This window comes from Struthio camelus, chromosome 14, assembly GCF_040807025.1.
Source record: "Struthio camelus isolate bStrCam1 chromosome 14, bStrCam1.hap1, whole genome shotgun sequence".
Lineage (NCBI taxonomy): Eukaryota > Metazoa > Chordata > Aves > Struthioniformes > Struthionidae > Struthio > Struthio camelus.
Window position 1 is genome coordinate 18,569,412 of NC_090955.1, and position 144,179 is coordinate 18,713,590.

A 144,179-nucleotide genomic window follows, 5' to 3' on the forward strand; every position below is an offset into this window, starting at 1 on the left:
CTTGCTATTTGCTTACAAGCAGCGTGAGCACCTCTCCGCTCGTTTGCCCTCCCAGCCTGGCGAGCGGGGCGTGCTGCTGGCTCGGCGCCACCTCAGAGCCCAGCCTGCCAGCTCTGCTGATGGACGGTGACCTTGGGCCTCGTCATTCCCCACTGTAGGAAAACCCGGAGTGGCAGATGGCGGGAGCGTTGCTGGAAAGCCCGGAGATTCACCTGCCGGGCTCACCCCCCGGCTGCGCTCTCGTCGGCCTCGGCTAGCCGAGCGGGCAGCGCTCCTGAAGCCTCCGCGGCCATCAGCCTGGCGCAGGCAGAGGCCGTCCCTGGCACCTGCTCCTGAGCCCGGGAAGGCTCCGCGGAACTTCCCTCGAGGCTTGCGCGCGTCCCCGGGTGCTGCGGGGGAGCGGAAAGCGGCAGAGGCGGAGCGCCCCGGCCGCCCGGCTCCAGGCAGCGGCGGTGGCGCTGCCCGGAGCCCGGCGGGCAAACGCAGCGCAGCGGCCCCGGTACGCGCTTTGCGGCGAGCCAGGCAGCGCCCTGCCCCGGCAGCCGCGCCGCGGAGCGCGGCCGCTGCGGCGCCGCCCCGGCGGAGCTGCTCGCGGGCCGTGAGCGTGCGCCGCGGAGCACTGAGGCGGACTGGATAAAACGCTCCTGATTTCCCCTCTGGCTGGAAGGAAGAGCTGTCCTTGTAACGTCTTCGTGGTGCGTGAAAAATAATCGCTTGTCCACCACTGTACTCACATGGTGAAAAGAAAATATAAACATCGGATCGCAAGCGCAATACTAGTAACTGAGGTCTAGCTATGTCCAAAATCTGTTTAACAGCTGTGATGGACGCAGCTCGCCGTTCTATTGTTAACGTAGGTCACTGAACCTGCGTTTTAATTATAAAGGGCTGCAGTTTTCAAGTGCGCCGAGATTAGTCCTTAGCTTATAACCTAGCAAGGAACAACGACTCTCAGCTGAAAGAGGTGACAAAGTCGAAACGTCCCTGAAGCTCCGTGATGCACAGAAGAGGGTGGCCGCGCCTGGCCGCGCCGCGGGACCCGCGGCCGCAGAAGCGCAGAGCTCGCACCCTGCCGCCCTCCGTGAAGACTCCGCCGTCTTCAAGCCTTATCCGCAGGTTAAATTATATTTCAGTCTAACTGTTGTTTGTTTAAATATATATATTAGTCATTTTAGTGTAAGAATACGAATTTGCTTCCTGTTTACTCAGCAATGGCCATATCCTGCGCTTATAAACACTTCATCGCTCATCCTTGGAGTTTATTTAACCTGGGATACAGCTACAGCTTCATAAACAGGAAGCAACCTCCCGTTGCGAGCCGAGCGCGTACAGGCGGCGGAGCGAGAAGCGCAGGGTACTCCTTCCCGACCGCGTCCGCGGAAGTCGTTGCCGCACCGAACCCAGGCGCCTTGCAACTGCAAATCCGGATTCTCCTAAGTTTCGCGAAACGAGCGGATCGTGCGCAAGTAGACAACAAAATGGGAACAGACTTGCCAGAAACTGAGTGACATCAATACAGATTCCCGTCAGCATCCGCCAGGGGCTTCACCGGCGGCCAGCCGGCCCAGCGACGGGCTCGCGGGGGCAAGCCCCAGGTTACGCTTAGTTAAAGCGCATAGATGTTCTCAGCACGGCTCCTTTCGCTTTAAGCTCCGTGCCTGCGGGCCGTTAGCAAGCGGCGAGAGCGTTTACCCATCAGCGCGAGGCCGTTTCTGGCGAGGGCCGCGCCGCGCCGGGACCGACGGGCCGGGCCGGGCCGGGCCGTCGCAAGCGGCCGGTGCTGTCCGAGGGGCGCAGGGCTCTGCCTGCCTCACCCGGGCCGGGCGGACAACAGCTCCCGGCGAGGCAGGGGAGCACCAACTTTCAGCGGTGCACCCTTTAACGGGGTGCTAATTACTCCCTTTAATTGGAGGCCCGGCCAGTTAGCACCAGCTGTTGAGCGCAGGCCCCCTCCCCTCCCCTCCCCGGCCCGCCCCCCCCCCCGGCAGCACCCCCCCCCGAGCCGGGCGCCCTCCTGCCCCCCGGCCCGCGGGGATCGGGACCCCGGCGTCTCCGCGGAGGGGCGCGGGGCAGCGCTGGGCCCCAGCATCGTTGCCGCAAATAGCCCGGCTCCCTCCGGTCCTTCTCCTCCCTTCTCTCCGCCTCTCGCTGCTTCCTGCGGTGTTTCTGGTTTTTGCAGGATGATGATAATTGCATGTCTCTGCAGATGCTCTATAATTTGATATTTCAATGGAAAAAGTACAGCATGGAATCAAAAAATAAGAAGAGAGAAAGGGAGAGAAGAAAAGGCTATGATTTCTTGCTACGTCGCAACAATCAGCAGAGAGTCGCGGGGAAGCGCCGGCCGCGGCGGTGACCCTGGCTCGCCGCCGGGGCCGGCCCGGGCCGCCGGGCTCCCCCCGGGCCGCGGCCCCCAACGGGCCTCGGCGCCCGCAGCGACTTCGGCCTGCGCCCTCGGGCCGCGTCCCGGGCTCCCGGAGGCCGCGTATTTTAAATTATTTGCTTGTCCTTAGGAACCCAGCCGCTCACTTTCATAGAGTATCGGACACGCGTAGGTTTAAAAACCGCGATTTTAAAAAAAGCACATTTTAGGATATGTAGTGCCGAAGCTAATTAATTTGTCAGGAATTACGTATTTCGAAAACGTGGAAGTAGCAGCTTGCCCCTTTCCACATTTGCCCAAGCAAAGCCTGGCTAAGACGGGCCGGGCTAAGCCTTCAGCAGCGATGGCTGCTGTGTCACACATGGAAGAAATAACCCCGGGAATGCGTCTGGGACGGGGCTGTGCTTTATTGTATTTCCGTAGGTCTGCCTGTGAACTTACATTTGAATCCCTAATAGATTAATTTTTTTTCCACAGAAGCAGGTTAGAAAGCATTACGTTACCCGGAGTAATAGTTCATAAAATACTTTATTGAAATAAAGTAAATATCTTCGCATTAATAAAACTGATCATAAAATGCAGTTTTCGAGTAACTAGGGGCACCACAGGGTTTTCGAGAGCGAGCAGGTGTGAAAGGTGGGATCCAGTGTCCTCGTGGCCCGTCCGGGCCGTCGCACAACACCGGCGTCCGTGGCGGAGCGCTCCGCCGGCGCGGAGAGGAGCGGCTGGGGGCGGAGGACGGGGCCGACCGAAACGTTAAATTCAGCGGAAACCAAAGGCGAGGAGAATCCGCGAACCCTTGGGCCGGGGCTCCGCTGCCCCCGGGCCGCGCCAACGCCTCCTGCCCGCGCGGCAGCAGCAGTGACCCGCGCCGGGGCGTCCGGGCGTCGCAGTGCAGGCGGGACCGGCCACCGGGACCGGCCACCGCGGGGGAGGCAGGGCGGCCCTCCGGCCCGGCCCGGCCCGGCCCAGTCCGGCGGGGGCCCCGCGGCGGCCCCTCCTGGGCGGCGCCGTCGGGCCGGGCCGGGGCCGGTACCGCGGCCGGTCACTCCTCCTGGCTCACCTCACAGGGCGAGCCGAGGCTCTCGGGCGGCTTCTCGGCGTCCCGGGCTCGCTCCTGCTCCGACAGCTGCTCGCTGCTGGGGATGGAGTTCTTCTTGGGGCGGCCCTTGGGCTTGGTGGGGGACTCCAGGCCGCCCCCTTGCAACACCTGCGGGCCAGGAGGAGGGCAGAGAGGAGGCAAACTCGGGTAAAACCGCCCTCCCCGGGGCAGCCGGGAGCCCGGCGCGCCTTGCGCCCTGCAGCCGGAGAAACCTCTCTCTCTCCCCTTCCCCGTAGTTCAGCACCGAGCCTGGGAGGCAGCCAAGGAAAGCAGCGCACAGGTGCCTTGCATCAGGACCTGGCTCGGCTTTGCTGCTGTGCCGACTCCTCTCTACCTACCTGTGCGGATCTCCCCTCCGCACCTGCGGGGCTGCAGCGCAGCAGGGCGGCCCCGGCCGCGCCGCCGCAGGGCACCGCGCTGTCTGCCTATCGCTGCTGCATTTACAGGCCTAGGGCGTTTTTTTGTTTTTTTTTTTTTTGTTTTTTTAAGAAAAAAAAAAGTCATGGACAACATGCAAAAGTGGCGAGCCTGCAGGAGAGGGACCAGCGTCCCGGCGGAGACGCGGCTGACCGCCCGGCGCGGCTCGGGGCGGACACACGCACTTACTATTTTCTTCCATTTCATCCGCCTGTTCTGGTACCAGGTTTTCACCTGGAGCTGGCTGAGCCCCAGCGATTCGGCCAGGTCTATTCTGCGGGCGAGAGAGAGGCGGTGAGGCCCCCGGCCGCCCGCCCGCCGCCGAGCCGAGCCGAGCCCTCCGCTCCGGGCTGCGGCCCTGAGCCTTTTGCAGCCAGGTCCCACCCGCGTCCCCCTCCCACGCGCGCCCCAGCCCGGCGGCGGGCAGCGCCCCGCGCCTACCTGTCGGGCGTGGAGAGGTATTTCTGCTTCTCGAAGCGCTTCTCCAGCCCCATGAGCTGCAGCTCGGTGAAGACGGTGCGGCTGCGGCGCCCCTTCTTGGCCTTGCCGCCCGGCTCGGCGGCGCCCGGCTCCAGCTTGCCGCGGAGGTGCAGCTCCAGCGGGAGGTGAGGGGCGGCCGCGCCGCCCGGCAGCGCCGAGCCGGCGGCCAGCAGCGCCGAGCCCAGCCCCGAGCAGCCCAGCGGCGCCAGCGGGAACTTGAACACGGCCGCCGGCTCCGCCTTCAGCACCGCTGCGGGAGAGAGGGGCCGTCAGAGCCCGCCGGCGCCCGGTGCCGCGGTGAGGGGCGGCCGCGGGCGAGCGGGCGGCAGCGCTCGGGCCCCCGCGGCGAGGCAAGCCGGGCCGGAGGGGGGGGGGGTTCCCCCCGATTTAGGCTCTGAGAGCAGCCCCGGGCCCTTCGCCCTCCTTTCGCGACAACGGAGCGGCGGGCGAAGCCCGGCGGGGGTCGGGGCGGGGCGGCCCGGTGCCGGTGCCCCCGCCGGCCGCGGCGCGGAGCTCCGCGGGCCCAAGCGCCAGCGCCACGTTTCAAGGGTCACCTTTTACCCTGAAGCCTGCGGTTGATAATTACGGAATGATTTGGGGTTTTCAAGTGGAAATCGTTTAAAATAATTGAAAAACGGTCTCCTGTGATGTCACCTAATAAATGCCGGGATTCTTGGCCGCGGAAGAAGTCACCGATAGACTGGATTCACGCTCCGCGTGCGGCTGGAGGCCCGGGCGCTGCCGCGCAGGCGGCCGGGGCCCGAGCCCGCCGCTGCGTTTTTCAACCATTTCGGGTCCCGTCCGTGAAGCGGGGCCCCACGATTTTTTCCCTTAAAACGTGACAGGGAATAAGGCAGGAAGCGTCTCCGAGTGCCGTTCCCGAACAGGGCCACCCTTACAGCCGAGGATGCTGTTGACGCTGACGGAGCCGCTCCCGAGCCGCGGCCCGGCCGCGCAGGCGGGCGCGCACCGCGTCGAGCCCTCCGCGCTGCCCCGCGGGCCCGGCCCGGCCCGGCGCAGCCTCCGGCTTCGCTCGCAAACGCAGGATACTTCCCCCAGCGCACGGCGGCTGCGGGCCGGCCGCGGGGCGACGGCACAGCAGCGCTTGCCAGGGCGATGTCTGCTCAAACGGGATCTGGTTACCCCCGCGCCTGCCTCTTCCCGCCAGGAAAACGGGGCGGCCAGCCGCATTTTGTAAAGATTGTTTTAAGACGTCTCTGCGGGTTCCTTCTCCTCGGCCTAAGCAGAAATTGCGTTGTTGAAGCAAACGCACGTAGCGCTCCCTTACAGGAGCCCGCTCCTCCTCGCAGGACCTCGGCGGGAGCTGGGCCGTGAAGGGCTACAAACATCGCCTCATTTGGTCCCGTTTCTAGGGACTTCTGCCGGTCTTTAAAATTACTTTTTCCGTATTAATTTCCGGATATTTTAATATATGTTGCTGCCGCGCTATGCGACTTGATCCCTTTTTATTTCTCTTTTAAATGAGAAATAACAAACTGGGATCTCTCTATTTCGATCTTTTCTACGGACAAAGAACGACGTTTCTGCAGATTAAATGGTTTTGGAAATGAAAGCTTTCACAGTCCCACCTTAAATACTTGCGTTTAAATAACTATGTTTTAAATATATTGCAGTTGTTCTAGATGCTCTGTCAGACCAGAAATAGCGTGCTCGCTCTCTCCTTAAATAAATTTATCTAAAGATGTATATTTGTATGTCGGCCCCCGGCTAAATCTATATATGCGAAGTATACTACTGTTTACTGCAGTCATACATCTGACTGCGTAGGGTCCAGTAACTTATACCCTATCCGAAAACACAAAAACCTACCAACAAAACATATTCGCATGAAATGCAACGGGAGTTTTCTGCAAGCGGCAGAAGCCCTAAAACGGCTCTCTGAGTTGTAGGCCCAGTGAACCGAAAACGGCTTAAGCCTGAGCTCTCCGACGCCCCGGCGGAGCGCCTGCCCGAAACGCTTCCTGCTAGCAAACCGCTGTCAGCGCTTTTATGGCGAAATCCACGAGAGTTGCGTCAGTGGGACACTGCGCTCGAGGAAATGAGGTGAACAAGTTAGAGCCGAGCAACTCCGCGAGGCAACGCTGGGTCTTCCCGACCCCGGCTCCAGCGCCTGCTCCCGGGCCGGCTGCCTCCTGCGCGCCCGCGTGGGAAAGCCGCGCCGCGCCGCGCCGCCGCCGCGCTGCCCCGAGCCGCAGCCGCTCCCCGCGGCGCTGCGCGTCCTTCCGCGGCGGCGGCCGCCCCCGGGGCCTCGCTCTGCGGCCTCCCCGGCCCGCGGCCGGCCCGGGCACGGCGGCCGCCGGGGAGCCGGGGAGCGGGCATCCCCCGGGCGGGCCCCCGCGCATCCCCCGCGCATCCCCCGGCGGCGGCGGCGGGACGTACCGAGGTGGTTGTGGTAGGGCCGGGCCGAGAGCAGCGCCTGCACGCCGAACTTGAGGAGCTCCCCGGCCGGCGCGGCCCCCTTGGCGTCCGGGTGGTCCGTCAGGATCTCCTCGATCATGAAGCTCCGGTAGCGGTGCGAGCGGTGGTCGGGGAAGGCTTCGGCCGGGAAGTAGTGCGCGGCGCCCAGCTCCAGCGGGTGCTGCATCCTGGCCGCCGCCGGGTGGCCGGGCCCGAGCCGGGCCGAGGAGGGCAGCGCGGCCGCGGGGGCTCCGCGCCGCCGGGCGGCCCTAGCGCAGCCCCCCGGCCGGCGCGCCCGGCAGCCGGGCAGCGGGGCGCCCCGCGGCGGCTCTGCCCATCGCCCCGCCGCCTCCCTACCCTGCCCCCGCGGGCTGGGCGCCGGGCCGGGCTCGGCGCGGCCCCCCCAGCGCGCCCCCCGCGCCTCCCGCAGAGCCGAGGGGCTCAACACCGCCTCGGGGACTGAGCCCGGCCGCGAAAAGTTACCCCTTCATGCACGCCAGGCGCGTCACCGGGGAGCTTTCTCCGCCCCGGGACGGCGGGCAGCAGCCTATTATACCGCCGACGGCGGCGGCGGCCGGGCTGTCAGCGCCGGGGGGAGGGCGCGGGAGGGGCCGAGCCGAGGAAGGAAGGGGCCGGCGCAGGCCAGTACCTGGAAGCGAGGGGTTACGGCAGCGCATTTGATCCCCAGCCATATAAAGCCAATTAGCCTTTCCGCGAGCCGTCGGGAAGGAGCTACTAAACGAGCGGGGGCCCCTTCGGAGCGCCGCGCCGGCCCGGCCCGGCCCGGCTCGGCCCGGCCCGGCTCGGCTCGGCTCGGCTCGGCCCGGCCCGGCCCGGCCCGGCGGCCGCGGGCTGCTCCTGCCCGGCCGCACCTGCCGCCCGGCGCCGCCGCCCCGCCCGGGCCGGGCCCCGCCGCGCCCTCGGGCCGCCCCGACCCGGCCCGGCCCGACCCGACCCCGACCGCGGCCCGGCCCGGCGGAGCGGGCCGAGAGCGGCCAAGCCGGGCGGGGGCGGCCCGAGGGCGCACGTCGGGGCCGCTCCGGCCCGGCGCCCGCTGCCCCCGCGCCTCGGCCACGTCTCTGTAAACGACTTCAAGGAGTTGATCGGGAAAGGGGACAAAGCACGAGGCAGCTCGTTTCCCTTCACTTTTACAGTCTTCTGAGGAACGTTTTTGCCCCGTACAACGAGATTCGTTTAATTCCCATTTAACCAGTGTCACGCAAGACGGCAGACAAATAAGGAGCGACTTCCACGTATCACTTAGCACTGCGTGCAAGGGGAACGTGCGAGAGAGTCCCAGCACTCACGGACTGCCCGTGCAAAACGTTATGGATGAGAGGGGCCAACGTGCCAGCACGGAGCCGGGGCCGCTGCCCCCCGCGGGGAGGGGGCGAGACCGGGGCGGCCCCGCACTGCCCCTGCCCACAAACGCGGCCCGGCGTTTTACCGCCGCGGGACCCCGCGTTTCGTGGACGGAGGAAACGTGTGTCTCAGGGCGATGCTATTTCCAGGGGCGGGGGGACCAAAAATCCGAAGGAAGCAAAGCGGAGCCAGGACCCGGGGCAGGCAGCGGGGCCGGCGGGAGATGCGCGCCTGCGGCGGCGGGGAGCGCGTTTGCATCCATCCGCGGCGGCAGGGACGCGCGGGGACGTGGCCGCAAGCGGCAGGGACGTGAGGGCCAAGCTGCCCGCTCGGGTCAGGTTTATTTCATACCCTACCGCCCTGCCACTTCGGCATACTGCTCAACCGTCCCAATGCACCAAAAAACCAGGTGTTTCTCGAGCTCGCTCCCGCTCCCCGCTTCTCCCGTTTGCCATCCCGCCGGCGGCCCCGCAAACACCCCTCTGCGCCCGGACGGGCGGCCCGGCCCGGCCCCCACGCGTGCCTATCTCCGCTCTTCGCATCACAAGCCACTTTCATGCCGAGGTGCTCATTTCTAAGAGCCCAGGCAAAAAAAAAAAAAAAAAGAGGCCTTTGGTGCTATGGTAATAAATAACATGAAGAATAATTATGAGTAAAGTGAGAAGAATTTGGCCCACGTTCAAGCTAGCAGACAAAGCCACATAAGATTGTTTAAACGACCTCACCTCCAAGAATAGCATGCTCATAAACAAATAGTACACATAAAATAAATTAGCAGCTTCCCCCCACCACACATACCTCGATTTTCTTTCTTTAAAATAAAACAAAACTCATGAATACTGTAAATGCCATCCCTGCTCTTCTCTCTGAACCGGTTTGGTTCACTAGAGTATAGCCCTGGTATCATTTTCCAGGATACAGAATTACCTTTGAAGATTTAAAGCTTTATATACCTTTTGAAACATCTCCCGAGGCTGTTTATGTGAGTAGGACTGAGAAAACCCCACTACTGCAGCGAGCCACACGCCAAGGGAGCAGCAGCGAGTGGGGGTGCAGGGGAGCGCGTGGATGAACCTCCTCCCTGGGTCGGGCCTGCCACCTGCCACCTCATGAGAGATACGAACAGTCGTGAGAGATGCTCCTGCTGCAAGCTGCTGGTGACGCACGGGAGGAATGCAAGTACGATCCGCACCGTTACAACGCACTCAAAGTCAGCAATTCAAAATAGTTGTGAAGTAAATCCTGCAGCTAAAAACACATCGGTCAAGATTTTTAAAATTGTCTCTTATAATGACTGAAACTCTCTGAATTCCGGTGCTCTTACATAGCACCTAAATCCACGCTCTTACTTTGCACTGTCTACCTGGCTCTCAGACTGGTAAATACAGCCCCCTGCAATTCACACAACTGGTCCTTCCTAAACAGCATCACTGCAGAATGGAAGCTCGGCAAAATATAGGTGGGTTTAGGGAGGAACGGGATGAAGAAACTGCAGGCCCAAAATTTTATACACTTTTTTCCTAGTATCTAATAGAAGGGAATCACCTTTTCCTGCAAAATTCTCTGCATTTAAGGAGTATCTATTTTGCTTAAACCAGACAAAGAGTTTATATAACTTGTAGAAATAGAGACTATTTCTAAATAGGTATATAATTTTAATAATTTTATGCATCTCTCTCTATATATAATTAGTTTCAGAAAATATCAATACATCTATCCCGTTCAGCTGCTCTTCTAATCTTTACTTCATATGAAAGTGGAAAACATTTTTAAAGGCTTCCTTTGCTTACTTGCACACTTCAAATGCCTTGATATATGTCTCTGTTTTGGCTGGGGAACTCAGAAAAGGATGAGAGCTACGCTAGTGAAAATGTCGCTATTGAGAAGGAAACAAGTTCATCCAGTGATTTAAAATTCTTCATTGTGGTAGGAGTGCTTTTACTTCATTGATTAATTAGCATTTTGACGGAGGAAGATTTTTTCTGAATTTTCCGCCTACCAGCCCCTTCAATTAAGTTCTCATAGTATCCTTGTTCCTCTAACAACAGCAAGAAGAAAAATAATAAAATCAAAACTCTTTGTCTCCTGGGTCCCCCAGGAAACACACTACTCACAGGCAGTAAACACTTTTACACAGCGAGTGACCAAAGACATTTGCAAGCCTTGCTGAGACAGTCAAAAATCAAAGGCAGAAAGGCCACAGCACAGATAAACGGGGCTTAGATCGCATTTGAGACTCAGAAGCCCTTGTAACGCTATTTGCAAGTGCAGAGCACAGCCACGAGCAACAAAATCCAAGTCCTAGCTTTTTCTGGAGCGCGAAGATCCTCATTAGCAGCGCTGCAGCCCGGCGGCTGAAACTCAGCGGCTGCCTTTGCGGAGGGCCGGGCAGCAGCGCGGCGTTGCACATCCCACAGCCCTCCAGCAAGCCGTCGGTGTCACCAGCCACGTTGTCCCGCGCAGCACCCTCCGCGGCGAAGCAGCGTTTCGGTGCATTAACGTTATTTTTTCCTGCCTCGACGCTCTCAGTGCATGTGCAAGCCCAAACACTTGTCTGTTTTCCAACATAATTGTTTAGGCTAACGCAAGGGAAGTGCTCTCCCCCGGGCGTTCCCTAGTGTCTATTGCAGAGGCCAAGTCGCGGTGTCACCGGAGGCAAGGGGGATCCCGCCCCACGGGCAGCCCCGCAGCTGTGGCCCGCCGCGCCGGGGTAGCGGCAGGGCCGGGCGCCGGGGTCCCCGCTGCCCCCATCGCCAGCTGCAGGCAATTGGGGGTGACCTGCATCATCCCCACAGCCGCAGGCGAGCTGCGCAGAGAAATTAGTCACAATAATCTCCAACTTGCTCACTTCTCATGGCACTTAATATTCAGGAAATCCACAAAGTGGTCTGAACGGAGTGGAAAATGTGACATCACACGCTAATTGTAAAGGAGCATTTGGGCTGAGGGAATAGCTCAGTCCTGAGTAATACATTATGTTTAATGGCTGAATAAAGTTTCATCAGCATTTAAACACGTATCCCTTTAAAAATGATTTTCTGCAAACACCTGGCCTCATCAGACAGTCTGACTGCTTAGGCCATGAAATTAGGTTTGTGCAAGGGTTGCATGAAACCGCGCTCAGGCTCCTTCACTTCCCTACCATGAGGTACCTCAGCAGTGCCGCGCAGACGCCAACAGCCCGCGCAGTCTAGGTGCCCCCATTTCTTCCAGCCCTAAAACGGCAAGCGTCTGAGGCTATTTCAGCTCATACTGAGTAGAAAAGCCAACAAAATCAGAAGCTCCTGGCGCGTGCCATTGACCTCCCCAGCACTGGGTACAACGTACGTCCGAGTGGTGCAATTCCCTTTTGTAACGTGCAGTAACGTGCGGGTGCTTATCACGCGTCCATTTGACTGGAATAACAGAGCATGTGCTAAGAACAACGGTTTTGACTTCCTTTTCCTTGGCATCCCTTTATTTTGCAGAATGCCAAAAGTCCACAAACGATGATTAGCAGCAAACCGCGAAGGACAGTCTCTCTTTTTTTTAAGTTCCCAGGGAAGCAATGCTTGGAAATGCAAACCATTGACTGAACACAAATGTGATTAGGCTGGACAGTTTTTCCTGCTGTAGTCTCTTCTCTACAAGTTAACTTCTAGCAAAAGCTTATAAGGCGATACGCAGGTTCAGAGACTCCCTTTGCCCACACACAGCACATCAACAAAGCACCACGGCTGCCGCCGCTGGCGACGGTACCGGAGCCAGACAAGTGCAATCACACGGTCCCTAGCTGATAGCATATATAACCATCTTTGGTCTCTCTCCAGAGTTGTCATCAAAAACCCCAGCGGTGCAAACCACACTGTTTTTCAGGAGTCTCCTGCAAGACCCTTCCCCAGCCGTGGCCTTGAGCTGGAGCCAGAGCGATGCTGTGGCCTTCGCAGCCGCAGACGTCGGTGGTGACATGAGTCAGGCTGGGTCTTGCGCATGCAGCTCTCCATCTCTCGCACACTGGCAGGCCTAGCTGTGAACTGGTAGGTGCACACTCAAAATCTGTTTTGGATGCGCAGGTTCAACATGGGAAAGCTACAGAGGAAGTCCTGACTCCTGAACGGCCGTGTCCTGCACCAGCAGTCTGCATGAACTCTTCCGTTAAGGCTCAAAAAGGTGGAGATGTGCTTTTAATCACACCAAAACTGATCTGGGACAGGACATAACCAGAGCTCTGGATGCAGAGCTGAGAACACACAGCTGCACCTTACACATGGGTTTTGCAAACCGTAATTGGGATACACAATAAAACGATGTGTTAAAAAAACAGGTGCGTTAGTTCAGTAAATAAATATACTAACCCTTAAACAGCAACTATGACCATACTCACCATTTCTAGGCGCTAAAGTAGTTTCATACAGAAAACAGTGAATCTGTCCTTACCACTCTTGAATTAGATTAAATCAAGAAACAAGCACATCTGTTGCAAAATTAAAGATGCTCTTAATGATATCACATTAGCCCCCGTGCTGTAAACACTTACATGTGTGCTTAGCTTTTCACTGTGTACACAGTTGACTGGCTGGAATAGGACTGTTTATAGTTCATAAAATTAAGTTAATGACTACGTCTTTGCAGAGCTGGGGCCTTCAGTTTTTAAAAGTGAGTGAAGAAACAGAATAAAATCCCTACATTCTTCAATTTTACAGTTAGCCTCCAGTCAGTTTCGGTTTCTAGTTCTCAAGTACTACATCAGATCTGGATGGTTTGGGTTTATAGATCAGCAGGGAGATGTTTAAGTCATTTAACACAATAATGGTTATTTGAAACATTTTATTTAAAAAATAACAAGATGTTTTATACATACTAAAATTATATTAAAGCTGACTTCCCAGTCCCTCCTAAGAACCACTGCAGCTAGTTACAAAATCCTAAGTTAGAGAGCCAGTTACACAAAATAGCTTTCTTTAAATGCCAAACAATGTAAAACAATTAAGTGATAAAAGGCTCCTTTCTACGAGCTTATTTCTTAAACAAGCTTTTGGTACGTGTGTATCTTGTTTGAAAATACGGGTACAAACATGTTAAAATGCCCCTACAACGGACATTAAAGACAGAATCTCTTCCCATTCCCAGGGAAATTAATGGCACTGCTGTAAAAGAAGGGTTTGCAGCATGGAGTTCACCAAGTGTTAAAGAAAATCACACAAATCAAAAATACTTAAGAAAAATGTCCCAAAAATGAACAACCAGGTGTCTGAACTCTCCTAAATGGCTTCTATTTTTAGCAGTTTGCCTTTCCAACGCAGACGGCTGCAGATATTCCACCTGACAGGCCAGTTGATCTGGTGGCGTTGAAAACTGCCATAATGGAAACATTAACCTCCTATGTAGTGCCTCAAAAATCAGGCAGATGTTACCACTGCGAGGAACTTTCATAATAGAAGGTAATTAATATATATGGGATATGTGTGTGTGTGTGTGTGTGTGTGCGTGCATGCACATATATATATATATATAAATATATGCGTGTGTGTATATATATATAAACATATGGGTTCCCAGACAAGGGACACGCAGAAGCTGAGTGTGATTTACCATCTCAGTCTAGAATAATTTTTTGGAACAAAATTGTGCCACACGGATTAGGATTTCTGTATGCTGTTTACATTCCTAAGAGTCTTTATCCGTTTTAATCTCTATAGCTTGGCTGAGATTCAACAGATTCTTAAAAACGTAACTTTTGTTTTAGGAGTCTTGGCTATAAATCAGCAGATGCGGTTAAAATATTTATACGTATGCAACACGGCGTGACCTATACCCATGCGTGCAAAGGTGCCCGCACGCAGGCCGCAGGAGAGGTGCAGGAGGACGAGAAGGGGCTTCCTCCTGCCGCACACCTACGTGCCAAAATTAAACACGGCCAAAACAAGGTTTGGCCCTGAACGGACCGACCTCGGTGGCAGTCGTGCCGTTGGTTCAAGGGGGGGCACGATGTGGGTTTGAGGGAAACCTGCTCTCATTTCCATGAGACACAGCAGGAAGCCGGCAGGAGTGTTTCTTCACACACAGCCATACCTGGGACCGTGGAGTGTTTTCATGCCTTTTTCTATTGCAGGTGGCCCCCGAGCTTCCACCGGCACGCGCGTCCTAGCCGAGACGACGACGGATGCGGTAAGCCAACCCGTGCGACGAGCCCACGCGTCCTTTGGGCGGCTCCTCGCCGCCACGCAGGGCAGAGCCGACCACGATTCCTTCAGGGCTTCGCTTCTCGCGCGCAGCTCTGCAGCCAGGTCAGGTAACAGCTCTGCAGGTAAAATCAAGCCGAAACTCACCCCGGTCAACGCCGGCGAGGCTCAGCGGGGCTGGGGCAGGCGGAGGGCGAGCGCTGCGTCCTGCAGCTCAGCCCACCTTGAGGCAGAGATCCCGAACCCGCCGCCACCCGCCGGCCACAGCGCCGCGCGCCTTTCCACGTTACCAGCACGTTGTGTCGGGGTCCCGTTGCGCTGCGGTACTTGCGCCCGCCGCGGCCCTCTGCCCCGCGCGCTCAGCACGAAGGCAGCCGGTGCGAACAGGCCTGGAGCAGAAAACGTTCTCCTCTCGCGTCCCACAGCAGCTGGAACAAGCACGTTCTCCTCTCTGCTGTTCATGCATCAGTCTCATTTAGAAGGGAATAGGGAATTAGCAGGGTCATCTTTTAGCAAAACTCTTTGAAAGCACGAATGGTGATAGCGGTCAATCTGCACATAGAAAGTTTCCCTTGAAGGTGCGAGACTTTGGGACATGAATGGGTTCATCACTCGCACAAAGAGCACTTTCAGTACGGGAAAGTAAGTAACTCCGAAAAAAAAGCCTCAGTGTGTGCGCCGTGTCCACAGACAGGTTTTACTACCACTCTTCAACGAGCCTGTGAAACCTTGCATGCAGGAGGAGACTTCCTCTCCTCGGCGAGTGACGATCGACACGAGTTACGGCCGCTCTGAACTCACCCCGCGCCGCCGGCGCCCGCAGCCGTTGGGGACGGAGGCGCGCGGAGGGCGGGGGGGGGGTTCCCGATCCCCAGCGTGACCCCGCCGGCCTTCCTCGGGCCAAGCTCGGATCCTGCGTGGGGCCTTTTGTTCCCACGGGCCCGAGGGGGCGGGACGCCCGGCCTGGTTTTCCCGTTGCATACACGACGGCAGGGCAGGCAGCACGGCACGCTGCTGCTCGCCGTTTCCGCGACGGAATTTTAAAGCCGTATATGGCCGCGACGGCTTAAACAGTTTTTGCTTCCCGTACATGGATGGCGGCACCTCCAAACGCCCGGCCGGGGCCGCGCCGTCCCGCCCCCGCCCCCGCCCCGCCGCCCCCGGCACCGGCCGCCCCGTGACGCCCCCGTGACGCCGGGGGGGCGGCGCCCTCTGCCGGCCGCCGCGCACGTCACACGGCGCGCATGACGTCACGGAGGAGGAAGGGGCGGAGCTGCCCCCAGCGGGGCCGGGCGGGACGCGGCTCCCCCTCCTCGAGCTGCCTCTGCCGCTGGGGGCGCACCTCAGCCGAAAGCCGGATGGCTTGGAGCCGCCCCCGCGGACGCGGCTACCCCTTCCGCGCTGAGGGAAAAGCGAGGATCGCAGCTGCCTCGGAAGGAGGCTTTTTGTTCTGAAACCAAAGCACGGCCTGACCGCGTGACTGGATCCTTTTACTCAAACACGGGGCCCAAGGCGCGAGTTCAGGGGGTCGCCGCCTCGCTGGCTCCTGTCCGCGCCAGAAGGCCTCGCCGGGCCACAGGAAGCGCAGAGCCTGCTGGCGCGGGGGGACGCAGGGCGCGGGCATCGCTGCTAGAGCCTGCTGGCGCCTCTGTGGGAAGCTGGGCGGTGCAGCAGGAACCTGCCTACAGGCATCTTCCAGAAACGATAGCGCTCCAAGGAGAGGCGAGCGCGTCCACTGTCTGCAATGCCTGCTGCTCCCCCGGTGCTGTTTGTACAATACTGCTGAACCCCTCAGTACACAGGAGGAAAATATCAGCACTCTAGACAGGTTCTGCAGTTCCACAGTACTAATGCAAATCTTTCCATTAGGTTTTAGAAGATAATTAAGCCCGTAGCTTATTCAACAAATCGGATGCAGATCATGTTTGTTCCTTTCACATCCTGCATGAATGCTTTTTCCTTTTCTTGCTAATTTAAGTTGTTAGTATCTCCAGATTTTGGGTCACAAAGAGAAATTCCACTCGATATGTTGGAATGAATGGCAACACAAGTACATGGAAGCTGAGGTTTGAGCAGTGACTAATTAGTAAGAATCATTGCTTCAGGGAAGTTTTTATATGCCAATGGCAAAAGAAATACATCCCCACGTCTAACAGTTCAGACGTGATCCTTTGCAGATCAGCGGCAGCCTTTGTAAGAGGGCATATACGTATCTGAATGCCCGCTCTCAGCAGCGAAACCCCGGTTTACTTTCCTAGACCGCAGGGTACGCTACTGCAGCTCTGCAGGAAACAGGACGCAGAGCAACGCACAGCAGAGCCTCCTCAGACCCGCGCTGGACCCTGCTTCTGCTGCCTCTTCCTTACCTAACCCACAGGTCAGCTCATCGACTAATTCTTGGTGAAGCTCTGGCTGGTATTATCACATCATTCCCCTTCCAAAGGATTTATTTTCTGTTTCGTCAACCAAGACAAGCAAGTTAGGTCTTCCTAGCTCCTACTGAAGCCTTCTGCCCCAGAAGACTCTGAATTCTCCACGACAGGCATTCCCAGCGAGATCGTATGCTTAACTGACACAGCGGACTCCTAACTCCTTCGTTACGAAGCTGCTGCATAAACCTCCTAAATGCACCCCCGACATTCCCACCATGCTGTTTGCCTACAGTTCGTTTGATGACAGGGGAGGAAGCCCGTCAGCCACCGCCGGGACCGCACCTCGCGACTTTAAAAGCTCTCCCAGGCTGCCTTGTGACGGAGCACTGCCTCTTGCACAGATGTACGGCTGCAGGTAAAGGGCACAGACCCGCCCCAACGCTCGGCTCCTGTCCTGCTTTCTCGTTTGCCCGCAGCCGGCGTGGCGTGCCCGTGGCAGGGCAACCGACAACCGCCCGCATGTCGCCTACCCAGCGCTCCGAGCCGCTTTCCCTTGCGACGCGTACTCAGCTGCTAAGCGAAAGCCAAACCGAGTCAAAAACCACATGCTGTAGAACTGAACGATCCTACGGCCATTTTCTGATCAGTGTAACCGAGCCCAAACGCCTCTGGTCCTCCTTCAGCACGCTTGCTCTTGATGCTCCTCTGAAGGCTCCTAACTCAAGAGGGGAAACTCCCAATTAGCTTTTCTCTCTGGAGGACTTCTTGGATAACTGCCTTTTGAGTCTTAAACGATAGCAATCCTCTAACAACGTATGGAAGAGCCTTTGAGTTTGATGTTTTTATAAACACCAACCTTTTTATCCTCAACGTTTGTTGTTTAAGGAAATCCCTTCTAGTTCTTATGCATGTATAACATCTAAAACAATTGAATTGATACCATATGAGGGTAGAGGGGTGAAAAATCATATCCAGCGCCAAATAGTTCAGAAAAACTGTAAAGCCTGGGTTTAAGTTTGCCTATTGTGACTTTGTATTTTGTTTAGACATTGGCGTTAATGCTTCACATGGATTATGTGAAGTACAGATTACAACAGTATGTGCTGTGTGTTGTATAATTTATGAACTATTAAACTTAATTCTTATGTTTTGGGGTTGTGAGTTATGACTGAACAGAACCTAAACTACCAGCAAATAGAGGATTTTCGTTCTTTTTTTCCTGGATTAAAGTAAAACTGCTGCGTGTGTAAGGAAAAACCCCAAGCCAAAAACTTGCATACTGACCCTCAGCAAATTGATAGCTCAAGCTGTATAAATTTAGAGATCTTTAATGTTCAACACATGTATAATCTATGTTGGTGGAGCTGTGAAACAGGGATCGTCTGACTGGTCTTGTACCGTCCCCGAGAGGAAGACCACGGGAAAGAAGGAAGGCGGGGAGGAAACACCTCTCTTTCCCCTGACCTAAAGGATGCCAGAGGAATCATTAATATTTGTACGACACCGAGCAATGTGGGCACGTAAATTCATAAATTCCACACGCAGCCTAGCAGCATGGGCTGTAAGTCTGCGCTGCTATCGAAAACAGAGCCGCAGCTTCTTGGATTCGTTTCGTATTACCTAGCTCAATTAGACAGCAATATATTTGTGATGGCACAAAGCTCAGTGCAGGCCTGCGTTTAACATTTACCCTGCTTCTCTGCTGGATTTGCAGCGCACGCTGACCTCCGTGTGGCCGCAGTTAATGACAGGTACTGCTGCTGCACCTGAGCTGGCAAGTCCAAGGCTAGCTTCGCTGTGTCTACCTACGTAAGCAGCAGCCTGTGTGCGAGCAAACCCAGCCAAGGCAGCTGGGAGGAGGAAAACGAAATGGCTACAAAAATAATTAGGGGAGGAAAGAAAAGCTCTATTAACAAAGATTAACCTACTAAAGCTAATTTCCCTTGGTTCCCTCTGCAGTCAACGGCGATAGAGATTCCTGTGCTGTGCAGCCTGTAACTCAGATAAGTTGTCCTCCGTGAACACTGTGCCCTCTTTCTCCCTTTGTGGCGGCTCCCTTTTGTGATAAGCAGGTCCTCGTCAGAGATGTGATGGTACAATTATGTTTAGAAACTCAGAATGTTACTTGTAGGTAGTGCTTAGCTGAAGAGTAATATTTATCAAGTAAAAAGGCCTTGTGGTACCCTCATCTCAGTTCTTGTACGCAAATACTGTGAGATGACAGACTGTAGCAAACTCTTTGAGAGGGAAACACCCGAAACTATTTTAGTTTATGGCTAGTATAATCAGACTCTTTCTGCCAGCCCCTACTTTGCAATAGAAAGTGCCGGCTACAGCTGACTTGAGGTCCCCAGCGAAGATGCTCAAACGATAGTGGCAAACAACGTTGTTTTACTTGGGCGCTCAAGAATGAGTGATATTTCTCACTCCCATGCCTTGAGCTTACACAGCCGAATTTAAACCAACAGAACTTTACAGGGAAGGAAGAAGGAACGACAATAAAGAACAAACCTGAAGAGCCTGAACAGCTAACAGAAGGTGAGACTACTGCCCTCCGGGTATGCTGGCAATGGCTGCGAACGCAGTCCTCTTCCAGCTGTAAGCAGCTGCTGAGGTAGCCAGCCACTACCTTCTCCTTGCTTGTATCTCACTCAGTTCATTGTCAGGGCTCAAAAAAAATCCAAGTGTTGGCCAGATCAGTCTCTTATTCCTAATGGATATTCAGCATCTGTGGCTCTATCCAGCAGCTGAATCACCAGAACGGCTTTTGCAAACTACACTTCTCAATAAATTATATTTTACTTTGACACATTTTATTGTTTACAAGGTTTACATGGGAGATAAAACAAAAGTTAATTACATAAACTGATATGTCAAGAAAATGGATTGATTTGATATCCCCTCCAGATGGGCTTCCTTTGCGTGGCAGTATGCATACCACATCTTAAAGAAAGGAGACAGAATACGTTAGGAAGGCACATTTGAGCCATCAGACTGACACTTCTTTATTACAGTGTATTTATTTTTTATTATGTGCTTTGACACAAGTCTCATAAAGTGTTATGCTCCTTCTGTAGGGTCAAAGTCTTGTGACCTTCCGTGATTTTAGAGAGAAGGAACATAATTTTAGAGGGCATGTTTATTATTTCTGTAAACAGTCTGTTTTCTAAGCCAAAAGAACAGTTTTTCTGTACGTACTTAGATGACAGCTCAACTTCACTGGCTTGCTTTCCTGAGTAAGTCTTGCCTGCCAAATGTTTTTGATCACAGTCTGACAAACAAAACAATATTAATAGTAGAGCCAAGCAAATAATCTCCAGAAAACTGCTGATTTTTTTAATCCTCTTTCTACTGCTTGCATAATATCTCTGAATCAAATGCAATTGCCTTGAATTTAATTATAATTCTAAAGTTTTCTTTCTTTCTTTTTTCTTTTTTTTTTTTTTTTACTGAAGACAAAACAATTAAACTCCATAGAATACTCAGAAAAGTTGCCAGCAAATTGGTTAGCTGTGACAACACAGGTACATCACGTTGTGCTGGTTATGTCCCTCAAGCAGTGAGTGTCCATACCCTTCCAGCATGAATGTACATGCCTGTGAATTTAAACTCTGAACACACAGCTTCCAAATCTGTTTTTACTGGCACAGGTTTTCATGGAAGGGAGACAAGACCAGAGCCAAAGCAAACTTATTTTAAAATCTGACTGAATAGCCTGCTTCTGCAATATATACAGATTTCTGATAAATGCACTGAAGTGACTTGTTTTCCCTTCAAATGGTGCAGATGTATCTGGAATACGTCCCTCTGAACCTCCTGCACCAACACACGCTCTGCTACATGATCATGGCACAAGGTCTATGCCAAGGCTTTCTTCTACAATGGCCCATAAAAACTGTTGCAGCACCCTGCACAAACTGAGCTCGAAGCAAACTGATTCCTTCTACAAAGGGTTTCGGTCTTTTTGAGTGGCACAGAGGTGGTAAAACCCCTCAGTGTTATCCCAGTATTATGTCAATGAAGGCAGAATGATGGCACGCACATTTGACCAGTTTGAAGAAGAGCCCTCCGGAAGCCACGGCAGCCGACCGTAAGATAAGCCTTAAGACAGAATGAAGGAACTGAAGGCACTAAGCTAGTTCATGCTATTTTTCACTCTTGTTTTTGCACAGAGAACACTTTAAGAAGGATGAAGAACCTGGCTCGCTACCCTCATTCAGGAGCATACAATTTCCTCCAGTGGGGATGGGTTTGTTCAGGGACTTGCATGGCACTTCATAAAAGCTCCTAACTAAACTCCTTATGCAAAACACCTGGCAGCTGTAGCTGGAATAACCTGCTTCTAAGACAATTTGGAATACATCTGCCTAGCAATATTTCCCTATCTACTCGAGAGCTGTCTCCTTCCCTCTGAACATACAGTTCGAGGCGTAATAATAAATTCCTAAGAATACCTGAAATTCTCTTTGTCAAAGTCTAATTACTCATGAGGTCTGTTTGGGTTTTGTTCGGTGCCTTAAAGTTCGCACAACACAAGCCTTCACTTCCCCAGCTAAGTCTTCCTGATTTACAATTTTTTTTCTCCTTCCTACAGCAATCATCTTTCGGGTTGTGCAGTTTTGGCAACTGAAAGATTCAGGCTCGTTCGTAGCCTGACACTGCTCCTTGGTCATTCTAGATGTTTTGTTGTTAAAAACTAATTCTCACTTCTTAGTCCTCGTTCCTCTTTCCTGACAAAGATGTTTCTCACTGCTTCAATCCCTCCTCTTTCAGCATTTCCCTTCAGAAGCAGACAATCTATTGTGCCAAGATGTTCTCATTTTACTAGAAGATTTTAGTTAATCACTGTTTCTAATCTGAGAGACAGCTAATACCCATTCTGGTAGCAAGTGATTGCTCTAATGCACACAGAGATCCTTAGCAGCAGTTGATTTTAAGAAACTGATCTAACTTCATAAAGACGTGATTGTGAATTTTCACCGAGGATCACAGGGGTATGGCATTTATCACCCGTAGGTCAGAAGCACCAATCCAACTGAATGCAGAAGTCGCTGAAAATCCCCTCCAGCTGAAGGCATATGATGCAAATAAAAATTGTAGACTCATAAGCTTTGACATTAGAAAAATTACCACTAGAATTACCACCAGAATGAACTACATTTCACTTAAGATGTTTCTTTCTGAGTAACGCTCAAGGCAGACTGGTAAGAATGTATGGTTTAAATTAGCTCCTGCAAACTTACAGCTGCTATGTTATCCTACTAAAATTTATTTTCCTCCATTGTGGTTCATATTAATTTGCTGCCTAAGGGTTGCATGTGAATTCAAGCACTACAGGCTTTTTAAAATGAAAAATCCATATGCTTTTTTTTTTTTTTTATAAAGTAAAAGGGTTACATACAAGATGAATGAAGCAAGCTGATGACTGAAATAAATGCAGTAAATTACACTTTTACCTACTGCAAAATTATTTAACAACTTTCTGAGAGGAGAACAAACACTGTATGTAGAAGGGAGAAGAGGGTCTCAAAGTTGCCACATTCTGTATCCTGATCTAGCAAAGATTTTACTATAGTCAAAGCTGTAGACTTTGGCTACCAAATTTCTTAATCATTTTAAAGTATAGTCATGCAAAACCCAAGACATTCAGATCTTCCCCCATTAGTTTTCCTATCCTATTGTAGAAAGGGTGCATTATTAGCTACCTGCTGAAGTACAGTTATTATTTAAAAAATTCCTTTAATGAAAAATTAATAAAAAGTTCTTGCTATTGGCATTGTTTCATTACATCTGCTGATTATCTCTCCTATTCTTTTGTTCCCTTCCCATTACGCTGATGCTCGTTTCAAACAAAGCAGATATTGTACAATGTGTGATGTGCCTGCATAAACAGTGCAAATGAAAGGCTCGCAGTGAAAAACTAAATCATCTTTGTAAGGGCTGTGTTTATGCTGGGAAAGAACACTGCTATCCCCAGTGAGCAAATGGAAAGTAAGAAAATGAAAACAGGAATAAAGAATTTAAATCCAGTACTCACGCAAGAAAGATAAGGAGCGTTAACAATTCAGATGTAGAACTCAACATGAAAGGTTAAAGGTAAATGTTCAATATTCTTTATAATGCTTTACTCACTTCACAGATGAACCAAATGCGGTTATTCATCAGCTAGCTGCTAGCTTTGAGTTGCAAAGTGCTCAGAATGTCTTGCTGAAAAGTATGCTCCATGTTGAAAAAACATGTGATCCAAACGCAAAAAAAAAAAATCACTAAATTGAATAGGTGGGATTGCCAAGCTACATAGGAACTACTGAGATGAGGTGCAGGAACCCCTGAGATGAAACCCATCTTGTCCTCACAGCAATCTAAAGAACAGAAGAAATATAGCAGAAAACAGAATTTTGATAAAGAAAGAAGTATTTTATATAGCTGGAAAAAAACAGATGCACCATGTTAATTTGCCACAAGGTGGCATGTGCTGATCTAAAATAAGTTCCAGTCAGGTAAGGTTTTAAGAGCTAAACAGCAAAACTCAGACCTGGAGTAAGAAGGTTCAGCTTCAACGGAGTTATGCCATTCGCGTTACGTTACAACTTGGCCGTACAGTATTAGAGAATCTCATTATGCATCCAGGAATATCATCAAACTTGAATTTGCACTTTTTCCTGAAAAAGTTTCCTTTTCCCTGTTGTCCCTTATTGTCTATAGGTTTGCTCTTACTAAATAAAAATAACCTTTTCCTGGCTGTATCCGAAAGCCTGTTTCTCATTCTCGTTCTTGGAGAGTTTTCTGCTGGCTTTGTTTCATTCTCTGCTGAATAACATATCTTTCGAGATCTGACATTTCTAAGTATTCCTGCAACACGGTTTTTTCCTTGTGGCACAATCCTGTGGGGGCACCTCATGGGCTGACCTGTTGAAAGCGTGAAGGTGGCAGGCCTACGCTCTGCTGCTGCCCTTTGCCGTGCACCCCGCTCCGGCCCACTGTGCTGGCACAAGGGGTCATGCAGCTGCACAATGAGCTGGATCAAAGACACGATGTGGTAAAAAACTAATCTTTTCCCTTATTCCAGATACAAAGAAGCAAAGCTAGAACGTCTATTTTCAAAAAAAAGTGTCATGCCTCTGTGGTTATATCTTTACAACAAAACAAAGTAAACTTTATGCTTTCTTTTAGGATTTTTATGAACTTTATAAATTCTTTTCTGAAGCATGCAGGAAGTTTGTTTATTCAAGTAATTATGTAATGATAAACACAAATTTTAGGAACAGATATCACATGGCACGCTTCTAGTCGTACTCCGCATTCCAGCCCTGAGCCAGCAAAACTCTAAACATATGAGTATTATAATTGATGGCAAAGGCACAAATCCCACTCAGCAGGACTGAACACTAAATATGTGTCCCATAGTTAATTTTAAAAATGAAACTTGCAAATTTCAACAGTAGTTTCTGTCAAGTAGCCATTAGAAAAAGAGGTAAGAGTTACATAGCCCTTTTTTTTGTTTAGAGATTACAGTTATTTTAGGAAAAGCTCTATGCTAATAGCGTGACAAAACAAGATATGTTTGTAACACTGTAGTACTAATAGGACATACATGCTCTAAGGAGCAAGCCCTGCTTTTGTTATACTCCAGAGTTCCTTTACTTAGTAGAAGGAAATGAACAACAGAGATTTCTTCAGTATTTCCACTAAGTTCTTACATCTGTTGTTTTATTTTTAAAGGGCCCTGATTTACAAGAACATAAACTCTGCTATTGTTTATGTAACTTACATGATGTAATATAGGCACTAAGTCTATTAGCCAACGTTACAATTATTTTAATACTGGCCAAGGAGATAGATACACACTACTGTCAAAAATTTACTTTACAAAAATCTTGAAAAACACAGCTTAACTTTGCAAATGATTTGTAAGGACACTCCACCCAAAAGTATCTTCATTATATATAGAAGTTTCAGTCTAACACACTAATAGGCTAATGCTCTGTAAAGGTTAACTGATCTTATTACTCCTTTAAACAGGAACCGCCTATCAGTTCTGGTATTAAAATAAACCAATATATACGTGTTCTGCTCTTGCACCCAAGACCCAAATACTTTTGTGCCCGTTACAGAGGCTAGAAAGACCTGTACCTAAGCCTTGCAAAACCCTAACTGATGTCTGCTTGGCATCCTTTTGCCATTGATTCTAGGAGCCTTATAGGAATAAAATATATCACAACATAATCAACAAAACAGCTGGCTGAAGTAGAGCTCTTTCAGCGTGTTAACGTTAAAAGCATTCATCAGCTGCAGGCCTTAATGTACTTGAATGGAAAGAAACTTCTTTCAAAAATGTTCAGTGAAGCCCCTGAAGTGCCATCGTTAGCGTTGTCATGAAGCAGATTTTTACCAAAAACACTATATCAAATGACGCCAGTAAAAGTTATTCACTCTCGGCTTCTTTCTGGGTTTCTAAGCGCATACTAGCTACAGCCCCCCCCCAAGTCCTGGCTGCAGCACGCACCTAACCCGCCGAGAGCCGGGGGTTGAGGCCATGGGGCGGCTCGCACCCACCCTTCCCCTTCCTTGCCGCTGCCTTGCAGACACTCTCGCTGCTCGGCTCTACCACAGCTCAGCTCCTGAAGGCCCTGCGCAGTCCCTGCACGCAGCGCCCCCAACGCGACCTTGCTCGGTGTATGACCTACCCCCTACGTTGTGATCGGATCTAGCTTAAAGGGAATATTTGACATTTTTCTCCTCCCGGAACGTCCTTGCGGTAGGAAACGCGGCGGCTCCGACCGGGAAGGGGGCGAACACGGCAGCCCGCCCTCCCGGCAGCCCGCCGCCGCGCACCCCGAGCCAACCGCCGGCCCAGCCCGGCCCGGCCCGCCGCGCCCCCTCACGCCGCTCCCCTCACGCACCGCCCAACCGCCCCCCGCCGGCGGCGCATGCGCGCGCGGCGCAGCCGGCGGCGGAGACGGGAGCCAGGTGGGTGCGGCGCCCCCCGGGCCCTGCCCGCGGCCGCGGCCCGCAGCGGGGGCCGCCCCCGTCGCCATGGCAACGCGCCGGGCCCCCGCCCTCCGCGCCGAGCCGCTGGGGGGGTGGGGGGAGGCGGCAGCGGCCCAGGCGCTGCCCGCCGCGCCGCTGAGGGCCGGGGCCGCGGCGGGGCCGGGCGGGCGGGCGGCAGGCCGCTGCGCCGCGTTTCCCGGGAGGGGCGGGGGGGCGCTGAGGGCAGCCCGGGAGAGCAGGAGGAGGAGGAGGAGGAGGAGGAGGAGGAGGAGGGAGCGGCGCCGCCCCCCGGGCGGACGGGCACGGCCGCGGCGGTCACCGGGGAGCGAGAGCCGCGCTCTGAGCTGCCTCTTGGCAGCGACGCCCCCCGCTGCCGCAGCTGTCACCCTCCCTCCGCTGAGCAGCCGCCTGGAAGAGGCCGCTCTGACTGACCTGCTGCGGTCGGGGGACTCCCGTGCTGGCATCCTGCCTAACCTGAGCGCCTTTTACCTTGATCGGGACGGTAACGTGTAGATGTAGCTATTACTGGTTTGCCAGCAGGCTGTACCCACCCTTCCGTCACTTTAAAAGTTACCTAATGTATTAGCAGTCCAGCATTAAGCATTTTCCCTTCGCACAGCTCCCTCGAATCTCTGTTCCTAGAAAGATCCAGGATTCAGGAGGCCGGCGTCTCAGCTCTGCGGTAATTAATCCCAAAAGAGCAGGCTCAAAAACAACTTAAGGTACTTGCAATTACGTATTGCTTGAAAGCATTTTTTCCAGTCTCTAGTTTTGTGTAAAACATCCACAGAGCCACATGTGTCAGACAACAGAGAAAAAAATAAGGAGACCGCCTGCAGGGCCAGATACTGTAAGTGAGTCACCGCAGAGCTATACTTAGCAATGTAATCTTCTCCCATTATGTGGTCATTTGGGTGGCAGTATCTATCTGAACAGCGTTTATTCCATATGCTTGAGTAAATACTTTACTGTGAAACCAGTGACCATTTTGATTATTTTTTTAATAATAAAATTAGAAAGGAGAGGAGTCATGAGTCAACATTGTGAATTTGAAACTTTAGTTGTTGGGAAGTGATGCTTATACAAACACTATGACAAAATTAAATGGATTAGAGGTGCTCAGGTAAGGTACAAGATTGCTTTATAGATGGCAACATATTTCCACTTTTCTCAATGGAGAGTATAGGTTGTGGGTTTAATTTTTAAGGCTAGTAATTTTTAATGCTTGTATATACCATTCAGAGTTAAAGAATTTTTTTTAAAGCTACACTCAATTCAGATGCAATTTTTATCAGATTTTTTAAAACACCTACAGCTGATAACAATTGTTGCTACAACAGGGAGTTTTAGTCAGTTTCCCTACAAACACAGGTGAAATTAAACTACTACTTTACGCAATGTATGCAGAAGGCATTAAATTAAAACATCAGTAAGGGACTTTAGGAATAAGGTATAGAGCATAAAACCATTTGATTCTTTTAAAATAAATGAATAAATGAAATTATGAGGTTACCTTAATATCAACATTAGAGTTTTTAAAGTAGCAGCCAGACAGAATCTTGCCATACCTAAAGAGATGCTGTACAGAAATACTAGCTCTGTAAACTGCTGCTAATTCTGAGGCTAGGCAAGCTAATTCTCTCATTTGCTTCTCTACGTGGCTCAGCAGCAGCTTCCAGAGCCCCAGGACAGGGCTGGTTCCCAGGCCACAGAGAGGAGGCTGAGCTGACAGCACCGGGCACAGGGGGGGCTGCTGCTGACTGCCAGCCTCAAGGTGCTCAGCCAGTTCACCTGTACGTCGTAACACCTGTCAGCCCTTAAAACAACTGTGTTTCAAAACAAAACCAATCTCTCTTTCCTGCTGTCCACGTGTGCTTTTAAAGACCGACTGCCTTGTTAGAAGCATTAAACTGAAGGCCCCAAGCGTCCCTCCCTCTGAGGCACGGTGCTGCCTGCCTCAGCCTTGGCCTCAGGCACCAGGCCTGTGCACCCTTAATCCTCCTTGTTCCTTACAAAGCAACAGTGATTCATTGCCCTTTCTCTGCCAGCTTCCTAGGCAAACCCTGTTTCTTTTCTGAAAACAACTTTCAGACTCTGGCATTGCTTAAGTAAATTTACAACAAAAAGCACATGATTTCCAACCTTGTATTCTGTGGTTATCTTTGCAACAACATGGAGAAGCTTCCACACATGTTTACTCTTGATTTGATTTTGTTATTGTCATAAATTAGAAAAAAATATAAAAACATACCTATTTCCTCACTTTTCTCCCCACTCTGGAGTATTTCCTGGGCTTCATCCTCTCTTGGGAGCAAGAGGGAGATACTCAATCTTGAATGACCAGCTACCTGCAACTCTTGATCTCTGGCCACCTTATTAACTTCCTTTGACCTCTTCGGTTCTTCACTCAAATGGTCCCCAGTGTTACGGAGCTTGGCCGTTTTGTTCCTTGGCAAAAGGCACATGATAAAATACATAAAAGGACCGAGTTACCTTAGATCCGCTTTCTTAACATTTCCTCTTTACCTGGTGTGCCACTTTTTGAAGAAGTAAGTTTTATTGTGCATAAACTACACATTTGTTCTGGATATGCATTGGAAGCCCAAAGCTTTCTAGAAATCATACGTGTATTAAACAGTTCATTTGCAAAGTTTATCACAAATTGGATTAATTTATAATAACTCCTCAGAGGTTAAAAAGTTCATGACAGAGGGATTTCTTCTTAACTCATCCCTTTTCAAAAACCTGACGTTTGCCGACGACTTCAAAGGCAGTGCTTCTAATGCAAAATAGACCATTACTGGATGAGGGGTTTGCAACCACATGGACATCGCTGTGTCATATCGTCAGAAAATGAGGTGTCTGACAAGTTAGAGCTAAATGGGATTGCTACAGCCCTAAGACACCTCTCCTTTCCTTTTCAAATCTATATGTAGTTGTGAATTGTCTTTCATTTCTAGGTCTGTGGCTAAAAAGTGAAGTTCTAGGCTGTTTTCCTGGGCTTGCAGTCACTTGCAGTGCAAGCCTAAGTCCACTGAACAGCTTCTAAGTAAATACTTGATACAATTCTTCAGTTTTAGAACTGTCTTTTGAATTGAAATCTTTGTAATTATGCTCTTCCTAAAATTTTGTTGCTTAAATTTTTCTATTTTAACCTTTATTGACAGCTCTAACTAGCAGTGGAACAAACACGAAAAGAGGGAATGTAGGAAGTACAGATGATGAAAGGAGACAGGGTTCATAGGTGAGCTGTTGTTCTGGGATATCATTTGGCATCTAAATACAACACATTTATCTCACAACTGCAGCACAGTTACATATAACTAGTTACACAGTTAACTATGTATATGCTATGTTATATGTATAACTACAACATATTTACATAACTGTCAGGATAGCCTCGGAGTGGGAACCAAAGATGGGCTTTAACTCTGCTTTTATGATTGATTTGCCGGGTGACACTGCATTACACTTAAGGGACAGAAACGTCAAAAATTTAATCCAAAAGCAAAACTTGTAAAAAGCCTTTAATAAAACTTCATACAGTTTTAAGATTACACAGAACTACAGCATTCCTTGCAGTGTTTTGATGTAAGCATTAGGGACCTGAATGTAGAGCAACATTAATAGATTTTTATTACCCAAGCTATGAGAAGCACAGAAAGCAAAAGGTGAAGATGGAAATGTTCAAAGCCAGCTAGGAATCTAGAGACATAGTTTGTACTACATTAGCATTATCTTTAAACTTTACTAAAACCTAATTTACTTTAAGTTGCGGTATAATTTCATGTTCCAATTCTGTCTATGCAGCAATGGAAACAGCGCAGTCTTAGTAACGGTCAAACATTTTAATTGCATCCAGCTCATTATGAGACATAGTTTTCTACCTGCCTAATTTGATAAATTAGTACCTAAGGTAATGGGACAGGTGGATTTGCTAAGTCTAGTGTAAGGTAGCCATGAGACAGGCCATACAGTTCTAGGGAAATAAGCTGCCAGAAGCCTAGTGATCCCGTTCTGTTTACCTAAAAATACTTGTTAATATCTTTGAACGGCAATGATAGTTCAATAGAATTTTCCAGAGGACTTGCGATTCTTCATTTTGTTTCAACAGGAAAATGCCAAGCCTAAAGATATAAAGATTATTAGTTTAGTCACTGGCGTCCCGCCTACTCTGTGCATTCTTTCTTTGAAAATGGCAAATTATTTTAACCTAATGGTTAACTCCCCCAAAAAGTCATGCTCAGTTAGCACAAAACCTTGTCTTGATGGAAGTACGATGACAGAGTCTCTTTGAACAAACATGGTTGGCACAGCTTCCTGGAACTAACTAAACTTGGCAGATCACTAGAAAAAATTAGTTCTTTAGCTGAATAAACTGCTATTAATACTGAAGAGTACAATCTAGGAACAAATGGTAAGGGGCAACCCACCAAACTTCCAACACCTGCACATAGATATAGCAAAACAGGAGGTTCTTGCACCAGGTTTCGAAACCATCCAAAAATTAAACTCCCTCTGGAATCAAATAGGTTCCTAGTGTTGTATTATCCATATGAAAGTAATCACTAAGTATGTCACTGATTGCCTTTCAAATGAACCCATTTAGAAATTACTGAAAAGCAGTATGCTTATATTAAGAATTTCATTTAATTAAAAGGTCTTTATGTTTTAATTATCTGAGGATGCTCTTTGTTCTTTAGTCAACTAAGAGAACTTCCTCCATTTCCTCCTGCAAAATGCTTTACCAAATGCTCCGTTTGTTTACCACATTTTTGTGCGCTGACATTTGAAAAATGAATGTGTCCCTCTACTAACAAATCTTAGACTGTGATTTCTAGAGCCACTTCTGTAATGACAATGAACAACATGTGCTGAAGCCAGGAAGCACTGCTGTTCCTGTAGTGCTACTTGTGCAGGGCTCTTCAGCCACGGGAAGTGTCAGTGTGTGATCTAACGTACAAATTAGCCCTGCTTTGAGCAGGATGCTGGACTCAGTAACCTCCAGTTCTTTCTGACCTAAATTTCCCATGATTCTAATGCAGGTTCCTACTGAAGGTCTTTAATTCCCAGAAACTCAACACTGGTTTTTTTGGGGCCTCTAAAGCAGTGGCACGCTTCAGTTATGCTTGGGGTCCAGTCTCACAAATACTTAAGCGTATGCACAGTTCTGCTTACAGCCTGGCGTTTAACGGGACCCCTCGAGGGAGCGAAGCTGTTCGCCAGTTCTTGTTGCATACGGACCCGTAAGGACCAGTTTTTCAGAGGTTCTGAGCGCTGCTGACTTACCTGCAGTCAGGGGAAACTGGAGGCGACTGGCACACTTAGAGCTGAAGCTTATACCAACATATTAAAGAAAAACGTGCAACACAGTATTTCAAGTTGCACAGTCTGTTCAGGTTTCAAGTAACAAAAGGGAAAAAATATTCGGAATTTTGAAAACATAAATCGTTTTGTAGTTGGAATAATATATATTCTTAATATTAATTGTTGTTTAAATGACAAAACTTAATTTTGCAGTATTGCAAAAGTCCTAAGTTTCTAACCTTAGAGTTCAAAATAATGACCCTGATTTCAGTCAGATTTCCAACTATCTTTGCGTAACAGGTTACAGAAACAGGAATACATGGCTACTTACATACACCTTAGTTAAAACTTTTGTTCTTCAGCAAGTTATTCTGCAGCTTAGATTTGCAGCTACAGAACTTCGGTCCTAAAGGTGAATTTTAGTATCCATGTTCTATAAGAAACACTGCAGTGGAGAAATACGAAATTACATGCCCTCTAACACCTGCCTGTTGTAAATGTCAGGGTTACAAGTATAATGCAGCTGAGAGGGCAATTATTAAGGCATCTCACAAAGTTTTTTCAGTCTATTCAAACCCTGCTTTATCAGCAAGACTCACTATCCAAAGCAATAGCCATAGTTTGTCATACAATTAAACAATACGGACAGGCTTTTAAAAAAACTTTTCTATTGTATGCTTCTATTAATACATTTTTCCAGCAACAGAAGGGAAAATGATCACTGGGAAAAATAAATATAAAAATATATTATAGCTCTGGCCCACAGTGCACCTTGGGTTCACACAGTACTCATGTTGGGTGGTGAATGTGTTTGAAAATTAAGCATGTATTGAACATAGAAGTTCCTGGTTTCTTCATAAGAAATGCAATCTCTCAGGGAAGGAAACTGTATTTATTTTCTCTCTTTGTAATTAACACACAAAACTGTGTGTTAATACAAAACAGAATTGATCTCACTTGAAAACAACTTATTTTCCCCGGAAGGATTTTGTGGTGTGGATTGTGTCTCACTTTACATTCACCCATGACCAATTACTGGCTCTGTAAGAAGATATATTTACTACGGCATGTGGCAAACAATGGATGTAAAATAAAACAGCTATTCGTAGAAGAGTGAATTTGAGTAGAACCATGATTCTAAAGTACCTTAATGTATTTTTCAGAATTGTGCACAAATTTTATTTAATATCTATTTTTGCCCAAATGTCCATGCATGCATGCATATGATGTTTACTGTTTACTAAAATGACTGGAATGCAGTTTAGTTCATGCACGGGATTTTTTTTGTTCCTGCAGGATTATTAAGAAGCTAGACACGTAATTTTAAGGACTATTTTTGTAAATTTGTCTCTGTTCTCAGTAAATTAATTTTGTACAAAAGAGTACTCAGATTCTTCTTCAGTTTGAATTTTATTAGCAGTACACAGCGCAAGCACAGTGCAATCTGACTACAAAATTGTTTCTGAGAACTAACCAAACAATTTAGTCCTGTTACATGCTCCATCTCTCTGCTGGCCAAATGAAGGCAGGTGTTTAGCTCGACAGTGTCTTTGAAATTAATGACGTTGCTGGCATCAGCCTTGAGAGAGTTGTCTCCTGTAGCTCCGTGCTTGTTTAAATAAGATACCTATCCCATCCATAGAAGCTTGTACAAATATTTGTTATTTTATTTCTAAATAATTGGGAGGAATTTTTAATGATGAGCAGTAGCCCTCAAATAATGCTATTTTTTTTTAATATGACATGGAAGGAAGCTATGGAAATTGATAAAAGTCTTTTGTGTTGTCAGTTAATACTTAGCGGCTACAATTCATTTAGGAAAATAGGGTAAGATACTGTATCCTGTTTTCTTTAGCTAGTTTTATTTTATTTTGCCTAGTTTTTAGTTAAATTAACAAAACCCTTGCTTTGGCTTTTACTCTATTACATCTGCTACATTTAGAGGTATTTATTTTTGTTATTTTGAGATAGTACTTTTAATCCAGTTAATTTATACTACATGTAAATACTTTCGTAATATTCTATGCTATCTTGGGTGAGAAATGAAATGTTATGTTCAGGATGTAACCACAGATATGAATAACAAAACATTTATCCATGATTTTCTTTTCATGGCGTTTCAAAATTAATTTATTAGCATAACCCTGTTTAATATAACTTCACAAAATTATTTCTGTAATTATATGCTTAGTTATCTGACACATCTAGACATGTATATAGATTTACTTGTGGTTGACAATAGGAAAATTAGGTGAACAGAAAGAAGAGATGGAGGATTCAGCTATTAAAACATCAGATTGGTGTGGCCTGTTTGCCTCGATCCCTTTAAAATCTAGATAGCCTTAGAAAGCAGTTTATGGGATGATTATCTGCATAGGCCGTACGGCATTCCACACACAGTCTTAAGTTAAAGAAAAAATAGTTACTGGCTCCTGCCAGATTACCATGATGAATCCAATTAAGTACAGGAAATAACTGTGGCAACATCATTCAGCTTCTCCTCTGTAAACCTGAATTTCCCTAGAACATACTTCTTGTGGTTGATACTGCAATAATGAAGGGATCAACAGTCACTCATTCTTTTTGCTGGGCAACAGGTAAGGGGTTAGATTGAAATTATTGAAAATCTCTATTAAAATGCATGTAAATTTACTAACTATGGTTTTGACTGTTTGATACTTAAAAATAATTCCTTTGACTTGCAGAAGTTCCATTTTAAAATTTTTCCACTTCTGAATGCTATTAAAATTCATTACTGACAATACCTCACTCTTCTGTATGTAGTCAGTCTTACAAATCAGATAGATATTCTTGATCATGAATATCATGTTTACCAAGATAGTCTGAGTCACCAGTTTTGTTTGCAGAACAGTTAATATATTCATTTTTACACCATTCTCCTTTGTAGTTCTCAATAGTAATTACTGGCTGCCAGCCTGTTCAGGGTAGTTTAAAATAACTTCTGTTAACTATTGCGCTAACACTACCACAGAAAGATGATGCAACTTAAAACAGTATGAATCAAGTCAATTGGTAGACCTGTCCATCAGTTTCGGTTGCAATTTCTTACTATTTATGTCAAAAATCTATTAATCGCAAATACTGCATCATCAGGCCAACACCTACATAATCTTCTAATGAATTATATTCTTTTGTCTCTTTTGTATGTGAAAGCAGCTACCGTCCTATGTAAATATCATGCTTAATGATCAAGTGACAGTCACCTTTTACTAAAACAGATGGTGAATATTTTTTCCTAAAGGGGGAAAAAACACATACAGAAATAACTAATTAGTTCTGGTTGTGTTCCCAGTGAAATCACTGGAATTTTGCAACAGCTGTAGGATTGCCCCTCTGTGTAAATTACATATAAGTAAAAAACTATCTATATGTAAATTATAACCTTATCCTCCCTCTGTTCTATATTTATGCATTATTTTCTCTCTCCAATTTTTGTGGTGTTAGCCACAGGTAGTAAACATTTCAAGTTATAAAACGAGCCTAGGGAATTGAGATGTGGGCCTGCTGGAACATGTTCTCTCAGTGCTAACTATTGCCTTAGAGTCTGTTGCTAACTGTACCTTAAATATTTGTGAAATATCATACACCAGTGAGTCTTTCTACTGTAAAATACATTAAAACACTATTGCGTTTCATTATTCATACTAATCTAGTTTAAGGAAGAATAGTTATCTACCATTTTTACAAAACAAGAAATAAATGTTTTGTTATTTCTGGCAACGTTAACATTAGATAGTCTATTGTAGTTTGAAATATGATTCATCTACCAGTGCTTCCTGTAGAAGTAACTACCTACCTCTTAGCATATTTAGTGGTTTTTTTTTTCAAAAACTTTCATTATCTGCCCATCTTAAGAGATTTAAAACCTGAATTTAGAGAGCAAGTTATACTCTAATAACCATTTTTGTATATTGTATATTTTTCTATTTTAATAACCTTTTTAAAATAACCATAGTATTTTACTATTCCATTAAATAAAAACAATCTTCATTGCACTACCAGTTTTGCTTATTTTCATCCAACTAAACAATTAAATTTAACAGTAACATTTTAAAAGAATTAAAAAAAACTTCTTAATTACTGCAGTTTCCAAAAGTTTGCGTATTGGCAATGAAATATTGTCCCATATGATTTTCTGTTTAGATAAATAATCCTGCTGACTTCTGTGGGACTACACACAAAAGCAAAATTTCTCATAAAGATAAGTACTTGTAGAATCAGGCCATGGACTAAAATGTAATGTACTCATACATGGAGCTAGCTGAGTGATTGGTACTAAGCCAGCTTGGCCCTAACCTACATCTGCAGTCAGCTATGTTCCTTTAAAAATTTGGCCACTGGGCAGTTACTTATATGTGAACGCAACAGGGAACAGAACAAATGGCTTTAAAAAGCAAGAAAATAGTAAAATAAACCCCATATTTTATGACAGGTTAAAGCAGTCATCATCATTTGCCTATATTGTATGAATATATTTGAGGTTTAAAATAGCTTTTCTTATACATTGGTATTTTAAAATTGACTGCTTTTCAAAGTTTTTTCATGTTAATACATGAAATTCATCTTTTCAAATGTGCGATCTGCTCTCGTAATTCTAAGTTACCCAAACGCACAAAGATCTAGAGAAAGGGGACCTCACTATTAGTAAGTAGCTCCTGAGAAATGCAGTGAGCAGCTTTACAGGGGATTACTGTTCCTGCTGGCAGCTGAACTGCCACAGTTGGGATCATTCCAGTCTAGAACACAAGCTCTACTGTCTGTTTTGAAAACATGTTCTACAGTAAAAGATAATAGTTACATATATTAAATAACCGTATTAATTGCTAAAGTCGAGTAGGACCAACATCTTGCTATCTCATCACTTTTTGGCTATATAATTCTTTTTCTGGCAGCTAAAATATTTGATTTTATTCCTTGCTCTCATTTCATTCTGGAGCAAAGATCCTGCCCAGTGACTGGAAGCCAGGAAGACTTTCCAGATCGTGAGATACTGAAAAGGCATCTTCTTTTCTGCAAGGCAGACTGACGCCTAAGCCAGTTCTGGGCTGTGGAGCAGTTTCTAACGTGGTCCTTCCTTCTACCAGACAGTAGAGGAAAGGCACTACCAGCACCTAATCCTATCCCACTGCTGGTCTGCTCCGTCCATACTGCAGCCTGACCACGTGAATCAGTTGCGCAGCCCTCCTGTATGCTCTTTCTGCGTAAATCTGCACCACAGTTAGCTGCAGAGCCTGCTTCACTGTGGACCACCGATATCCCGGTTGGCCTACTTGCTGCTGCATGGCTGAGTAGTAACTCAGCCTTTACCTGTGCAAAGAGAAGTGCTTTTATTCCAGAGGAAATCATAACATGGACAAGAGGCTACTTTGCTCCTGGAAAGAAAGTGGATGCACAAACTGAATCTCACCTGTGGTAGCACAGCATGACTATACTAGTTTCTCTGCAAGAAAGCCACCTCTCTGCATGTATGAAAGAGTGAGTAGGAGCTGACAACTACTCATCTGTTACCCAATGCAACATGTGAATCAGTGGTGCAACTAATGGGGGACAAAACCAGTATATCCCTTCTGTTAGGAACTGGTTTGCTCAAGCAAAAAAAAAGCCCTAAAAATACATACAGAGGGAAAATGAAACAAATACAAAAACACACCGGGGGGGGGGAAATAAACCTCTTGAAATATCCCCTTAGTGCTTGATACCACGATTTCAAGAGACCCTTTTTTCCTGGCACAACGTGATACTGCTGTTCACTTCAATCAGCCAATAACACAGATATTATTTTTACCGTGTGTTAGTTACACTACCTGTGTTGCTTATGCAGGCTTAATGACATTGCTTCCTGTGATAAAATACAAAGACGGAACATCACCTAAAAGACTGTTCCCTTTTTTTAAATTGTGAAACAAAGATTAAAAGAGCAGCTTCTTTGCTGTCATGGCAATAGAAATACATGTCACACAGATAACAGTGGATCTGATTAAGGTGATAAGACTGCTGCAAGGTATGTGACTCAATTCCCTCAGAGAGCTAATAAGGAACGTGACCTAGAATAACATTCCAGGCTTCTTGCTTTTTTTCTGTAGCATCTGAGAGTATCAAATGTTAACGTGATGAACAAAACGCTGAGGAGGATCTTTTAAAAACTAAAATATATGGTACACTGAAGAAATAGGAGAGAGTTGTTTCTTTTAATCAAGCACTAGTTTTAATTTTAATACTGTTTTGATCTGTATAGAAATGTAAATACCCCTCTCCAGTAACATCAACACTGAAAGTACTTCCTGTCTCAAATTATAGTATTTTGCTTCTGTCTAAGGGAGTGCAACATTATTCTATAAAGTGGTTGGTCACAATCTCTTTTTTTTCCCAGAAATAAATACAAGGGAACATTGCTCACGTTGTGGAATTCAAAATACCTGTTAGCCAGTAAATTTACAGAACTGAAAGGCACACAGACAAAATATTTAAGTCAGCTGGAACTGTACTAGTTGTATAGAAAAGGAAGTATGGATTTGCTATATCTTCTGAATAAGTTTGAGGAGAGCCTAATTCATTAAAAAGCAAATAAACACATTGTTTGCCTCTGCCATTTGGAACAATCTTGTTTGTATTTTATAATACTACAGACATTATCGTCTGCATTAATTTGCATCTTTTCCCTTTTCAGTTAAGAGATCTTGTCAACCTGAATTCTGGTTAATAAAACCAAAAAAGAATAAAATAAAAGGGAAAATAGTTTTGGATGAGAGAAGTACTCTGACATTTTGTCTCTTTTTTTTATATCACTTTCATGTGGGCAGTACAAATAAATAGGAAAACTAAACAGGCATACAGAAACATCTGTTAAATAAATAACTGACAAAAGATGTTTGCTTTGATTTACTCACTTTCAATTATCCTTATTTTATCAGTAAGTTGTAACAACACCAGGCAATGCTGTTGCAGCAGGCAACATTTTTGAATGAAGACTTTCTAGAATACAGTATTCATTCTGACAGTGTGTCCTGTAATGTACATCTGGGAGTGTTAAGTTATCTAAATCAAATTTATGTTCTTTATTCAGTATTCCAAGAAGTGCATCATACTTCATAACTCTCAAACTTTGTTAAAAAAATGTTGGTAGTTTGTAAAGTCAAATACTGCTATGTTAGAAATGCCAGATTTATAGCTTGAGTTGAAGCTTTAATTATGGCACGTTGTAGGGAAAGATCCTGGACAGAGACTTTTCAGGATATATATATACCCACATATGTATATGTGGGTATATATATATATATATATATATATGAGAGAGAGAGTGAGTGTGCTGCTGCCTATTAAGAGATTGACTTTAAAAGTGCAGAGTTGGGTGGCCAAATAGCCGAGTAGAAAACATTCCAGATACTCTTTAATCTTCATTAAGATTCATCATAATTAGTATTCTTAAGAATATACATATTTACATTAGAAATGCATTTCTTGGCATCACTGAGGTTTCAAAAGGCCACTTGCTTTCACAAACAATAACACTAGCTGCTATTCTCATTGTTTTGAGGCCACTCTATACCGATACAGCAGCGTTAAAGGGTCATTTATATGTATGTTATTCTGTCCCTAGCATAAAGCATCTTGGAAAGGACAGAGCTAAGTGTCTTTGATGTAAATGGGAATCAAGTCCACTAGCACTCTTGGAAGAATAATCTCAATTTAATCAAGTATATGGTCAGATAATGTAATATCTGAATAAATTAAATTCTATTTGAATCCATTTAAAATTATTTTTAAAAACATTACACAGAATTATAGATAAAAAAGTGGATATTGAACAACAAGCAGTTATCTCTTTTTAACGCAGCTTAGGATTGTTATACCACCTCATCCCCATAAACATTTTTTAAGCAGATCTCCTGTCCTTTAAAGCACTATGCTGCTGAATCCTAATAATGTTTTCATAGAATTTGGGATCTGAGGTTTTTCTATGTAGAAAAGTTTTACTAGTTATGCTATAGTGTAGACATTTTAGTTTGGTATAAGGATGCTTTTTTTTTTTTTTTCTTTTTTTAATAATTGCAACTATTTTTCTGTTAATGTAAGGTAAACCAAATACTGGGTAAGAATTTCCACACAAGATCCATATAAATGGTTTATTTAAACATCACTGTGATTGATTAATGTGTTCACCCTTACTGCTCTGCTTTAGCTTTCTGTTTGTCAGGTATAAGCTCTTAAGGGCAGGACTTACCTCGTATTAGAAATCACATTAAAACATGAGAAGAACTGTTTTCTGCTTAGAAAAGGTCTTGTGTTCAGATTTCTTATTACAGGTGGATCTTCACATATGTGCTTTCAAACTTGTCAACATACTAAAAACAAAGAGTGGAAGAAAGAGAATAGAGAAGGCATATTACTTGGGGGTGGTCTACTTGGAAATTATAAACTAAAATTATAAATGGTCTGATCTAGAAACAGTGCTGCCATAATGATATCGTCAGTGCCATCAAAACTGCCCTTTGCAGGATTTCAGTTCAAGATTTCCAGTCATATGTTTACCTTGAAAAATTTGAGAAAAATCAAGGTGATGTTATCTTAAATATTTTAAGTTGAGTGACTCCCGTCCATACAAAGCACAAATTATAAAGGCTATGCTCAGCTGTACTCTAGAGCTAGAAATACACAATGTGCTAAACTTCTATTGTGCTAGGACAGACTGCCAACCTGTTTTAAGATGACTGTACACCAAAAAATAACCCCCAAAACCAGTCCCTGTCTGACTGCCCAAAGAGCTTTGGACAGTTCTACCATCAGTGACAGGCACTTAGCTTTATTTTGCATTTTTGAACTTCTGCTGTAGATTTACAGTAAACATATTACTGTTTCAACAGGTACTGCAATGGCTGCAGGAGTTTTGCTGCAAAATGAACTACCGTATTCTTCATTGCTAGAGAGCAGTGTGTATCTTGCAAATATGAATTCAGGTAATCGTTTTGTCTAATATGCTATTCATAAAAAGTGCTTAGAGAAATTCTGGAAAAAATTACATTTCCATAGATAATTAAAAATAGGTATACTACTGCCAAATTAAAAGCACAAAATGTCTATGACATAAAAATGAAAACTCCATTACTTAATCATCACCACAATGTGTTAACACGCTGATCTTTTCTGTAGCTTTCATATTGTCAGGTATAACCTCTTAATCGAAAGAACTATGTCATTTTCATGTTCAGAAACTGCCTAGCTCTCCGAAGGTACAAACGAACGTTCGACAACAACAACAAAATCAAAGAAAACATTTAAACTCTTATGGGATATAATTATGACTTACTATTTTGAGTGAGTACGTGCAAATCCTACTAGATTCAATGGAAAAATAAAGGTGTGCAGCATTTTATCTTGTTCATTTCTGTCTCCACTACCATTCGGAGAAAACTCTGGAAAGAGAAAGAAATAAATCTAAGAAAGCAATGTAATTAGTTAAAAACCATTTTTCATATTCGCTGGATATAGGAAGCCCTTGAAACAGCCTTTTTCATCTTCTTCCTTCCTCTTCCACCACCCAACTCGTAACATAAAAACCCATTTAAATATTCCCTCAGCTCTTGATATCATCATTAGTGTTGAATTAGAATAGTCAGAATTTTGAGACAACAGCTAACAGAATCTCCTTTAACGTTTCCTTTTCTCATGTGACATCACTACTGGTATTTCAGGCCTAGGATCTACAGAAAGACCTTACTGTATCTTCTTAGTAGCAGGGATGCAGTATGCAAAATTCAGTCACGTGAATTCTGTTCAGTACCTGGAAGAAACAGTAGCTTTTTGCCTGATGGTTTTTTTTTTTTTTTAAATCAGAAAAGAGCTTTCTATTACAATGCAAATTCCTCTTAAGAGTTACTGACTGCTTTCACAGTACAAACATAAATGTCAAACGCAGACTCAGGATAGTATATATGCTTAAGAAAATGCAATGGGATTAATTTGCTTTTTGAGCAAAGTTAGATTTTTTCTTTTCCCTAGTCTCAGAATCTTTAACACACAGTCTAATGTACAGACAAGGGATGACAAAGTTTTTTTTAACATTGCTATAGTCTGTTCTCCATATAATTGCCAGCATGAGAATTCTGTGCTTTTGAGAACCTTGCAATCTTTCCGGCCAGCTCATTCTCCTTCTTAGCACGCTGGAAGCCAAGTGGGAGGAAAATTACCACCTAATATCTACCTTCAAAAGCTTAAAGCACTCAACTGATACATCTTCCCCTCCCCATAGTCTGCTTTATCTCAGTCTGTAGGGCTAACAGCTTTGGTTAATAAAAAAAAGCTGGGCCCTGAAAAAAGGAAGCCTTTTGTTTTGAATAACAAATTGTGTTTTGTTAGAAGATATGAATGGTCCAGAGTGAACAGTCTACAATTCATCATGTACTGAACCATTTTAGTAGGAACACACTAATCCCAATCATTACAGAGCTAATGATGCATTTTGGAGCAACTAAGTGGAGGGAGAGAGGTGGTTGTGGAATGTTAAACCAAAAGGTGGGGGAGTATAATGTTCCTACTTACGGATTTCTCAGAAAGCAGTGTCCAACTACATTTTGATTGTTCTTTTGAATATAGTATTTTGTGTCTTAGCAAATTCTGAATGTGTGTTATTTACATACTCACATTGTTTACAGAAAATGTTGTGGTTGTTCCCAGACCATTTTCAAAATTATCTACTTGAAATGCAACTATTTGCACCAGCAGCGGAACAGTTTGTCCCAAACAGAATCAGTTCATATAGCATTTAGCTGCCACAGGGATAGCTGGCATCAGTGGTTCATTGTGTGTTTCTATGGAGACAGCTCAGCCTATCCTGAAGAGCTGCCAGATCATACAGAACGATGCACAGCTCTGTGCAACTTCAGCCCTGAGCAACTTGGATTTTGTATCAGAGCGTCTTTGGCAGCCCTTCTGAACTGTAGCTGGTGTTGGGCAGTCATGCAGGGCTCACCTCGGAGGTGGTCAGCAGCGAGTATTTTTAGCAGCTTTTTCCAGGGTCGGAGGCATTCTTCCTCTGATCCCCTTCTTCGCGTTATCCAGAGGCGCCGGAGCTCAGTTGTAGAGGTACTCTCATCATCAACTCACCGGGTTATGGTGGCCGTATCATCTCTGAGCCCCGAAGAGCTGAATGCAACTTTTCCTGAAAAAAAAAGTAAAGTACTTTTCATTAAGACTGTAGGCAGTTCTGTTCTCCTGTGTGTGTTAAATTCATATACCTTTGTTCTGTCAACTATATTTTATATATATGCAGAAAATACAGATTTTAAAATATTTTTTGCTCTATTTTATATTAAATTGTGTTCACTGATTTTTTTATTCAGGGTTTAATATATGCTCTTCACTCTAACAGCTCAGCTATAGAGAACAGATAAAATAAAAGCTAGTGGTGTATGTGTGACGGTGTGCTAAGTATTTTTGTTTTCAGACAAACGATGATCATGACATTTGTTCTGTTGCAAAGGATATCACATACCTGTAAGTCCACCAGAAGATAGCAAAGTTACTGTGAGAAGAAACAACTTCTGCAGTAATTCAAACATTTTTTCCCTAAGAGTCCTTACTTTAAGTCTGTATTGAAAAATGAATCTTAAATATGTATTCCATATCTATTTATGCCATTTTTAATTTCATCAGTTTAGGATTTAACTGATAACTTCTAAGGTGGAGGTGAATTTGTAAGCTTTCCTACCAAATCTGTTTTTGCTTGTGTTCTAGGAAGTTCGAGGCGTCCAACAGCAAAATACACTAAAGTAGGCGAGCGCCTTCGCCACGTCATTCCTGGTCATATGCAGTGTTCAATGGCATGCGGCGGGCGCGCTTGCAAGTATGAAAATCCAGCTCGATGGAGTGACCAAGAGCAAGCCATTAAAGGGCTCTACTCTTCTTGGTAATATGCAGCATTTACTTTCACTACATGTAACTGCATCCATTATATTTATTAAAAGAGAAAATTCAATTAAAATAAGCTTCTACTTACTGCTTTTAAACTCAAATATTGCTAAGAAGTATAAAACAGAACGATAGGTTGATTCAGAATTACCACTTAGCAGTAAACTATAATGGCCATTTGTACGTAAGCCTGTAAAGTCAATGAACGACTTCTACTTACTTCAGTGAGTTTGGTTCCGATCCAAAAGAATACCTATCTATGATGAATTAAAAAAAATACATTTTGGGTTATAGATAATTCTTCCTAAGAATTAAAATACAAATGAATTAAAATTTGTTCATAACAGAACTCAAAAGTGAAAACATTATTGAAGATGAAATAATGTAAGGTATTTATTCAACAGAAGCACACTCATAATTAGTAATGCTCACATGAAATGCATCTTTAAATTATTACTGATTTTGGTAACAGTGGCTACTATTCAGAAGCATACGAATCTTAAAGGGTCAAACATAGGTCAGAGTCCAGGTTTCTGAGGCGTTCTCTAATGTGTTAATCAGCCTGGATTTGAAAGTTTCCAGTAATGGTCTTTTGATATGTACTAGCTGTATCCGCCGAACGGGATTTATCACTAACACTATATATGATAGTAGAATTTTTGGAAAATAAATTTTCTACTTAATCAGCAAGGTGTTTCTGTCTGTCTTGAAAATGAAATGGTGTTCTTATTTTGGTAAACTCATACCCAAGAAATTATTATAATGACATTATTGTCTACCTTTTTAATTTCTCAGGATAACAGATAACGTATTGGCTATGGCTCGACCCTCAACAGAATTAATTGAAAAGTACAACATTATCGAACAATTTGAAAGGTAAAAAATGTAGTCATTATTTACTGTAGTTATTACTCATGTAATTCCTGATCCATTTTCTCTTTCGACGTAGATTTGGATTGTTGGTAAAGATCCTTTCATTTTAACAATACACAGGTAAAGATTTATTCTCCTCTAAGAATAAATGTGTGTTTCAGAAAATAAAGGATAACGAGATTTTGGCTGCATATAATACTTTGACTCATCTGTTCCTTGCTTAAGATGTGGCATAAAAACCATAATTAACCTTCAGCGTCCTGGGGAGCATGCAAGCTGTGGGAATCCACTGGAACAAGAAAGTGGCTTCACCTACCTTCCTGAAGCTTTCATGGAGGCTGGAAGTAAGTTCACTCCCGCTGCTGTTCCTCATTAACTATTGATTTTGGCACTTGGAGGTATTTTCACTTGAATTCTTGTGTGCTAAAAGAAGCTGTACAAGAAATGTTGCACAAAAAAGGATATAAAGATGAAACTTGGCAAATATAATCGAGAGTGAATAACACATTAGCCAAGATCGTGTATCAGTAGAGTGAGAAGGAGGGTTAATATTCAGGTATTTGGAATAAAGAAAGGATGACAGCGGGTTAATTTTTTTTTCTTCTTAGTTCCCAAATATATAAAATATTAACTGTACTTCAGATTCTGGTACAACGCATATTTTCTTATTAGACTATAAAATGGTCGTTCCTTTGATTTGAGAACATTTGTATTGAAAATATTTTTGTATTTTCATATTGCAGTGAGATGAGAAGAATTGCCTCTGTCTAAGAAACAGCTTTTAACTGAAAAAGTGCTTTTATTGCTTAAAAAAAAATAAAAATTATGCTCTAGCTAGATATAGCTCAGTAATTTTAGTATGAATCACTCTTTTTTTTTTTTTTACACCATTTACATTCCAGCTGAACTGTAGTTTGACAAATCTTTACTATTTTTATGTATTTATCAAATTTTCATAGCAAGAGTACTTTGAAACGTGAAACTAATCTCTTTCAAACAGTATGTAGTCAGATTATTCTAAGATGCTTTATGCTGTTTTAGTATTATCATTAATTATTGGCCATCTCTGCTCTCCATATAATAGTAAAAATTTCACATTTGGTACAACTGAAAATAATTCTCTCTCTCTCTTTATTTTAGTCTATTTTTATAATTTTGGATGGAAGGATTACGGAGTGGCATCTCTCACAACTATACTTGATATGGTAAAAGTAATGGCTTTTGCCTTACAGGAAGGAAGGGTAGCTGTTCACTGTCATGCAGGACTTGGTCGGACAGGTATGTATCCTCTACTCCAAAAGTCAACAGCTTTCAATCAAACAGTATTTTTAAAGATGCAAAAAAGTCTCTGGTTGTATATTATTATTCATTTTTTTAAATTCTGGATCACTGGAAGATGTACATCTATAGGGTGGTTAAAAAAGCTAAACAAATGTCTATGCGAAAATAATCCATCACAGGCAGGAAGAGATTGGTTTTAGTAGACCAAACCCAACAACCTATAAAGTTGGAAAATCTTTGAATCTATGTAATAATTCCCTGTTGTATTCAAATGGGACAGCTTCCTTTTGATGGGAAAAACTCACTTAGTACACTTTCATTTTTGAATATACTTATTACACGTTTCCCCTTACAAACCTACCACTGATTGTTAGATCAAGTAGATTTTTGTGAAGCAGCTGAAATTTCATTTACTTCTGGCTCTTTCAAGACCTATCTGGTTGCCCGAGTCCTTCCTGTAGAAGCCAGCATTGCTTCTGATTTCGTGTTGGTGTTCAAAAATGCTGCAACTGCTAGAGATGCTGTGGTAAGAAATTAGCTCTTGTTAAAAGTGTAGTGAGAACGGCTTTACTGTCTTGCAGACGAACAAATGCAACTATACTTACATAACAACAGCATCACATAACAAAGGGTGTAAAACCTGTTATCTTTACCTGTATTCATTTTTGTCCTGTAGTAGTTCTTTACTGAATATTCACTGTAATCTGATAGTTCTTCAGCTAATAGCTGTCTTATATTTTCCAGGTGTTCTAATAGCCTGCTACTTAGTTTTCGCAACAAGAATGACTGCTGATCAAGCAATTCTTTTTGTTAGAGCAAAAAGGCCTAATTCCATTCAGACTAGAGGGCAGTTGTTATGCATCAGAGAATTCACTCAGTTTTTGATTCCTCTGAGAAATGTATTTGCTTGCTGTGAGCCCAAGGCACACACAGTGACACTATCTCAGTACCTGACACGTCAGAGACATCTGCTCCACGGATATGAGAGCAGGCATCTCAAACACGTGCCAAAACTTATTCATCTAGTTTGCAAACTGTTGCTAGACTTGGCTGAAAACAGACAAGTGATAGAGGCAGAACTGTTAGATATACCAGATCTCTCAGCTGAAATTGAAGAGGCTGTTTCTCAGTTGGTCTCTACACAGCTAGATAAAGAACTAGAAAGACAGGACAGCGATACATCTGACTCGTTCTCCCAAACCCACTCAGCTACTTTTGAGACCCGGGATGCTCTTTTCTCCCTGGCACATGCATATGATCCTCTTTGGAAAAGAAGGAATCCCGAATGCCTTCAGCCGCTCACTCATGTGAAAAGGCGTCTAAGCTATAGCGAGTCAGATTTAAGGACAACTGAGTTTCTCGTAGAACAAGGAGAAACCGCATGGACTGTACCCACTCAGATATTACTGCACAACAAACTTCAGCAGAACAGTGGCGAGGAGTGCTCTGCTGCAGGTGGACAAAAGCCTGTGTTGGATTTAAACAAAGAAATCTTAGTGCGTAATACGTGTACATTCTGGAGTCAAGGTAAATTTAATTTGGATGGACGAAAAGATGGATCCTCACTTCATCATAGAAGGAAATCTACCAAAGAAGTACAACGCAGCAGAACCTTTTCTTCAGGTCTGGCATTTATCCACGATTCCAGGGAAGCTGGAACACCAAGGCATAATTTTGCCAAAGAGATTGGTCACAGAACAGCATATGAGACTAATATGTGTAAGAGAAGAGTCTGTGCCTCTCAGGACTCTGATTCTTCTTCTTCTAAAACAAACCTTTCAATGGGATATGAAAGCCAGGCTAGCAAAGATCTGTCAGAGGCAATTCCACACATTGTTTTGCAATCAGAATTAAGTTTGGAAGCCCGAAGAGTTTTGGCAGCTAAAGCACTTGCAAATATAAATGAATTTCTGGGAGAGGATGAAGTGAAGCAGAAGGTAGAAATGTGGCAGGTAATTTTTAACTTGATTCAATGTTGTGTGTTCTGCATATTTCACCTAGGTTAATCCCTGGAATGGCAAAAATGCTACCAGTAGGTAGAGAGAGTAATTTTAGAGACCTTTGAAATGATACACAGCAACACAGATTTATGTTCCGGTTAAGTAAACGATTGTATTTGTCAGTTATGGACTGGTTCTTTCAAAAGTAAGCAAAATGAAGGTAAACATTTTGGTCTCTAACCAGAGGTTAGAACATTGTTTCTGGTGATGTTCATTCACTCAACTAACTAATGAAAATTGAGGCTATTATCTGTGGTTTTAACTTGGCTGTCGGTAACATAAAAGTACTACAGATTTGTAAGTCAGAGCTATGTTGTTTTTAATCAGTGCTTTCTCACAGCTAATCAGAGGACTCTGTAGAAGTAAAAGAATTCAGTAGAAACATAACCGCTTATCCTCAAAACCAAATCCTCCCAGTAATATCTGCTTTGAAGTAGGAATCCAAAGCTGTTTTATGTATTCCAGTAGATAATTAGGAGGTTTTGAGCTGTACTATTTATGTCATCCTTCTCTTTTAAAGAATAACTTGTATTACTGCTGATTAATGTTGATGCTTTGGAAAAAAAAACAGAAATATATATATAGTTTTTATAACTAAGTCGTCTTTTTATGTTGGAGCATAAGCAGCCAAGTGCTGCCACAATCAAAGAGAATGTTAGCAAAAGTAAACAGATGATGCATTTATTTTACTTTATTTATTTATTTTTAGAAAGAACTGAATTCTCGAGATGGAGCTTGGGATAAAATCTGTACTGAGAGAGATCCTTTTATCCTCTGTAGCTTGATGTGGTCTTGGATAGAGCAACTGAAAGAACCTGTTATCTCCAAAGATGATATTGACATGTTGGCAAAAAATTGCACAGAATCTCAAGAAGCACTTCACTTACTGAAAAAGGTAGGTATTATATATGTCAATTCGTTATATTACTGATAAGTATGTTTTGTTCATGTATGTTGAACTATTCACTTACAGCCTTTAGGCAAGAAAATTCCACTTTTAAAAGGCAATTTCAGTCTTTAAAAATCAAGATGAAGACTATTTTGGTAAGAGTTGCAATCAATGCCAGGATGATGAATACTATAAGAAAAATCTCAGATACTATCTTTGAACTCTATTCAGTGGCAGCTCAACTTCAGCATATTTACCTGCAAATTCTGCAGTTTGAGATCCAGAGGCAAAGGCAAGAAATTTTCTCCATTGGACTCTATGTATGGCTTTTGTTAATGTCAAATCTGGCAGCTGTGCTTAATAGTTGTCATATTTGCTGTACAAACATCTTAATCCATCAGCTTTGGCAGAGCTGGGACAAGGAATAGGAAGAATTTGCCAATTCAAGGAATCAGAAGCCAGGCCAAATTCCATTACATGAGTCAGAACTACGGCCATGTGTTTTCTGAAATCCCTATGGAAAACAGGTCCTTCTGATCCAAAAGCCATTAAATTGTGTTTTTTCCAAAGGGCTAGATGCAGGATAAATTAAAAAAAAAATTGTCTGTTCTAGATCTTTTAATTACATGAGTTAATTTCCTAATTCTTCATGCTTCAGAAACAAACAATGCACAGAGAAAATAGGGCCCCTTTTAGCAGCCTCCTGAAGTCCCAGTAATACAGCTTCTAATGAACAACTTTCTATGCGCTCGTCATTTTCACGACATTCAGAATTCCCAATTTCATCTCAAAATGTCATGTTTCTTCCTGAAGACACAACATTCTTCTACTCTGTCATGGTTTTACCTTTACATTTTTGTCAAGTGAAAAAATAACTGCTTGTCAACTGTTATAAATAAATGGGAAAGGAATTAAAATGTTGTTTTTTTGCAATTTTAAAATAATTGCTGATTTCATCTCATTTAACTTATCTTCCTAGAAATCCCTGAAGTAGTAATTTGTTCTTTTAGTTAATTTAACTTTACTGTTAAGTGACCTGCCAGTGAGGAGACCTGTCTCCAGTGGATAAAAGGATAGGGACCTGCAACCAGAAAGATACTGTTGTCCATTTATGTATCCTTTCCAGCACTGCCCAGGTGTCTTTGTGCAAGCTTCCTTTTATGGTGAAGGAGACTTGCTTGGAGAGAAGGAGATGCAGATCATCCTACCTTAGCTGGGGCCATAAACATGCATAGTGCTCTGGGCTGATGAGGGCTAATCTCACCTTTACCGTGAAACTTCATATAAGTGCTACTGCATCGTGGGGGAAACCTTGAAAGTCAAGTCTCCAGGTGAATGCCTGGCCTCCTAGAAATTTCCAGAGCAGTTTGTGGGACGCTCTACAACCAAAGACCTTCTCCCATCGTGACTGAAAAAATTATGCAGAGGCTCTTAGGGCTTGTGAAAATTCCCTCCCCAACTTCTACACCTGAAAGTTTCAATACAAGAAGGCACAGTCTGATATTTAAACAGCAAATTAAAAAACCTGAAAGTTAAATGCTTTTCTTGAAAAGATTTCTTCTAATGAGCTGCTGTTCCATTTACCCACCAGGAACAGTGTCAGACTATCCTTTGTATTTTACATTGTGTGGTGAACTTGCAAATGCTACCAGCTGATGTGGAGGAGGCCTTACTTGCTCGTGCTATTAAAGCTTTCACTAAGGCAAGTAACCGCTTGTGCATGACTTGGTATTTATTTGTTGTAAATTGTGAAGGGTGACTCAATAGAGCAATATTCTGTTAAAAATTACAGCAGTTTCTTCACAGTTATTGCACTGATGCTTATCTACTTCAGAGTTTATATTTTATTATAATCAGCCTACATAAAGGACAGGAAACAGTCTCAGCAAAATTCAGTTCTGTCACAAGAGCCTTGGACAACACATCTTAATCCTTTAGTTTCATTTGTCTATACCTAGATTACTTCCAATTCACAGACTTTTTCAAAATGAGGAAAAGATCATATATACAGGGTGAGAATAATTAGCCATTGGAGAAGCTTACCAAAGGCTTTGGTAGATTTTTCTACTACTTGGAGTCTTTCCATCAAATTAAATCATTTTCTGAAGTTATGCTGTAATTCAGTTAGTTTTTGGGGACCTGTAATACAGGATAGATATAAATAACCAGTACCTCTGCTTTTGGAATCATTTAGTAAAGAGGACAGGTTAACCTCTGAGCAGTACAGCTCAGAGCTCCTTTCTTCTCAGATACAGCAAGTGAATTTATTTGGGGGTGAGGGGGGGGAAGTTGTTCATCATATTGCTTCATAAACTCTTGTAAATCTACAGATATGCAACCTGTTAAAACAATCTCATTTCTCCTTTTACTAATTTATTTTACTCTTTAGTTAGAATAAATTGAAAATAAGCATTAAGTACTCCCTAGTAAAATGCATGCTTTCTTTGGTACATGTGAAAATTAAAAATTAATTTTAAAAGAAATGTTGGTCATCTACTTTGTATTTTGCCATATAACATCTATTTAACAACTGAACTTTTAATTTTTTCCTTTTATTAGACAACCTTTGATTCTGAAAATGGACCATATGTTTACGATACCCTGAAAAAAGTATTTAAACAAACACTGGAAGAAAAAAGAAAAAAGCTCAAAGAAGGAACAGAAAATCCCTCCTGATTTCTACACAGCTATACTAAAGAATTAGATGGGCCTACAAATTATTTTTCATTTTCCAGCTACTGTATTTTGCGCTATTTGGCATGATTTACCTAACTTTAGATAATAATAGTTATTTACAAACATTTTATTTTTTTAAAGGGAGTTTTAGTGACAGTTGTTTTATTTACACAGTTCTAAAGAACAGCTCCTGGATGACGGTACTGTAGCATTTGTTTTCAAGTACTATGCCTTTATACTGTGAACTGTTCTCTTCTTTTTAAATGTATTTATTGATTTAGAAACCTCTGTCATTGGCATGCTACGTTATTTTCAAGTTACATAATTGCCATAAGTTCAGTGCCATGGTACACAACAGACTGAGTTCGTATTTATATATTAACATGAAGTATGTTTACATTAAAGTTATTTGATTTTACTTTGCAGAAAATAAATATTGACTGAACTTAAACTCCTTTTCCTTTTAGAAATCTTAAAATAAGACTAAGTATAATAATGAAAGAATTGCAAGATTTACTATTAACAACAGATGATAATTTTTTCCCATAGATATCTTAATCATGGTCACTGATGTGTTTGTAATAGATGCTGCGATAGAGAAATAAACTAAAATTAAATAAGCAAGGTCTTAATTTAGAAATTTTAGCAAAAAAGGCTTCTAGCGTGTTGTGTTTAATGAAAAATCGCTTGTGTCATCCTAAATGCTTTTAATAAGAGAAAATTTTTTACCTTATTAGCTAAATTCTTATAGAGCTTATTTTAAGCAAAAAAATACTTAATTATCAAACCTTAACTAAGGGTATTAATCTGTTCTCCCTAATTACACTGAGCAAAAACATATTATATAAGTGTAAGAGAATAATACTCAAAAATAATCGATGAAAATCTTACCTGCAATACACTTTATAGAGGTATTTTATTTTCATCTAATGAGACAGGAACGACTGGGATGTCATCATAACTGCAATTGGTGATTATGGGCTTCAGATGCAGACTAGTATGCCAGTTTTCACGATAAACTGTTTATCCAGTTTGATATATTTAAGTAGTTAAATAAGAATCTGTCCTTTTCCAAAATATTTTTGTTCTGCACTATAAATGACTAATATTCAGAAGTAAAAATAGGCCAGTTTAATATGTATATAAATTAGACATGCTTCAACTGTTAGATGATTATATATCAAATTCAGAGCCAAACAAGTACTTTAGTAGAATCAGCCTAAAATAAGCACACTTGAAGGTGAATTATTGCATATGAATCACACACATGAAAGCAGTCGTGTAAAGAGTAAAGGGCGACATAACATGCAGTATAACTTTAGCCAGCATACCTTAGCAGTCAGACTTGGGAATTCTAAGATACATTTTCAAGTGTCTTAGTTTCATAAGAAATTATTTCAGTCTACTACAGCTAACTCAGAACAGCTAGCACCAATTCCTGGTATTATATACTAAAAGTGTAGAAACCAACTCAGAATTTACAGAAATTACTCAGAAATTACATTAATAGTATGTCAAAGCCTGTGTTAATTAAGCCTAGCTAGAATAATCTTTCTATAGTTAATGGCAGGTGCTGGTATTTGAAAAATTATCCACAGGCTGTCCACATAGATGGATGTTGTAGAACTGGCATGTTGTAGAACTTTTTAATTTAGTAATTTTTTTTATTTACTGCAAGAAGCGGTTGCAATTACCTCCCTACTAGCCACCACTTCTGACTGAACACATAATGAGAAACAAACAGAAATAGTCCATCTGAGTGAATAATCAAACCCACAAACTAGCAGCAGCCTAGTAATTCATTTCCTACCTGTGGAATATAAATGCTTAATCAGCAAATTGTTACCACTTCACTTCCTTGTGCACAACTGACTCGCAACTTTTTGCGACAGCCTTGCATCTGCAGAGTTAAGCGTGGGCAGTTTCCTCTTTACGCTCATCAGGAGCGGTGCCTGTTCATGCTAAGACTCCACTACCTAATCTCGCTGCAGCAAACTCGCCATGATTTAGTGACATGATGGGACAGCAGGACCCAAGCTAGTATTTACTGAGTTCTCTGCTCCTCTAGAAGATCTCTGTCCCATTAGAAGGTCACATCAGTATTAGCCATAGCTATGAAGTCCCCCACCACAGCTACTGCAATAAAACACATAACCTTTATTGAGCCTTACTACAAAGTTCCATAGGAAGCATGGAATCTGCAAACCCACATCAAACCATATAGGAGAAATTGCTCTGCGGCTGCAGTACTGCCCTCCATAGCACTAGGACTCTTCCCCTGCCTCGAGTCCACCCGACAGGGCATTCCTAACTTGTAGTAAGTTATTGTCACGATCAAAATGTCCCTAGAAGAATCCTGAATAGAAAAAACAGGCAAAGAAAGCCCTTTGTGGCCTTCCCACTCCCCTGTTCATCAGCAAACAGTCACGAAGATCACCTTAGGCACTACCTTCACAGTTTCCAACTTTTGCTAGACATTGGGCTGCCATAAGCTGTGTAGAATATTATATTGTTATCCTCCTTCCCTAGTTTAGAGAGTAGCAATATTGGCTTCCTCTGACCACAAGCAATGGCAAATGCCTCCTGCTTCTGCGATACCTGCTGTCACGCTCTGCCACACCATATACCAGTGCACCATGCAAATCTGCTAGGCACCTATATCTAGTATGTTGTATTTTATGGAAGCTAAGATTCAACATGAGATTCACGTACTGCAGCAACAGTCCAAAGAGCAAACTCTTACCTTCAACAACTTGGGACAGAGAAGCTGGATTTTTTCCCCAAACCAGGCCTACATGGGTTCTGGGATGGGTTTCCATGCAACTCCAAGCATACTGAGAATTTTCATTTGGGCAGGGGGATGAGGGAAAAGGAAGGTGCTTTTTAGATCAATCCAGCCACTGTCAGTGCCAGAGAGACTGTCCCTTACACATAGCCAAGGAAAGGCAACTTCATGCGACTTCACTGAGCCCTATGCTATTCCACCTTTCACTCCAGGGCTATCCGTAGGAAAATTCCCTACAGATAGTTACTTATCTACCCTACAGAGGAAGGTACCTACAGGTACCTTTTCCTCTTCCCTTTCTCTGATCTCAGGGCTTCTGGCTCTCCCAAGTACCAAGAATGCCTTGTGAGGCATGGCAGAAAGCTATGCTGCACAGGTCCTGCACAGATTGGAGGCAGGGAAAGAGGGAAGAGAGGTGAAGGATATAGCAATTTGAACCTGTAAGAGGAGACTTGAGAGAACCTGAATAAGCTCCCAGAGCAGCCTCTCCTGGCTGTGTTGTGACTGCAAGTACAAACTCTGCTGTCTCCACAGACCAACAGGCAAGATGAAGAGGACAACCTTGAAGATGCCAGCTTTCTAATACTTGGCCATGGCGAGTTGTTAGTGGCAGATACAGGGAAGCCAATCAAACTGGTGTATGAAAGCGCCAAGTATAGGGACACAGCGAAAAATGAAGCATGGGGATGGGGAAGGTATATAACCGGGTGAGATAATGCTAATTATTTTAGTATATGATGCACAAAGGGGATTCCAGCAGACTCGGTGCTGGGAGCACTGACTCCAAGGAGTGAATTGATCTGAACATGAAATATATTGTTAGATATAGGTCAAACGGTTTTGGCCCTGAAAGTATGTTGCAGAGGAAGACATAATTGGTCTGCATGGTTTATGGAACACTACATTGATTTTAGTGCCTGAGAGCATCTGAAAGTCCCATTGCTACCACAAATTCAATCAAAATGAAGGACTTGCCTGGTTACGTACACTCATCCTGGTCTTCTGGCAGTGAGTTTGCTGACTCTTAGGACTGCTTTCTCCATAGGCTTTGTTCAAGTCCCAGTCTGCAGGAGAGTTTTTTGCTCTGTTCACCAGCCCTCCAGAGGAGAAAGGGAAATACCCTGAAAAACAGCATGCCAGCTGTCAGTGAGGAGCGGAGCAACCCCTGCAAGCAAGTACTCTCTGGAAAGTCATCATGAGGTCCTGAACAGACACTGGCATTCTTTTAATTACATATTGGCAACCTGGAATGCAAAAAACCAAGTTTTAGCTAGGGATTTTCCATATGGAGACAGCACTCATTACTGGATAAGATGTGAATTTCAAGAATTTTTACTTACAAATGTTCACATGCAGCAGTTTGCTCCTGTGGAGGGAAAAAAAATGGATCTTTCCTTTATTTTGACTCTTGAATGAAGAAAAGTAAGTCCTTAACTAACAAACAAATTTCTGTTGCCACTTCTTTTACTTGGTTCCACTTGTCTCTTGTGAGCAGAGTGCTGCTCCGAGGCACTTGAACTTTTCTTTCTTCCACCCACACTGAGGAGTGCAGGAGCAAAGAGCTGAGACTTTCCTGTGAATCTTAGATGAAAATCTATTTATTTCCAGCCTGAGTCTGTCAACATGTCATTTGCGCACATTTGCCTCTGGTGATAAAGAATAATCTGGTTTAATTCTCCTGCATTATTCTAGATATATCTGAGGTGTAATTCACACAAATCTAGTTACTCTATAAAGCCTTTGAGGAGGGCAATTCTCTGATGACCATGGCTTTACGGTGCAATATTTGCTTCATTCTTGTGCTTTAGGGTTGCTGGCTGAACAGCAGAAGGCCATCTAGAAAGAATAAAGTAAGATTTATTGCTGTTCCAACTTCTCCCTCTCCTTGTACACAATCGGAGCGAAACGGAGAAAGTGGACAATGAGAAAGGGCAGCTCCCAATGGGAGCATCATCCCAATATGATGCACAGTGCAGTCTTTCTTAGGAAATAACTACTCGTAGAGGTTAAAATGAGTAATTCACTTTGTTCTAAGCAACATGCTGTAGGACATTCAGTGGCACTCCTTGGCCTACACTGTGTGTCTATTTTCCACAGATGAAAATACAGTCAATTAATTTTGGAGTTATGTCATATGGCAGGGTAGCAGATTAGTAAAAAAAAACAAAAACAAAAAAAATTTGATAGGATATGTTTTCAAAAAATAAACTAGTAAGAGACGTTTCCCATGTCTTCCAAATGAAAAGTTGCTCCCCTGACAGGAGGCTGGAGATTTGATGTCCTGCAGGACAGATTTCAAGATGTTTGTTTCCAGTTTGATGAATATTCCCTTTAAGCAAATGTGGAATTTAAAAAAGCTAAGATCCCTACTTCAGGCTTCATATTCTTCAGTGAATACCTGTAAAGGGTCACTCTCTCAGTCCAAATGAGCTATTAAAATATCAAAGTATTAGAAAAAGAACCTAACATTTTGAAGGAGGACATGATTGTTCAAGTATTGAAACCTGACAGATTAGGTAGGAGACTGGTCTCAACAGTAGGGAATGGGCTAAGAGGGAATTTTGTGAAACAGGTTATTTCACTACACATGAACCAGTAAAACAAAAACAAGCCCGAACTACTTCTTAGTTGCTACATCTACCAGGGAGGAAATTCACCCCAGCAGTAGCTTTGCATCTAAGAAAGTAGAAGGAAAGATGCAGTATTACAGATGTCTTTTTCTGTGCAGCTGTGTCTTAGAAATGTGAGAAAAAAAATATTACCACAAACCTCTGTGGAACTGTCTCACTGCCAGATAGGACACCCTATGCTGGAAATATGAAACCATGGAAGCAGCAGCAAATGCTAACCTGCTAAAAACCTGCAGTGAACCTAAGACAGTCTATGCTGGCAGGTGGGAAAGCACTAACGTGTCAGCATTTCATACTATCAAAATGCAGAACTAGGGAGCCGCTAACGTTCCAGGTCCAACTAAATACAGCAGAGCATTACTGAGAACAGAAACGAGCATCCATAGCCCTTTCACAAACACAAGTCTGGTTGGTGGAATTTCCCTGTTGTCACCTTGGCCAAGTTCCCACCCCCTCCTGTTTTTCCTAGATCTTCACTACAAGGTCATAGAAGATCCTCTAAACTACCACAGCAGAATTAGTGGGAGCTTCAGATTAAAGAGCTGATCTTCATGACAGTGCTGAAAGGTCCTCAGTCAGCTGTTGAATCTTCCTTATCACCTGGGCACAGCCAGCACTGTCACTCCTCCAAGGTCCCAAAGAGAAGACCTATGCACCTGCACACATACAAACATGTTTCATGTGCTCTCCTGCACAGGACAATAGGAAAACAGACCAACTCCTGGGTTTAACTCCTGCCTCTGCCTTCATGCAAAGGAGGGACTTTGTCCCTTCGCCAGAATTTCATCACTAGTTTCATCGCTGGCGACAGCAAGGAAGGAGAGCAGGCAGGATTCACATACAGGAGAGGTCTCTTCCCTCCTACCTCTTCTGCTGTCCAAGGTTGGGATGTTGCAGTCCTACTGATGCTTCAGTCTCATTACCGACTGCATAAAAGCTTTTGCTTCAGCTCATACAGCTGCCACTGGCAGAGCACCTACAGTTGTGGGATTTTCAGACAGAACTGTGGCCAGTCTGGACTCTTCTAGCAGGAAGAGATTAACCCTCCTCCCAGTGTCTTCTGGAAGAAAATAAACTGGGACTGACTTATTGCAGACAGTGCTAGGAATAGATCTCTTCACAGGAGACAACAAAACAATCTATTCGTTTCTTTTTTCTTACTTTAATTAAGCTCACAACTTCTGTGCTCCCTCTGCTGGTTAGGGACACATGCCAGATGCAGTACACTTAAATTACAAACTGCAGCTTCCAATGCAGCCTAAGGCTCTGGATTAATCCTACCCCTATTTGGCTGTTTCACAACTATGCTTTTAGTAATAAACAATTTCATGTTGAATCAAATTATCTGTATACACACAAAATTTGAGAAATTCGATACCTGTATTTGATTTGCAGGGGATCTGTTTAGTAGAATGCAGGTGAACAAGGTTCACTTGCCCTTTAATCTAGCTCAAAACAGCACTCAATCTTAAAAAGGGGAAGGAAAAAAAGAGGGGCGGAGGGAGGGAGGGACAGATGGAGGAACATCAGTGGAGTAATCCTGAATATCCTGACTTGATCTACAATAGTGGGCACTGATATGAGCACGTTTCTCAGCAAAATATTCATTAGGCCACTTTCTTCCCCTGCTCCAATAAAATTAGCATTGTTTTGTAAGAAGATATTTGAAAACGTACCAGGAGAACGGAGATCTTGCATATCTCCATATCCTCAGATTACCTAAGCCAAATCCAACCACTCCTTTGACCACAAGCCAGCCCATTTCAGTGTATTTGACATACTCTGCACACCACAAAACCAAATAATATAGAGAGTACTACCCAAATGGTCTTAATGCATCTAGCATGCATCTCAAAGAACATTTTGTCACAGCATGTAAGGCTAAGATATTTTTCCAGAGTTTTATTTGCCACAAAAATTACCTTTTAAACTTTGACACCCACTAAGGAGGATTATGACCTATGTTACTCAAGAGCTGTTTTGTACAGTTATCCTGAAATGTTAATATCACGTCCGAGACTTGACTCATATTGGAGGTTGCTACCATTTGTCATACGAGGCAGCATCAGCCAGGTCTTCCCCTTGCCATACTGACACTAAGTGTGTGCGTTCAGTGTTGTGCTTTGGCCAGTATTTACATAATGAAGGACTTCACACAAATGCCATGATGATCAAGAGTGAGCTCCATAAATAGGCAGAACGTGTATCTGTCCCTGCCTGATTTACCAAGTGATTTGACCCTTGTAAGAGTTAGCCAGTGTCAGTTAACTAAAAAGTTGTATACTTGACTTCAGTAACATTAAACAGAAATTGGTGGATATTCTCATAATACCATTTATACTTCCAGTTTAACTGATAATTGTAATCATATTTGCATGTAGCTAGCAACTGGCCTCCAAAGACCGAAATGGTAAAGACAATGAAAAAACCCACATTTTGAAACAGATTAATAGCTCCATTTCAAGAAAGGTACTGTATCAAATAACAAACAGTGAACATATCACTTTTTATTTCTATGAGCAATATTATCTGCAGTTAGGAACCAAACAATAGTCCTTATCAACGCATCTTTGCACCGACTTCAGATGGCTTTTGACCAAAGTACTGGGGCTGATAATATATATCCAAATATCTCAACTGTTACAACAGTTAAAGTAAAAAGAAAAACCACTTGTCGATACCTTATCACATTTACTCAAAGGTGAATAAACTGAGGCCAGTCACTATCAAATGCATGCACAACGACTATAGAAAGTCAATAGGCAAAATGAGGATGGAGTAAGTGTCCTGTCCCCACGGCCTAAGCAGTCAGAATTCCTCCCTGCATCCTGGCTCCAACTGCAGTCCAGCTACTCATCAAGAGAAGGAAACAAACATACTCTGAACCAAGCCACTAATTCAGAGTGCAGAAAATTCAAAGGGAATGTTCCACACAATCAAACGAAACAAAAAAGCATTCAGTGCTGGCAGCGACACTGGCGAACTGCAATAATTGTTGAAAATAACACTGTACTTTCCACCTAAGGTTTCCATGCATTCCTATTGATGCTTCCCCTCATATGCCTATTTTTACACCTGCACATCCCACCTCAGTTACAGAGCACACCTCCTCAGAACATCCTGTGCTAGTCTGCATACTACAAGTCACAGGACACAAAAATTATGGAAAAAGGAGAACAATTAAAGGTGACAACAGCAACAGGCTGCTGTTGGAACACGAGGGATTACAAATTATTTTCCAAATATATCAGCGACTATAACTCTCTGACTAAGCTACAATCAGACGAAAGATTCAAGCAGACATTCTGTCTTTGGTTCCTAGCATAGCACCTTCTATTCACTCCTCTTGCTTTCTCTGGGAAAGCTCTTGAATCAGAAAGATGGGGGAAAAAATAACTCTTATTAATTATCGGACTAAGGCTTTCCAGCTGCACACCTCATTTCTAACTCCCACAGTTTTATTAAACCTAAGAACATCTATGCATGTCTCAGATGTGAATGCCAAATCTTGTTTCTAGCATAGTAGGAACGTCCAAAGTAAGCGGCGTACAGAACCAATCAGTTTACCTGAAGCCAGCCCAAGTTGCACTACAGTCTGCAGATACCTGTGGTTGGGCTAATGATAATAAAAGATTAGACGTAATTGGTATGACAACCACATATTAATATCCCAATGGGGCACTCTCTGATCACCCTACCCCTCCCCAAGTGTTTATACTTATCCAAGTTACATTTTGTCATTAATCTATTTACACTAATTTCCTAGCTACTGTAGAACACATGAAATATTTCTGTAACAAACGTATATCTTCCTGCTTTAGAACATTTAGGTAAGCATTTGTCTAGGTTATAGGAATTTAACAGAAGATGAGAAATGTCTTATAGCACTTCTGTATCTTTGTCTGAAAGCAGTGAGTTACTGTCTTGATAAATATGCACGTCTTACTGACAGCAAGAGGTCAGTTAGAGTCTTTCAACAGTGGACACAGAAGCCTTTAATATATTTCAGTATCTGGCAGTAAACCCCCGGAAAATAGTTATTCGAACGTTCCTTATACAGATGCCTTGTTAGCTTTCAATGTCACAAACTATGCCATTCTGTAAGAATTGCTTTTTAAAGAAGTTAATGATAACAAAAGGAATATTGCTAATAGGCTGGCTTTTTGAAGAAGTTCTCAGCACAAGGTAATGAAAATGTAAATTGAAATAAGTGAACAAAAACAAAAGACAAAATTCTAAATGAAAAATCATAGGTAATAAAATAATTTACCACCATAAGGAACGTATCTGACATGCAAAGCCCTTCTAATTACAGCAACAGATACTGGACTGTTTCAACACCTATGAGTGTTAAACACCCAAAACAGTGCTTAAGTCAAGACCAAGGCGTTCCAACAGAAGTAAGAACTTTCTGGTGTAATACAGTGATTTCGTACACGTGCTCAGCGTGATCAGAGATGCAGGAGATCGAGTCAGACTGTCAGCATCTCACATAAAGGATTCGTTGATGCTGCTGCCGTGGAGATGTTGTTACAGAGACTGGAGGCGTGTTCCAGAGCTCTGGTGCTGATGACTGCTGGCAAAGAAGGACTGTTCCTTATAGTGGTCAGACAAGGGTCTTCCTTATGCGGTGAAACAGCACGATGGAAGCCTTAAGAGAGGTGCTCTCGTGCCCCGTGTGTTTAGAGCTGTTCACCCCACCAGTCTTGGTCCTGTCCTGTGCACACAACTTCTGTAAGCAATGCTTGGAAAAGATCCTGATCCACCAAAACTGTAGCCATGTCAATGGGCATTTCCATTGCCCTCTATGCAGAAAGGTAAGTAGGAATGATTCCATATTCTTTGCAGTTGGAAGCTAGGCAGCTGTGACACTTTGTAGTTAGGAAACTGCTGTTCTAAATTGAAGTGCCAAGTCTGCCCCAACTTTCCACTGGAGGACCACAGTTCTTGCAGGGGATATCATGCCACAGCATACTTACAAAGAACCCTTTTCAAGAACAAGGTGGGATCCACATTACTGGTTTCAGAATGCACAGAAACCTGGCCTCTCAATTCTTAAAACTCCTACATGAGGAAAGATGCTATATAAATGCTATAAACTATTTCCTTGGAGTCTGACTAAACAATGTACTTGCTTACCTTTTTTCCCAGTGCTGCAGGATGTATGCTTATCACATACGCAAATCAGCAGATTCTCTAAACTTAATTTGGAACATACTTGTTTTAATATCCACATTTTATAGACTTCACTGAGTATAAGATCTATTATGAAGGCCTTCCTTAGGGACAGATTCTGTAGCCATTAATACTCAGTGTTATAAATCTTCTCACCGTCTTTTTGGAGACAAAAATTGAATTCAGTAAGAACTGAAAATACCTATATTCCTTGCCCTACCAAGCAAGTAAATCTACTGACTTCAGTTAATAGAAGATTCAGGAATGGATTATCATAAAGCCTTTAGGATTTGCTTCTGAATATGAAAGTTTAAAAAAAATTATGCTTTTTAACCTGTTAACAGAAACTACTGAGATTATCTCTGCTTAATTTGCTGAATGCTGTACATCAGAATAAACAATGCAATTCCTACTGGTTTAGGGTAATCTCTTCATACTCAAAGGTAAAGCATGGGCAAGTGATATTCATGAGCCTTAAAGTTACAAAACACACTTTTGAATGACACCACTGCCTAGGTCAGCCAGCTGCAATATTTCACCTCAGCCTTAATCACATCAATGTAAATACTAAGTAAAAATGATGCTTTTTTCTATATTATACTGAATTTTCAAAGAAAGCATTCCTGTATTCCTCAAACTATCTTACTATTTTTCTCATTTATAGGTCATTTACCTAAGGGGCAGAGGAATAGTCGGATTGCTAAGAAATAGTCTGGTTGAAAGTATACTACAGAAGTTTAAAGACGAGCTAGTAAAAATCCATGCTCGGGACAAAGAACAGTTGTCCCAAATGTGTGAAGAACATGGGGAAAACATGAATTTGGTATGAATTTTTATTTATCCTTTTTCCTTTTAGTAATTTGCACACTCTCTCTCCTGTAAGCATTAAATATGTACTGAATACAAAATGTATATATTGCAAATTCTAGTGGAAGATCAATGCTTATTAATGTCCTTACAGATAACAAAGTCCTTATAACAATAAATTATATAAACTATATCAATTTATTCCAAAATTATAACAAAAATGAGTTAATAACTGAGTTTTACCCAGGTTAATTTTATCCATCCCTCTCAGAGGGGAATTTTCTGCAGCCACCAGCAGGCAGCTTAATAAACGTCAAAAAAGCTGTAAACTTTCATAAAAGTCAGATTCAGCCTTTTAAACAGAATAACTACAAAACTAAAACTATCCCTAAAAATCAGGACCAAGTGGTATAAGATAAGCATCCTGTGCTTTGCCTTTAAGCACCATGCTAAAATGATTAAAAAGGTTCCCTTCTCTTATTCATACTGAATACTCTATTTCCCAGTCATCTACAGATTTTTATGAGGCTAGCTGCAAAAGCCACATATGTGCCTCTACAGTAGTCTCCCTGAAATCAACCCTTTGAGAGGTTCAAGTTCTCAATTCTGAAGTCAAGGAGCTGGATCACTCTGCTGCCATTGCCACAGTAAGCAAAGGCCACAATTTGCACACCAGCACTTATTAGAGGAAGTGACCTCATTAATAATCATAAATAGTTTAGCTAAAAGACACAAAAAAAATCTTGGTTCACTCTAGGGACTCGAAGATCCAGTGACATGGTGATCATTAGTCATCACTTCTTAGACACATTTTAGACATGTATTGTCCCTTTATCTTTGAAAACCTCATCTCGTCTTTGAATCCTTCCACAGACTCCCCATTTCACTGCACTTAGCTCAAGCTTCTCATTCACATACTCTCAATCTTCTGCAAAGTTACGTATGCCTTGCAGTCTACTCTTCTATCTTACCATGCCACTCCAGTATGCCTTCCCATTCTACCACTGGAGCCACTCTTAACCAGCTGTTTATCAGTTCTCACAATTTTTTTTCTGTGCCTTCACTGAAGCATGAAATGCCCTTCCTAAACTAATCCATAAATTAGAGTTCTCTTCTCCCCATAAAATATCTTGGTTTGTGTATGGTAGTGCATGTGATGATACTACTGTCCAGCATGGAAACAACATAGCAAATATAGGACAAAACGTGTTTCCTATAGATAGGACTTAGTGCCTTGATTCATAAGTCTTCCAGGTAAGCACTGTATCTTCATCTGCAGCTGTGCATCAGTTGCCCATACCCCTGATCATCAGTGAGATTTCTAGCACTCTGTATTACCAAGATGCAAAACACGTAACACATACAAGGGTGCTGAAGGACCCAATAATATGATTTATTGGATGCAAAACTTCCCTATACCACCTGATAGCAAAACTCACATAACAGAAAGGAAGAGAGTACGCTTTTTTTGGTCAGCAACTAAAAGGCATGTGGTTTGGCAAAATTCATATTATCTATGTTCTACTACACACGTCAATAGAACAAATATAGTGTAACAGCAATCTTTCTTTGGAAGACAAACACTTCAGCTTCACCAGCAATACTCTGGTGTTACCCCAGTATCTAACAGCAGAGAGCACAATGAGCTACTTGGCTGACATTCCTTATATATAGATACTAACTTTCCTTGCATATTCTTTTTTCTCTCAGATGTGCCTGACTGATGACGAGCCAATATGTGCAATCTGTAAACTCTTTGGAAAACACAAGCACCACAATGTTGCGAAAGTATCAGAAGCTTATAATGTCAGAAAAAATTCATTTATAAAAAATTTACACTTAGTGCATAAGAAATCCGAAGATGCTAGGAAGGTATAGTACAAGTGACTCATTTGAGATTATACTAAATAAATTACATGGATGTTTGACAGAAGATTAGAACTGCATTTTGATACTAGGAGGTCAACTTGTAGATTTTCAAAAGAGGGTTCGCTTATACGTGATAAAATGGTTTAGCAGAAAGAGAACAAGAATCTAAGAATACTTAGATTGTATTATAGCCCTGGCCAAACCTGTGCTCTTTGTCTTTTGTTCAGCTAGATATAACCTACAGTATCTGCAAAATTAATGTTCATTAACCAGATGATGAAACATGCTAAGCTATACTACTGAACCTGGGCTTGGAAACTTTAATTGCTCTTCTCTGCAGAGGAGGCATATGCAACCCACCATCCCAAATACCTGTACAAATACATGTACAGAGTACAAATATTCCTGTAAAATACCATGCACTCAATGTGTTTACTACTTACCCAAGTACGCTGAAGAGGAGGCACTGAACAGCTGGAGGAAAAAGTTGGCACCCTACCACCCTTGTACCTTCATCCAAAGGTATCTTGTGTGAACAGTTCCTAAGTCTTAGACTAACTAGCTTATTCTTTGAGAAAAGCATCTCCAGTGTCTGTTAGCATGGGCTCAGGAGCATACCCAAACAGTTACAAATTACTATCGTCAAATGCAGTATTTAGTTTATAGCCATAGCTGCTACATAAAGTCACAGTAGGGTACCTAGCCACTGAGGAACAGAGATAGGAACAGGGGCATTCAGCTGTCTGGTACGCATCATGGTACACATCATCTTCAAGCCTGACAAAACAGAAAGGACCCCGAGACGGGCATGTTCCGTGCAGCACAGTTATGCTCTGCTCCCGCCTTACTCATTGGCAGGATATCCCACTTTCCCGAAAGTGTTGCTGTCTGCCATATGACTTCACTGATGCACTAACTGTGGCAAAGGTGCAGCTGAGCTTCGTTCCCACCTCCTCTCATGAAAGGCTTACTGAAATACCACCAGGCTTTTCATTCTCATTACAGGATGGGCAAAAAGGCTACCTCTTACCTGGAAAAAAACCATGCAAAACGAAACGGTTCACACAGTTTCTCTCAGTGAGCTGACTGCAGTCCTCCCCTCTGCTCACCTCAGGGCTACCTGGGAAAGGAGGCTTGAGCCCAGCACATATTTTTCTTCTCCTAACAGTTTTCAGAGCTTCCTAGAGAAAACAAATTACATTCCCAAGAAAAGACAATTTAATAGATCAGTTTTGAAAAGTGGCCTGCAGTTCAACTCACTTTCTAACCTAAGCCAAAATAGCAAAATGTTTCAAAATGTATTTACAGTTATTTATATTTTAATTTGGTTTTGAGCACTAATGGCTGCCAAAATTGAAAAGCTTCAGAAATGCAGAGCCTGCACTGTGCACCTAGGTACCGTGTTTCTTTGTGCTTAATTATTCTGAACACTACTCAGACATTATGATGCAATGCCTAACTTTCAATCAACTTACTTCACATAGGAAGCCGAAAAGTTGATTAATGAACTAACTGCTGGTGCTACTGACACCAAAATAATGATCAACACGGTTGGAACCAGTTTGCTGAAAGGGATAAGGTACAGAATGGCAGAACTGCAATCGAAGTTACACAACGACTATTCTACAAAACTGGAGAAACTGCAAGTTTCAAATGAAACCGAAGCTCCTGGACAGCTTTATCAGGAAATGAAAACTCTCCTGGAACAGCACTTAAATTCTGTACAATTTCTACAAGAGGACAAAAAACTCAGAGAAAAGATAGAAAAAATGATAGAAGGAAAAGCCTCATATCAGGACCCACCAAAGTATAAAATTTCAGTGAGACAGTATTTTGAAGAGCTGATCAGAGGAATTAATATCAAAGACTATCTCTCGACTACATGTGAGGAGATGCTTGCAAGTACCACTGACCTACACGAGACATGCAGATCAGAATGTCCTGCCTTTGTTTTTTCAGGTCAGAGTCCCGATCGGTTCTTCTGCAAACAAGTACTGCGATTATTTGAGAAGCCAAATGACACAAACCAAGATCATTTTGAAAATACAGCCCCAACCACACTGCAGCACTAATGCAAGCACTAGCATTGAAAATTTAGTTTTTAAGAAGTTTGTTGAAAGGACAATTAAAGCACTATCTCCTGAAGTTTAGCTTTAATTTCCCAGTCGTATGTGCTGCCTATATAGTCCATAAAACAACTAAAAATCACCTTGAAAAGTAAATAGAATGAGATATACTTAATACATATGCCTTGCTGCATATTTTATTGCACTGTCACAAACCAATAATTGTTTGGAAGGCAGCAGTAAAAGAGCAGCCTAAGACAGAGTAGTATAGACCATCTAAAGAGGGTGGATTTAGAGGAATTCGGGTAAAAGAAGATTGTTTACAGTGTGCACTGTCAACTGAGCTTCTTTTGTATGACTCTGTTGCAAGTGCTTCAGATTTCTTCACTGTAAGAAATGTAATTCACATCCTGAGCACTAAAACTGAGCCTTAAACCATCTCCAAACACAGCTAATTCCATATGAACTTACCTACTGAGGTAAATGAATAACTTCTGTAAAGAAATTCCAAAATAATTAAAATTTGTTTTAAAATCATGAATTCTAGGCAACAACACCTCTTATGTTTGGTAATCTGCCTGATGATCTTTTTCCAGTGTTGGAGCACAGAATAAGTCAATAGTACATTGATATGAATGCATCCTTTAAATTGTTGACAGGTACAGAGCCTATCTACCACTTTTTTCTTTGCATGATTTCTCCAAATTTTTTAACTAATACAAACATATTTTTGCTTCTCAGAGCCAAATGAGCAATGTCTGATCACTCCCTGCACATTTTAACTTTAGGGGAAAAAAACCCACGGAGCTTATGAGTTTGACTTTCCTTTGGCTACTGAGTTTTATTCACAAGCAAACATTCATTCACCATAAATGATGTTTGAATATTTCTTCACATTTCAAGATTTTATATAAGTAATTTCTATGATTCAATTTCTTTTCTCACTTTGGCACTTCACTAAATAAGAGGACAAGAGCCAAAAAGAATTACCATTTTAGAAATCTAACAAATAAAGGACAACATCAAATAGTGGTCGTGAGAAGAGACCTATAATAATCCCTTGGGGGTTTACTACCATATAGGACGCTTTCCTTACAAAACATCATTTTGAACCAGGCCCAGGGCTGGTAGTGATCAAAGCCCTGACTGTGAAGGATACAGGATAAGACCCTTGCTGCCACACTTGGTACCAAACCTTCTCCTGTGAACGCAGATACTGCTTATGAGGATAACAGAAGAGACTGGGACCAAAGCTGTTACTCCCCACAGCTCCTTCATATCCTATGTGAAGGTGGGTTGACATGTATCAGTGGAAAGCAAAAGTCAATTCTAAGAGAAAAGGATATAGCATCTCTCACTTGCTATGCATAAAACTGACCCAAAACTTGCTCTCTTAACTAGTTTCAAGAGGATTTTGAGTTCACATGCATCAAAAGTTTTGTTCTCAGTGTCTGTCTTATTGCATATGCTTAATGAAGACACAGATCTTGTACCAAATTCCATTTGATGCTTTTAGTCTGGTTTCTAAGGTATATGTATGCGTCCATCCACCTTCCTCCAATTCCTTGTGAACCAATTGACCGATTTTGATCCAGTTTAACTGAAAGATACAAACTGCAAAGAGAGTAAGTTCCTACAAGCTTCATGATGATGTTCTATTCACGCTCCCTCTGAAAAGAGGGTGCAGTGTAAGTTCAACATAAAAAAAAAATTTTTTTTTTTTAAATGTTATCACAGGATTCACTTGGGAATGGTGGAGAAACATGAATGAGGTAATTGTGACAAAAGCATCAACTGTCACTTGCACATTACCAGATAACAGAAAAACAGAAACAAACAGAAAACAACAGGAATATAGTTTTCATTAGTTCCAGTGCTATGGGATCATACATTGCCATATTAACCAGGCTGAGGGACCTCTATGTCATTTGCCAGATCTTCTGATACCTTTTTTCTCTTTATCATTTTGACTATCTTCTAAGTACTGTATAATTTGCAAACACATATGTATTGGCATTTTTTCCTCACATGTCCTTCTTATGTAGAATGAGTAAAACCAGGACAAAAACCAAACGCCATCATCCTTTTATCTACTGCTTCCTCCTTACAGCCTGTTAAGGCGCTGCCGTAAGACACTGTTAAGGTGCTTTTTAATTGTAATGAAAACTGTGTCCAAAAGGTAAGCAGAGCTTCACAAGACTGAGGTCACAACTCGTAATCAGTTGCTGCTGTGCTCAAGCAATACTTAGCAAGTCAATTGCTCAGCATTGCTTCACCATCATTTCTGTTTTTTTTTTTTTCTTTTGCTGTAACTGAAGCTCAAGTAAGTTATGAAGAAATTCTCAGCAGCTACTGGCAACGTACCAACTCACATGCGTTTGCCAGTTAGGGTCAGATCTCAGACTTTCTGCACCACTGCTTTTTCAAAGAACTTAATTTAACAGATTAATCATAAAAAGTAGTTTATACATCTGAACTCTCTTCTTCTGAGCTCACACCAAACACATTTGTCCATAGTGTTTGCTTTCAACTTTTTCTGCACTATGATCTACTCTCAACCGAGGAAAAGGATTAGGCTCTCCAATTCTTACCTGTCGTAAAGAAATAAAGAGAGCAGAACTTTTTGGCACTATTTCACAAGTTGAAAGACTCTTCCCAGGAAATTGCATTTCAAGATACACAGTTTCAGTGTCCCTCAATCTGCTTTTAAAATAATTAGTGCTATTGAAAATGGCCCTTTAGTCCAAAACTGTACACATTCCAGTAAAACAGACGGACTGGCCTTTCTTATTAAGACACAAGACTTCAGCTAAGCAAAAAACGATGACACAATTCACTTTCTGAAGAAAAATTGTCACTTCAGTCACTGTCCGGTGTCTGATTGGACAGAATGTGGAATTGTTCTCTAAGCCAAAAACAATATCACTTTCCAATTATGGGCATAATGAGCAACGGCCACCAATGAATCAGTGTGCATCTGGCAAAGTGGCAGGCCTGGAAGAACACCATCACTGAGTAAGTATTTCCTGCTTTGCAAATAAATGTGTCATCTGTGGAATGCCTCATTTTTGAGGAATGCTTGTGTACCCCTCCTCATTTATCTAGTAGTTGGAATCAATCTTCTTATTTTTGCACTGTGCTCCATCAGCATATTCAAGTACTGCAACACTATCCAGTAATACCCACTACAGGCAATATAACTCATAAATTGCTAAAAGCGTGAGCTCAAAGTTACACATACCTCTTACAGCCTTTCTAAATGCGACTCATGAAAAATACCATACAACTACTACTACTCCTGGTAAATTTTATCTCTGTGTCAGTAAGAACTATTACAGTGCCTATGCAAAATACATGCATGGTGAGATGGTACTTCATTGCTGAATTCTTCGACAGCCTCTTTCCTGGGTATTCATACCCCACCTTGTGACCTACAGCAGAGCTGCAGGAGCTACCAGAGCTACCCTTAGTTGTGCCTTGCAGACACCTGACAAAAGTTTCTGACCCTGACACGGACTGTAATTTCTGCATTCATCACAAAACGTGTCAAATTACATCTACAGGCAAAGACAGCTGGCAGTATTTCTGTGCCACAATGTTACCTGTGCAAGGAAGCAAATTGGATTTGCAGTTGTCTTTCAGCTGTTGAGGCATCACCGCTGAGTTTGTTCCACATGCAAAATGGCTGCCTGATTCACAAAGGTGTCGGGCCAGACCGCTTCATCTGCTCGTGGCTTGGGTCACTGACTGCACAGCCCCAGGATCCCTTCTAGCATTTGTGATAAAAATCCATTATTCACGAAATAAGACAGAACACCACATGCAAAAAAGAATCTAGATTGTAAACTTTTAAAAAATTGTTACGAACGCAAAAAATTATTTCTAAAATTTCTCAAAAGAAAACAGAAAACCCCTATTTATAACAACTGGCAAGACTTCTCTGTGCATTCAGGTACTTTTTAAAGACAGGTTTTCTCTACCCTAATGACCTTATGAAAATTAAGAGACACAGAAAAGAGAACTATGTTTGAAGTCCGTTTTTGAACGCAGACTTTCCCTCCCTGACCTATTTCTACTTGAGAAGATTCTGATATTGAAAGCATACTGAATAAGCTGAAAGACCACCGCTCCTAATCTGAAAGGCTTCCACATGTACTATACCCTCTGCATATCACCAAAACATTAAGAAACCCATCAGAAACATAACTAGAAAAGCTACTTTGATTAAGTCACCAAACACACATAACACTTTCAAGTCCGATTGCTTCTGAAGCAGAACTAGATCAAATTCAAATACAATTCAATACAAACATACAGTTCAACACCAGAGAGAAAAATACAGACAAACACTGCCAAAAATTCACAATACCCTAGAGTATTATAAGTATGCTAAAGGTTATCTCATGCAACTACAAAGGCCAGCAGTGGGAAAGTAAGAATCACCTACACAGGTGGCCGGTAGAAACCCCTCTGTTCCCAGCAAGAAGTACAAGCTAATTCCTTGGGGGACTCATAGGGGTGGTAGGGAAGAACGAAGAGGTAAGAAGGTGAGAGAGTGAATGCACAGTGCTTCAATGGTTGCTTCTCAATTAAACAAGATCATCATCCGTAAGAGAAAGTTATCAGCAAAACAATTAAAACTCCAGTTCTGTTCCTCAATTATCTTTCAAATAGACTACAAAAACACGACGAAAATAAAAAAAAGTCAGTGCCCTGAAGGTGAGAAGCCACTCCTGTAGATCTGGGAGGCTAACAAGAGTTCCTGAGAGAAACTGTATGCACACGGACTGCATTTAGCTCAAGCTGTTATTCTTTACGCTCTCAGGATACCTTGCTAGGAGACACGGTAAGCAATCACACCAATGAATCTATTTTGGCTAGAGCTGATGTTTCCAATTTACCCGTTGCAGCAATACTCAACAATTTGCAATAGCTTGGATGGCCAGGGTTTGCAGAGAAGCGCGCATGCATCATCACTAGCCTCAAACCTTCATCACGAGTCTTTGGGTGCACAGTCATTTATTTCAATCACCAACCCAAGCAGCTGATGAAAACCAGCAGCAAAATAACAAGTGAGATGAAACTGAAACGGCCATGGAGTCCAGCTCAGTCAGTGAAATACAGAGGAACACTAGCGAGAAACAGGTCTGGCTACCGACCTTTTGCTCTACAGAAACCAATAAACCACCAGCATCTGCAAGATGAGAAGCTGATATCAAAATAAGTAAGGTCTTGAACACACCCAGCTCGGTTCAGGACCTGCAACCCCTCCGTAAAAACGAAGGGCTACGGCCACAACACAAGGCACGCTAGAAGAGGCAGGCTGGCGTTTTCGTCACCTAACAGGCACACGCTGCCGAAAACCGGCGCCACCGGCTCGACGCTTCAGGCCGCGGAAAGGCGAGGGGCACCGAGCGGCTCTAGGGGCCGGGCCGCCGCAGAGGCCGGGCCCTGGGCTGGCGCGGCGCCGCAGCGTAGGAGAAGCCGCGCCGCGGGGCGCAGCGTGGCCAACACCGCCGCGGGGGGGCGCCATTTCAGAGCGCCCTATGGTGAAGACTGAATAAATGGCGGAGGGGGCGGGTCCTTTTCTTCCTCCACCCAGTGAGAAGAGAGAGTCCCGGGTGGGGGTGTTGTCCCAAGGCCGTGGTCCAATCAGCGGGAGAATCCTCGCATGAGGGACAGGCGTCTCCCCTCCCAGCGGCGCCGGCGGGCGGGGCGGGGCGCCGCTCCGCCAATGAGGCGGCCGATGCGGGGCGCGTCGGCCCTTCCCGTGGTGCAGCGCGGCCGGCGGCGGCAGTAGCCGCCGCGACTCCATCCGGGTCCCGGCGCTGCTCCGGGTCACCCTGCGGCAGGTAACGGGGTTGCGGCGGGCGGGCGCAGCCCGCGGCGGGCGCCGCCATCCTGGCCGGGGGAGGCGGCGCGCTGCAGCCGGGCCCGCGGGGCGGGGCCGCCGGGGGCTAGCTGGACCCGGGGGCTGCTGCGGCGGCGCTAGGGCGCGGAGGGGAAGCGCGGCGGGCGGGGCGAGCCCCCGGGGGCGGCGGGGCGCTGCCGCCCGCCGCGGGTCCGCGGCGCCAGGTCCGGGCGCGGGCGTGTCCCAGCCGGGCGGGCCCGCGGCCTGCGCGGCGAGGACGGGCTCAGGCCGCCGCCCGGGCAGTTGCAGCCGCGAGGCGCGGCCGGGCCGCGGCGGGGGCGGCTTGGAGCCGTCCTTCCTCCCGTCCCGGTCTCTTTCCCTTTTTTATTGCATTTAGGCCTTTTTTCCCCCTCCCCCCCCCTTTTCTCCAGACTAACTTGAAGGCCCGGAAGTGCCGCCCCCGGGCGCTCCTGAGTGGCCGCTTGTCCTCGTCGCCCGCCGCGGATAGGCCGCGGATGCCGTCAGCGCCTGGGTACGTCACTTCCGCTATCAAGTGTGTGGGCAGGGGAGACCTTGGCCGCAGGGGGGAGCCCCCGCGGGGCCGCCGCCGCCGCCCGCCCGCCCGGGGAGGGGAACCACCCCGCCGCCCCCGCGGAGCGGGGCCCCTGCCCGCCCGCGCCTGGCGTTCAGCTGCCGTAGGGAAGAGCGGCCGCGAGCTGGTCGAGGGGGTGAGTAGGACCGCAGAGCGCTGAGAGAAGGGGCAGGAGGTGCTAGAACGGAAATGGCGTGATTTTTGTTGAGGTCAGACAAGTCAGCCTAGCACATAACGGAATTGTAAGAAGAATTAAGTATGAGAAGGAAGAGGAAGAAGTAAAGCAGAGGAAAGAAAACGCGTTACGACACCTTCCTCGCTTTACAACCAAATCGGCTGCAAATAACACACGCAGCAGCGTAAAGGTGAGATTGCACGAAGTAACTCTAATTTGTCAGTATGTGCTGTACTGATCATAGCTCTAAACACTTGCATTACGTTATGGTTAGCATAGCTTAAAATCCATTATTGATACAATATGTATTAACATGTTCACGATGACTGCCTGTCTGTCCCAGCACAAACAGGTTTACTGTAAGACTGTTCAGTCAGATTACGTTTTTGTAAGACTTGCTTTTTTCACAAGTGAAAACTCAGTCGGATGTTCAAGGTTAATAATCCTCCTCACTTGCAAGTTTACCTTTTTTATATGTCTTATGCTGCTCTTCATTAACAATACTATTTTGTTAAGACGATTTTTTTCCACAGTGACTTGAGTCTTAAATGAACTGGCATGGAAAAAATGCTTCTGTTAAAAATGTACATAGAAATCCTGTAGAACAATGCTTGACTGTATTATTGGATCAGATTTAATTCATGGCTGAAAATTTTGGATAAATTAAATCTCTCCTTTCAAAAGCAGTAAGATTTATTTAAATTTACTTAATTATTGTAAACAGTATTGTGTAAATAGGTCATCCTCTTTCTATTTTCTAGTGGGGAAGCATCCCTAACTGCTTGGGAGCTTCACTGAAACAACTGTTTACTAGTATAGCTCCTATGGTCAAATTTGATTTGTTTCGTTCACAGCAACACTCAGTTGCTAAGTAGTCTAAACTTACCCAAGGAATTGTTTACAGTTGTTTTTTCAAACCTGCTGCAGTCTTATCAGGTATAGTCAACTTTTAATAGTTATAGACGTAAGTGTTTACCCTGTAATAGCTATCCTCTTGAAGAGGGACTTACTAATAACCATATTGTATTTTGTTTTATATAATTCTGGTGGGGTTTTTTTCCCCATTGGTGATACTCTATATAATTTACAACCAGTATAAACAGAGTGCATTTTTGTTAGGAAGTTATCTTGCATAGTAAGACTAGGGAATTTGCAAAAGGAAGCATTGACAAAACATCAAATTTTCTTCATTTTTCTACCACTAATAAAAAGCAATATCCATATTTTCACTTTACCTTTGATGAGAGCCTTCTATATTTTCCTGTAGTGTTACTAGTGAAAATATTTCATTTGCAAAATATTAAAAGGCTTCTAGTATTTATTATGGGCAATAGAAGTTTAATTATATTGCCAATTAATAAGATAACATTCTTGGAAACATTCCTTTTCTATGGATACCAACTTAACGATTTGCTGAATATAAATATTTACTAATTATATGGATATGCAAGCTTCATGCAAAAAAGTTATCAACATAACATGCTCTGTAAATAGGTAAAACGGCTTTCCTAATCAGCCGCTGATCTGTGGAAGAAAACAAGTGTTGGTAAAAATTTAAACTTACCAAAACATTTATCGGTAAGTTTTCATCTTCAAAAACCTGTTTCTTCCACTTTTCTTAGTCATCCACATTTATGCATACAAAGTTGAATTTTATCAAAAAGAGCATATCCCACTTTTAGTAGCATGACCTAAGAGAGACAGATCTAGGGAGTAAGTGTTTGTTTGAAGCAGGGACACATGACCAAAATGAGGATTTCCTTTGAGAAATGCATTGAGACCACTGTGGCATTTGAAATTGTAGCTGAACAGAAATGGGCTTATATATACACGCTTATACTGCCAATGAACTAAGAGACATATATTAAAAAGGATTTGTGATGACTGGACAGCATTTTAGTGTAGTTATTTTCTTCAGTACAAAGTGTTTCCTAATGCTAGTTTTTTGCCAGCATTGATCCTGTATGCTAAACTTGAAACAGGAAAATCAGTTCCTTCTGGTATGTGGTATACTTCAATTAAAAAGATTCAGAATTAACATGTCTGCAGGAGATAAGTTTAGAGTGTGAATGTTGAACACGTAACTAGGTTTTGCACTACGTTTTCAACAATCTCTACTTCCAAAGTCTTTTATGTGGATGTGTGTGTGTATACACACACTTCCGAAGTATTTATAAAAGGTTAAAAAACTCCAGAGGCCATTTTCTAAAAATCTGCTTTGTCAAATGAAATTACCTAGGTGCATTGCTCTTCTGTAGTAATGCAATAGACATCCTGGTTTCTGTTCTTGAACACCTTGATTATGTACTAATTTGGACACTAATACAGATCTGTTTTTGTCTATATTTCTAAAAATAACGTGAATAATCTTGTTGGAGAAAAGTGTTGCTCAGAATAGATACAGCAAGAATCAACCTCTAACCTATAAATTACTGAAATAATTTTGAGTAGTATAGGAAAGATTGAGTTAAGAATATGCATCATTCATTTGCGAAGTGCTGCCTCCAGAAGTAATCAACGATAACACATCGATTATATGCAGATGGCTTAAACCTGAGGTTGTAAAGTCAAATTCAAATACCCATGCAGGAACATGCTAGAATTCACCTTAGTTTGTTCCTTTCTTCATGTTAAAAATTAATTATGATCACATTCTTTGCTTTTCTGCAGGAGATGTGCTTCATTCAGTGCATGCGTGGGCAGTAGTGACTTCTAATTTCTTTCAAGCCATGGTTTCTGGATACTTACGTTCCTTCTGACACTATGTGGTTTGAAAAATAAATCAAAATCAAACATACTCATTGAAAATGCAAAACAGTAATATTTCATGTTATGATTACTTAGAATCATAATGCCTTATATTAAAGCAACTATGTAAATCAGATTCAGATACTAGAAAGAATCCTGGTGTGTCAGATTAAGACACTAAAGTACATTATTGGTGACGATCAAAACTATTAATCTATTGCGTGAAAAATACTAACTCCTCGTGAACATTGTAGTGGACACATACACTGCCACCTAGTTTCATGGACTTTAGTACTGCTCATGCTTAAAGTTAAAGCAGATCTATAAATTTGTATAGCGTTTTGGGCTGAAATGAGCTTTCAAATTGCAAGCCTTACATTCTAAAGGATTTTTACTTTCTTGATCTGTGCATCTTTACACTGCAGGCGCATCTGCTTGGCATTTAGCTAAGAGGCAAAGTATAAAATCTCCAATGCATTCAGTGTTTATCTTCATATACTTGTTTAATGACTTACAGCTTTGACTTTTCTATTACACTTAATTTTATGTACTGAATTTTTAAAGTCGAGTTTGAGCACTAAAGTCTTTTCAGATAACCTGTTTATAAATTTACAATGCCAAATAGTTTTTTATTAAAGGGTGTATGACAGCATAGCGTACCTCAAGTTAAGGTGTGTGTCTCCATACCACGGATAGTAGTTGATGTCAGTAAAGCACAACTGGACAGTGTAGGAGCTACTGCTTCTACAAACTCACCTTCAGCTTCAGTTGCCTCCTCCTATGCTTCATAGTGGACAAAATCAACTGGGAGAATAAGCCATTTGTCTTTTTTAGGATCACACTAAGATGAAATGGAACTGTTATTTCCACATAATTTCCAAAATTTGCATTTTGTTCCCCAAGTGTAATGAATGAAAATTGTAACCATCATTTGAACTATTTTTCCCCCTCTTTGGTTAGAGAGCAGATAAAAGCACTTATGTTGTACGATGTGCTACTAAACAGAAGCATATACATTCTAGAATTTTTTTTCTGTACAGTTTAGGACAGTTCCAGAGGATTTTTAAATTGGGAAAAGCATGAAAAAACATACTTCAAAAAACTAGAGATAATTTAGATTCTACTACTGTTACTTCTGTTGGAAACAAATTAGGAGCAAGGCTCTAGCAAAATCAGCCCTATATTGATAAAAAGGAAGGTACAGTCCAAAACTTGAGTGTAGAAGGGGAAGAATTATTCATTCAAACTAATTACATTTTTCACATCAGTAACTGTATAATCTTACTGAATATCGTTGGAAAAGAGGTCAGGAGGTATGCACGTAGTTCATGATAAAGGCAGCATATGGGACAACTGACTGAAGTGAGGGGAAACAATATGAAGGATGACTAATAGTCTGCATTAATCACACTGTTCCCCCTATTCCCCAGAGACCCCTACCACTCAGCCAAAACCCGCTGACCGAGCAGACCTGCGTTTGTAAGTCTGCACATGGTCATTTGTGATGCTCGAGGTGCAGTTACTCCAGGCATCACTGGAGAAGGCAGCTGAAATGCATTCACTGAAAGACTCAGAGGGAGTCTGGAAGGGGATGTTGGGACTGTTGGAGATGGCATTAAGTGAAGTTAAGGGATAAAACAGCAAGAAATTGGTGTTAGTGCTGCTAATCTAAGCCCCAGAGCTCCCTCTTGTGGTCAGAGCTGCATACCGGCTAGAGCCTCAGCTCCCAGCTGTGGTAGGCAACTTCCAGTGAAGTAAGCTGTTTGGCAGTAAGCTCATTACTCTTTTCGCAGCGCTATGCGAAATTCCTACAATTGCACAACTAGTATAATTTCCTTCACTTTCACTGCCTTGGGGTTTATTAAATACAGACCTATGGGTGACTGAAAAACAGTGCTTTGCACACAGCTGTTAATAAGGAAACCACATTAAAAGTGTATTCCTTACAAGCGTAAAAAAAAATCTCATCCTTGTGTAAGTGTTTATTGCTGAAGTACAGTAAGTGCTGGCAGGTACCACAGAAACCCCGTGCTTTACTACAGCATGATACCAGCATGGTAACATAAATTGCATGGATGTATGCAGTAGCGGACTCACTTGGGTGGCTAGCACATACCAAAACAGTAGAGACTGCTAGAAGCATAACTTAAAGCATGCTGTACATAAAGCGTCTCTGCTTTGTCATGTGCAAGGAAAGTTTATTGTATTATATCAGGGAAGAGGCATACAGCTAGACCTGCAAGGAGGACTGGCAGATCTCATTCCTTGAGCAGACATTGCAACTTAAATGTGCAGTTTTTAGAAAAATACAAAAATAAACCCCACAAGTACACCTCTTAGAAACCCTAAAACTACAGAACTGCTACAAAGCAGAACAGGAATTAAGCAGCCTTTTCATGAATACATAGTTTAACAACTTAACCTGAACTTCCTTCAGAAAAAGGTTAACAACAGGAGGACTTAGAATTAGCACTATTAGAATTCTAGTCAAAAACTGAACAGACATTGGTATCAGGTACCTACCTGGTTGATGTAAGGTACTGATAAAACTGCTTTTCTTCAATAGTTAGTTAGATGATGAGCTATACAGTGATCTTTTATAAGGTATGATATTATTCACATAATGAGGATTTCCTAATGTACTAAAGCACTTTAGGTTCTTAGAGCAGATTAGTATATGTAATCACAGCATAACAATTGGAAGTCCTTCCTAATATTTTCTTCAGGGACTTTTTTTTAACCTTAAATAACAAAGAAGGTATCTAGAGCTGTGTTTGATAAAAGGCTCATGTTTTAGGAAGCTGAAAGCAGACAGATTCTTATGGATTGAGGAGCAGCAAATACTTAACAGGAAAATATGAGAGTTATGGTAGTAGGAAATGATTTGAAATTTCTTATATAAATTCCAGAACTTTCCCAGGAAGTCTCACTGTCAATAGAAATAAAAGCTGTTTGATGCATCTTCAAGTTGATTAGTTTTTTTTAAGATAACTTTTATCTTGATGTGGTGAAATGCAAAACATCATTGATTTCTAGGCTTCTTATAAATCTAGTATTCCTCAGGCTTTGCTTTAAAACAGCAAACTTGCAAGTATTGTCTTTCAATATATTTTATTTTTAATGTTTTTGGTATGCGCTCCTGCTTTGTGCAGTAACACCCTCTCAGTTTTTCAAAGCACTGAAACCATTTTCAATATATCAGAGTCAGTAGCTTCATCGTAAACTTCCTTCTGAGGTTAAACATCTTGGACTTCGTTAACTTCATGGAATCACTATGTAAGTGACAAACTGAAGATAAGAACTTGGCTCTGTCTGTAACTAGACTCACTGGACAAAGGCCTCATCCCAGTGCTCCTTTTCTAATTTATTTCTGTTTGGGATTAGCATCAACTGCTTGTGTCCATCTGTGCATGCTAAAAATGTATGCTCTGATAGGCCTGTAAGTTAGCAAAAGCAAATAGTGAGATTTATACAAATTACAAGCAAGATTTTTAAGAGTGATTCACCAAAATTTGTCATCAATATTTGTACAGAGAGGATTCTAGAGTAAAACTTTGAGGGGGTTGAAAAGTACTTTTTGCGCTATTCAAGGAATAACGTCATCCCTTTGTATATTAAGGCACTGCATCACGCATTGTGTTTTTTGGCAAGGATATTAATGTACATTAGGAACTCTTGTTCTATCAAGGCTTTGTTTGAAGACTGGTCTGAAAAATCTGAGTTTAGAATTGGGATGAAGTACTAGTAAAACATGTATTTAATGTTTGAAAAAGTGTGTGTTTCTGTAAATACTTTCAGCCATCTTATAAGTTATATTGACAAAATAATCAGTTTTCCTCTCCAGCTCTGTTTTCAAGATGTTTTTGCTAAGAAGGGGACTGTAAGTCACACATCTGTCTGGCAAGTATTTAGATTTCAATATTTTAAGGTTGTTTTTTTTTTTAAACACTTCAGAATCATATTGAACTATGTTAAGATAGAAACTGGCTTTAAGGTTTTATCAAGATCAGTTGGAGAAGCCCATTTTTTTTCCTGATCTAAAAACAATGATTGCTTTAAGTGGACTTTTGGCAAAGCAGGTGTAACAGTTAAATGGTGTAGGACTCCTTATGCACAGAACTTCGTGTCATTTCAGACTAGCAGAAAGAGCACAAAATACTACTTTGAAGATGCCTAACTTTTCCTTTAGCTATTAACATTTATGGTAGCTGAAAAAATTGGTATATGTATTATTACAAATATGTATTTGATCAGAATTATAAACAGCAAGGCCTCATTACTGATTCATGTGAGTGGTTTGCATTGTTATAGTCTTAGATTTTGTCATTACTTTTAATTCTAAAGAGGAAGAAATTTAGGTCTGCATATGATGTTTCTGATGGACTTTTTCTTCTAATTTCAGATGAGAGGTTACATCTGTGGAACACGAATAGTGCTTTTCTTTTAAAGAAAAGTTTAATGACTGTAGTTGCTATGACTACTACAACTTTATAACTGTCTAAAGATGAACTATGTTAAGACCTAAGCAATTGGTAAAATTTTGAAATTAAGGAATCTTATTTTTAAAGTAAGCGTAATTGCATGTTTGGGGAGGGAAGGAATTTTTCTTCGATCAGTTTTTTTTTTTTAATACTGTAAATGGTGTCTTGCAGCTAGCTTAACTTGTCTTCATTAAAATCACATTCTTTCTCCATCACCTCTGAAGATGCCTGCACTGTGGGATGAGGTAGTAGGTTGTATAGTTTTAGGGTCATACCCACAACTGGGAGATAACTATACAATCTACTGTCTTTCCTAAAGCAGCAGAAAGTCAACAGTGGAAACTTTTCAATTTTAAGTTCAATGTCAGATTCTACTGAGCTCCTGTACTTGGAATGTTTATAGATATGATATTTTAGGAGAAAATATTTTTATAACACCTAAAAATAATTGCATTGAGATTCTTCTCATTCTTCGAAAATCCAGGTTTTCATTATACATTAATTTCTCTCCTCTAAAGAATAAAAATTTAATAGACTAAGTTTCATGTGTGTATGGTGGGGTAATCAAATGCAAACGATTGTTCTCATAAGTCATATTGTTTACCATCGCTAACTGAAATATCAGATATAAATATTCTTCAGAATAAGACTATGGTTAGTTACTTCAGGAAGGAGCTTAAATGTATGCTTCTCTGTCAGAGTGAGGTAGTAGATTGTATAGTTGTAGGGTAGTTATTTTACCCTGTTCAGGAGATAACTATACAATCTATTGCCTTCCCTGAGGAGTAAAACAAACTGCGGTCCTTTGCAGTCATTCATGTCTGCAATGAATAAAAATAGATCTGTCAAATAAGTTTTCGGTTGTAAAGTATCAAATTAATCAGTGACAGAATTTGCAGAAATAAACTATCAGTGTGAATGGTGCAACCCCCAAATGATACGCTTGACTACTGTGACTTTTCTTCCAAGGTGAGTGGCACAGTGCTGACTGGATATCCAAAGTGCATGTGTTACTAGAAACAGAATTGCCCCAGTGGAGCGGAAAGTCTTCTAAAACAATTTGGTTTTGAAGCTAAAAATACGGGTGGCTCGAACTTGTACATTATGCCTTAAACTGTTTTGAGACTTCAATGTCCGTAAGGTATTAAAATGGCACAACCCCAACTGATTGGTAAAAGTTGGAGGAAAACGTTCAGTTATCCTTTATTAACATGTCTGGTTAATTTTTTTCTAGTTCTTCAAGCAAGTGAGACTTAAACAATGTAATACAGCATTAAAAATTTAACTTGAATGGCCCAATCCACCTTTCAAAACAAAGCACTTTTGGGGGCGTGTGTAAAGCTACAGAATTCGAGCACCCAAGATCCAGAACTTCAGTTTTTCCCTGGGGTGGTTACTGTTTTTACAAAAAAAGACAGTTTAATCTTACTATGTTCTTTTTCCTCTTTAAATCCCAGAGTGTATTCAGTCTAACTACTTCTAGACCAGACTGACCAGCTAGCTCCTTGCTGTAGCGACAAAGAGGAGCATGAAAGGGCTTTTTGTGACTGAAAGTTTAGCACAGTAAGTCAGAATGAAAGTGGAGCCATTTGAGAGTGTTTAAGCCAGGATGTTGCACTGCTTAACCACTTACAGATACTGACAACAGTGTAAAGGTGCAGTATGTACGCAAGCCTAACATGCAGAAGATCAAAAGCAGCTGGTAAACTAAAGCTGACTTCAGAGAGCAGCTGCTAAGTAAGAAGAACTGCAAAAGGGAAACATTGGGCTCCTAGGAAGAGGTAGTAGGTTGCATAGTTTTAGGGCAGGGATTTTGCTCACAAGGAGGTAACTATACAACCTGCTGCCTTTCTTAGGGCTTTATTATAACAACAGGACCATTTTGGCTCCATCTTAACTCCTGCAGCTTTGATACATGAAGAGAAGTGACAAACTATTCCTAAGCATATTGAGGCTTAGTGAAACTGGTATATGAGACTTGGCACTGAACTCTAGTTTAGTACTACTAGCTGGAATTCACTGTGGTAAAATGCTGCATTTGAGGGTGCCCTTCTTGCTGTTTTGGTAACATTAGTGTTGTGATTCCCTGCAGGGAAGAGGCTGTGTTTGGAAGGTAACTCCTTTAGGACTAAGCAGCAAGTTCCCTGATATTGCATTATGCTTATCTAAAAGTTCAGCTGAGGTACCAATACAATATACTTAACAGACAGGTAGCTAGAACAGATCTTCCTTTTGGCTTTGTGCATTTCAAGCAGAAAAACTAAAGTTTTACTTTCCCAGAAGGATCAGCTGACAACTCATCTGAAAGCTGGTGGTTTCTCTACCTATGTAGGCACTCCTAACAAAACAAGCTCTCAATCATGGATTAAATGAATGATTGCTTAGTGGCCTCTCTCATGGGCTTGGAGGTTAAGAAAATAGTCCGTAATTGGTTCTTGTAGGGCTTCATCTAGATACCTTATGCTATGGGATATGGAGACTTTTAATGGTTGAGCCTGTAACGGCACTAAGGTCTTATGCTTACACTAGCCAGTACTTGAACTTTGACAATAAGACACAATCCTTCTGTAGATACTATAAAAACATTGAGTATGCTTATATTGAACCCCTTTCATGGATTTAATTGCCCACATTTGACTTAGTTACTGACTTAATAAACTGTAGTGTTTTGTGCAACTGTTATGGTGAATTGAGTTTACCTTCTCCAAAATAGAAAGCAAATTTCACAAGAAAACAGTACCCACATTATTGAAAGTAATCAAGAACATATTATAAAGGAAAAAAATATTCCAGTGTTAGCTATGACTTCTGGCAAAGAGTGCACACAAGACTTTACTGGTGGTGGGGGTGGGAGGGGAGAAATCCTTATTTACAAGATTGCTGCTCAGTGTCAGGAACTCTGCTTATTCCAGAGTTGGTTTGTGAATGTAAATTTAAGCTGCTGCATGTAAATCTGGACTTTTTGAGAGGGTGGAAGTTTGATCTTCAGCAGTGCAAAACTCCTTAAAAGCTTTAGTATACTTAGCATTTTATAGGTTGAAGAAATATGCTTGTAAGAGAAATCAGTGCCAGCCACCACACCTGTGATGATCCCATTGTCACATGCCACATTTGTAAAAGCTTCTGTTGTGAGAGATATAAACAGAATTCTGATACTAGATTAAAACAAGTAACTATATAATGTTGTTTAACATTTTTTGGTTTAATATGTGAGTTTTAGAGTTGATGTGCAGATCAAGATCTGTTACTGCAACAGTACTGTTAGCTACATGTAGTAGATGCAGCTTTAAATTTATTAGTCTCTGACTGAAGTTGTATACATCTAAACATGTATTTTCACAGCCATATTTTTCAAGTGTTATAAAAACCGTGAAGAGTCTTAAGTGCTGCTTAGGTTAAAGTACTGATTTTGGAGTAAAGTAGGATTAATGTCTCCATATACTTTCACAGTGTATGGTAATAAGCAGATAGTGCAAACAGCTATTGCAGTATCTGTTCTGCCACATCAAATATAGTACCTATTACACAATACCCTAAGTGGCCTTGATCATATCTTCATAGAGGAAGGCAGTAATGCTCAGTATATATTTTAAAATGGTTACTACTTTATCTAAGGGCAATAACTGTAATTGACTCTCATCTGATCATTACTGATGCTGTCTTAGCTATGATTTGTACAGGCATTTACTTGTAACTGGAAGCAACTTGATTAAATGATAAGGCTTGAACTAGAAAGGAAGTATGTTGTGGTTTAGTCATCTTATCTTATCTAATGATCAGATTATTTCTTACCTTGACCATCTGTAGGGTCCACCTGGTAAATGGCATCTGCTCAGCAAAGCACAGGATTTTGCTTTTTTCCAGGTATATGTGTATAGTCAGAGGGAGGTCCAAGGATGAGGTGACAACACAGAATCCTTCCAAGCAAAGAAACAGTGGTTAAAGAACGCGCAAACAGCGCAGAAGAGTTTGCACTAACAATAGTGACACGTTTACCACCCATATTGAATTAATTGTGTCATGGTGGTCTTGGAAACATTCCGTTTGAGTCCCAAAAATAGAATACAGCCTCAGCTCTGATCCACATCCCACGAGAATTGTTTCTGTTCTGTACCATTCTGTGCAAGAAGGTGTGCTCTGAAGTTTTCCTGGCAGCATGAAGTTTGAGACCTCTTTAACGTTCCCCATAAGAAAAAAACCAGCACTTGTAAAGGCTCTGTGCTTCAGAAGAGTACACTTCGCATTTGTGCCAAGTCTGCAGAGTATGAACTTTCTAAACTGAAAAGAAACTCACCTGTGCTGCCTTCCTTTGAGATCTAGAATTGTAGCAGATAGCTTATTAAAGTAAGAATCTTACTGCAAGAATTCCTTCCTTTTTCTATAGTTTGCACTATGCAGCAGATACTAGAGTGCCTAGGGAACAGCTGCAGCCATAGGTACCTACATTAGAATTTTATCCTAACTCATAAGCTGTTCTCTACTGGAGTTTCTCAGGTTGAGAAGGGGTATTGCATTCCTAACTATTAGTTGTTCTTCTGTGTGTTTTTATATCCAGCCTCCTTACCTGTGAGAACGGATACATAAAAGTGAACCCTTAGCTGTCACGTGTCTAGAGAGCTGTCAGCAAATACATACCTAGAATTCCCATTTTATATTTGGATTCTTGACTGCTAGATCCAATACTGGTGTTCATTGGAAGTGCCACGTCATTCTTATGCCAAAAGACTGTTCTTGCTGTCTCATTTGCTAACCAGCAGGCTTGCTGCATTCAGTAATATGTAAAGCAATGCATACAAGTGGTTCATCTTCTGTATTAACCTTCTGGATTAAGAAAGTCTGACCAACAGACAAAAGTGTTAGGTTCAACTGAAAATTAGTGGTTTCAACTCAGACTCGCAAATAAGAAGGTCTCTCATCTTTAAAGGCCTCAGTGTATGGTGTTGCTTCCAGACCCCTGCTAAGCTGTAAAGGAGCCCAACAGTTAGGTTTAGTTAAGAAAGTAGCTTGCTGCTAACAGCTTAGTTGTAAGCTTCATGAAATTACTCTGTAAAGATGAAAATTTTTGACAGGAACTACCAGAAGCATCACTTGTCAATATATGCTTTGTTGCAACACACACACACACACCAGAAATGTCATTTGGTCTTACTGCCTATATGGTCTTAGCATGTTGAGTTTGATTTTCTATATGAGTGTAAGACACCTAAAAGCACTAGAGTACAGAGGGTTTATATGCATTGGAAAATAAAGCACTGTTCGGTCTCAGCCTGTTGTATTATTAAAATAACTTCAAAATAAAGCTATTCCAAGTCATAATGATACTAAGAATTGTATTTTCGGTGACTGAAAGTGTCCTTTTGAAATAGAAGAATGTTATTGAAAAATTACTTCCTTTGACATTAAAACTCTTCTACATAAACGATGTTGTAAATGATTAGTTAAACCAGCACAATATAAAAACAGCAAGGAGAAAGACCAAATCATGCAATTCAAAGTCCCAGTTAAACGAGGGGATTTACTAGCATACGTCACCTTTGGAGATACACTTGTGTTCTCAGTATTCCCAGCAAATAGCCATAAATTGCTAGGTGAAGAGAGTAGTAAATTAATGCTGGTGTCCTGAAATGCTGTCACACATGACATCTGATTAAGCTCTGGAGTCATTTGAATGTAACTGGTTCCTCCTGAAATAGCTGCCTAAAATAAGAAGGGGTGAGTGGAAAGGGGAAGGATGAGGAAGAAAAAGATCAAGACGGGGTAGTTTGAGCTTAAACTCTTACAACGAGAAATCTGTACAACATCAGAAAGCTAATACTCGAGGCTCATTCTGCCCAATTAAGCTGTGACTGAGGCTATTAGGATCGAGTTTATAAAATTAAGGCATATTTTATGCCAAAACAAGCACAGCAGTTGTCTAAAGACTTTCCCTGATACTTTACAAGAGAAGCAAGTCCGAAAGTGTTTTTAAGAAATTGATGTACTATCCCAAGCATTTCTTCAGCAGCTAGCATATACTGCCTAAACTGCCTTGTAATACATGGTGTAATGAAACAGGTGATGCATAGCTGCTAAAACCAATAGGTAGAAAGATAGTACAAAGCTCGTTTTCCTCAGTTATTCATCCTTTGAACAAATGGAATACATTGCCTGTTTCTGTTAGAATTTCAAGTTAAAGGCAGCTCATACGGCAAGTATAGGAGAGCCAGCAGTCAACACTACCACTGCTGCGGTGCCAACAAGCCAAGTAAACACGTGTGACTAGCATCTTTTTCTGTTCCAGTGGGGGTGGTGGGGAACAGAGCAGTATTTCTACTGTTTGCCTCAGACCGTCTCCTCTCCTGTCCTTACTGCACAGTAACGTTGCAGATGCAGTTCTGAACACAGTAGTGCAGCACTGAATCATACATGGTATTTCAGTGAGCCAAAATATCTCAAACTACAGAGGTAGAGCAAACCTAAATAGACCAAGGGAAAAAACCCAAGAAATAATGAAAACAGTTGGAGCATTAAGGCATGAGATTAAAAAAACATAGGTGTGTAGTGTGAAACAACTAGAGTATGTAAGTATCTGAAGAATACAAATGCAGGGAACATGAATCTTGTTTAAATTATATTAAAAAGTTTTAGCTAACTCAGAAGAAAAGTTTGCAATGAAATACCCAAAACTCTTGCGGAGTTACTTTTAAATGGATGAACTGTCAGCAACATGCTCTAGAAAGCTATCCTTTGGCAGGAACAGACATGTTTAAATCCTGATTTGGCTGAAGTCAGTAGAAGTCCTGTTAATCTCAGGGCAGGGCTTCGCTTTGAGCCTAAGTACATTTTTACATAAGTGATTGGAATAAAGTAAGCAGCTAACTCATTACTACGTATATCAAAATATTTAGGTAATTATTAGGTAAGCGATTGATAATAGTTGATAATAGCTTTTTTTTTTTTTTAAATCTACTCATAGCTAGGAAAGGCTTGTTTACTGAGCAGTAGCTAGGCTGCATGAAGGTGATGTGGAAAACGCAGCAAGCTGTTTCTCAGATCCACTGGGCTGGACTGTGATGGCTCTGTGGGCACCTGCACTGATTGCCAGCCCATGGCTGTGGGACTGCAATGACTTCCAGAAGTGGCATTTCCTGTGAGGAGCTCTACCATATCTGCTTGCCTTAATCAAAAATAGCAAGATGCGAGTTAGTAGCCATTTAATACAGTTAATCATTACAATATTGTTATTTTTCATGTCTATATCGCAGTGATTTAGACTATATGAAATTCTCAGTGGCACTTTAAAAATATTTCTAGGGTGATGAAGTTTTTACTCTAAATAAAATACCTATTTTCTATTTTGCATTTTAATTCTGGTTGGCACTCTTGTTTCTACTGGGTTACTAAGACTCAGCGTAATCCACTGTGTTTCGAAAGTTTTGAAGTGTGGCCCAGAGGTTCCTTCCAATGATTACCTTGTGAAGGACAAAACATCCGTTGTATTTTTCGCCCATCATATCTTATTCAGTGACTCTTTTTGCAGATCGTTGTATTTCAATAACGGGCAACACAGAGGAGTTTTCAGGTCAGAGTCCCCCAAACAAACAAACCCCCCCAAACCACCCTACCCACAAAAAACCCTCCTCCATTCTTTTTTCCCCCCTTTTAACTTCAGGTTTTGGAGCATCATCATGGCCCCATGAAATTCAAAGTCCATTTCTGGACCTACATGTAGCACAGTCATACATAGAGTTTTCTGCCATGTTCTGTCAATTCATTTCACTGTTAACTTGCAATAGGCTATCCCAGGTATTTTAAACTGCATTTACACATAACTGTGACAGTACAAAATCTAAACTGCTCTTGAATAGTATTTAGCAGTTGACTAGCAGGTGACTAGCCTAAACGCCAGTGTTCAAGGACTAATTTCCAAAAAAAGTAATTTTAAAAAAAGGCCTAAGTACTAATCAGCAAGTTTGATACTGAAGACACTGTTTCACTCTGTATTGGGTTGATCACTGTGTAGTCCCTCTACAGTCCAAGCAAAATTCCCTCCATCAAAACAGGCAACGGAAAATAACCAAACACTGCTCTTAAATTCAGTACAAATTCATTGACTGAATGACTAGTGGGCTTCTCATTCACACAGAGCCTTCAATAGCAGAAGAAAAATGTGAATAATCATACAAGTTCTGACATTTCTTTGTTCCTTTCTGTCTTGCTTTCAGACGGACCAAGAAGCAATGAAGTAGTCTTACACCTTTGATTTTTTTTTTCTACTGTGGTTTAAATTAGGCTCTGTAAAACAGTGATCAGCAACCCAAATATCTTGAGATTTCTACATAAAAGAATTGTTCATCATATGAAGACATTATTAAAGGTGAATGACTGGTACCCTTACATACTTTCCTACAAGAGTCCCATGCCATCTGTGTTTCCAGCAGAGTTCGCTGCATCTAAATTGAAAAGTTTAGCGTGTGAAATACTATTAGCTAACATTCACTTCAAAAGCAACTATTGTGATTCAAGAAATAGGATTATGAGAAAAAACAAAAGTTAGAGGGCAAAAATACTGCAGGATAGATTTGGGCCTTAAATTTCAATTTTCAACAGGAAAAAAAACCCACTATAAACTCCTATTTCTCACCTCTTGCTCCTTACAGCTCTAATCCTACCATCACTAGCTGCAGTGCAAGCAACAGACCTTAACTGTCCAGCACCAAACGTGTTCATTGTCTGACAGATGTCTGCCATGCAGACTTTTTCCTACAACACAGTAAAAGTTAGAAGACAAAACATAATTAAATAGAACCAAAGGATTTCATTCTCCACAGGCCCTATTCAGCACAGGGTTTAAGGCTGTGGAGCTTAGTGCATCCAGAAGAATAACATGCCCTTTAGAAAGCATGTTATTAAATATTATTAAATGACTATATGTGTAAAATAGCATTTCTTCTTACAGTATTATATAATGGATGTTGAACAATTTAGAATTTACTCCAAGTACAAGAAACAGACTTGCAGTATTGATAGGTAAGTAACATGGTTGGCAAGCAGATAAGCACCTAAATATTTTTACAGATCTGGCTCACTGCCAGAAACAATTGGGGGGGGGGATACTTCCCAAATTATGCCATTACTTAGCCAGCATAGATGAACAAATGAGATGCAATCGGTTTTGTGTCACCATCCTTTATACAAATATTTTTAGGGCTAGTAAGGGAATATCAAAGGTAGGCACTTCAAAAAATGTCTGGGCAGAGCTCTATTTTTAATCTTCTGAGAACATTACACACAAAAGCCATTTTCTCTAAAGGGGATTCACTTAGCGTCCACATTTCTGCTTGTGACCGGCATAACTTTTAAAGAAACCCAAATATAGATTTGCACTCTAAATTCATGCAACAGTTGTGTGCAAACTCTTTGAAGTGTGGTATCTAATACCTAACGTTCACTTCTCTGAATATTCATCCGGGTGAACTTCCTCCAGAATCAATTCATTCCCACTAAGCGTTCTGAAAACTGTTACCATGAGACAAGTAACCAAACAAAACCGTTATTTTCCTTACCACTATGCCCCTCTTTGGCATACATGGGTAATTAACTGATGGCCAGCCTGATGCCATTTGATATTCAAATTGGGAGCAGTGGAAATATTTATTCTGTGTTTGTCTTCCTCAAGTCCAGTTCAAGATACTGCAAAAGATCCGACCATTTCTACACGTTCTTCTATGAAAAACAAAGATTGCTATTGCCATGCCTGCGAGAGTTAATAAAAATAATAATACTACAGCACAATAAGTTAAATTTGGAAGTCACCAGCTAGCTATACTGATTGAATATTTTGACTGAAATATTCAATTGTGGTTGAAACCACAGACGAAAGCAGAAACTCATTATTCACCCAAGTAGGGCGCAAGGTATGACTACGGCGTTCAAAAGAAAATTTCTGCCCAGCGACAGAACAAATTCACTGTACTTAGGTGCGACAAGACAGAAGTCTAATCACTCATTAATACTTGTGGGAGCCAAAACAAGGTTACGATTTTTGTTACCGCACTAGGCACAAGTGAACGCTGCTTGTACATGTCGCGCGGGAGAAACGTTGGAGGCGGCTGGCGAGCCGGGGGCGGCCCAGAGCCGGGCAGCACAGGGACTCGCCCCCACCAAACTCCTCTCCGTCCACAACTGTTTAGTCCTAATCAGGGTTTATTAATTTTAAGACTTAAAATTGGCATTAATTGCTAGCCCACGCAGGCAGGACTAGCCCTTGTCTAATGCTCACAGTCACCAGCATCGTGATTTCCAGCGCGCAGGTCCGCAAGTGCCCTGCGCTGAGGCACGGCTCCCGCCTGGAGACAGGACACGGCGCCCAGGCAAGAGCGATGCCTCTTCAACTGCAGCATTTTTAGCATTTTTATTTTCCCCAGCCTGCTATTGCTTGGGTATTTCATGTATGTGCTCATTCACCAGGTTACCGTCAGCATCAGGAACTCTGCTCAGGTATTTTCACTGTCTAGTAGTACAAGTCTTAGCAAATTATACAAGTTCGTTTTACCTGCACAGCGTGACTGGTCGCATTTCAGCCACTGTACAACCGAGAGAAACTGCTGCCCGTACTCCGTTCGCTGGAAGAAGCGCCTGCCTCGCCAGGGCGCTGCTCCACAGCCGTCGGGCCGGAAAGGGAAAGAGGATTTCAGATACACCAAAAGTGATTCAAAGTATTTAACGTCTTTTTGGGTGTCAAAAAGCAGTAACAGATTGAATCTCTGTTCTGCCACTAAAGCCCTCAGTTCTTTGAGCAACTGGGGTTAACCATTCAATGAAACTAAGTGTAAAAGCACAGGCCTCTGCCAGAATTTTCAAAAAAAGGCATTTTTTGGTCATTGCTTCCAGTAGCTTTTCCAAGGAACTGTGAGAATAAAAAAATTTTTTTTTGTTTTTAATGAAAACAATTAAGATGTTACAACACTTCTAACTATACACCACGCCATGAACGATGGCAGGACTACCATCATATACAAAATTAACGTGGTACTGAAAACAGAAACGCCGGCGCCCTTTATTCTGCAAATCCTCTGCTCTGAAGCCTGTTCGCCAGGCAGTGCGCCTCACCCAGGGGTGTTTCCCCCGCGCCTGCCCTGCTCGCCCGTGGGACGGCCCGGCGGGGGCACGCGCAAGCCCAAGCCTGACGCTACCTCTTCCCTCCCTTGTTCCCGCCGTCCCCGCTCGGGGCTCACTCGAGGCCCCACGCTCCGGCCCCCCAGCAGCCCGCACCGGCTGGCGGCCGCCGCGCCGACCCCTCTTGGAGCCTGCGCGTGTCCGTTTTTCCTGTTCAGTAATATTTGACTCCACTTGTGCCAAAAACTTTCAGGATTCTCCCCTTCCACCCCCCCCCCCAACGAGTTATGTTTCCTCGAAAAAGCCACAACCCTCTTCAAGTACCTTAGAAATGCACCATAAGCACTAAGCCAGCGCTGGACAAATAATAAATGAGGCAAATTACACGCCAGGATGTGCTGGTGATAATGTTTTCCACTGAAGACAGGAGTAGCGAAATTTTCCAGCACAACAACAGCGGCACCGCCGCCGCCCTGGGCGAGCGGGGCAGAAGGGGGCCCGGCCCGGCCCCCCGGCCGCGGCGACCCCGCGCGCCTCCCCCAGCTGATAACGGCCCGCGGCCGGGCGGCCCGGCCTCCCCGCCGGCCGCTAAAGCCACCTCTGCTCCTCCGCGCGCCCAGGAGGAAGTCACATGCGTGGCACAAGCCTGACCCAGAAATATTGCAGGGAGCAGGATATTTTGTGCGAATAAGGAAGGGCAGGGTCTGCAAGATGAATCACCGAAACAATAATTATCCTGAGGAAAAGCCTTGGAGGGTGGATTAGCCGCGATAACTGCCCTTTCAAGGTAACAACAGCGCGGGACGTCAGCTCCTCTCAGCCGCGAGCAACAGAAAACGCTTCAGCTGGAAACAAAAATCGCGGCAGTCCATAGGAAGGAGGCATCCATCCTGCCGTCGTCGGACCGTCTGCCGCTGTAACTGCCCCGAAACTTAGTTTGAACGCACCAGCAGCTCCCAGTGAAAATTAAACAGAGACCGACAGTTGCTATAAAGACAGGAAATAAACTTTAGGAACTATTTAGCTTTTGGCTAAGCGGGGCGACCGAATTACACAGCTCCTGAGCGCGCGTGATAGCCCCAGATAAGATGAGCGCCGAATGATGGTTTTCTCCTCTTTGCTCTGGTCCGCCCCGTCACGGGGTAGCAGTCACCGCTCGGAGATGCCACCGCGCCTGGACCCAGTCCGGCGATCGAGGCACTGAGCGTTTCCAGCCGCACCAAACGCCCGCGACGCGCGGGCCCGTTCCCCTCGCTGGGGCTGGCGGCGGCCCGGAGAAACCGGCTGAAGTTCTTGTCGATGGACCAACATCATGCTCGCTCCCACCGTTGTCACCTCAGCTAAAAGCCCCCGGCTGCCGCGCTGCCAAGCAGAGCCCTAAAGGCGGCCGTTTCGCTGGCTTTCGGCGTTCCTACGAGCACCTCGCAAGGGCGCTCCTCGGGCTGAAGGCTGCCGCCCGAAGACCCGCCTTGGCGCCACTCGAGCTCTGTGCCGCGCCTGACCGGGAACGGCCGCCGCCGCCACACAGTTGGGTGAATAAACGCGAAGTGCGAAGAGAGAGGAGCGCCCGCGGGCAGCCCGGCGGGGCGGAGGGGCGCCGGGAGCTCCCCCGGGCACAGTCCTGGCCGGACGCCGCGGAGGTGCTGCCTTGCACGCGAGCCGGGCTGACGAGGAACGCGCTATCAGGCCCCCGCTGGCGTGATTTAGAGAAACGCTCTTCCTGCTGTTCTTTGAAACCGGCTGAACGCTTGCCAGCAGCAAACTCCGAGCGCCCCTGGAAAGCGAAACCACACCGGGAAGGGGGAGAGAAAAGCCGGCCAGGGTACTCACCCGGCACTTCTCTTTCTCTCAGGTGTTGAAGACCTGAGTTTACAGTTACCACAAAATTAGCGTGCCCGTTGCAACGGAAGGCCAATTGGCCGAGTTATTTTAGTAACAATTAAGGAAAAAAAAAAGAAAAAGCAGCATTTCCTTGTCCCAGCTCTACACGGATGCCTTTCCGTCTCACTGCTCCTGAATCATGAGAAAGAGCAAATATGATGCCTGCAACTCACCGCTGCTAAACTTGTTAACTATTTTATATACGTCCTCCACGACTTCCTTCTGAACGGGACAGCCAGGGTCCCGAACGCCTTGGACTTCTGCTGTTTGCAGACGGGTCCACCAGCACTCGAGGGGTGGTCTAGAAGGTGAGGTCAAATTACTTAAACATCCTACTATTTTATTTGCTTGTTTAGCTGTACATTGAGTTCCCCTCTGACCGCAGTATCATCCCTCCCCTCTGAACTGCTGTTTCCAATTTAAGGTTCAAGAGAAAGATTTTCATATTTTTTGCCCCCCCCCCCCCCCAAAAAAAAAAAACACCACAAAACAAAAACCCCAAGCCCCCTTCATCCACGGGCCTCCAGCCTGGGCTCGGTCGTGCCTCTCTCAGCGACGGGGGCACAGTAAAACCCGTTATCAATTTGAACAGATCAGTTTCCTTTATGGTGGAGCTGTTTTCAGGACACTGCTATGTGTATTACAGAAGCCAGAGATATAAATGATCAACTGGAAGCCTGAATTAATTTTTCCTCATGTCTAAATTAGGAGAGTGAGTAATTGCTGCAGTAATCGCCAGCAAAGCCTGTTTATCAATGCCAGTGAATAATTGGCTATTAAACAATAGTGCACTTTGCCTTTGAAAATTCACAACACTCTAACAGGAAGCACGCTGCCAGTTTTATATTAGCTTGATGATTGATGAGAGGAGTGGCAGGATTACAAACGCAGTTTGGGGAAAAGCTTTCTGACATGTCTCCCCCAAAATCGTCCCCGTGCCTAAATAGTTACCCGCAACGCAAGGATAAACACGCAGTGGGCTTAGATTACAGCATCTGAAGTCACAGGGCCAAAATAGCACAAGTCTAATTCTGTAATCAATCACTGGCGATTGCAGTCAGCCAAACGCTGTACCTAAAAACCGCAGGCAGGAGCTGCCTCTTGTTTTCTGTTTTTGTACATTTGTCTGTCTGCCACTTAGCCATTGCTCTGACCTCACCCTTTGTTCATTGCAGCATCTGTCCCCGTTATCTTCCTTGCCCTCTCCTATTTTCCATGCCAAGCCTATCCTTTTCCACCATGCTCCTCTGTCCTTCCCTTTGACGACTCTGGATCGAGTCCCCATCCTCCCGGCGTCCCACCCGCTCCACCCAGATATCCCCGTCCCACACCTCCACCTGCTTTTTGGTGCCACCACTCTGGATTTCTTCCTCCCCCGCCCCCCCCCCCCCCGGGCTGTTTCGTGGCTCCACGCTCGCCCCAGCTGCCCACAGCCCAGTCTCGCTGGCAGCTCCCTGGACCTCACCGGCGCTCCCTAACTCTTCAGGGCATCTTTCTTCCCCTGAGCTGCCCTGCTCTGGGACAGGGCCGGTGGAAGAGGTTGGGGCTCCCTCCTGTCCCTGCTGCTTTCAAATTCTTTCTTTTCTTATTTGCTTCATCTACTGTCTGCCCAGCTCCCCCATCCTCCTCCATGCTTCAGTCACAGCTCTTTCTCCTCTGATTCTCACAGCTGTTCTTGGTGGCCTCTGGACAACCCAGCCAGTTTCTTACGCTTGCATTTCTTATCTTTGTGTCTTCAGTTGATCTGCAGCCCTTGTTCAACCCTTTCAGTCACTCAAACTGCTAGTTGGGTGTGTCGTTCACCTAGCACTTTTCTCTCTCACCTCTCCATTGCACAAATCCCCTCCTCCCGTCACCTCTCATCCAGAGGATTCAGCAAGGCTTTTTTTCCTCCCCTGTTTACAGACCTCTCATCCCTGTCCTTTTTTCTATTTGAAAATTGCTAATTTTCTGTCAGGCTTTATTTCAGCCCAGTCTAGCCCGCCTTCCCAACGTCCAGCCTAGTGACTGTTTGTTTTTTTTTTTTCCCCTGCTAATAACACAACTGCAAATTCATTCACTTCACCTCTCTGTCCTGTCAACTTCCCAACTAAGCAGCTGCGAGATCCAGCTGAGTTTGAAAAAGTATATCTGCGACTCTGGCTGATGCAACTTCTGACTCTCCAACCACTCCTCTCCATCCTTTAGCAGCTACTTCCTTTAAAAGGCACTAAAAAGTCCTTGACTCCCCTCTTGCCCTTCCAGCCACTGCTCTAGCTCCTAGCTCACTGCTGTTTATAGTATCCCGATATTCTTCTCCAGCAGTTTCTGCCCCTCACATCTGACTGAAATTTCTCTGGCTGAAGTCTCCCCTGTCTTCATCGAAGCGTCTGACTGAAGTCTAGATACATCTTCACCTTCTTCATTTACTTTTAGCATGGTTGACCACACTCTTCTAGAAATCTTATTCTCTGGTCTCTTTGTCTCCCCCGACCCCTTTCTCGTCTCCCACCAATTGCTTTCAGCCCGTTCTCCAAGGAGTCTTCCTCACCAGCCCTTGCACACACACAGTTCTGGACCTCTTTTCTCCTTTCATCTCATTTCCAGCAAAAAATCTCCACGCACCAACTCAGTGACTGCCGCCACAGAGGTAACTCCAGTTTTACTGCTTAATTCCAGATCTCTTCTCTACAAATAAAAAGCATCGTATCATTCTCTAATGTGATCTCTTATTTAAATCTTCTTTTAATTCAAGCTCTTCCTGCCTAAAACAAAGCTCCTTTCTAACCACACCTCCATACATCCCCACCCTCTTTCATTACTGACAACATGACTGTGCAAGTCACTCATACCCATGACCCATCATGTCCTCCAATATCTCTCCTAATGCCCAGTTATCCAAAAGAGGTTTAATTCTCCTGAAATTTTTCAGCATAGCATTATGAAGTGACAGCCTTTCCCAGTTGGTTGAACTCTCACCATCTGACATCTCTTGGTTAGACGACCAGTTTTACTCTTGTTTTGCTCAAAGTAAGCCAGCAAGCCAGCAGTCTGCTGCAGAGTTAGTTTCCTCACAGGCGTTTTGACACATCCTCCTCTTTTTGCACCCCTTTTCTGACACCTCCTCCTTAGTGTCAAGCATAAGTCACTGGACTTTGCTTTCAAGGTCCTTCATGATATACTGTCATTCGTTAGTAAGAAGCAGCTCTATGGCTGGTCCACTACAACAGTCTTTGTAGCTCACTATTAAGTTTTCAAGAAAGCATCTTTTCTGGGCTGTAAATTCCTGCTTAGGGGAACTCCCAATAAATACTTGCAAAGGTGCTTTTCTTGTTCTGCTACAGATGCTCTTTTTAATACTGTGATGCCCTCAAGAGCTTGAGAGCGGCTGCTCGTCACACTGACCGACATGGTTTCCTTTGTACTCGTTGGTCCTCCACTCTCATCTTCTAAGTAGAGGTTAGTTTTTCGGGATAGGGACATCTTTCTTTTTCTTCTGCATTTGTAGATCACACTATAGAAAAGGAACCTGTTGAATAGACAGGTCTGACAGTGCTACAAAAATAGGTACAGATATCAAGAAGCCCTGGTTTCTGAAGAGCAGTGATCTGCAGAAGTGCAAACCTTTATCATAATCTTCTGCTCTCACGTACAGGCCTTTATCTCTTATTAAATGTGTGAGTTCACCCAGGGGACCCCTTCAGCCTGTAACCCCTGCTCAGTTCCAGCCAGTCCAAGCGCAGCGCTGACACTTTTCAAATAACTTCCATGCTCTGGGCTACGTTAAAATCATTTCACAATACCATATACTTCCGAGATGTCTAAAGAGCACGTGTGCACACTTAAACACCCCTCGGCTATGTCTCCCAGAATGCTTCCTAGGAATACTTTAATAAAGACTGAATTTATTTGTGTCTTTTCAGGCCTGATGCACTCACTTCTGATGAACAGCAGAGAACACTCCCTTACTGGTCAGGGCGCTCACTCGAGCTAGACCAGAGAGCGTATGGATGGAAAGCCATTTTAACCTAAACCACAAGCTAAAGGGTACATCTGGAAGTCACTCCCAGCTCAGAGAGTAGAAATCAAATGTTTTTTCTTGCTCTCTGTGCCTGTTTGACAGTCCTGGACCAACAAACGAAGCTTATCAGAGGAACGAGCGTATCTGGGAGACCGGCCCTAGAACCAACACTTCAAGCAGCCGCACGTCCGCAGCCGGCCTTTAGAGAGACGATCCCCGTCCAGCTCCGGCCTCGGAGGGTGACACCCGAGCGGCAGCTGCAGCAGGAGGGCAGCCCGGCATTGCTAATGCAGCCCTGTAGGTGCATCAAGAAACACGACTTTGCAGATGCCAAGCCTGTCCACCTGGCTTAAGGCAGCAAGGTCCGCTGAAGCCAGCGAAGCTGGAACAACCCGCAACCACCGCAACGCTGGCCCAGGTGAAAGTCAACCACTCCAAACCCTTGCTGTCCTGGTGCTGATTTGCCTTCACGTTACCTTCCTCTCAAGTGTACAAAGTACGTGTTAGGGCTTGATTAGTTGTCTTCTGTATCTTTAGGCCTCTACAGTTTACAATTACATGTTTGATGCCTTTAATTTATTTAGTCTGCAATTACAGTTTACAAACGGCCCACGGGAGGGAGGGCTGTGCGGATCGTTCTGAAGGCATTAGCAGGCCCGTGGTAAACAGACGTGCTTCAGCTATCTAGACAAGCAGTGTCTCCAAAAACATGAATTAGCTTAGTCAGGCATTTTCCAAGAATGCACGTTTTGACAGATTAGTTAGTACTGTTTATGTAATTTTAAAGTAAATATTGAATAGCAGCCTATTTCACCTTACATCATCACATAAAATGTATCTCATGATATGTTGGTGGGGAAAAATTCCTGGCTTTGCGAGGAGATAGGAGGTTATTGACAAGGGCCCCGGTAGCCCGTACCATGCCCCTTCTGAGGGGCACAGAACTCCCCCACAGCTTTCTCGTTAGCAAAGGCTGTTTGAACAAACGTGGCTGAAAAACAAAACCAGTCTAGTTCAGTACTTCATTTTTTTTTTTTTAAAACCTAAAGTGGTATTTTAAGAACAACTGTATGATTATAGTTTAGTCAATGGCTGAACAGAAGGGAAAAAAGTTACAATATTTCATAAAGTTTATATGCCATGCCTGTAACTTCCTCTCACCACCGCAACATCACCCTGCCCTCATGAGGTTCTTGACACCTTGACATCAGCCTTGTAAAACAGCACGTCAAACTTTTGACTAGAGAGAAAAAAAGGGAAAACTTTATTTTGCAAGAGACAGGTTTTCAATTCTATTATTTTAATTACAGCTGTAATTACAGTGGTATTAATCTGACCGCCAGTAGTGATGAGTTTGCTTCCCCTGATCTCCACATGATTTCCTCATGCTATTTGTTACCCCTCCCCATGCACAATTTTTGCAACTCCGCCCTGCGCACAGTCGGGGAGTAGACAACACCCTTGTTGTCCACGCTGCCACTCTCCACCCAGCTGCACACACTGTCTGCTTTGCTCATCACCGTGCACACGGTAAGTCCGCCCAACACAAAGCTCATGCTACTTTTGCAACAACCAGCATCAAGCACGGCTCTGCCTCCTTCTCCTCCTCTCATCATGCCAGGGCTGCCCAAGTTCAGTGTGCTCTACGGCCAAGCACTAGTACCCAGCATGTTTATTATGGAAAGATATGCTGGCAGGATTCCTACAGTCAACACTAGCCAGCCAAGGCTTACCAAGATGTGTTATAAAACTGAATGTCAAACACGTATCTCTTTTTCCCCTACCAGTGCTATTGCTACACCATCTCACTATAGACTTGGTATTTCCAAAGCTGACAAGTTCTCCCCTACTTTTAGCAGCATCTGTAGCTCTCTGGTTGTGATACTGCCTGGAAGACTGTGTCATTTTCTGGATCAGATCCATGGTGCTTAAGACCTTTCTTCAGCAACAAATAATCTGCTTTGACAGTTCATCGTTTCACCTCTACATCCATTAATAAACGTGTAAAGGAAGTGTCTTTTTTTAAGACAAAAATAGTATTTGCCTAAGTGCATATTGTGACAACTAGGGAATATTATTTTTTGCAAATACAACATTTCCTCAGTGTGCTTATAATGAGTAACTTGTTATGGAGCAGCATCACAGAAAGCTGCTAAAGAAACCAGGCAAGAAAGGTTAAAAAAAAGCCTAGATGAGTAGCATCCTTATGAACAAATAGCCACAGTTATGCTTGCAGGGGGACAAGAGATCGAAAGAGAAGTGTCATTGCAGAACTAGAGGCCTGTATGTGACACTGCAGTGGGCACCTAGTGACATTTTCACATTGCTTGAGATAGAACAGGAGATGCAGACTACTGGGATTCAAATTGTTCACTTAAAATGACTGTTGAAAACAGGCCTGCTTCTCTTAACAGCATATTCCTATTAGTGATGTTAAGCATTACTGTTTGGGAGCAACGTGCTTCTACAATACACGCAACAACAGCAGGGTCCAGCTGCGAGCAGCCAAGCTGGTACCCCGAGAGCTGCAGTCTGCCGAGGTGGGCGGTCTAAGGCTGATCGCATCACAAACATAGCCCCAACACCAAGCCTGGCGTGAGCATGCACTTATTTAGAGGAACCTGCAAAACCACTACAAGTGCAATGACAGTGAGTTACCTGGTCCTCAAGGTACATGCTAGCACAGAAGAAGATCAGCACATTTTCAAAGCAGCTCATAAATAACCTATGAGTCCAAGTCTGGTTTTTTGATACCAGATAGACTAACAATCATGCCCTCACATAGCAGACATTTCCTTGGCTTTGAGACCTGAAACCTACAAACAATGGCCCACCAAAAACAGGACTAGGTGGAGCTCACCAGCGCAGGCTTGGAGGTAACTTCACCAAACTGTTAACTTGTACTTTAAAGTATTCCTTTATCTGTACTTGGATTCAAGTACCTGAACAAATCCAAATTGAGGGGAAGCCTTGACTCACAGATCTTCATTTCAGGAGCTCCTCAGGCTGTGCCCATCTCCAAAGGGCAGCAGACACAGTAGAGGCTATAGCAGAGAGGAAAACCTACCCAGGCATTCATACATGGGCATAGCTCTCTAGCAACTTGGCATCAACTAGCTGCTTATCTTCCAAGTCACTTCATCATCAGGAGGCTCTTAAATCACAGAGACCACAGCCCAGCAGCCCCTCCCTTGTCTCCCCAAATCTTCCTCTGGCTTCCAGTCAGCCATCTCTCTCCACTAATTTAACTCCTCTAGGGCTCCAAACTCATCCTCAGTTACTAGCTCAAGCTGCAGCTAATTACCCCCAGGTGCCTGGCCCTGCCTTAACTGCTTCTGCATCCTGGCCTGGAATTAGCAGCGGTGATTGCAGGGCACTGTCTGGCCATCTTGGCCGGGCCTCACCTGGAGCCCCCCGGGGAGGAGCCCGGGGACCAGGACTTCCCCCCTCGAAGGAGGCAAACCTCCTCTGGGTTTCCCAAAACCCTGTCCTTCCCTTGCAAGACACGCATTTACATCACAAAGTCAATTGCGAATTCGGTGTGTCACCTTCTATTGCCACCAATGTTTGAAACCAGACAAGACTTCTTCTGGACACTTGCCCTGGTCCAGTCCCGCGTTGAGCCCTGAGAGCAGCCAGATGGGGAAGACGGCTTTTGCCCTTCCTGAGTTTTGACCTGCAGCAGCTTCTTACATAATTTACTCGTCTCAGAATGAAACCCTGCAGCGTGCTATTTATTGCTCATTTTGCAGTCCCATGAATACATCTGTAAACTGAGCAGTTACTGTGGTTGCTGATGATATGATATATTGCAGGAGGGGCAAGGAAGAGCCCAGGAAATTAACTGGCTTTGTGAATCTTATTTACTTACTTATTGTATTTTTTTAAACACCTTTTTAGGAGGTTAGAGATTCTTAATGCAGGGAGTGTTGGTATATTAACCTCTCATTTCTGCTGCCGAAGACTCTCTAGCCTGACTGTTACAGGAGATGTTTTGACAACAAAACAGTGCAGCTATGATTAGCCTGATAAAAGGGAGCCAGAGTTGGAGTATTGATGGTATGTGCATCTAGGATCTAGTTACAAAACGGGCTTTTAACCACATTCTCCCTTGTGAATTCACGTTATCAGAGGACATCTTTAAAAAAAAAAATAGACAGACAACCTTTCTTTTTTGTTTTACATGGGTATGTTTCTTGTGTTCCTTTATGTTTATGAAAAATGAGACATTAATAACCTTGACCAGAACCACACACTGAGCGGACAGGCATTGTGCAAACTTCCGTACTGAGCTTCACTAACGTACGTCGATGCCACAGGGAATCTGTTTTACGCGAGGAAGCTGTTGGATCAAGTTTTGCGTTTGTGAGGGAGTCCAAAAGGACCGTATTGAGACCAACAGACTTTCCAAGCTTCTTTCTTGATCTAATTTATTTTGAGAGTATATTTTCAGAGCTGATTAGCTAGTGCACTAAATCACTGCGCTGCCTAACCCCCAAAAGCAACCCTGACAAACAATTAACAATAGACACAGCATTGTGGCCGCAAGTGATGAATGGCTCCAGGGTGTAACTTGGGCCCAGTCTTTGTTCAGAAGAACATTGCTGCTGCTAAATAAAGAAACGGGTAGTAAAAGGTGAGAGTGAACAGATCGTATCTGGAATAAAGCTACTCCCTCTGCTTGAGTGTATGTGTTTCCTCAGACCAGGGAGCATCTCAGGAGCGACGGGCGAGCGCCTGCTCGGTGCGGGCTAGGTCGGGAGCGTTGACGCTCCAACCCTACCTCTACCATGGCCTCGGATGAAACCATCTCTCTAAGTTTCCCCTCTGCTGCTATATGCGAAAGACAGCAGCTGCCTGTCTGTGTGTTGGGCGCTGAGGTGGGGTAACTACTCTCTTCTAGGATATACACTCAGGACTCGTGTTCAGGATTCGGAATTTCAGGCCTGCGGAGACCATCCGCTCGGCCTGACCTCCCGCATCCCTCGGCGCGCCTCGGCTTTCGCAAGCAGCCCGCCGGCTCCCTCTGGCTCTCCGCCACGCCACGTGGACCAACAGCAGTGACTTTGCCCGGCCGCGCTGCCCGATCGCTGGGCAAAACACAGCTGGCCGCGCACAGGGAGGGATTCCCGCCATGCGGAGCGAGTCCGGCCCTGCCGGGTGCCCTGAGCTCGCTGCACTCCCACGCCGCGGAGCCCAATAAACGCGTGTGAAGGGGTCTGACGCTCGCCGGTGACGCCGGCAGCTACCCTCCACGGACCAGCACAGACGGTCTGGGGCGATCCTGCGCGGAGGCTGCAGAACCCTTCCAAGCGCTGGATAACAGCCGTGCACTGCCAAAGGAGGATACCTAGCACAAGGGAAGTGCCTGTTTCTAAATGACCGCCACAGGACCTTACAGCCTTATTAGCTTGGCTTCTAAACACAGAGGCAAGTCTGTATTCAGTCCAAATGGCAAAAGTTGCGGCATTATTGTACCTAAGCAAAAATATTGATTTCTGCTTCCTTACATTAAGGAAGAGGCAGGCTGGTTCTGGGTGTCTAGATTCAGTGAGAGTCTGAACGGTGCTGTTAGAAAATATGGAAGAGTTAGGATTTTTACCTGCAGACACCTTCCTATGAATTGAGCGCTCTGGGAGCATGCTTTCTAGCCCATTTTTATTTCCAGAGGCAATACCCTACCCTTCTGCAATCTGCACAGGAGTGTTATTTTATATCTGCCTTACCCGTGCGTGCGCACACACACAGCTAAGGCACAAATATTTTAGGAGCAGACAGGGTAAGGGAAAGTCACTGGTTAGTTCAGTAAATTGTCTTCATTTTCTGAGGAGCTTTTACCACTTTCTGCTCTTGCAGAGCTGTAAGACGCCGGTTTGCTTAGCCTTGACCTATCCCATCCCCCGTGCTGCGTTAAGCACCAACCTGCAGAGATAAGTCAGACAAAACAACTGTTTCTACCTTCAGCATCAGAAATACAGAAAAAGCAAAAATGAAGCCTAGGGAGCCCCTGGACTTCGCTTGTCAGGTCACCATAGCGGGGAAGAGGGACTGAAGCGCTGAAGTGAATGCAAATGACCTCCCGGTTCTTCTAGCTCTCAGAAGTTCACTTTGGGGGTCGATTTGCTCTTTGGAAAGCAGGCTTTGTTTCAGGATGACACTCCTGGCACTGGGGGCACGCTGCTCGAGCCCGTTTCTGTTCAAGGGCTGCTGAACAGTGGTGTGACCAGCGGCACTGGAAGAAACAAAAAACTTCCACCTCCACTGGGTGTCACTGATTCCTCTTCAGCAGCAGCTCTGTTGCTCACCTGCGGGGGTTTTTGTCAGTCTTTGGCACTGTCCTAGCGCCGAGGAGCCCCAGTGGTGGATCGGGATGTCATTGTACTAGGCTGTGTGCAGAGCAAAAGTGAAGACCCCCCCCCCCCCCCATTCCCAAATCTGCACAGGCAAAACGCAAGCTTTGGTGCCTGGCCAGAGCGACAACTTCTGCCTGATGTGCGAGGGGGCGAGCGGGACGCGCACAGAGCGCAGCGACGTGTCCCTACCGACCCAGCATAATGCCGGTTGTTGCCCTGCGGCTGCCCACGCCACCGGCCCAACGCGCGGCGCAAGGCCTCGCGAGCACCCGATTACCTGTCTGCTGCAGAAGCGTGCGCGGTGGGTGGGACACCACGGCCTCCGAAGAAATCAGGTTGGTTACACACCTGTTGGCACCGCTGCCCGACGTGCCTGCGCCAGGGCTGCCTGCGCCGGGGCGCAGCGCGGGGTGCCTGTCCCAGCACGATATCGAGAGCCGGCGCTAGGCTCCCCCTTAGCACCCGCGCCCTGTGCTCCTCGCCGACCCAAGGAGAGGACAGACGGATGCAGTTTGGAATAATGCCTTGGGGCCTGTCTCTTAGTGGTGCTTTCGTTGTCGGGGGGGGGGGGCTCCCTCCCGCCCGAAGAGGACATGCCCTAAACCTTGAAGTTACTTCTCCTTAATGTAGGGCACCTTGTCACCTTATGCGCACCGGTCACCTGAGACCAGCAGCGCGCTGGCCCACCGGCCGCCTTCTCGCACTAGGTACGGGCCCTGCGGCCCTGCGCGCTGGGAGGGCGGAGAGCGCCGCTCCCGCCGCGGCCGCGGGGGCAGCGCGGGGCCAGCGCGGGGGGGCAGCGCGGGGCGGCAGCGCGGGGCGGCAGCGCGGGGCGGCAGCGCGGGGGCAGCGCGGGGCGGCAGCGCGGGGGGGCAGCGCGGAGCGGCAGCGCAGAGCGGCAGCGCGGGGCGGCAGCGCGGAGGCATCGCGGGGGCAGCGCGGGGGGGCAGCGCAGGGGCGGCGCGGCCGCGGAGGCCCCTGCTGCGCCGCGCGGCGCCCGCGAGGTGGCGCCGTGGCAAAGAGTTTGCGGCGGCGGCGGCTCCGCGCCCGCCCGCACCTGCCCGCGGCCGCGCTCCGCTTCTCTTTCTTAGTGTTTTTTCCCACTCCCGCTCCCCCCCCGCCAGTATGTTATGTTGTTTTCCGCGGGCGGCGCCGGCCGGCACCCGCGGCTCGGCCGCCGCTGCCAAGGCCGGCTCGGTGCGCGGCGGGGCGGCCGGGGGAAAGGGGATGTGAAACCACCTTGGGTGCGGGGGGGAGAAAAAGGAGGAAAAAGGGGAAAAGAGCGGGAGAGGGAATGAGAGCGGCAGAGGGAGAGGAAGCGCCGGCTGCCCCCCCCCGGCCCCCCCGGTCCGCAGCGGGACCCCATCGCCCCCCCGCCTTGGACGCGGACCCCGGGGGGGGGCCGTGCTCGCAGCCCGCCTCCGCGCTCCCTGCGCTGCCTGAACCGCACGCCTTATTTCAAACCAACTTTCTAGTACAAATCCTTTCATTGGGGTTTTTAAATTTTTTTTGTTTTGCTTTATTTTGTTTTGTTTTCAGAAAAACACTATCAGCAGAACAATTCCAGCACCACACCCCCGTTATCATTTTAGGTAACCTCCCTGTTTGAAATGTTTTAAGTGGATAATAAAATAGTCACCATATCCGCCTAAAATTTCCTCAACGCGGAGCAGAGGGCTCCTGCGGGAGCGCCCCGGCCGCGGCGCTGCACGGGTTTTCCTGGGGGGGGGGGGGGGGACCGCGGCGCGGTCGGGTCCCAAAGACACCTGAGCGGAGCCACAGAGACCCCGGCAGGACCCCGGGCTGCGGCCGGGCCAGCGCCTGGACGTCTCTATCTCTGTCATTAACAGAATCGATCAAAAATAAGTGGGAAAGGCAATCCAGGTAGCTAGACGGAGCATTCAGGCAACAATGGGCTTTTTCTTCCTCGGCGGCTCTCCGCTAGACTCGCCTGCCTTGAATACCGGCAGATACCATCTAAATTGTCCCGAGCCGAGGACTTGGCCCGGCGGGGCCGGACAAAGCGCTGTGCGCGCCGGCCGCGGCCGCGCCGGGGCCGCCAGGATGCTGCGCGCCGCGGAGGGCAGCGGAGGGCAGCGGAGGGCAGCGGAGGGCAGGGCAGGGCAAGGGGGGACCCTGTCCGCGCTAATTTGTTAATCGCGACTCGGAATTCGAGAGGGAGCGAAAAAGCACGTTAAATGCGGGGAGGCAGAGAGAGGGGAGGAGCGTCGGGGCTGGGGCAAACGCATAAAACCAGCCCGAGGTGCGGAGCGGCCCCGGCAAAGAGGGCGACTCCGCCGGAGTGAAAGTTCAGCGCCGGGCGCCGGACGGGCAGGGAGCCCCGGGCCGGGCCGGGCCGGGCCAGGCGAGGCGGGGCGGGCGCGGCCCCATGCCGCCCGGCGCCCCGGGGCGAGCAGGGCGCACGCCGGGCCCCGGGGGCGCCCGCAGGGACACCCCGCGGCCACGCCGCGGCCGGGGCGCTGCCTGGCCGCCCCGTCGAGCCGCGCCGCCTGCCCGGCCCGCGGGGGGCCGGAGCGCGGGCAGCCTCCCCGCAGGCAGGTGATCTCTCTGCGATTTCTTGCTACCCTTCTTCCCAGCGCCCCCGCCTTTCTTCCCCCCCGGCTGGACAACTCCCTCCTTTGGAGAACACGCCCAAGTAGCTGAAGAAGAGAGAAAGAGAGGCAAAAAAAAAAAAAAAAAAAGAGAGGGAGAGGGAGAGGGAGAGGGAGAGAGTTAAGGTTGAACCCGGGGGAGCGCCCGCAGCCGCCGGCTCCCCGAGGACCCCGCAGCCCGGACGCTGCCAGCACCGGAGCGCGGCGTGTGACCGGCATACAGATCCGGGGCCGGGGGAAGGCGAGCGAGAGGGGCAGGGAGAGGCGGGGAGCCGCTGCGGGAGAGCCCCGGCGCAGGGCCATGGTGAGCGCCGGCGGGGCTCTGGGAGCGCAGCCCGCCGGCCCCGGGCCGCTCGCACCGCCGCGGCCGCTGCCGCCTCTGCCCTGAGCGGCGCCGCCCGCCCGCGCCCGCGCCCGCCCCGCGGGCATCGTTTCCATGCTGATCTGAGACACAGCAAACAAGGAATATGAACAGGAAAACAAGGCGCTGGATTTTCCACATCTTCCTGAGCCTAGGGATTGTGTATATCAAGATCGGGTAAGTAACTTTTTTTTTTTTTCCTTCCCCTCGCTTTTATAACAATTGCTCCCTCTCTTGCTGTCTGCCTAACCTGTCCAGACCTGTTACTATTTAACTCGGGAAGTCTGCGAAAATGACGGTGGCGATCCCGAATATCATTTTTTAGCAGACAGGTAGAGCCCCCATGTCCGTAAGCGGCCCCGGGGGGCGCAGCCGCCAGTGGGGAAGGCGGCAGCGCCGGCGATGCCCGGCGGAGCCGCGACGGCCGGAGCGGCCCCGGCGGCGGCGGGGTGCGGAGCGGGCCCGGAGCCGCCCCCGGCCCCGGCCGCGCTTGGGCAGGGGCCGCTCCGCGCCCAGGTGCGGGCGGGAGCGGGCACAGCCCGCGGCGGGGCGCGGGGGATCCCCCTGCCCACCTGCCCCTTCCCCGCCACCGGTCCGCGCACGAGCTGAACACCCTCCCAGCCCCTTGGCTGTGCGTGGCCCAGGCACGCACCGCGCTTGCATGTGCTTTAATTTACGAATGAGGAAGTCGAGTCCCGTTTTGGCAGGAGCCCACGTGCTCCTTATCTCTGTTTTATTTATGGAGAGAGAGAGAGAGAGGGAAGGAGAGAAACGACGGCGGAGCGGGGGGAGGCGGGTGTTTTCCAGGGGCACCTGCCAAAGCCGGGCCCCGCAGCGCGGGAGCGGGGCCGTGCGGGCGCGAGGGGAAGGTGGTGGGGTGCCGTGCCCACCCCGGTGGCTGGCTCCGGGACGTGCCGCCCCCCAGCCACCGCCGGACTCTTGTCGTTGCAGGGGTTTTTCCTCTGTGGTGGCCCTGGGAGCCAGCATCATCTGTAACAAGATCCCGGGTCTCGCCCCCCGGCAGCGGGCGATCTGCCAGAGCAGGCCCGACGCTATTATCGTCATCGGGGAAGGGTCCCAGATGGGCATCAACGAGTGCCAGTTCCAGTTCCGCAACGGGCGCTGGAACTGCTCGGCCCTGGGAGAGAGGACGGTCTTCGGGAAAGAGCTGAAAGTGGGTACGTTACCTCTCTGCTAGCTACTGACCGGCTCCCGCCCGACGGCCGCGGAAGGGGTGTCAGACAGGCCTTGTGGGATCAGCAGCCGTCACGGGAGACGGGTGCTGGAGCTGGGAAAGAGCAGGGAGCGCACGCGGCGTGCGCCAGCCAGGGCAGGACCGTCCCCTTGAGCACGTTTTCACCTGGACGCTGGGGCTGTCACACTGACACGCGGGACACCTGTAGTTCTTCCTAGTAAGACGTCTACCTTGGCCCTCGCTGTAGTTCAGGAAAGCACTTTCACAATGCTTTAGCTTCCTCTACAGTATTTCACTGTCTTGTTCTCACAAATCCTTTGCAAAAGATTTTTCATCTGTGTGCATAGGACAACAGCCTTATTCACCTACGTAAGGATGAGCGAAAGGTGTTTGGTTCTCGTTAAAGGCAGTGGTCAGAGGCAGAACGCGGAGCAGAGGTAGAAATACAATCCTGGGGCAGAGAAATCTCACAAGTGATACTGCCTTGGTGTTTCCACCCTTCAGGACTAATGTCTTTGGGTCGAGGAATTAGCCTCATTATACAAGATTTCTACCGCATTAAGTAGTTATTCTACAGTAATCATTTCTAGTGACCTCTCTATCACCAGTGAGGATAGGTACTTTCCAGTTTGAGATGTCAGGGCATTTACAAATGGACTATTCTAATCAACAGTCAGAAGAGCCCATTTCCAGTTTCCATTTTTTCAGTTATTGCTACAGTACAAATATATCAACATTCTTAACTAAAATAGCATTAATCACAATAAACACAAGTATCTGAGGAAACAGAGCTGAGGTTAGAGCTGTCATACCCCTGTAGCGCAGAACGCACAGCAGCGGGGCTTACTCATGTTTGCTGATCGGACGGTACTTGAAATGCAAAGCGTTAGGAAGAGACCAGTGTTTTCCAGACACAGGCACAGTCACTTTTCGAGTCATAATTGCAAGCTGATCACTCACAGGATGGCAATCCACGTCCGGGAGCAGAAGGTGGGACGGGTGGTTTCTGGCCTTGCGGTCTCTCTGCCTTTACATCTAAAATTTAGATGTAAAAATCCGGAAAGCCAGTCAAACAGTGATAGCATGATAGAAATCATGGATGTTTTTGAGAACTAAAGCACTGAATAAGAACAAAAGCTAGAAGAGCCATGAGTAGCTGTACAGCAGCTGTGTCCAGCCTTTTGGGAAACCCTCTGGCCTGGCCTGGCTCCAGGCGTCATTTAGTCGTATGGGGACAAATGGCAGGATAGAGACTTAGTACCACTTTCCTTGCATTCACTGAGAACGCTCCCCTTGGAGCATTTTAAAAGACAGGTAGAGACCCATGTCTTTAAACGGCCCTTGGGGGCGCAGTCTCCAGCGGGGGAAGGTGGCAGCCCTGGTGATGCCCAGCACTCTCAGGCTGATGCGCTGAACATAGATGTTCACATATATTTTTACATATGTGTGCATGTAGATACGTGTATTTTCCAATGTGTAGAGATACTTAAGGAAAGAATAAAAAGAGAACAGAAAAGTAAATTTTAAAGCCCAGCGTGAATTACGGGTCTATCAACACCTCCTATGACCATACACAGTGAGTCAAGTAAGGTGTGCAAAAATCAATCTGCAGAGCTTTGTGGAGCACATCTGAAAATGGATCATGTACTAGGATTAGCTCATTGCTTCTGTTCCCTGAGCTGAGCTGTCCCTGTCGGTGACCCATGCAAGTGTTTGCCACTTAGTCACTGAAGAGTCCATTTGGATGGCTGACAGATTTGGGCTCATTTAGTCTAAGAGTAACATTTCCTTAAGCAGAAAATGTGAGAAGGATTTCTTCTCCTCCAGCAAATCATAAAACTGCAGAGTTACTGTGGTCTGTTGCATAAACATGCACTCAGCTCCTCTACCCCCCCCCAAAATTGAATTATTTAGCTAGTGGGTTATATTTAGGTCCTTTTAAAGAAAGTCAATATTAAAGGAAGTAGACTTTGATCTGTCTTTGAGGTGATAACTCTTAATACATTCTGTCTATCCATTATGATGCTTAGCTGGATAGGGCAAATTCATCGCTGGTTTCAGAGCCCAAGCAAGCGTTGAATATCATCCAGATTAATAAAAATCCTTTAAAGAATAAGCAAAAACTTCAAGTCACTTATGCATTTACATTTAAAAATGAACTTTGACCAAAACAATCACTCAGAGGTTGAGATCTGCAATGGTGAATTCGACATGCAAGGAGAATGTCGTGTTGCACAAGTAAAAATAGTAGGAAACTCAAACCCCATGAAATATTATAATATAACCACTCCCGTTCAGTTGTCCCCCTGTTCTTCTGCTTCTTGTCTGTTAGCATGTATAGAAACCTTGAACATCTGAGACAGCTCAGCTTTCTACAGAGATAAGGGAAAAGCATCCATTTCCTAGATTTCTCTCTTTGTCCCTAAGATCTCTGTAAGGAGTGTGCTCTAGGTTACCGTTCACAGAAATACAAGCTAATATTTCACTCTAGTTAAAAAGGGTAAAACCTATGTGCCGTAAAGCCAGATGGCCAAGTTGGTGCCCACAACTAAGAGGAGATAAGAGGTAAAAGTCCTGCGTGCCTTACACTAAATAGGAAGGAGAGAGAGGTAAAACGTGTGACATGAAGAACCATATAGCCTGCAGGATGTATCTGAGGTTTGTTAACGCACAAAAAAACAATCCAGGTTAATATTAGGGCAAAAATATTATACCCTTATATCTTTTTTAATTACTAGCAGCAGCTCCAGATTCTCAGTCCTTTGGCACAATGTATATTACAAATCGGCATTCAAACAGTAACTAATACATTAGTCCCTTTTATAGTGCTCAAGGACGATTATATTTCTCCGCCAGTTGCATGTCTGAAGTTATTACCTTGGCAGTACACAGGGCACCGTTGTCTTGCCACTGGCAATGCGGTCATTAGGCCACGCGACCTCGTTCCGCTGTGCCTGCGAGACGGCCGCAGCCCGGCTTTGGAGCGGCTCGGAGGGACTCGCGCTGTGCTGAGGCGGTGACTCCCGGACGACAGCAACGCAGCTCGCCTCACCACTGCGCTGGGAAGTGAGGGCCGCATGGAAAGTCCAACGCCAGTCTGCGAGGATGTGTTTAATAACTCTTATTCGACTAGGGTTTGGGTGCGTTAGTCCATACAGATAGGTTACCTTGTATACTACGTATTCTGGTGAACTATTTCCCAGCCAGTGATTTTGGTGCCACACCAAGTTAAATCTCCTCAAAACAAGGTTTAGTTGCTTCCACCTTTACTGGGTAATCTATTTTACGAATGTTATGCACATGCACCCAAATTATTCGCGTTCTCCTGCGGGCACTGCCGTGTGGTTCAGGAGGCCTAAGCTCTCCCAGTAGCTCTGCTGTTGTTTGGCTGAGCCACCCTGGCACCCTCCTCTCCTCCTCTGCATTTCCCTTTTCCCATTTTTAAAATGACAACAGGGATACTAGCCTTGGTAAAGCTCTTCGAAGTTTATAGAAGGAGAACGTCGTACCAAAATTTCCTGTTCTTATCTGTTGCACGTGTGTATGCATATTTAAAAAAAATCACATTTAGCCTGTTTCCCAGTGATACTTTACTTGTAGAGTTACAGTTAGCAACCATTTAAATTTGTTCATGCTTCATATGGCATATTTGTGACCACAGACTGAGTTTCCAGATTCATAGCAAGCTTCCAAGCAGTCCACAGCGTATGTACTCCATTTCTTGTGTCATTTTATCTAGTTTGTCCTTCAAAAGAGAGATTCTTCCCTACTGACACACTGTGGATATCTTATCATGACAGCTGGTGACAATAGCGCCAATAACATGAAGAGAAATAACAGAGTACAAATGACATCAGTTTACTCCAGCTGAGGACTTAGTCCAATCACAAGAAGAAATGAAAAAGCCACAATCAGGATTAACACAACAATTTTTTTTCTAGACAACTCTATAGACACCTCATTAATAATGTAAAGTCACAAAGAGAATTTTTAAAATAACCATGGAGATGATACAACAATGCAATTATGGGTGTTTTTGAAAACAAATGTATTTGCTAAAGTGGTCGGCACTTCTGTTCCTGAAGACAGCCACTATAAAAAATAAGGTTTTATAGTAGGATGCCCACATCTGTTCAGGTGAAATGTGATGGAAGTCTAAACAGTTGAGCAACCAGGGATGCTTCTGATAGAATCTGCAAATCAGATTTGGGCTCTGAGGGATCAGGGAAAGAGCAAGTGTTGTGGTGAAGGCTTGTCGTCAGGCGCCTTCGTAGCCCGCTCTGGAGCGTGTAACTCGGTGAACTGGTAGTCAGCATAACTTTGCGCTTTGTGATAATCACAAGCCAAGGCACAAGCAGGGAATAATTATCTCAAGTAATTGCTTTAGGATATGCGTGCATTTCACGGCATCTAGAGGACAGCATCTGCTTGGCATCACAGGGCAAAAATACAAAGCTCTGTCCTTTGGTCATAACGGAGCAGCAATGCCACTATTAAAACACAACTCATAGCAAAAATTCACAAGTAAAAATACTACAAACCATTTGATTGCACCTCTACAAAGTGGCACATCAAGGTGGAAATTAGCTTCAGTGCAGCTCTATGAGAAGAAAGGCAGCACAACCTTGCAAAGGCCAGTCATGGGCCCTGCCTGCAACTGGGTAAAGGGAACCAACTGAAGTCTGTGAAGATGTGGTAGTCCCTGAAGACCATTACAGCAAAACTGGTTTCAATCACGTTTCATCCTGGTCTTCCTACAATCCATCAATTGCCTGCTTTCTTTTACACTGAAAAGCTTTCCAGTGCAATCCCCCTGGTAGCTTCACCCATCTTACATTACTCAAGCAAGTAGTGAAGCTGAAATCAAAGGGAGAATCCACACGAACAAACTGGTCTAAGCACTTTTGAGGGTAGCGGGCTCACTCAGCACCTATTTACATTGTGCACAATGCCTTTGACTCAGGGATTGTTCCAGATGCATCCAGATGTATAGGTTAAAACACAAGAGGCTCTTAGCTTTGGATTATACAATAGACTATTAGCTGTACACTGCTCACTGGACCAAATTTAGCAGTGATTTACTTTTCATACCTTAAAAAGCTTTTTTTTTTTTGTGACTTAGCGTAAGAGAGGAGTGGACATTTCCATTCTCACGCATTGAAACAAATGACAAGCATCCTACACACCAAAATATAACTAGCTTGCTCAGTTACTGTCAGTTAGGCGCCATCTCTTTTGCTAGCACGCAAAAGGGAACAAAATCTAGCTCATTCTCCCGTAGCTTGTCTGATTTGGTCTGGTCTGGTCTGGTTGAGTTAAAAGAAAAATAATACAATAAAACTTCACTTTGCCACTGCTATACAGACAAAGCCTTTCAAAAACACCCCAGGACAGATGTGCTCAGAAAGGGCTCCATCTTCAATCATCTTCTAGGGAGCTGTGCTATTAAACACTGGTGTAGTCTCTTGGTCAGGTTTTAACCAGTCTGATTCTTTGAATTACAGAATAACACACCAAGGAAGCAAGCACAGCTAGATCCACGTTAAAATGCCTGCTGTTTTTCTATTGCATGGAAGATTATCTGCACGCGTCCTTGGGAAAATGGGGTTCTAAGCGTTGCTGCACTATTTAGTGCTGTCAGTATTTAGAAGAATGATTGATAAATACTCTATTTTCTGAACCAGTGGTGTTACGAAACCCTGGAGATATACAGAGAAGAAGTATTGTTGTAATTAACAGGAGTCTTGCTATCTGCTCAGGTAGGGTCAGGATTTGCATTTTTGTGCTAGGTTTTCAGCCCATTTTTACTGCTCATTTTAATGTTAGTATCTTGCACAGGAACAGTTATTTGCGGGCAAACCAGAGGCCAGGCTGACATATGGCCTGAACACCCCAGACCAGCCTGCTGCTTTATGCTAAGAAGTCAATCTTTCTAAGCAGGGACTGTCACAGTAAGATAAAACATTGCCCCAAGGTCACTGTAGCTGGAATTCCCATCAGAAGGTTTTCATACCTGCCTTCAGATGTGTCTTGTGAGTACATGTTTCAGAGAAACAAAAAGATTACATTTCATTAGAAAGGTAAAATAGGTATCTCCTATTGCAGGGTCAGTACATGGCGTTTTCTAAAATAATGCTGTGGTGTGGAGGGATCAAAGCTGCCTGAAAGGGGGAAACTCTGTCTTCCGAGCTCCAAATCCTGGCTGTGATTTTTGCAATGCACATGCCTTAAGTCGTTATTTCAGAAGCTTAAAAAGGGATATTTTCAAAAATAGTCACTATATCTGGGCTGCTTCCTCTCCAAGAATTTCATTTCGTGTGTTGATGAGACAAACTTGGCTTGATAAAGTGGGCAGTGACTAAACCCCCCAAAGGCTCAAATGTCTTTTAGAGCAGCTGCTTATTTAAATTGTTGGTACTACTGTTTTAAAAGCACATACTACCAGGGAACTGTCATTTTCATTTCAAGTCAGTACAATATTTTAAGGGCACCCAATCTCTCAACACTTGGAGCCATTACAGGAGGGGGGAAAAAGAGGAGGTGGATACTTAAATGATTTTTTAAGCTACTATTTTATTAAACGCACATGCTAGATTAAAGAAAGATAAAACCAAAAAAACCTCCAAGACCAAACATAGTCTACCAAGAAAAAGGAGGAGGCAGATCCCAAAGTAGGCAGAGGATGAGTTCGCTTCTTCATTTTTACTAGCTGTGAATTATAACCTCTATAGAGAGATGTGAAGTAATGTTAGCTATGGCACATAATTGGCAAGGTACGTTGTATTTTCCATCTTTATATTTTCACAATCAACATATATTTCAGTTCATGTCACTACAGGTAACTCCCTCTCTGACCCTTTGGCTTTACATAGCAGAAAATACAACCTATGTTTTCCAGTGAGATAAATAGAAATTTGTCTTTTTTATTTCCCAGATTAGTCAATTTATGAGGGGGACTGATATGGTGGGCCAAGCTATTTAGAAACATACTTAGATACTGCGAGGTCCTGAACTGCTGAGCACTTACTGACTTCCTGCAAGTCAGATCCGCTCCGTGTCTTGCAGGCGTAGGCCTTGTTTCCCAGCTAACACCAGGTCATTTTGCTTATTTTTTAAACTAAGTTCTCCAAGTTTTTAACCTATGTGAGAGAAGCTTTTCACAAACTGCTCACATCTGATGATTTAACTTAAAGGGTTAAACGGCCCAAATTAGCGCCAGAATGAGGCCCTCTCTCTGCAGCAGATCTCTTGCTGATTAGCCAAAGCCCGGTCCTGCAAACACTTATGCACAAGAGCAGAGATGCACACGTGGCTGCTTGCAGGATTAGCGCTCGGAGGCACGCGAGAGCGGCTCGCAGCGCGCCCCGCGGCCGGCGAGCCCCCCGGGCTGGTGACGTTCATGCGCTCGCTCACTCGGGATGATCTTGGCGCTTCCCCTTACGGGCACCTGAGACCCCGCGGCGGCTGCTGCCTGTGCAGGTCTCAGAGACATGGTCAAAGACCGCTTGGGATTGTCATGTGCTCCCCAGAGGAGGGGCTCAGGACAGGAGTCCAGTGCTTTGGAGGCCTACCGGCAGCCTAACGGGGAGCGGGGGAGATGCGGGGAGGCAGGGATGCCGAGCCCTCCTCCATCAAAGCAAACCGGCCCGCAGGCGCTGCCGCGGCGGGCAGCGGCGGTTCCTCGGCAGCAGGCACGACGCACGCATCGTTCACGTCCGGAAGACGTAGGAAGAGCAGGGAGATATTCGTGCCCGACGCATTGCCGGGTTCCTACAGCACCGGAGCGCTCGCTTCGGCCGAGCGCAGCCCCCGGCCCGGAGGGAGGAGGCGCTGCCGCCGCGCGGACGCCTGCGCCCACATGCCGTGGCCGAGGCCAGGCGCTGCGGGTCAGGCGTGGGCACCGGCGCGCTCCCCCATCCTTCTCGCCGCCGCCAGCCCAGCCCATCCGCCAGCCTGGCGCCGCGATTCCCCCTGTGAACGCTGCCGGGCCGAGAGAGCCCTCTCCGACCGCCGGCCCCGTAAGCGACCAGAGGGACCCTGCTGGGACTCGGAGCCTTTTCCGACGTTTCTAGCGCTGGGAGTTCACATCTGGTGCGGATTTAGCCTTTGCTTGTTCCAGACCCAGTGAGAAGACCCCGTCCCTTGGCAGCTGGAAGGGCGGCTTTCTCACGGACTCACCGGTTTGGGGATTTGTTTCCCCCTCGCTTTCTCGAGGTTTTCAGCAACTTTTGCCAGACTGACTATACGGATGAGAGGAAGATCCAGACCATCCACTGGCAGTTTAGACTATGAGAATCTCACCAGTTTTGGTTTTGTTGTTGAGCAGTTTCTGGCACTACTCTGACAACGCAAGTCAGAATATCGCTTATGGCTGCAAGGGGACAGAGCTGTCTGCACAAACCCGGGGAACTGCGGCAGGGTTCACCGTGCGTCCAGCAGACAGTTTCTGTGCTATGGAAGGGGCACCTGTACATGAGTTGCACTTCCAACTATCAAATACCAAGGGAAATGCAAAACACCATTTTTTTTTTACAGGTATAACCAACTCTCCACCTTTCTCTGCAGCTCCTGTACTTCTCAGGCAGCCGTCGTTCTTCCTTCTGTCAGTTAAACCATCACAAATGGCTTGGTATGCACCCTTGCACGTCACTGCCTGGAAAAACCTCCACAAGGAACTTTTAAACTGACCCAGCACCTGGGATCATGATTTGCACCAGTCCTCCACAAAGATCAGCTGTTTGTTATATGCATTTTAAAATTTAATTTTCTATTTTTTCCAAGGCACGGATTTAAACTGAGTTGCAGTTTGAGGATAGATTCAATGGGAATTAACTGCAGAAACATTTAATTCCTGGGTCTCATCCCCTCATCCCAGTGCTTCTACGCCAAAGGGTTGGAAGATTGTTCAAGGGATGGTTTTGTTACCTCATGCCTATGAGTATATCCATTTAAATTTTCTCCAAAAAGTCTTTTATGATCTCACTGCTAAAAACATACTAGTTTGCTCTTCCAGCTGCTGTCTCATCTTTCCAGCCTTCTAGAGAAGACAAATCACTGCAGTATAGGCTTTTCCACAGCCTTTCAGTTATGCAAGTTATCCTATATTTTCCCTCCCAAGAGGGAAAGAATACTTTCCTGGCAATACTTTACCTGGCAAGAATACTTATTTGCACCTTATCTCCCGCTTTGCTGACTTTCTTTGTCCTCCTGAAGCAGAATTGCTGTTCCCATGTACGAAGCATTTTGTGATGCTAGTCGCCATCACCTATAGCTTAAAACAAACACAAAACAGTAGCAGTATCATGTTGATATGAAAGCCTGACCTTTTTTTAAGACTAAGATCCTGAATTTTATACTACTAAGTCTTCAGAAGGAAGTTAAGGTTCAGGACTAAGTTGGCTATCAGATGCACATAAGACGCACAGGCTGAAAACTAAGCAAGAAAGAAAACAAAGGAGGGTGCAATTACTCCCCCACCATTCTAGCTTCCACAAATCATAGGAGGTCATTTCCCAAACTGCTCGTCTTTAGGGGTCCGGGTTGTGCCTTTCAACCTACATATATGCTGAGATTAGAGTTAATGTGGAGCAGTACCTCCCTTGTCAGCTGGCTCTAGAGCATCAGCACAAACTCAGAGGAAACAAAGTGTTGCCTGCAGGGAGCAGCTGTTTGCGTGCACCTTGTTAAAGCAGTGTTTCCAGCTGAGATCCTCCAGGCATTTCAACTGTCTGCTGAAATAAGAAGTGGAGCCGTAATATTCATTACTTAAAAGTGGTGGGAAAACACGTTTGCATGTTATCCCATTTGAGCATTGCTGGTTTGGTTACAAAAACCCTTTAACATAATTTTGGTATGTAAAGCCCTGTCATGGAACAGGCTCAAAATAAGCTATGCCTTCCCAGAACGTGTTCCTATACCACCCTTTATGTGCTGATGTTTCTATGGGCTAAACAAGGGTAATGAAGCTTAAAAAAGTGAATCATTTATGCAAAACCTAGTTAGTTTGATGTGGGTGTAACAAGCGTGCACCACTTTGTCAGTACTGTATAACCATCTCCTGATGGTACTTCCTACCCAGATCAATTCCTCTGGACATTTGCTTTGTTTACCTTGTAATGTCCTAACCTTTAGTTTTCAAAAGCTGCCTTTCCCCAAACAGGACAAATCTATAAAATAACTTAACACGTGTAAAAGATTTTAAGAGCAAGCTTGCAACTGGATTCTGCTTCTGCTTGCACTGATTTCATACCCTTTGTATTGCATTTTGTTCCTTGAAGAGGCAAAAGAGCTGCTTCATCTTTACGATGTTATGAGTATCAGATGAAAATGATCTTTGAATTTTTTTTATTCTAGTTCCTGAAAACAACTTGCGTTAGACTAAAAATCATCCATCTAAAGCAAAACCAGAATCAGATGCATACTTCAGCTCAAAACATTTTTTGAGGCTGCCCCCTTCTCACTGCCTCATGAAACAGAAATCTGGCCTAAGGCGTTGCCCCTTCAAGGAAGCAACCTGAGGGGAGAAACTGGGATTTCTTACTGTACCCTCCCTGTTTATCAGTGCACTTTCCATAGTGCTGCACTTAAACTAGTGAGGATGTTCCTGAGGATAAACTGGAGGAAAGACTGGAAAGGTTGCCCTGGCTGGTCCTCCTGGGCTCCCCCTGGAAGGAGACCCCCTTTGCACCCGCTGCCTGCGGGCTCCCATGCTGCTACACCACAATGCTGAGAGCACAGCTCCACATATACTTGAAATCAGTGGCTGGTTCTGTCTCCCTTTTCTCACTGAGTTTGGCTTTACTGCTTCGGTTTCCTCTTGCTGCTTTTACTTCTGAGGACATTCACTCCCTTCAGAAGGTGGCACTGACTGCAGGAGGCTGTGGCAAAATGCAGGTCTCACAGTTCACTCCGGCAGTGGCACATTTTTGGGCTTTGTAGTATGGAGATCCACAGCAGTTGGCTACTAACGAAGGCAGGTCTGAACCCTGGCTCTCCACACCAGGCCCTCGTGGTGGCTGTGTCCACAATTACGTATTGCCTCCATAGGTGCAGAGAGCAGGAGGCTCTCCATAGGCTTCATCAGGTACTCTGATGTGCATAGACAGTGGACTGGGAACCACAAACTGAGGACTTCTTCCCCATATTTACATTTTCATAAAAAGGCTCTAGTCCTGAAAAGGCTCATCTACAAAATCTATAGTCACAGCAATTGAACATTTTAAGAATTTTCTTTTTTCTAAATAAAGGAAAACAAGAAATCCTTTGAGAAAGTCTAATTCTTGACTACAAGTTCCTTTACAAACACAGTGCATAGCAGTAGCAGTGGGACATTGCCTATGCCAATAAAAGGGCATGCAGTTGCCCATTAACAGATTTTTATGATGTCATCTTGTTTTCCATTTTACTTCCTTGCTCATAAGGAAGTGAGTATTTTTCATTAAAAGAACCATTTACTGACACACAGAAAGCTAGATCATGTATGTGAAAGTGATGTAGTTGAGAATGAAGTGCTTGTAAGATTTTCTTCCTAAGTGATTTTTTTTTTTGTGAAATCCAATAAACAGCAGAAATGTGCTTGCTTCATGAAGAATAAACTATTGCCAGCCGTTGAGTTCTGCCAGAACTGGCAGATGTTTAAAGAAGGGAAGCAGATCTTCCCATCTGCCCTCTCCTAATTAAGAGCCTGATTCTGATCCTATTGATGCAAAGGTACATTTTGTCACTGGAGAAATAAGAGTAGGGGCAGGTACTTCGTTCAGAACATGAAGTTCTTATTCAGTGAAATGCAACTATTTTATGAGTTAAGAGTGCAGGATCTGAAACAGGTTTATTCCTATATGTATATATATATTTATTCTAACATTTTACATTTTTTCTATGCAAACTGAACTATTTCCAAAACCAAATCTAATTTGATAAAAAGAAGAAAACAAGAATATTTAAAGGGCTCTTTGATATACCTGGACAACCTCTGCAAAACTTCTTGTGTTTTGAAGAGGCCCTCTTTCAGCAGAACTGGGTCCAAAAGCATCACAGATCACCTAGGATTCACACTTTGGAATTTCACACACTAGAATCTAGGAAAGTTTCAAGAAGATAAACTAAATCGTTGATTTAAAGTGACTCCCCCAAACAGAAGCCTGTCATAGATGACTATCTGACATGATGACTATCTGACTAGATGACATACCGCCTAGAATAACACTGGCTTTACCACTTCCTCATAGACATCTGGTGACGCTGTTCCTTTATCTTGCTTTTGTGATGATACTTACTACAGGTCAGAAAACTTTTTTCCATCCTGTGAGAAACTTTGAGATTAAAAATGAAAGTTATTGCCTTTAGTCTGGACAAGCAGCGGCGTTGAGAACTTGGTGAAGCCTACAATCTGAAAGAGTACAGCTAAAATATTCAGCTAAAATATTTTTCAAACAAGATTTCTAACTGAAGTTGTTTTCCTCTAAAAATACCTTTTAGTGCAGAATTTGTAAACAGAATCCTATTTCTGAGCTGATTTTAAAAAATAGTTGAAAAAGGGTGTTTTACCAGTTCCACCCCCAGTTCCATCCATTTTCTTTTTTAAAAACAAGAACGTTTGCCAACCCTCCCTTTTCTTAGGAATAGTTTACTTTGACTACTTCTAATGCCATCTAGAAACATATATATGAAGTTGCCTAAATAATACCTTATTCCTGAGAACCTCATGGAAAGCTATCACTTTAGAGAGTATCTGAACATCCACAAAAATCAATACTTAGAAGAGTAGAGACCTGCTTATGCCTGCAGATTTACAGCACTGCTAATAATAGTCCTCTGATGTTTGCACTGCAGCAACTTGCATATCTTTTTCTTACTAACAGCACCATGTTGTATCACGTATTTACAGCACTGTTTTAATTTCAGGCAGCAGAGAAGCAGCATTCACATACGCCATCATTGCCGCTGGAGTGGCACACGCAATCACGGCCGCCTGCACGCAGGGAAACCTGAGTGACTGTGGTTGTGACAAAGAGAAACAAGGACAGTACCACAAAGAGGAAGGATGGAAATGGGGAGGCTGCTCCGCTGATATCAGATATGGAATAGGCTTCGCCAAAGTGTTTGTGGATGCCAGGGAGATTAAGCAGAACGCGAGGACCCTCATGAACCTGCACAACAACGAGGCCGGGCGGAAGGTGAGTAGCTCTGCTCTCCTCGAGACGCGGCCATCACCTGCCTCGGGTGAGAGGTCCGGCTAGACCGTGCTCCGTGCATGGGAACTGCAGGGTGCTCCAACACTAACGTCATCGTACGGTAGACAAGTAGGCACCTTTGCAAGTTATACAAGCTTGTTGGGACTATCTGTCCATCAAATATTTGTCGAAATGTTACTCTTTACAGTTGTAAAAAGAAAAAGCAAACAAACATTTTACCTGGAAAGTCAAATGGTACTTATGATAAAAAGCTTGCCTGCTACTGTGTGGGTAAATGGGATTCTCGTCAGGTTCAGACATGACTTTCTCACTCATTTGAAAAAGGATCATTTTCAACCCAACTGTTTAAACCTTGTTCTTTGTGTGAGGACTGTATCTAAAAGGAGGAAAATACTTTCGCAAAAAGACCGCAGACTGACTCACTGTAACGCCCTTACATATATTTGGTTTATCGTTTTGCACAGAGACCTTCTTGCGCCCCCCCCCGTTTCCATTCTTCAGGACTGGGTAGCTGAAAGCAATTATTGCAGAATCAGCACTTGGGAAGACAAGAATTCAGCAGCTTCAACCATGTAGCTTTCTTGGGGATTGCGGGAATCCCGGCTGCCCTGGATTTGCTGCCATTGCCGTCCGCTGTAGTTAACCAGCTTTCTGATCCGCAGTGGCAGCAGATACGGGTGCAAGACCCAACCTGATCTGTGCTCTTCAGATGCTCGCCAGCCGGGCTGCTCCCCGTGTGCGGCAGAGCAGGCTCGGCGGCGGAGGGCTCTCCCCCAGCCCAGCTAGGAATAGCCCAGGGATGTCTTTGTACCCCCCTACAACTGTGTGCAGGTACAGTCCTATTTGAAAGGAGTCCCTGGGAAAACGGCATGTTCTTACTCAGTTGTTGCAGGCCTGTTTCCTGAGCCTAGTAACAAAAAGCTTTTTCTACCATTTTTAAACTCCTGGATCTTTAAAGGGCTAAGGCAGGCATAAGTTATCTGCGCTTGCAAGTACCTCACCTGCCAGAATTATCTGTTCTGTATTATGCCCTTAGTAATATCTGTGCTGTTCCCAAGCCTTTTCTGGGTTGTGTCACAGCTGTATAGGTCACACTGTATAGGTGTTAACGCATTACTGCAGAGCAGCATTGCTTTCTGTAGCTGAATGTAGCAATTACTATCTTGCTGATGAGATCTTACAGAATTAATGTAGATCCTCTTGCTTTCTTAGCTCTCTGTTTTACCTTCCCGATTATTTGCACTCCTGTGGCATTAGTACAGACTTTGGCACTATCTTACTCTGACTTGGAAACAAATGGGAGAAGGAAGTTAGGAACAGCAATTAATTTGTGGATACTATTTTTGTTGGGACAATTATCTTTAGGCCCCAAGACATCTCCGCTTAGGCACCATATGCTAGAGATAAGCATATGGTATTGAAAAAAAAGCGATTTCAAACCCAAACAAAAGCCTAACCTTTTTCTTATTTAGTGCTACTGAAGCAGTTTTTTTTCTGTCTTCCTAGAATCCCAATTTTCTGGGTCTGGTCCTCCAATGCAAACATGGTACTTCAAAATACTAGCAAAATTAACACTGAATTCTGAGCATAGCTCAAGGACTAACCATTAATTTGTCAATCAAATAATCCGAGTTATCTTAGTAAAGATACTAATCTTTACTATTCGCCTTCTGGTAGCACAAAGGCACTACTTATTAAAAAGCATGGCAGAACATCAGGGTCCACAGTGTCCTCTGCTACACAAGCTCAAATACGCTGACATCAACAATAGCGGAGGAGTTTACCTTTGTAGAAAAGATAATTGCCTGAAAGGCCTGTTTATGAGGTACGTGATAGCACTGAAAGATTTCCCCCAAAATGACAAACTGGCCTGTAGAGGACTGCAAATATAGACAGAACTGGCTACTCTATTAGTAAATTATTTCAAATGCAAAGCTCAAAGATGTAGACAAAAAAAGAAGTTCCTCTTAGCACGTCAGTGTATTTTTTGGCTCCATTATCAACCAGGTATGGAGCTAGGGTGGAGAAGGAGGCACATTAGTCCTGGAACTGGCCTGTGGGAAGGCAAAACATGCAGCAGCCTCCCCTGAGGACATGAGCTCCTTGTGTTTCTCACCTATACGTGCACAATTTGCTGTCCTAAAAAATTATGCCTGGAAGATTCAGCTCTATGCATTGTTATCTGGCAGAAGGGTGGTGTGCGCTATCTCTGGCGATCTGCCATTTCTCCAGCAGGCTCAGGAACTATTCTGATCTAGAGATATTTCTACGCTTCTTCCTGCATCCCTTACAGAGCAAAATTACTGATCTTTGTTCGAACAAATCTCTGTTCGAAATCTTCAGGGAAAAGAAAGAGTAACATGATTGAGAAAAGGCACGTTACTCCACCAATCTGTAGAAGAAAAATAAATGATGTTTTTGCTAGGGAGATTCCTTTCAGTCTTTGCTCTTATGTGAAAGATCACAGTATTTAAGACAATTGGCAGATGGAGGCCTATATGGGTATTTGGCAAGCTAGGTCTCTCAAACCTAGAGAGTCTTGTTTTAGGTGCTACTCCCCCCTTTTGGAGCAATATGAATCTTATCAGCCTCCACACAATCCATTCTCAGTGGCTTTCCTCTGGGCTACAAATTCTTGTCTAGTTTTACTTGCCCATGGCTAGGTTTTTGATGATATGTATGATGATATGTACCTAGGAGACAGACTGGCACCTAGTGGAGCTTTCAAAAATAAACTAGATACTCAGTTCTTATTGATTTGTTATCTTCACCTGTAGGCATCATTACACCTTTCAAAAGCCAGCCCCCACTATTTCTTTGGTTCTTGAGAGGCAAAACTGAACTGCATGCTGTGCCCCACTGTCCTGGCCTCTCATGGCTGACCTATGAAAGGTCCTTTTCTAGCATGAAAGCAACTGCAGCAAATTCAGGATGGCAAATCAGACATATAGTGTTATCTAGTTGTCTTCCTATGAATCCTTTCACTGGTAAATTCATCTGTTCCATCTCAGAGAGCAAGAGCTGGCATACTTCGCGCTGAAGTAGGCAAGCCCGCTGGACTTACACAAGGAAGCTGAACATAGGTAAAACTGCATGGTATATACCAACACAGAGCCACCAGGAAAAAAAAAAAGTCTAATCCAGACATTTTGGAGGCCTCGGTTCAAGATCTTCTTCCACCTCCTTATAGTCTCATCTTACCTAGGCAGATGTTTCTCTGCTGCCTCTGGTGTCAACCACTGTCTGCTGAACCTACTGAATATGCAACTTTGTTAGAGCAATAGTATGAGCACCTGTTAGCTCTTGTATAGAAGTAAGATGAAAATTGGCCATGTCGAAGATGGAGGATTTTAGAAGTTATAGGTGGAGCAGATCAATGCTGCTATTTCCTTTTCTTGAACAGCCCTGCTAGTGTAATGTCGGTGTGCGCACCCAGTGTGCAATGCGAAGCACTCCCTTCTCAGTTCAGTTTGCATGAGAGGTCTGCATTTCCAGCTGCTCCCATGCTGCAAATAATGCCGCCCGGGATGACATGCTGGCACACTGGCTCCTGCAGAATAGCACCCAGGATGCCTCAGCTGCTGGGGCAGAGCGAGTAACAGTTTTCCTTATTGTTAAAAGTTGAGGCTCAAACTCTTGCTCTGACTTGGGCTAGCAGTTCTCCCCAGATTGCTAGGACTCATTTTTGCAGCACAAATGCATGACTTTGAAGTTCTCAGGCTACTTGGAGGGGAAGGGGAAGAGTTCAAAAATGGGGTTGCATGCACTCTGTGAAACTGGCCCCAAGCAACCTGGGAAGACTCACATCGTTTGTCAAGCCGTTTAGAGAGCAGCTGTTTCTGACCTCCAAAAACTGAGTTTAGGGTGTCTTTCCTCTTTGAATTAGTATTTCCTGAAATGCTGATTCACTGCAGCAAGAAGCAAGCAGTACAGAGAGAACAGGGGAATAATTCATATCAGTTGGGTTAGAAAACAGAGATAAAGCCTGGATTAATTTAAAGGCACGATCCTGATTTGCCCTGAGAACTTCCATGTGAGGGGTTATAATTGCAAGACTGAATCTTCTGTTAGCAAATTTGTCTTCTTAAGTACAAAGTTGATTAAATTACTGTAAGTAACACAGTCTGAGAGATATTTATGCTCCAGGAAATAAAACTGTTATTCTCCCAGTCAACCTGCTACAGTAGAAAAGTAGGTATTGAAAAGTTCTATACATTTTGGCTGTAAACTTTTCATCTTGACAGCAAGGCAAGGTACATGACCAGATTGCTCTCTCCTCTCTTTTTTTCTGTGACATTGAAATTCCACAAATGGCATCTTGCATCAGCGTTACATCATGTTAAGTATAATGCAATATTATGAGTCATTGTTATAAATCATGGGCACAGGCTGCATTAGAAGGCTTTTGCAATTCAAGAGCACATCAAGGTGGATTTTTATTTAACATTTCCCTTTGGAGGCATACCTAGCTGCGCTCACTTTGCAATGTATCTTCATCCTCTGATTCAGTAGCGTTTCAGTTTTCCCTTTTGACTCTAAAGTTCATGGGAGTAAGGCAGAACATGTCTAATAGGATTTCTGCAAATATCAAGCAAGGTTATGAGAAACCAGAAGGTGTTTCTAAAGTGGATCATGCAATGATTGTAATTAACTGAAGTGTTTAGTAGTTTGTCCTTTAGGGATGACTGTAATAATGCTGAAGAGAAACACCAGCACTTGGAAAACATTGAGTTCAGGAGTTCTCCCAAGCTATTCTGTAAAGGCTACTTTTATGACACACTAGCCCCCCCCTCCCCCCCCCCCCACCTTACCTTGCTATCCATATCAGGGCCAAAAGATTCTTTTCCATATATACAGCCCAGCTGTAATGTGGCCCTAACCAATCTCTCTACACTGTGCGACCAGCTAAGAGTAACCCAAAGCACATACTTTTGTATTCAGCCGTCTCATGGCTCCATCAGCATGAATGCCTCTAATAGTGCTCACACACCAGAATAGAGCTCGCCTGTATCTGGAGCTGCTGGAAATTACCATAGACTTCAGAGAGTCTAGGAGACCAGCTCTGAGCACAACAGAACTGGGTGAGGCCACCCTCATACTCCTGGCACCAGCAATCAAGTGATATTATGGTATCAGCAGCGCAGCCATGTGTTTCTTGAAGCTCAGAACCTAACGGTGCTCTGGAAGTTGCACTTATTATTTCCAATAGTTTTTCACTTTGTTTTGGTATGGCCACAGAAATGTTCCTGTTTGTTATACTCAGAAGCTTCCAGTTTTTTAATGTTAGAGATGTTCTTTATAATACAAAACTGATAAATGATTCTCCTCTTTACTGTTGGACACTAACTGCTACTGAAACAAGCACAGCTGTGGCACCTTACTGATTTAGAGTAGCTTGAAGGTTTCTCAGGAATAACTTTCCACTTCTAGTCAAAAGAGTGACTGTGAGGGATCCTGAAGAGAGAAACATGCCTAGGACTAGTTGTCCTGCCTGCTTATTCAAAAGGTGAGGCATCACCTAAGGAAATCAAAGCATTTGGCTACAATGTGAAAAAAATCACTTGGTCATAAAAGCAGCAAAAGTGACTCCGTGTTGTCTGGCATGGTCCAAACTTGCAATGTACAACTCCCCCACCTGCTCCCTCACTTGGACCTCCAGTGTCAGCAGATCTGTTGGGCGTGCAAGAGGAACAAGCACAACGCTTAGCCTAGTGCCCACCTGCAGCACACAACGGAGCGGGCACTTCTCAAGGTTTCTTTCCCAACTAATACAAGACCAGGACAAGGGCTCATGCATGTCCATTCCCATAGGAAGATGGGGAGCTCAGTCTGTTGGCAGGTAGGTAGGTGCCTCTTGTTGATAGTGGCTGTAGCATTTCTGACAGACTTCAACTGTAGCTGTGTTTAGACCCCGATAGATGAGGTTGTGGTACAAATTAACATGGAGCTCGGCAGCAAAGAATGAGGCCAGAGCAGTGGCAGAACTGAATAAAGCAGACAGTAAGGGAGATAACCATGCCAAAAACACCAGTGAAAATAATCTTTGGCCAAAGCAACACACATTTCCACTCTCAAAGCTATAGCAGTCTCAACAAATGGCTGCTCCACTACTAAAATGTTATGTAACATCTGGAAAATCTGGTGCTAGATGCACCAAATATCCCTTTGCAGAATGTCCTAAAAGCTGAGTTGCTTAATCAAGCAGTATTGTTTCTCACCTAGATTAAACTGGGTGAAAGGAGAAGATTTAGTGATGCACGCATGCAGCCCATGCCTTGCTGTGACCTGAAAGCAATAAGTAAAAAACTTTGTGAATAATTCAAAATTATCCTAGCTTTAAGGTACTGGCAAAGATAAGGGATGTCCACCTGCAGACCTGAGTCCAGTTATAGCATGTTATCCCAGGTAAACCCAGTCCCATCACAGCCTTCAGCGCCTGGGTATCACAGCTCCTGTTCAGAGCACCTCCCTCAAGGAGGCTCCAGCCTCAAGGTCTGGCACCATAGCTGAAGAAAAGGAGCATTAGACGTGGCAAAGTCTCTTCTGGCAACTTCTTCACCACACCTTTGCTGGGGGGAGGGGGTAGGTGGATTTCCAGAAAGGGTCAACCACTGACTTTGGAGCAAGCCCAGTTCCCTGAATGGGAAAACTCACATTGAGGTCAGTGGGAACACTGGACACTGAGCGCTTCCAAAAATCCCATCCCTGCTGCATGTTTGCAGTGCACAACAAGACTCTGCTGGGCAATTTCCCAGGTGTGAAAAAAACCATACATCCTGTGCGCTCTTTACAGTGTTTCATTTGTATTTGAAAGTATCAAAGTTCCATTTTACAGCTTTCCTACTTACTTTAGATAATAGTCTTAAAACAAGACGAAACTTGACAGACAAGCTCTGCGTCTTCTCAACAGTCCAGAGTGAAGATAAAGGGAACATTAATGTTATTCTAAATTATGAGAGGGAATTGGACTGCACAAGAGCTGTAATCTACAAGAATGAATTTTCATTCCACTTGTCCTCCACTTTCAGCTAATCAGAAATTGTGATACACGGTCCTACTTGTATTTTGGCTTTCAGCTCCCTCTTATATCTTATGTGGTTGAAAACTGAATTCCTGATTTACGCGGAAGATTAGGCAATGATAAATGCTATCACTTACCTGCAGTCGCAATTTTAGAGGATTCTGGCATTATGAGCAAAACATGCATTTCATGTATATGATTACTAGAGCTGACAATCTGTCATGCTGCTGACAAAGATAGCTGAGACTGAGGGCCAGGGTCTGTTAATAAATAACAAAGATCTCAAATTCCAAATTTAGTATCATGTACCCTTTACAACTGAAATAATCAGATGCTTGCTATAATGATTAATTTGTTCAGCAAAGCCACTGGCTGAGTCTCACACTTTAGGATATTTTCTAATTTAATTCAGTCTTTCTCTTGGATAGTGAGCAACATTCCCCACAGTGCATACACCTGTCATTTAGTAATCAGAGGGGAATATCATCTAGACAAAAATAATAGTTACGTAAGTTATTCAGTTCTCCTTGAAAGACTTCCATCCTTTTCTGCACCTTTGGATGAGACCCTTGGTAGCCTCTTCAGTGGATCTCTTACGTTACAGAACAAAACCTCTCATTTCTAAACAAACATTACTAGTCTGAGACAAATGCTGTTACCACAAAGTACAAACACTTCAAAGCAAATACTTACTATGTTTGTGTATCATAAACCTTATGCTGCTCATAGAAAAAAAAATAAGAAAGAGAAAGCACAGTGTCTAATGACCCTAACTTTGACCTATGATAATGGCTTCTTTGCCTTGTATTATTTCTATCAACCTGTATTTTCTGATATTTTATTGAGAAATTAATTTTCTTTTTGCTTATTTTTGGAGGGATATCTTCATTTTAATCATCCACTTACTTAAGCAGAAGAGAAATGAAATCAGAATCCATATTTTTTGAGTTCTGTGCCTAAATTTAGGCCTAGGTCATTGCAAAATTTTCAGAAATAGCTGATGAACACAGATCTGCTTCCCCTATATTTACCAGATGACATTCATCACACTTCAAATTTAGGTTTCCAAATACTGTGCGAATTTATACTACACATAAAGTTTACACTGAATTACACTAGAGCTCTTGCTCTATACAGTCTCATTCATCACCTATCTGATGATGTATAGCCATTCGTTATGCAACTCTAGGTCTGTGTGGTTAAATCTCTGCTACCATATTGTGTCAACAGGGACAGGGCTTGGGACCTTCTGCACTTGAAACCCACACCTCTGAAGGCTGAACTGACGGTACCTTTAGGAAAATTTCCAAGAGCCTTGCAATGACGAGTCAATAATGTGAACTTACTTATTTAGATGGGCTATGCAGAGACTTTTGGAACAATGCATAACAGGGATTTTGATAAAGCTGGAAGTTAAACCAACATTTGGTCCAAATACTATATTAGACACTTGGTGGCAGAAAACTCTGAAGTTATGAAGCTCTGAACTCTCACCGAAAGCAATATGCACTAGCATTTGGTGTACAAACAGAGCAGACTTTTGCTTTAATAGAAATAATTCCCAGGTATTTTGAAGTAAACAATAAAAAAATTGATTAGGCAAATCAAAGATCAATCTTCTAGTTCAAGGACACAAACAAGGCCTGTTTTGTTATTGAAGCAGTATGATGCAAGTCTGTAAAATGATAACCATTTCAGGTAATTGCAGATAGGATGCTTGACTTTTGCATCACCAATTAGTGCCAAATGGCACAAGTATTAATTGGCATCAATACTAGCAGAAAACCTTTAGAGCTGATTATTGAAATGACCCTGAGACGCCTGGTATTTAAAAGTACCTAACAGACTATAACTGCTCCACTGGGACAGACAGACAGAAACTCTCAGTATCCAAAAACTCTAAACGAGCTCTAAGTCAACATTTAATGCTAGAACTGTAGGATCTCTTTGCAGTGAACTAGCAACTAAAGGAACTAGCCTTGCCTGAAGCACTTTATATCTTACACTAAATATAAGGCCACACACAATTATGAGTACAACCATATAAGCTCTTATAGGGCTATTCACACATGAGATTTTAATTGAGTCATTACTTACACTGATTATCTTTTGGTGTATAAATACACTAGTTCATGAAATGATTATCTATTTAGAGAACATAAAAGTTAGCATGTAAAAAAAGAAGTTCAATGAGGAGTCAAGAATCTATGTCTAACAGGCTTGGATTAAAACCTTGATTAAAAAAGGAAAGAAGATCCAGAAGGCAAACAATAAAACAGCAGAGATTCTTTCCTGTGACAGTGTGTCTTACAGGGGATGGTAGACTCACAGTAAAGCTTCTCCTGTGGCTGCAGCATGGGTAAAGTCTCTGCTGTGTCAGTAGCCGGGGTCTAACGTTAAACACAAGAGTTCACACTGCCACCTGCAACCTGTATAGGATCGGTCTCCTCTCTATGGTCTTTATGTTCACAGAGGTCACAGGAACATGAGGCCTTTGAAATCTCTACCGTCTGTCTCATATTTGGTTGAAATTACTAGAAGGTTCAGCAGTTACTAATGGGACATGAGAAGACAGGAAAGCAGAAGGGAGACAGAAACCAAGTGAACACTTAGGCTTCATTTTCTCAGGAAATCAGTCTGAGAAGTCTGTCTTGCTATAGTTGGAGCAAATTTAGGCTCAAAAGGTTTTAAGCAAAGGCTTAAAATCTTTTCCAGAACACTACAGATCCAAATAACTGTGCTAAAGAAACCACAGCGTTAAGATTTTTCGGTAATTCTATGTAATGGAGTTATACCGTATACTAAGGTTGCCCTTAAAGGGAAATTTAAAAAGTTATTATCTGATTAACACATTAAATGCATGCTACAGATATGCATGGTTACTGCTATTGATTGTTTTACATATTGGTGAAACTGGTGCTTATAAGCTATTGTTACAGGCATCCTAAGACTCTCTGAACTAATAATGTTCAGCAATTGGCTAACCCTTTGTTAAATAGATTAATCTTTATACTAAGGCTCATTTTATAAATAGCTTATAAAGAGGAACCATTAACGTTGTAGGATGTTGCTACTTAACTCATCTATGAGGAGTAAACAGGCAGATGGATCTGTTAACAAAGAACAGCTATGTCCAGTCTGAAGAGCGAGCCAACGAAGAAGAATTAAATGCATCAGATGGTGCCCCCTAAATGAGAACTTCTGTTAATATATGAGCTCTCATCTTTAAGATGAGAGCTACCCCTATTACATAAAGTACCTGCTAGAATCAAAAGAAGAAAATCTAATAAGCCAGGTAAGCAGCACAGAAAACCAAAGAGGTTTGCTTAGACTGCACTCGACATCATGCTCAAAATTAAGAAACTCCACGTTCTTCTGTATAGGAGGAAATTTTCATTGACAACAGGCCAGAAGATCCTTGTTAAAATTCTTGGCCTAGATACGAGCATGCTAATCTTGGCAGCTGTTAGGTTACAGAGATAGGCTCTGCTGCTAGGATCTTATCTCTGATAAGTAGAAGCTATATGAAAACATGGACGCGTGGATCTATTGTCCCAACCGCAACTGGAGGTGGGAAACTCTGATATATAAAACTTGATTTAGAAGTCATCTTTCTAGAAGAACTGTTCACACAAGAGTAACACACTTAAATTAAAATCATGTTATTTTATAATAATTTGAATGTTTTGAATTGTAAACACAAAGTGTGTGGACAGGTGTTCCAAAGAACAGTAAGTTAACGTGATCTAGTTTCTGCCTTACGATAACTAAAATAATTGCGTACTGTTTAGCTGGAGGAGCCATGTGAAGTTGCTCTTAAAATGACAAGCATAGCTATCGCTTCTGTGAGAAGCTGTCACTTGATGTACCAGCATGGTTATGGCCCATCCAGGGTCCAGCTATCTTTGGTGATGGCCTTGAAGCTGTGCTCATGCTAGCTCTGCAGAACAGTGCGACTAAAGGGAAGGGAAGTGAGTTTAAGATGCCTCAGGTGCTTCCTACTGAACAGATGGTAGGTCGGCAGAGCAGGCAAGGCATACACTCTAATAGTAATTTACTAAGTTGAGAAATGGATGTTAGGTGTTAGGACTGAAGCTTAAAGATGTCCCTCTGTGAAGCAAACGTGAAGATACCTGGTGCTTCTTTCTTGATCAAAGGAGTTCATGAAGAAGTTAAGCTAGAAAGTACTGCTTTTTTGATAACGGCAGTACTGAGAAATTAGTTTAGAAGCACTTTGAAATCACCTGGAAAGCTTGATGGAAAGGAAAAAAGCCCATCCACTGCCTACTGAAAACGCTAGCTTGGAGAACTAAAACTTATATATGTTTTTAAGCAGGGGAAATATGCTTTGCATAGTATTATTTACTGAGTACCTAAGGGTTAACTATCATAATGTGGTATGTAGCTAAACGAACCTATAATTAACTGTGTATGCCTATTGGTTAAAAATGTTTGGAACCAACATGAAGTGATATTATTTTGCAACTAACATTCTTGCCAGTGCCTGGCTTTATTAGTTTAACACAAGAGGTGTTTTCTGATGAGTTGTCTGGAACGAGTAAGACTGTTCTTTTGGTTACTATCACTCTTTGGAAACTTTTTCTCTTGACAGCTTAAGCGTTTGTCAAAATGCTCTACCTGGTTGCTCCCAATTCTTTACTATACAGCGCCAGCACCACCTTGTCTGAGTGCTTCACTACTAGTGGAGAGGGTTACACGGAAGATGAAGTTTTGTGGAAATGAGTCAGTTCGGTACCAGGCCCTGCTCTGTGTACACTAGCTGTGACGAGGACGGATTCCAGTTGTGTCATTTCCTGTTTTCCCTACCTTCTTACCGCAGCCGCGCAGTGTGACTCAGACACCATGATACAGCCCCAAATGGTGGGTAGCAGCGATGTCGCTGCCTGGCAGAGTGAGGCAGCAACCGAACCTGAACGCCCCCAGACTTAACTTTGTTCTCAAACTCAGGAGTGTACATAAGTTTCATTTCATCATAACTGAGACGTACCTCCCATTACTTCTGCATGCTAAAATATGAACTACAGGCACAACTGCTGTACTGAAAAAAAAGCTTCCCATCCTACGTTTTAATAGCAGCTTAACGCACTGACATTTAGAAGCACGGAGTTTGTGTGAACATCACAGACCAAACACAGTGGACATGGGGTGTTGGAAGGATTATATTAACTTTGAAGAGGCCCAGATCTGCAGACATCTCTCAGCCAAGATTTCATTGACATCTCTGATCTGTACATTGACTGTAGGGACTGAGCTCCTAGGCTGAAGTAGGGGTTAGGGAAGATGGCATTTTTAACAGTGGACAGTCATGATCTTTCTAATATATGGTAAAATACTACACAGCTTGCTATTGTATAGAGGCCTGTTTTAGAAGTATTGGTATTTTGGAGTGATTCTTCGTTTATGAACAGAAGGAAGGTAGACATGACCAAAAAAAGAAATGTTATGTTGTTAGCATGTCCAAATCCAGAAAAACTGCTGTCTCCTTTTCTTTGCAAATTGACTTAACGTCAGTGAACATCATGTTGTTTCTTCATTTTCAAGAATCCTTTATCACTGCCTTTTTATTCACTTCTGGCATGAACATGCCATCCAATATCTTTTTGGAGAGGAAGATATGTACTGTAGGGAACCTCCATAGAGATAGGAAGGTAAAGTAGATGATAAAGCCAACAAGTCTATCCATAGTTCTGTAATACCACCCCCCTTTCCATTCAATTTTAGCTTCACTGTACAAAGCGCCCAGGTAGTCTAGGACAACAAGACTATTCAGGATTTCACAAGCTATAATCCATCATTTCCACAGTGTCAGTTTTGCTTGGATAGCAGCAAATAACGATCCTAGACAAATTTTTCCTTAATCTCACAATCCTTTTTCAGTCTGGGGCTAGGAAATCATACTTTTGCATATGCAAATGTAGGATATAAAACGACATATTGAATGTGTCTAAGACAATTAAGTTATTTTTCAATAATTGTGAGTGAAAGAATATTAAAGGAAACTAGGATTTTTTTTAGAAGCTGTTTTTTTTCCAAGCTCTTTCCTATGCCTGATCTTTAAACTTCCTACCTGATGACACTTATTTGGCATTGCATTGATCCAGTCTAATCTATGTGATAATGGGTCTCCTCAGAGTTATTTTTTAAAAACAAGTAGTTTATCAAACACATTGACAGTTATGTTTTCAAACTAATTCCATTTTTTCTGTTAAAATATTTGCCTTACTTTTAAATAGAAAAATCTACAGGAACAAAATGCAAGTCAGGCCAGTCTTGCAGATAGATGTACCAAGAAGGCATAGCAGCAGTAATCGATAAACTACCAAACCAACTTTAAACTACAGAGCTTTTGGAATTCACAGCTTAACACCCCCCCCCAAAACAAACAAACAAACAAACAAACAAAAAATCCCACACCAGCAACCCCAACCCCACAGCTTATTTGCTAATAATACAATAGGACCATACTATTTAACGTCTATTTCCTGATATAAGCACTTCTCTAACCATTAATTTAGTAACATGTAGCTGAGAAAAACTTTTATAACAGGACTTTTCACTAACAGAAGGAAAGGTAGAGAACAAGATTTTGCATTAGGTTTTACACAGAATACTTTGTCACCAACCATTTCCCTTAAGAGCGTGTGAAATTCAGTCTGGAGCTCACAGTTCCAGCTCATGAATTAATGGTTTTGTTTCACATTTGGATGACCAGAGACAGAGATGAGGGTGCAGGTACTTTTTCTCTGGAGAAAACTGGAATGTGTTCAGGAGAGACATAAAAAGGCAAGGAATCCCACAGACTAGTTTGTAGCTGTGTTATCAGATACGATGGAAAGGGAGGGGGTGAGGGAGAAGAGAATACCTGGCGTGAGACCCGCTCTGAGCAGGGCTTGCCTGATGCGGCAGGACGGATTTATGTGCATCATTCCTCTCAAATTCCATATCAGATTTTGCCGAGCTATTAACATTAGGAGTTGCCACATTGTGCCCACTATCTCTGCAAGCAGTATTTTGATGAAGATAAATAAAAACTTAAGAACCTTATTTGACTTTCAGGGGCTGTGATTAGATTTGCAGAGAAAAATATTGAGTAATGAGCAAGCTTGCTACAGACTCTGAGACACATACATGGAATACACTTTCGCAGCTACTTTTGCAAAGCTGACTGGGTTTTGGCAGAACCTTATCCTACAAGCAGCTGCAATGGGATATAAGGTTTGCTGCTGGGAAGAACCCCTCAGTGACAGAAAGCTGAAGTAGTATGACACTTTGTTTTATTATGCATCGCAATTCCTACAGTTTGAAGAAGGCGAGGGCCATGCCTTGTGGTTTAATATGAGAAGAGCATTATTAAATAGCGTGAGAATCTGTCTTGGTTAATCTCCTCTTTTAAAACAATGATGTCCTTTCTATCCCATGTTCAAATATTCTTCAAAAATAACAATTATGAAAGCATCCTGTAACGTTTATTTTCTACTGCTGTTTGTTTTTTGGTCTGAGAAAGGGTGAAAAACTGATTAAGTACATGGTAAGTCATTATGAAGGCTAAGAGAACTATAAGAAAAGTATGCAGGAGAAAATATTCTTTCTGCATTCCTCTCAGCTTTTACTGATATTGCTCTCAGACTTCTCTGTTCATTCGCTGTTCTGCACAGAGCTGGTTGTTGAATGAAAGGTACGAGGGCTTTTGTCCTCCAGTTTAAATGATGTAACTTACCCCGGGAAAAAGAAGAATATCTTATTCTGTGTACCTGTGCTACAACAGTACACAAGTAGTGCGACTGAACAAAGTTTTAACTTACTCATTTTATATATTGTGGAAATTGAAGCTGCATTTGGAAAATAACTGCTGCATAGGGTTGACTTCTTTATAATGCCCAAGTAAAGGGCAACTGATATGCCAGGGCAAAAGGTGTAAAAATAATTAGGAAACTCTATAAAATATATATAAGAAATACAAGGAACCTCCTCCTGTGAGGCAGCAGAGATAAGCCAGTAATAGTACCCAAAAGTGTAAGCTTATGAGAGAGAAAAATATATGAAGTCCTCATTTTTAAGGGGAACATGAGTTAGAATCTGGAAGAAATGTTTTTACTCTTTAAAACAGGATATTCATTATTGAAGGCAGATGCATGACTGGGTACAAACCTTATGGCTAGCGTTCTCATTGCAAGTGATGTTTCTGGCGTATGTCATTTATCAGCATTTTCCTGATTGTCTTCAGAATTACTCCTCAGACCAGCATCTCGCCTGGTTTCCTTTAGATATCTTCTGTTCCTTGGCAGATGCAATGGTGATATGATCAATGTGGGTGATGTACTGAGCTGACTTCCCAGCCATTTTTTATTTGAAACAGAACATTTCTTGCAATGTTTGTTTCTTACTTTCTTGTAATGATAAAAATAGCTTAACATCCTAGTGGTAGTATTATTTCTGGGAAGGTTATAGCAAGGTCCACGTGAACAGTCAGGGCTCACAGTGTTTAGTGTAAGGCATTTGTTAGATGCTGACTTCAGATTTTATTCTTTCACATCAATTTACTAATCAAAAAGATGAGTAAAGTAATCATTTAACTATGCTTAATAAGGTCTTCATGGTATCTTCAAACTGAAATATGAAAGACTGGAGCGAGTCACTCTTAATATGGGGCATGATCAGTTGCAAACTCATCTGCAGTTAGTTTGCCATAAGATATCCATGCAAAATATGTTAGGTGTCTACAGACCACATTTTGCAACAGCTCTATTAAAATAGTTAGTGGACATCCACTGATGGGAAGTAATCTTTTCTGCTTAAAAATGCCCTTGCTAGCTGTAGGCTTCCATTCTGTTACTTTTCAAACGTTGCTTCTCATACTTCTTCAAGATTTCATAGGGCATATATTTCATAGCAGCATTTCTTCTTTTATTCTCTCTCATGTTCATTTTTATTTTCAGAGCACAAAGCATCAAGTATTACTTCTACTCTCTCCCAGTTTCAGAGCTCTAGTATTAAGGAAATCACACTTGAATAAAACAAGTGGCAGTCATGTGCAAGTCATTTTAATTTCACAGAGATAGTTATTTTACTGCCTGTCAAATCAGTCTTATGTACATATCCACTGCCCTTTTCAATGTCTCCCTCCAGACCTCACAGTCAGTTGCATTAGCTATGATTTGGTTTCCAAATAAGTTAATCTGCTGAAAGACTAAACAGGATTTAGCTTTCTTATATTAGCTTAAAACAGTATTTTTACTTGATTAATCCTTTTTTGAAAGAAAAAAGGCTCTTTCGCAGTATTCGTGAAGTTTGAGGAGCTTTGTCTTACAGTTACGATTGCTTTTGTGAAAGTAACATAAATCATAAACTGTCGTCTGCCACAAGCTGAAAGGGGCAGGTTTGCATCCGCCCAAAGGCCCCTTCAGCACAACCGCAACGTAGTGACCACGCTCCAAGCCCTGCCTAGTTCTTCTCTGGAGTGAGAAATTCACACAGTTTTTGCCAATGTTTGTGTTTTCTTTGACCTATATAGCAAAGGTACATCTGCAAGTACTTGCAGGAGACAGGCATTTCCTGACCCAGATGATGTGATGTCAGACAAAACAAGGAAAGGCTACGGCTCTGGTAGGACAGGAATCGGCGTCTGTTGTCTCACTGATTACATCTTCCTCGCATGTTGTTTGGAGTCTGAATAATTTCTGATGATGCAATAGGGGTTCTTGACCTCGGGCACTGTTAGGTTGATGCCATATTAATGCTGAATCATCGGCACTATAGACTGGGGAGGCAGCTTTTAAATCCTGTTGGTGAGGAGGTGCGATGGTCCAGTGTATTTCACGCTTTAAGTCCTTCAGGGTAACATCACCGTTGTTGTTTTAGCGTTCTGGTGACTGAGGCAGGGTTGGGTGGTACCTGTCTCCCTGTCACTTGGTGTGTATGGTTGTAGACTACCATGTCAGAGAAACCCAGCCTGGCAAATGCGTTTGCGGAGGTTAGCCGTATCTAGCAGAAGCAAGCCAAGGGAAGTGCAGAGCACTAACTTTGGCAAATAAGAAATACTGAGTTGACAAAACCTACAAGTCCTTCTGGCCACACCAGCCACATAACAATGTCTCCATTTGCCCAAGGACTACAGCACCCGTGCCGCACGTCCCGCCACCAAGGGAGGGCACGCTTCGGATGCGGTCTGTGGGCAGGAGGTGGCAGTGGCTTGTGCAGCAACGCCCTCCACTGCAGAATCGCACCGGCCAGCATTTCCTGCCACCTCCATGGGAAACCAGACACATCAGCTCAGCAGGGCCACAGCAAGGTCCTGCTAGCATGCGTCCCTTGCTCAGCTGAGCCCACTGGAGGGCCACCGTGCCTGCACTAGCTACACGCAGCTTGTAAGCTGTTAGCAAGGTTCCCCAGAGCTAAAACTTGCCACCCTCAGAGGTCGCACGCTATGCATTTTCTGCAAAACTCTTAAGTAAAGAAAAAACACGTTAAGTTCCTTATGGCAGTGCCCAAAGGTACTACATCTGAAGATAACATCAATGGAGAGAGCCAGCGCAAGTTTTCCTCAGACAAACTATTTCCCAGAGGCTAATGGCAAAGGAGAGAGTGAAAAACAAGTACTGACAGTTTGCTGTAGGAACTCAAAGAAAAAGTGGACAAAGCTAAAAGAACTCAAGCTCTTTGTTAGCATTTAATCCAGTTCCGAGCATTCACTGGTGCATACAGATTTACTTTCCATGGCTGGTGAAGCTGGTTATGATCATTTGGTAAGAAACAGAGGATCTAGGATTTCAATTTTGTGACCTTCAGGCTCCTGTGTTTTAGGAAAAAATGGGTCTATAACACAAATTAGGTTTTAATCTAATGTAAAAGGTATGAGCTGCTGGCTAAAACCTTCAAAGAAACAAATCCTGATCTCTAAAGGTGAAGAATTTTTTGTTTTTTTTTTTAAATACAGAAAAAGTTTTTAAGGGGTAGAATGCTTCTTTTGGCTCACAGAAATCAAGGGTAAGGCTCAGGCCTCCTGCTGCTACCCAGAGAACCCCCCCTCTTTTTTTTTCCCTTCCCTTTTCAACTCCTGTCTTGAATTTATAAAGTCATTGATTTATCAGAGGCTATTGGAGTAATATAACAGTATTAACATACCACCATACACATGTTTTAATGCAAGACAAATAGTCCAAGCACCTAATATCACACTAGAATAAAACTATCAAATCACCATTGCAGACCTTCTCTTTGCAGAAGATAGACAGATCAGATCACTTGTAGCCTATTTTCTAAAGGCTATAGGAGTCAATTAATCTCTGGCTGACTTTGCAAAACACCACACTGGAAGACAGCAACCGAGAGGGAGGATATACAAGCAGAACCAGTGAAAGCGTTTGTGAGCAAAAGGCAGAGAAGCTGACTGTAAAAGACAAAAATGGAGTTGAAAATTAAATTGCAGAGTACAATGGACCCAAAGTGGGCCACTGGAGTGATTTTAGCTCAATGAAATGCTCAATAGAAATGCTCCCCCAGCTAGGGGGAGCAAAGAAAAAAAGGAAGGGTTAGCCAGTAAGTTTTAGACACAAAGAACTGAGAACAATGAACGTGGCACAGCATTAAAAGACCAAACTCTTTCTCATCGCTTCATATCCCTCCTCCCTACCACACACCTCCAAGAAGTTGTGGTCTTCCAAAAAGGACCCCTGCTACCTGGGCTCAAGGAGTATTGCCCAAACTTATGTTCAGATGAAGCCAGATCTTTTTACCCTAACTGCTTGTGCCCAGCCTTAGCTGAGACCAAAAAACCTGAAAGCTAGTTTTGGTTGGCTTCATGTCACTCAGAACAGAAAGATCAACGCACGACACGAAGCCTGTCGGTCACTGCTTAGTCCCTCGGCTTGCTCAGCTCTTTCTTACTCTCTCAGAGGTCACTGACTGTAAATGGCATGCTAATGAAATAAACCAAAAAGCAATTTGGGCTATTTAGCTACACTTCAGGAAAAAAACCTACCCGGATAGATGACACTAAACTGTAATGTGTTTTGTATTAATATTTCAAGTCAATTTGATGGATCCTGATGGAAGGTGAGTTAGAAATATTTCGTTGCAAGTTTGAACATCGTACCAGGATATAAGGCCACTTGAACAAGAGCAATGATTGAGTTAGGACTGAGAAATGTATTCCTGGCTAGTTTCAAATTAAAAAGAAAGGGCTTTTAAAAAGGTACAAATGAGGCTAAAAGAATTTATGTTATTTTTCCGGTTTCTGCACTATAACTTCTTTTCCATCTCCTCATCTATCTTCTAAGTGCACTACCTTATGAATGAGTGAGCAATAAAAGAAGTATGCAGTGGCTGAGAGAGAAACTCAAGATAACAAGATAATGCAAAATGTAAGCCAAAGTTTGAGCAGATGCAAATCTGAATATAAAACTTTCTCACATCTGAGTTTTCAGGCAATTATTAGGCCGACAGTTTGCACCAAAATTTAATTACTAATGTAAAAACCAGAATACAAACTGTGACCTAATATACCCTAAGTTGTCATCCATCAAAATCTTGGACCTATACTTTCTAGGGGTTTAAAACCAATCTTCAGACCCGATGTACTGACAGTTCAGGAACTAAAATAAAAATCAAGATATTTTAATACCTCTGAAATCCAGTTCTTCATTGAAAGGGAGCAGAGGAAGAACAATGTATGAAAGCAGATACAAACTCTCCTAAGGTTAGGCAATAGCAATTTCTGTGCCGAGGTGACATGGCAAGAGCCTCAAGATCTAATAGGTAAGAGAATACTCTGTATAGACTCCAAATTATTTATTTTAAGCCTTCCAAGGACTGAATTTAGTTTTGTTTTGTCAATGCTAGTGCACTACTTGCTGGCTGGACAACTTAAGATGTGCTCTAAACTTTCCCCATCCCCAATTTATGCTGAGATTTTAGACTTGAAATCCCCAAAAACATGTATCTAGTCCTCAAGCTAGACTTGGCTCCTTCAACACAGACTGCCAGTTTCAGCAGCAGCCAGCCCATGTGCTTCTGGAAAGGCAGACAGTGCTTGCGGGGTAAGTCTTCCAAAAGCCCAAAACTGAAGTGGGGGATTTACAGTAGAAACACTGCATAGCAAAGGGTTGCTTACAACTTCCATATCGCTGACCTCCCTCCGTGCCTGCTGGGCTACCCGTGTTCAGTGCTGCATGGATCAGCTGGGGCTTCTCACGGCAAAAAGTTACATGGCCACTCCTTGAACCCAGATAATCCCTCTGGCTGGGCTTCCTACTACTGGTATCTGCCAGGTTAAGCAGAATTTAATCAGCAAAATTATTCTGTTCTCTTTCAAGCTAATACCACTGTGAAATTAAGTGCTGGAAATAGATTTTTTTTTTCTAGCATTAACTCAGTGTTGCTGCTAAGTGAGGTCGGCTATAGGGCTCAGGAGAGACAGCAGGAATTAAGCTGGACTCTAGTTTTACTTGGCAAGGACTGGGTTGGTAAACAAGCAGCAGAAGAGAGTTGATACGAGGATAAGGTTTCAAGGCACGTAGAGGTTGAAAGGAATATGAAGCTTGCTACCTTCAAAAGAAAAGCAGTGACAACTCAGGCACAAACATGAGAGACCCTGACAAAGCAGCGAATGGGAGACAGGGTGGAGCAAGCCATGATGTTGGTGTGTTTGAGAAGCTTTTACAATATGAGGGAGGTGGTAAAAATTTTTTAACAAGAATTGATGTCAAAACATGAAAACAATTCCCCCTCTTTGCTCTTATCCTTTATGCTCCAAGACAAAGCCAGTTTTCTTGCAAAGTAGCCTGGGCATTTTATATGCTCTTTTATCCATGTGAGAGGAGGCAAAACAGTCCAGACCCTTCAAAAAGTGCAAAGAATGTAAGACTGTGGTATACTCAAATAATATTCAGGTTTCCAAATTGGAGCATTAACTTGCAACATCTTGGAGCGGATGACGTCTGTATGCATAAGCAATCATCTGCTCTACGTTTTTGGCTAATGCAAGACCAACATGAGGATAAGAATTGAAAGAGCTTTTCTGCTTGTTTACATCTTACACCAACTTATGTCATTTTCAGGTCCCAGAATGGGAATGAAGTTTATGTTTCAAACAGTTTACAAAAATCAAGTTCTAGTACATATTAGTGCACTTTCAAAGCATTCTATGATATTTTGTGCAGGAGCCATAGCCAAGATATGATTTTCTGCCAGTTCCTATTTTCACTGCCATATGCCCAAAACTGCAAAACAGACAAATATGAAGCACTATACAATCCTATAACAAAGCAATATGAAGACACATTATGGTTAATAAGGATCCCATTTTACTTTTGGTCCATAGGCTATGAAATTGGGCAGAGTTATCTTCCCTGCTTAAGTCAGAGCGCAAACGGGGAATCAGCTTTACAGGTAGACCTGAGGCGACACTGGTGAGCATTTGCTACCTGCGACAACAGCGGAGCGAGCAAGTAAAATCCACAGTTTTGGTGGGAACTTGACCTGTGTGTGGTAGCAGCTCTTGCTGGAGAGCAGTCTAGCCTGTGGCTGTCATTCGATACGCATCAGATAACCCTGCTTTTTTGAATAAAGTCTGGTTTGAATTAATGCATCATTCTTTGTTCTAGATTCTGGAAGAAAACATGAAGTTAGAGTGCAAATGCCATGGGGTCTCAGGATCCTGTACCACTAAAACATGCTGGACAACTCTTCCCAAATTCCGGGAGCTGGGCTACATCCTTAAGGACAAATACAACGAAGCAGTTCAAGTTGAACCAGTGAGGGCAAGTCGTAACAAGCGTCCGACTTTCCTTAAAATAAAGAAGCCACTTTCCTATCGCAAACCCATGGATACAGATTTAGTGTATATAGAGAAATCTCCCAATTACTGTGAGGAAGACCCTGTCACCGGCAGCGTGGGAACACAAGGAAGGATGTGCAACAAGACAGCCCAGCAGTCCAACGGCTGCGATCTCATGTGCTGCGGTCGAGGTTACAATACACACCAGTACTCAAGAGTGTGGCAGTGCAACTGCAAGTTTCATTGGTGCTGCTATGTTAAATGTAACACGTGCAGTGAAAGAACAGAGGTGTATACCTGTAAATGAGCACGTGGCAGGACAGGCTGACTCTATATCCCCGGCCATGAATACATTTGCACATGCGCTCAACGTACCTACACAAGACTGTAGCAAAGATCTACTCTCCCAGAAGAAACGCTGATGAATGGATCTCTGTCTTTCCCTCTCACGTTTCATTGCTTACATGGATACACATTTCAGACTGTTATGAAAGTCAGCCAAGAAAAAAAAAACCACCCCCCCCACCACCCTGAGCCACCTGACATATAAAACAGAGAAAAAGATCATCTCAGCTAATCTGCACCTCTAAAGCGTGAAGCATTGACTGCCTTGTGAAGAAAAAACTCTGAGCTTGGCAACTGACTCTCTTGATTTGGAAAAAGATGGTCAAAAACTTCTGTGTATAAGGATCAGGGAGGGATGGGGAAAATCTTCAGAAAGGGGCTTTGCACAGGATGACACGGACAGTGCCCCATTGTGAATTGCCTATGTAAGTGTGTGGATGATACAGATTTAGGCTCGTACACTTGTGAACAGCTTCTGCTGCTCTTGCCCATCCTTCTACTTCATACCATTTGCTACAGCAAGTAGAACTGTTGAAGTTTTCTGTAGACACTGCTTTATCTGCCTTTTTGTGTGTGTGCGTGTGTGTGCGCGCGTGTGTGCTGCAGATTTTAGCACAGGGGTTCGGGACATTTGGGCATAATAATAGCAATATTTAACAATTTATTCAGATAAAACTAATATTAATTTATTTAATTAAAAAGAACTCTACCAACATTTTCGGACCTATTCTGCAATTAAAGTAGATAGCTTGCTTTCTTTGTGGAATAATTTTGTAGAAAAAGCAAGGAAAAACTGGAGCTGTATATATTATTCTTTACTGGGATGTTTCTACTAGTTGGACTTGCAGGATATGTTCTACAGTACTAGATGTTTAAGTACAAAAGCTGGCATCTTTATATATATGTACATACACAAACACTTTTTTTTTTTGTTTTGCTGTTTGCTGCTAGTTGTCTGGAACTAAAATCAAATGGTAGGGGTTATAAATCTTTACCAGACTCTTTTTTTCATCAATTAAAGAAAGAAGCATTAAGAAAATCTTGTTTGGAATATGTCTAGAAATAAGGAACTCCAGACAAACTTCCATCTTTTGGAAAAAACAACCATAGGATAAGAGAATATATTTTGTAAGAGACTATTTTTATATAAATATTTTATTTATACTATGTCTGCTTGTTCAACCTGTACTTTTTCTCAAAACAGGCATATAGTTTGTAATTCTTAGGCTATTTAACAGAGAAAGGCTAATTAGTTGTGGACAGTACAGCAGCAAGCTGGGTACATTCAGCTGCAACTGGTGGATGTGTCAGAAAGCAGAATGAACTTTCGCTCCGGATGTGTGTACAAACTGGCTCTTTTCCTGCAGTTCAATTTGCAGAATATGCAAAACAAGAACAGGGTATGTAGCATCAATTTTGTCACATGGCTTGAATTCATGATTGGTATTAACTGGATGCTCGTTTATCCCATTGAGGAAAAAAATCCGAATTAGCTTCCCACATGCGTCAGT

The 144,179-nt window shown here is 43.8% G+C and overlaps 3 protein-coding genes and 2 long non-coding RNA genes across 11 annotated transcripts in view; 2 read left to right on the forward strand and 3 right to left on the reverse strand.

Moving 5' to 3' along the window:
* Window positions 1-2,892: 2,892 nt before the first annotated feature.
* Window positions 2,893-7,079, reverse strand: BARX1 (BARX homeobox 1). The gene is made up of 5 exons (XM_068907058.1): window positions 6,783-7,079; window positions 4,344-4,632; window positions 4,092-4,176; window positions 3,447-3,593; window positions 2,893-3,108 (listed from the first exon to the last, which is right to left on the reverse strand). Exons 1-5 carry the CDS (start codon window positions 6,985-6,987, stop codon window positions 2,977-2,979), a joined length of 858 nt encoding a protein of 285 aa, XP_068763159.1. The 5' UTR covers window positions 6,988-7,079; the 3' UTR covers window positions 2,893-2,976.
* A 5,872-nt stretch (window positions 7,080-12,951) lies between these two features.
* Window positions 12,952-15,480, reverse strand: LOC138060941 (uncharacterized). Its single transcript, XR_011134448.1, has 2 exons — window positions 14,614-15,480; window positions 12,952-14,442 (listed from the first exon to the last, which is right to left on the reverse strand). It is a non-coding gene; the product is annotated as an uncharacterized lncRNA (long non-coding RNA).
* Window positions 15,481-25,625: 10,145 nt separating this feature from the next.
* Window positions 25,626-51,261, forward strand: PTPDC1 (protein tyrosine phosphatase domain containing 1). Of its 7 annotated transcripts, none has more exons than XM_068907060.1 (11): window positions 25,626-25,665; window positions 26,306-26,408; window positions 39,876-39,968; window positions 42,745-42,916; window positions 43,714-43,794; window positions 44,017-44,135; window positions 44,932-45,069; window positions 45,817-47,024; window positions 47,782-47,967; window positions 49,553-49,663; window positions 50,521-51,261. In XM_068907060.1, the coding sequence occupies exons 3-11, from the start codon at window positions 39,884-39,886 to the stop codon at window positions 50,635-50,637; spliced, it is 2,217 nt and encodes a 738-aa protein (XP_068763161.1). In that variant the 5' UTR covers window positions 25,626-25,665; window positions 26,306-26,408; window positions 39,876-39,883; the 3' UTR covers window positions 50,638-51,261. The 7 variants fall into 7 exon arrangements, with proteins under 7 accessions (XP_068763161.1, XP_068763164.1, XP_068763160.1 ...); XM_068907061.1 differs by lacking the exon at window positions 25,626-25,665 and adding an exon at window positions 28,854-28,930 and having other exon boundaries at window positions 25,967-26,408; XM_068907063.1 differs by lacking the exons at window positions 26,306-26,408; window positions 49,553-49,663 and adding an exon at window positions 28,854-28,930.
* On the reverse strand, window positions 26,422-45,808 carry LOC138060942 (uncharacterized). Its single transcript, XR_011134449.1, has 6 exons — window positions 45,434-45,808; window positions 44,108-44,224; window positions 41,981-42,169; window positions 40,319-40,424; window positions 39,236-39,356; window positions 26,422-28,134 (listed from the first exon to the last, which is right to left on the reverse strand). It is a non-coding gene; the product is annotated as an uncharacterized lncRNA (long non-coding RNA).
* Window positions 51,262-106,110: 54,849 nt separating the features above from the next.
* Window positions 106,111-144,179, forward strand: part of WNT7A (Wnt family member 7A) — a 39,532-nt gene continuing 1,463 nt past the window's right edge. The window contains exons 1-4 of the mRNA XM_009688171.2: window positions 106,111-106,297; window positions 107,072-107,298; window positions 120,219-120,490; window positions 142,151-144,179. The exon at window positions 142,151-144,179 is cut by the window's right edge and continues 1,463 nt beyond it. Of these exons, the coding sequence (XP_009686466.1) occupies window positions 106,227-106,297; window positions 107,072-107,298; window positions 120,219-120,490; window positions 142,151-142,630 (1,050 nt within the window). The 5' untranslated portion in view covers window positions 106,111-106,226 and the 3' untranslated portion in view covers window positions 142,631-144,179. The remainder of the gene's footprint in view (window positions 106,298-107,071; window positions 107,299-120,218; window positions 120,491-142,150) is intronic.

Excerpts from the sequence above, each read along its gene's own strand:
- BARX1 (XM_068907058.1), bottom strand. The coding sequence starts at position 6,987 with ATGCAGCACCCGCTGGAGCTGGGCGCCGCGCACTACTTCCCGGCCGAA. Across the intron at positions 4,633-6,782 it reads GCCCTACCACAACCACCTCG|CGGTGCTGAAGGCGGAGCCG; the intron begins GTACGTCCCGCC and ends TCTCTCCCGCAG. Across the intron at positions 3,594-4,091 it reads GGATGAAATGGAAGAAAATA|GTGTTGCAAGGGGGCGGCCT; the intron begins GTAAGTGCGTGT and ends CCTGGCCCGCAG.
- PTPDC1 (XM_009688173.2), top strand. The coding sequence starts at position 41,968 with ATGCAGGGCTCACCTCGGAGGTGGTCAGCAGCGAGTATTTTTAGCAGC. Across the intron at positions 42,917-43,713 it reads AAAGGGCTCTACTCTTCTTG|GATAACAGATAACGTATTGG; the intron begins GTAATATGCAGC and ends TTAATTTCTCAG. Across the intron at positions 49,664-50,520 it reads CTATTAAAGCTTTCACTAAG|ACAACCTTTGATTCTGAAAA; the intron begins GCAAGTAACCGC and ends TCCTTTTATTAG.